The following is a 144,179-nucleotide window of genomic DNA, read 5'->3' as shown; positions in this document are numbered from 1 at the left end:
CCACGCTGAGCCTATGGTCGTGATAGCGTGTAAGCACGAGTCTGATGACATGATTGAACGTCGAAGCTGCGCCTGCCGGCGTAGACGAGGGCGCTACCGTGACAGGATCCCACAAGGAGTCTGTGGACGTGATTGGACATATGCCTGTAGTCGTGACCGGGCTAATATCTGTGGTCGTGGTAGACCAGCGTGTATGGACGTGACGTGACTAAACGAGTCTGTAGTAGTGACAGAACTTTATACGAGTCTGTAGACGTGACTGACAAGTGCCTGTAGTCGTGACAGGAGCCCATATTGAGTCTGTAGTCGTGACAGACTAATGCCTGTAGTCGTGACAGGACCCCATATCGAGTCTGTAGTCGTGACAGACTAATGCCTGTAGTCGTGACCGGACTATATATCGAGTCTGTAGTCGTGACAGACTAACGCCTGCAGTTGTGTCAGGGCTTTATAACGAGTCTGTAGTCGTGACAGACTAATGCCTGCAGTCGGGGCAGGGCTTTATAACGAGTCTGTAGTCGTGACAGACTAATGCCTGCAGTCGTGGCAGGGCTTTATAACGAGTCTGTAGTCGTGACAGACTAATGCCTGCAGTCCTGGCAGGGCTTTATAACGAGTCTGTAGTCGTGACAGACCTGGCAGTACCCGCCTGTAGCCGTGACAGGAGCCCATATTGAGTCTGTAGTCGTGACAGACTAATGCCTATAGTTGTGACAGGAGCCCATATCGAGTCTGTAGTCGTGACAGACTAATGCCTGTAGTCGTGACAGGACCCCATATCGAGTCTGTAGTTGTGACAGACTAATGCCTGTAGTCGTGACAGAACCCCATATCAAGTCTGTAGTCGTGACAGACTAATGCCTGTAGTCGTGACCGGACTTTATATCGAGTCTGTAGTCGTGACAGACTAACGCCTGCAGTCGTGGCAGGGCTTTATAACGAGTCTGTAGTCGTGACAGACCTGGCAGTACCCGCCTGTAGCCGTGACAGGCTCAACCGGGTTTTATCCTTTTTATTTTTTTAAATCTTTTTATTTTTTTAAAATCTTTTTTTAAAATCTTTTTTTTTTAAATAAAAATATATTATTCTTTTTTTAAATAACTTTTTTTTATACAATTATTTTATTTTTTTTAACAGTGGCCACAATCCGGAATTAATACAAGTGGGGCTGTGTGGCCGCGTGCATGGAAAGGCGGCGGCACCCGCCCCCCAAAACCGTAAACGAACTAAAGAGTGCCTAAGCATAGTAGGCACGCCTTAAACTCACCTTGTGGCCATCTCAGCAACCACTGCAGTGCAGCAGCGGAGTAGCTGACCGAACTGCGGACCTGAATAAACAACAACATACGGATAACTAAAACGTACACAGGCTATGGCGCCCCTACCCTGACCTAACAGCCCCACCCCGCAATGCATATACAGCGCCTGCGCTCTGAAAATAAAGAAACCGACTAAACAAAGCATGCAAGAGTATAATGTAGTAATAGAGTAATGAGCGAGCACTCATACACTTGGCAACCAAATTGACATGTGCAGAAAATATTTATTAAATCCCCATAAAATACAAGTAATAAAATTTATAAGAACAATGTAGCAATAATATACAACATTACAGTCACATATATTGTGGTAGATATGATCAACACTATATTCATATGACTCAATAGTGTCGATAAATTCAATAATATATATCACACCAAGAAACTTCAAGTATATGCTGTTATTTGGGAAAGAGGGGGTATTATCTTCTAGCGCTCTATCCCAATTTGGGAAACTGAATGTCACTGAAAATGTTGTAGGTGTATTCACTGGGAGCGCAACATGTTCATAAAGTGTCCACAGGAATCCTGATAATGTGAAAAGTCTCTTATAGCATATCCTTTTATGGTCGATATGAGCTTTGGATTGAAGAAAACTTTAAATCGATGTTTGGCTTACCGTCTAGCGTCTGCTGTCTCCCTATTGCTTCAATGGAGCTTTAAATATTTGCCGGCTTATTCAGTCGCTCCATACAGCAAGCTGGTTTAAATTTCGCGGGAGTTCCAAAGATCGCGGGAGTTGCCACTCTGTTCCGCAATTTCCTTTGGTGCAGCTTTCGACGATAAGAATAGTTAATCCTTTACTGTAGAGATTTTCTTCTGTATGGCCATACAGTATTATCGGAGGCTTTTCAATGCAGGTACATCACTTGTTTGGTGAAACAAGTGATGTACCTGCATTGAAAAGCCTCCGATAATACTGTATGGCCATACAGAAGAAAATCTCTACAGTAAAGGATTAACTATTCTTATCGTCGAAAGCTGCACCAAAGGAAATTGCGGAACAGAGTGGCAACTCCCGCGATCTTTGGAACTCCCGCGAAATTTAAACCAGCTTGCTGTATGGAGCGACTGAATTAGCCGGCAAATATTTAAAGCTCCATTGAAGCAATAGGGAGACAGCAGACGCTAGACGGTAAGCCAAACATCGATTTAAAGTTTTCTTCAATCCAAAGCTCATATCGACCTTAAAAGGATATGCTATAAGAGACTTTTCACATTATCAGGATTCCTGTGGACACTTTATGAACATGTTGCGCTCCCAGTGAATACACCTACAACATTTTCAGTGACATTCAGTTTCCCAAATTGGGATAGAGCGCTAGAAGATAATACCCCCTCTTTCCCAAATAACAGCATATACTTGAAGTTTCTTGGTGTGATATATATTATTGAATTTATCGACACTATTGAGTCATATGAATATAGTGTTGATCATATCTACCACAATATATGTGACTGTAATGTTGTATATTATTGCTACATTGTTCTTATAAATTTTATTACTTGTATTTTATGGGGATTTAATAAATATTTTCTGCACATGTCAATTTGGTTGCCAAGTGTATGAGTGCTCGCTCATTACTCTATTACTACATTTGCCTTTAAGAGAGGGTGGGGTGATTCCCTCTATATGAGCTTGCAGCACCATACCTTAACTACTTGCTAGTGAGCCACCACAACCTACCACTATTTTATGCAAGAGTATAAGCTGACAAAGTCGCCAAGAGGCTCTCCCCCTTACCGGTACAGTATACGGACGTAATTGCCTGTAGCTATTTATTAATCACTATAGAATAATCATTACATTGCTTTACCACACAGTAGCATTTGACATTTAATTACACTATGTTCAGAAGCATTGACAAGTTTTCAGTTTTGCCTTAAAGCACCTGCTGAAACTATAAAGACACTACTTATAGGCTGCAATGCCAGGAATGGCCGGCAGGTGGCGGCCACCCCTTGTGCGTGCTACTAGCGAGCGCTACTGCCCGCCGGCCGGACCCAGCTGCTCCGAGACTCCACGCCTGGGAAGCCGGTAAGCAGTGTTAAACCATTAGGGAACCGGCGAGGTGTTGGTGAGGCAGAACTGAGGGGGTGAACGCAGAACTGGTGAGGCAAAACTGGTGGGGGGGTGGACGCAGTGAACGAGAAGTGCGTCCCAGAGTCGAATGCACCGCTGAGCATGCACTACATGGTATGAGACGGGGGAGGAGGGCGAGGGATGAAACCAGCGAGCCGGCCGGACACGTGGGGATAGCGGGGGATGCCAAGTACCATGAGCACATACATGCCTGCCCAGAGCAGCCCCCTCCTCGGCCTACCTATGCAGTAGTGAAACAGCTCGGAGCACGCGACCACGCGAACCTGCTACAGCCTCCCTCAGTCCAGCGCCTGGAAGTGACGATTCACGTGTTAGCCGATCCGAAAGCATTCGAACCGACGAGTGGCAGCAGGTGAGGCAGGTATAAGAAGCCTATGCCTCCCCTCTCGCAAACACGGCAATCTCAATTGCCTACCACATAACGTTTGTGGATTGAACGCACACACACAGATGTGCCCCAAACTAGTTAAATTTGTCCCAAATACAAATAATTATCTGCTGGAATACTGTATATATGGTTGCACACACACAGATGTGCCCAAAAGTTGTAAAATTTGTTCCAAATACAAATAATTCTCTTCTGGAATACTGAATATAACATTTGTGGATTCAACACGCACACAGATGTGCCTAAAACTAGTTAAATTTGTACCAAATAAAATCTATTCTCTGCTGGAATACTGTATATAACGTTTGTGGATTGAACGCACACTAGATGTACCCAAAAGTAGTTAAATTTGTCCCAAATACAATTAATTCTCTGCTGGAATACTATATAGAACGTTTGTGGATTGAACACACACACAGATGTGCCCCAAACTAGTTAAATGTGTCCCAAATACAAATAATTATCTGCTGGAATACTGTATATATGGTTGCGGCCTAAACACACACACAGATGTGCCAAAAGTAGTTAAATGTGTCCCAAATGCAAATAATTCTCTGCTGGAATACTGTATAGAACGTTTGTGGATTGAACGCACACACAGATGTGCCCAAAAGTAGTTAAATTTGCCCCAAATACAAATAATTATCTGCTGGAATACTGTATATTTGGTTGCGGCCTAAACTCACACACAGATGTGCCCAAAAGTAGTAACAGTTCCGGATTGAAAACACACACAGATGTGGCACAAATTACATTAATTTCCACCGAATAGTTTTTATCTGATGCTGCGGTGTATATCTCACTTGCAGACACACTCTAGTGAATAAGCCCCTTTTTATAATGTCTGCTAAACACACTGCTTTCTGATGGCGTACTGTAGATCTCACTAATATCAAATCTTTTTGTTTTTAAAAGCTTTTGGGTACTTAAAAAATCGATTTTGCAGCCCTGCTCAAATCATTGAGCAGGCACCTTGGCTAAATGCGCGGGGGGGTTCCATCGTGTCCCCATGCGGCTGTAGGGGGGAGCCGATGGCATGGAAGGCAGCGCGATGCCTAAGGAAGGCATCGCGCTGCCTTCCGGTGACGAGCCTGTGAGATCCAGCCCCCTGGATCTCACAGGCCGGAAGCTGTATGAGTAATACACACAGTATTACTCATACAGCCAATGCATTCAAATAATGAAGTATTGGAATGCATTGTAAAGGATTAGACCCCCAAAAGTTCAAGTCCCAAAGTGGCACAAAAAATAAATTAAAGTTTCAAGTAAAAATAAACAAAAACGTAATTTTCCCTAAATAAAGACTGAAAAAATGATGGCTCTCAGACTATGGAAACACTAAACATGATTTTTTTGGGCTTCAAAAAAGAAATCATTGCGTAAAACTTACATAAATAAAAAAAGTATACATATTAGGTATCGCCGCATCCGTGACAACCTGGTCTATAAAAATATCACATGATCTAACCTGTCAGATGAATGTTGTAAATAACAAAAAATAAAAACGGTGCCAAAACCGCTATTTCTCGTTATCTTGCCTTACAAAAAGTGTAATATAGAGCAACCAAAAATCATATGTACCCTAAACTAGTACCAACAATACTGCCACCCTATCCCGTAGTTTCTAAAATGGGGCCACTTTTTGGGAGTTTCTACTCTAGGAGTGCATCAGGGGGGCTTCAAATGGGACATGGTGTCAAAAAAAACAGTCCAGCAAAACCTGCCTTCCAAAAACCGTATGGCATTCCTTTCCTTCTGCGCCCTGCCGTGTGCCCGTACAGCGTTTTACGAACACATATGGGATGTTTCTGTAAACTACAGAATCTAGGCCATAAATATTTTGTTTGGTTTGGCTGTTAACCCTTGCTTTGTAACTGGAAAAAAATTATTAAAATGGAAAATCTGCCAAAAAAGTGAAATTTTGAAATTGTATCTCTATTTTCCATGAATTCTTGTGGAACACCTAAAGGGTTAACAACGTTTGTAAAATCAGTTTTGAATACCTTGAGGGGTGTAGTTTCTTAGATGGGGTCACTTTTATGGAGTTTCTACTCTAGGGGTGCATCAGCGGGGCTTCAAATGGGACATGGTGTCAAAAAAAACAGTCCAGCAAAACCTGCCTTTCAAAAACCGTATGGCATTCCTTTCCTTCTGCGCCCTGCCGTGTGCCCGTACAGCGGTTTACGAACACATATGGGGTGTTTCTGTAAACTACAGAATCTAGGCCATAAATATTGAGTTTGGTTTGGCTGTTAACCCTTGCTTTGTAACTGGAAAAAAATATTAAAATGGAAAATCTGCCAAAAAAGTGAAATTTTGAAATTGTACGTCTATTTTCCATTAATTCTTGTGGAACACCTAAAGGGTTAACAATGTTTGTAAAAATCTGTTTTGAATACCTTGAGGGGTGTAGTTTCTTAGATGGGGTCACTTTTATGGAGTTTCTACTCTAGGGGTGCATCAGGGGGGCTTCAAATGATAAATGGTGTAAAAAAAAACAGTCCAGCAAAACCTGCCTTCCAAAAACCGTATGGTATTCTTTTCCTTCTGCGCCATGCCATGTGCCCGTACAGCGGTTTACGACCACATATGGGGTGTTTCTGTAAACTACAGATTCTGGGCCAAAAATATTGAGTTTGCTTTGGCTGTTAACCGTTGCTTTGTAACTGGAAAAAAATTATTAAAATGGAAAATCTGCCAAAAAAGTGAAATTTTGAAATTGTATCTCTATTTTCCATAAATTCTTGTGGAACACCTAAAGGGTTAACGACGTTTGTAAAATCAGTTTTGAATACCTTGAGGGGTGTAGTTTCTAGAATGGGGTCATTTTTGGGTGGTTTCTATTATGTAAGCCTCGCAAAGTGACTTCAGACCTGAACTGGTCCCTAAAAATTGGGTTTTTGAAAATTTCTGAAAAATTTCAAGATTTGCTTCTAAACTTCTAAGCCTTGTCACATCCCCAAAAAATAAAATATCATTCCCAAAAATGATCCAAACATGAAGTAGACATATGGGGAATGTAAAGTAATAAAAATTTTTGGAGGTATTACTATGTATTATAGAAGTAGAGAAATTGAAACTAGGAAATTTGCAATTTTTTACAAATTTTTGGTAAATTTGGTATTTTTTCATAAATAAAAATTCATTTTTTTTACTTCATTTTACCAGTGTCATGAAATACAATATGTGACGAAACAACAATCTCAGAATGGCCTGGATAAGTCAAAGAGTTTTAAAGTTATCACCACTTAAAGTGACACTGGTCAGATTTGCAAAAAATTAGTGACCACTAATACACCTTTTTACTGACGTAAACAAAGAGGGTTTTAGCTAAACAACTGGCTTTAATCAATCATTACATGTACCCAAAACGGTGCATTAAAAACCATAACTTGTCCTGCAAAAAATAGGACCTCATACAAGTACATTGATGAAAAAAACTAAAAGTTTTAGCTCTTGGAATGCCATTTTAAAAAAATGTGTGTAGTCACTAAGGGGTTAAGGTGAAATAGGGCTGAGTCCTTAACCCCTTAGGGACACAGCCTTATTTCACCTTAAGGACCAGGCCATTTTTTGCTAATCTGACTAGTGTCACTTTAAGTGCTGATAACTTTAAAACGCTTTGACTTATCCAGGCCATTCTGAGATTGTTTTTTCGTCACATATTGTACTTCATGACACTGGTAAAATGAAGTAAAAAAACTTTTTTTTTTTTTTTTTTAGCATAAAAAAAATACCTAATTTACCAAAAATTTTGAAAATTTTGCAAATTTCTAAGTTTCAGTTTCTCTACTTGTGTAATACATAGTAATACCCCCAAAAATTGTGATGACTTTACATTCCCCATATGTCTACTTCATGTTTGAATTATTTTGGGAATGATATTTTATTTTTTGGGGATGTGACAAGGCTTAGAAGATTTTACAAACTTCGTTAACCCTTTAGGTGTTGCACAAGAGTTATTGGCAAATGGGGATGAAATTTGAGAATTTCATTTTTTTGCCTAATTTTCCATTTTAACCAATTTTTTCCACTAACAAAGCAAGGGTTAACAGCCAAACAAGACTGTATCTTTATTGCCCTGACTCTGCCGTTTACAGAAACACCCCATATGTGACCGTAAACTACTTTACGGCCACACAGCGGGGCGTAGAGTGAAAGGTGCGCGGTTTGGTTTTTGGAAGGCAGATTTTGCTGGACTGGTTTATTTACACCATGTCCCATTTGAAGCCCCCCTGATGCACCCCTAGAGTAGAAACTCCCTAAAAGTGACCCCATCTAAGAAACTACACCCCTCAAGGTATTCAAAACTGATTTTACATACGTCGTTAACCCTTTAGGTGTTGCACAAGAGTTATTGGCAAATGGGAATAAAATTTGAGAATTTCATATTTTTTTGCCTAATTTTCCATTTTAACCCATTTTTTCCACTAACAAAGCAAGGGTTAACAGCCAAACAAGACTGTATCTTTATTGCCCTGACTCTGCCATTTACAGAAACACCCTATATGTGGTTGTACACTACTGTATGGCCACACAGCGGGGCGTAGAGGGAAAGGTGCGCTGTTTGGTTTTTGGAGGGCTGATTTTTATGGACCGGTTTATTTACACCGTGTCCTGTTTCAACCCCCCTGATGCACCCCTGGAGTAGAAACTCCCTAAAAGTGACCCCATTTTGGAAACTACGGGATAAGGTGGCATTTTTTTTGGGACTATTTTTAGGGTACATATGATTTTTGGTTGCTCTATATTACATTTTTGTGAGGCAAGGTTACCAAAAATTCAAATTCTGAAATTTCATCTCCATTTGCCATTAACTGTTGAGGAACACCTAAAGGGTTAATAAAGTTTATATAATCAATCAGTTTTGAATAACTTGAGGGGTGTAGTTTCTTAGATGGGGTCACTTTTAGGGAGTTTTTACTCTAGGGGTGGCATCAGGGGGGCTTCAAAAGGGACATGGTGTCAATAAAAAAAGTCCATCAAAATCAGCCTTCCAGAAACCATGTCGGTCCTTTCCTTTTGCGGCCTCCCTTTTACTGATACAGCAGTTTTTACGACCACAAATGTGGCATTTCTGTAAACTGCAGTATCAGGGTAATAAATATAAACTTTTGTTTGGTTGTTAACCCTTGTTTTGCTACCGGAAAAAACTGATTGAAATGTAAAAGTGCCAAAAATAGCGGTTTTGGCACCGTTTTTTTTTTTTTGACCGTGTTAATCTGGGGGGTTAGGTCATGGGATATTTTTATAGAGGAGATTCTTACGAAAGCGGCGATACCTAATAAGTCGGGATGAGCGGACGGTTTTATTGGCACTATTTTGGGGGCTATATGACTTTTTGATCGCTTTCTAATAAACTTTTTATTATGTAAGGTGACAAAAAAAAATCTTTTTTTGCACTTTATTTTTTTTTTCTGCACCGTGTTAATCTGGGGGGTTAGGTCATGAGGTATTTTTATAGAGGAGATTATTACCGACGCGGCGATACCTAATATGTCTACTTTTAATAAATTATTTAAGTTTTTTTGGGTGTCTCAAGTCTGAGAACCAGTTTTTTTTATCCGATGTCAGTGCTAAATTGGGATATAAATTTAGTACTCCATGGAAGTGTGATACTCCCTGAAGCAACCGTCAATGCAGAGGCCCAGATGATCAGGGCACGTGTCACATTGAGTAGTGGTGTCCTTCCGTATCCCCCTCTTGTGACACACTCTGCACCTTTTTTGGGTTCGTCCCTTCTTTCCAGCATGGGGGACTACACCTGGAAAGTCTTGGCCAGGGACGATCCGGGCGCCTACAGTTCCCGAGGTACTCCAGCCTGCTCTTTCCCGGTCCGAAAAGATCAGGTCCTTGAGGACTGCCTCATAGAACTGAAGGAATGTCCCTGTGTTGCCAGCGCTCTGGGACAGCACAAAAGAGTTGTACATGGCAACCTGTACCAAGTAGACCGCAACTTTTTTGTACCATGCCCAGGTTTTGCAAATGGCGTTATATGGCTTGAGGACTTGATCAGAGAGATCAACTCCTCCCATATACCGATTGTAGTCGACGATACAATCGGGCTTGAGGACCGTTGCCGCGGTACCTCGCTCAGGGACAGGGGTGATGCCGTTACCATGAATTGTGGACAGCATAAGGACATCCCTCTTGTCCTTATACCTGACCAGCAACAGGTTTCCGGTGGTAAGGGCACGGGTCTCACCCCTGGGGATAGGTACCTGGAAGGGGAGGGCAGGGAGGCCGCGTTGATTTTTCCGCACGGTCCCACATCGGACGTGGATCTGGCGGCAAGGGACTGGAACAAGGGAATACTGGTATAAAAGTTATCCACGTAAAGGTGGTAACCCTTATCTAGCAGTGGGTACATAAGGACCCACACAAGTTTCCCGGTAACACCCAGAGTGGGGGGACATTCTTGGGGTTGAATCCGGGAATCTCGCCCCTTGTATACACTAAATTTGTAAGTGTACCCTGAGGTACTCTCACAAGTTTTGTATAGCTTCACGCAATACCTCGCCCGCTTGGAGGGCACATACTGGCGGAAAATGAGTCTCCCCTTGAACGCAATGAGAGACTCATCAACCGCGACCTCCCTTTCAGGTACATAGGCCTCCATGAATTTGGCCCCAAAGTGATCGATGACCGGCCGTATCTTATACAGACGGTCATGGGCAGGATCACCTCGGGGGGGGGGGGGGGGAAATGCTGCATTATCTGAATAATGCAGACATTTCCGGATGGCCTCAAACTGGGAGCGTGTCATGGCCGTACTGTAAAGTGGGGTCTGGTATAGGACTTCCCCACTCCAGTACAGCCTGACACTGGGTTTCTTGACCAGGCCCATATGCAGCACGAGGCCCCAAAATGTCCTCATTTCGGCTGCACTGACCGGCATCCAGCCACCGGGCCTGGCCAAAAAGGAGCTCGGGTGTTGAGCAACGAACTGTTGGGCATACAGGTTCGTCTGCTCCACCATCAGATTTACCAGTGGGTCACTGAAAAAATGACAAAAAAAGTCATATTCAGTGTAGCCCACTGTGGAAATCTGATTGAAACCAGTACGAGCCCCAGAGCTGCTCGTACTAGGCTGGGCCACAGGGTCCCTAACATGGCGGTCCCCTTGCTCCGCCTGGCGGCGTCTCTGCCGCCTAGGGGGCTCATCATCATCGCTAGATGATGAGGAGGACGCAGATGACAACAGGAATGTGGGGTCATCCTCGTCCTCACTGGGACTCTCGGAGTCGGAGGCAAGCTGGGCGTATGCCTCCTCGGCCGAGAACGTCCGGCGGGCCATAGGGGAGTGTGTGTCTGCATGTGTATGTGCGTGTGTGTAAATCTTTATGTGGTGTGCGTGTGTGTGGGGGCACGGGTGTTCGCGAACTCACCCTAAAACTAACAGAAAAAAAAATAAAATAACTAACTTAAAAAAAGGGCAAAAAATTTGAAAAATAAAATTCAAAACCGCTGATCAACCGTCCGAAGTTGATCAGCGGTGGGGTGTACGATTCGCTAACAGTGGCCGGACGCTAAGAGTGCCGGCCACAGTCAGCGTACACAAAAAAAAATAAAAAATCCTGCACCCCAAAAAAGTTTGGGGGGGGGGGGGCAACCGGCAGCACCCCTGGGGGGTCTAGGGTCACAGGGACCCCAGACACCCTAACTTAGGGTGATGCAATCAAAGTTTTCAAACTAACTTTCCCTTTATTTTCCCTGCCTAACCCAAACTTTCCCTATGCTTTCCCTATGTACCTGCGGTATAGATGGGGGGTGCTGGGGCACAGATCGGGTCCTGGGGGGCACAGATGGGGTGATGCTGGCACCAATGAACACGACGTGCAGGCAGCTCCTCTCTCCTCCGGCTCCAGAACACAAAAGGAGGAGGAGAGGAGTGCTTGCATCTTTTGAATCTCCCGCCGACCCGCCCACAGACCAATCAGAGGCGATCCTGAGAGGTGATGTCACCATCACCTCTCAGGATCGCAGGATGGTGATTGATGGGGTAAAATCACACCACCATCACCATCCTGTTCCGGGTTATCGGGTCTTCAGAGACCCGAATAACCCGGATACGCAGAAAACCGCAGGTCTGAATTGATTTGAGCAGGCACCGGGTTCCGATCACCGCCCGCCTGGCTATGAGCTGAGCGCTGCGATTGGCCAGCGCTACAGCATAGGAGAAGGAGACCGTGGCAGGCTCAACTAGGTGGAGCCTAACTACAAACATACCGGAGGCTATAACCGGAGAACGGAGCGGCGCCCGGGGATAACATTAAGTGCCGGGGGATCCCTGGGCGCCGCTCTACACTTCTTTATGGTGAGTTTACATACTTTCTTCGGGTGAAAGGTTCTCTTTAAGTACCAGGACATCATGACGTACAGGTACGTCATGTGTCCTTAAGAGGTTAAGGGGTTAAAGGGGTTGTCTCTCTTCAGCCAGTGGCATTTATCATATAGAGAAAGTTAATACAAGACACTTACTAATTTATTTAGATTTTCCATATTGCTTCCTTTGCTGGCTAGATTCATTTTCCGCCACATTATACACTGCTCGTTTCCATGGTTACAACCACCCTGCAGTCCACCAGTGGTGGTTGTGTTTGCACAATATAGGAAAAAAGCACTGCCCTCTCTGGTGTCTGAGACTGTGGGTGCTCACACAGGCTAGTGCTTTTTCCTGTAGTGTACAAGCACGGCCACTATTAATGGATTGCAGTGTGGTCTGTAACTATGGAAATGAGCAGTGTATAATGTGATGGAAAAATGAATCAAGCCATCAAAGGAGGCAATCTAATATATAAAGCTGAGTGTATGTGTGTATGTGTGTGTGTGTGTGTATGTGTGTATGTGTGTGTGTGTGTGTGTGTGTGTGTATGTGTGTATGTCCGCTAAAGGAATCCGCACCGTCGCATTTACAATCACGAAATTTGGCACACAGGTACATCAGGTGTCCGGGAAGGTTTTAGACCAGGTCTCAGCTCTCTAGGACGTACCGTTCTTGGGATATTCCAAAAAAATGCATTAGCCAATAGAAGCCTGGTCACCTGACTCTTATCAGCCAATAGAAGCTCGCACGTCCTCCAGTCTCCACATACACAGTTTTACCCCAGGTTTCCATAACAACCCAGCCATTTTTCTTCACTTCTGTAGGAGAGCTTTAAGGCTACGTCTACACGACGACATTTGTCGCGCGACATTTTGTTGCACTAATGTCGCGCGACAATTTTTATAATGGCAGTCTATGGTGTCGCACTGCAATATGCTGCGACGCAACAGTCGCAGAAAATCCATTCAAGATGGATTTTTCTGTGACTGTTGCGTCGCAGTCGCAGCATGTTGCATGTTGCAGTGCTACACCATAGACTGCCATTATAAAAATTGTTGCGCGACATTAGTGCAACAAAATGTTACGCTACAAATGTTGCAGTGTAGTTGTGCCCTATTTGTCGTGTAGACGTAGCCTAAAGGAAATCTGTCACCAGGATAATCGCTATTGCAGTAAAGCCATGGCCTAATAGCACTTAGTACCTTATTTCAAGATGTGCCTTTGTTCCAGCAATAGATGTTTTTATCCTCTGAAAATCCAGTTTATTTGGTATGCAAATGAGCCAGTAAGGTGCCCACAGGCGCGTCACTCTTGCAGGAAGGAGCCCAGACATGCCCCCTGCCACAATGTGTCCACCCGCAAAAGACTTAAAACCCTGCCACCAGTTCCAGGCCATGCCCCTGATCTGATTAGGCCACGCCCCCTCCCACTCCTGAGCCAATGGGGGTTGAAAAAATGAAGGTAAAAATCAACTTTGGTCAGCTGCAGGGGTGGAAGGGAGGGTGACTTTCTCACTGCAGCTCACACTCAGACAGCACAGTGCTGCTGTCTTAAAGTGAGCTGTTCAAAAGGACACGCCCCTGATTCGGTTAGGCCACGCCCCCTCCCACTCCTCAGCTGACTGAGATTGAAAAAATGAAGGTAAAAATCAACTTCTGTCAGCTGCAGAGGTGACTTTTTCCCTGCAGCTCACACTCAGACAGTATAGAGCTGCTGTCTTAGAGTGAGCTGTTCAAAAGGACACGCCCCAGATCCAGTAAAGGCCACTGTTAATGGGGCGGGCCCCTGTGGAGGTCACTGTCAAGGGGGTGGTATGTGAAAGTCACTGTTAAAGGGGAAGGCTGCTGTAAAGGTCAAAGTTAAGGGGGTAGGCTGCTGTGGAGGTCCAATTTTAAGGGACGGGGCACTGTGGGGGTGGGGGGCTGTGGAGGTCACTGTTTTGGGGGCGGGGGACTGTAGATGTCACTGTTATAGTGGATAGTGTTGATATCTTTTAACGACACACACAAACATTCAGCTAGTATGGGTAATAAAAATACTTTAGTAAGTGCCTTGTATAAACTTCCTCTACATAGTAAAGGCCATTTGCTGAAGTTAGACAACCCCTTTAAGCAAATACTGGATACAAATTTGAGGGCCACTTGCAAGCAATGTGGGGGGTGATTATGTCACTAGAGAGCATGCTTATGCGTAGAAAAAATTGTTGTAGCATACATGTACTGTATGATCGTGCTAGGAGATCATTACCACACATTGTGTATTTCTACTTTTAATGGACACGGGTGGCATCCCTTTTAGTTAAATGCATGCATTTTTAGCTTAGAAAGCATTTTTACAAGCTTCCGAAAGTCGTTCACAGTGATTCCTTCACAGAGCTCATCTGACAACTTGTCCACACCCTCTCTCTTCTCTTGAGCAATCTTCTATGCTAATTTAAGATCAAAAGTGCTAGGCTGCAGTGGTCAGACTGCATGGGACATGTTGGCTCCTCCATAGCAAGAGGAAATCTCACTATCTGATCTTAATGCAGAGATGAACTGACCCATTGGGGTACCAGAGGATCCTCCAGTAAGCCCAGTCTCTGAAGCCACAGTGGGTCCCAAAGGTCCAGGAGTAAAAAAAAAACATATGGAGCTAATCACCACCTGATTTTATTGATCATATAGGACTTGGGCCCCGAGAATAATTTCCTCTGGTGGGCCCAAGGAACCCAGTCTGACACTGGATTAATAGATTATAGTCTTGATGTGGGGGGTTCATTATCTACATTTTCTAATCCAGACAATCCCTAAAATGATTTAGTTTGACTATTTGACTTTTCTTCATGAACTTGAAAGAAATGTATAATAATATATTATCAGCATACATATGTTACATCTTGTTTTACTGTACTTCATCCCATATGTTATTGGGGTTATGACTTAGGCCTCCTGCACACGACCGTTTCCCCCCCCCGTTTACTGGCCGTTTTTTGCGTTCCGTATACGGTCCGTATACGGAACCATTCATTTCAATGGTTCCGCAAAAAAAAACTGAATGTACTCCGTATGCATTCCGTTTCCGTATTTACGTTTTTCATTCCATTTAAAGATAGAACATGTCCTATTATTGCCCGCAAATCACGTTCCGTGGCTCCATTCAAGTCAATGGGTCCGCAAAAAAATGGAACACATACGGAAATGCATCCATATGTCTTCCGTTTCCGTTCCGTTTTTTGCGGAACCATCTATTGAAAATGTTATGCCCAGCCCAATTTTATCTATGTAGTTACTGTATACTGTATATGCCATACGGAAAAACAGAACGGAAACGGAAACACAACGGAAACAAAAAACGGAACAACGGATCCGTGAAAAACGGACCGCAAAACACTGAAAAAGCCATACGGTCGTGTGCAGGAGGCCTTAGGCTACTTTCACACTTGCGTTTTGTGACTTACATTGTGTGCCAGGACGGATCTATTTGGCTCAGTTTCGTCAGACGGACACCAAAACGCTGCAAGCAGCGTTTTGGTGTCCGCCTCCAGAGCGGAATGGAGACGGAACTGATGCAAACTGAAGCATTCTGAGCGGGTCCTTTTCCATTCAGAATGCATTAGGGCAAAACTGATCCGTTTTGGACGCTTGTGAGAGCCCTGAACGGATCTCACAAACGGAAAGCCAAAACGCCAGTGTGAAAGTAGTCTTACTAGTAATACACATAAAATAAATGACATGGCAGCGTCTTAGCCAGTGGTAGACACCAACCCAAGGAAGTAATTTGGGCTCCCCCTTTTAAGTCTCATTCCCCTTAGTCTGTTTGCGACATCTACCTAATATTCATGTCACTGATGGCTTAGTAATCCCTTATAATCATTCTTTCCTGGTGTAATGAAAGCAGCTCTACATACAATGACTTTCTGCTGAGTTTTGGACTTATAAAGAGCAACCACTCTGAAGAGACAGAGCAGCACAGGGAGGCAGAGAGCAACAGCCTCAGCCGATTATGAGAAAGGGGGTGTGGCTCAGACTACCGTAGACTTCCTGTAGTCACAAAGCAGGTAATTATCACCTCTAGGTACTGAATAGCATATCATTTTTAAGATCCTGACTAGAAAGTCGTCTTTTTTCCAGCAAAATAAACATTTGTGATATAAAGAAAAAAATATGCTCGTTTTAGTATACTTTTTGAATCAGTTATGTATAGTTTTGTAGTCTTTTAATGGTAAACTTAAAAGGGGTCTCCAAGACTTTACTACTGATGACCTATTCTCTGGATAGGTCATCAGTATATGATCAGTGGGGGTCCAACACCCAGGACCCCTGATGATCATCGGTTTGAGAAGTCATCAGCACTTCTGTGAGTGCCACGGCCTTCTCCCTGCTCAGCACAGCGCCATACATTGTATAGCGAATGTGCTTGTTATCGTAGCTCAGCCCCATTCATTTCAATAGGGCTGAGCTGCATCTAGGCCACGTGACTGATAAACATGATGTCACTGGTCTAGGAAAAGCTGAGAGAAGGTGGCGTTGCTACGGCGAATGTTGTTGCATTCTCGAACAGCTGATCATCAGAGGTACAGGATTGGTGATAAATATGAGATCGCAATTCTGTAATTTGTGTTTTTTTCATAAACTCAGAAAACTCCTTTATTTGTTGAAACTAGAATACTACAAGGCATGTAGATAGGAGACCGAAGTTCAGTGAAGACAGCCCAGGATGGCACAACAGGGAGCAGTCAAGTATGCTTCACTTCACCGGTCCGGTGGTGAGGACGGGGGGCTGGGGGGGGGGGGAGGGGTTTGATGGCGGATTTAAAAAAATGATTCAGTTGTGAATAACCCCTTTAAGGCCACACACGGTGAATTTGTCACAGATTTTGCTGCTGATTTCATCCTATTCATCTATGCATTGCAAAGGGTGAAATCCGCAGTAGAAATATGCACCATGACTTAATATAAGCATCACAGGTCGATTTTATGTTGCTGATTTCTTTTGCAGCACAAGGATTCACTTTCTTAAAATCTCCTCCACTTTGCTGTTACTGTAAAATGCTGCAGATTTGCCACGCTCCAATTGGTGGCGGCAAATCCTCAGCGTATCTGTCTTGTTTACAGCAGCCACATGGACCACAAGCATCCAGTGTCTGGAGATGACTTCCATGGAAGAAGTCACTGTAAAGGGAGGGAGAGGAGGTGAGTTGTCCCTATTACATGTGGTTTTAAAAGGGGTTTTCAGCACAAAAATACATTTCTCCCAGGATACAAATAATAGAGCTTATACATACCTCACCCATACCCTGATGGTGCAGGGGTCCCTGCTGTGCTCCCCTTCCTGCTCCTACCTTGGCATGGCAGGAAATGGCTGGGGTGTCACTTATCCATTCACTGGCTGAGGCGGATCTTTGCTGCAGAGGCGTTCTCAAACATTTCCTGCTGGGTCAAGGTAAGTGCAGAAAGTGCAGTAGGAACCCCGACACCATTGGAATGGCAGCAGCAGTGGATGGAGGTATTAGTTCTGATATTTTATAGCATATGCAGCCCGAGGAGAACTTGTTTTTGTGTGCTGGAATACCCCTTTAATAGTGGAACTCGTGTTATCTGCCTCCAGCTTTATAACAGAAGTGTAAAGCTGGACATACACTCCAGATAACTGGTGTCTGAACAGCTGGGCCGAGCATGTACGTGTTCTCAATAGGGAAAGGCAAATTAACTGCTACCAGACACGTATGGTGATAGCATATCTCCCTTAGAACAAAAGGATCGGGCATGTTGGATTCCAACACGCCGGACCCTTCTTTCTCTTGATGTCTGCCATTGCCAACATACACATAAGATGGCCATTCTGCTGTGCCGAAATTGCCAGGTTTAGGCAACGTTAATCCAACATGTATTGTCACCCTTACTTTTCATTGTTATTCAGCCTGTGATGATAATGAGATGAATGCTGAGACGTGATCTCTACAGAACGGGAATTGTCAGCTTATCTGGAGGCTCAGTGATCACTGTGAAAACTGCAAGATTTCAGGATTTTTTTTTTAATCCATATTGATAGCAAATAAAAACTAATTGTTTTTGTAACATAAAATCTTAATTTAAACAATAGGTCATTTTCAGACGATGCATGCTATTAAATACAGTGGCGTTCAGTCACTTACATAATGTGTGCACCCTAATGTACTGTCAAAGTGAAGACTGTTATTTGTCTGACTGAAAAAGTGGATAGAACAGACCACGGAAATTGAGAATCATGATGAAGGTCGTTTCCATTAATCCTGAGAACCATCAAATAAGAATATGTGCACTAGAAATGGCTTCTTCTTATCTGCATTAGACTAATTAGGTGAACATCCTAAAAAAAATCAAACAAAAGAACAACAGGGGGCGCCATAACAAGTATGTATCAGCATTATGTAGACCTAGGATAATATTTGTATTCCAAATAAAAACTTATCGTTAGAGCAGTCTAATACAAAATACTTTAAATATGAGACAACCACTTTTTTAGAATTATAATAATGTTATTGAATAATGAATTAACCCCACCAGAGCGTTTAGCTTGGGGGGAGACATGGGGGCAATGGCCTCTTAGGTAGGCTTAAAGTTGGGGTTGTTTAGGGGCCTTGTTTCTCTTCCCTGTACCTCTTTTCCCGCCCTTTTTCTATTTCAGGTAAAATCACCTCAGTAATCGTCTTACCTGCATTCTGGAAGATTCCAGCTGCTGCGAGTCAAGAGGGCAGCTGATTGGTTGCTGCCTGTTGCTGGGGGAGATTTCCAGCTCCCTGATTTGTTGTTGGTTTAGCGGCGGGAATCTGTTCCCCTTTATATTTCCAGGTTCGGCGGAGCTGGCTCAGAAGTGCCTGAAGAGCTGACCAGCGTACCACCCCCCCCCCTTCCCTTATTTTTTCACTGTGTCATCTGTCGCTGGGCTTTATTAGAGGGGTAGTGTCGCTCAGCTGATGCTGAGTGGATCTTGGTCTTTATATGGTTAATTTATTATTGGTCTTCTGGTATCGGTTATGATGGTATTTTAAATTTATTTATTTATTTAACTTATGGTTGTAAAATATTTTTAAGTGACCCTTAATAAAGCACAGCGGCCATTTTCTCCACTATGTTGTTGGTGTCAATTATTTATTTAGTGACCTAGTTAGTATTAAAGTGTGTCATTTGCCCCCATGTATTATATGTGGAAAAAAAAGTTATGCCTCGTCCAGCCTGTGCTCTTGCCACCCTTATTATTGCTTAATGAGGACCTTTCACCGATTCTTACCCTATGAACTAACTATACAGATATGTAGAGCGGCGCCCGGGGATCTCACTGCACTTACTATTATCCCCGGGCGCCGCTCCGTTCTCCCGTTATGCCCTCCGGTATCTCCGCTCACTAAGTTATAGTAGGCGGAGATACCAGTCCCTAAGTTATGGTAGGTGGAGTCTGCCCTAGCGCTGGCCAATCGCAGCGCAGAGCTCACAGCCTGGGAGGTTATTTTCTCCCAGGCTGTGAGCTCTGCAATGCGATTGGCCAGCGCTAGGGCAGACTCCGCCTACCATAACTTAGGGAACGGAGATACCGGAGGGCATAGCAGGAGAACGGAGCGGCGCCCGGGGATAATAGTAAGTGCAGAGAGATCCCCGGGCGCCGCTCCACATGTCTGTATACTTAGTTCATAGGGTAAGAATCGGTGAAAGGTCCTCTTTAAGAGCTACTTTCACACTCGCATTTTGGCTTTTCGTTTGTGAGATTTGTGAGATCCGTTCAGGGCTCTCACAACAAACGGTCCAAACGGATGAGTTTGCATTCTAATGCATTCTGAATGGAAAAGGATCGGCTCAGAATGTGCAACGTGTCAGTCCGCAGGGGTAGAACACGTGAGGTGCACGGTGGGCCGAAATGTACATACAGTTCATCGGTTACTCACGGTTTAGCAGTTGCCTTCCTGGGCCAGCAGTGCAGTGAAGGGGAGATTGAGGTGCCCTTGATGGTGAATGGTTGTTGTGTGCCTGGGCGGCTGGGCCCCTGGTTTAAGTGATGTTGTGACGCCAGCACCTTTATGGTGCAAGAGGTTGAGGTAATAGTGGTGTGGAGTTGGAAGAATGAGGCAGGTTTAAATTCAACGGTAAACTTTACTTTAACCAGGTTCTTGGTAACAGTTTACATCCAGCAATAAAACAGTCTCTGATACACATGCAGGTATGATGTGATAAATCCTAGTAACAGGCTGTGCTGATGGTACTGTGTCAGGCGTGGTAAGTTATGTACTCACTGAGAAAACAGCTCTTGACCTTGCTTCAGTCTTAGTTGAGGTAGTCCCAATCCTGAGCTTCCACACAAGTGATATGACAGAATCCTTATCTGTCTTTGAAATAACGGTGAGGCTGCCTGAAGCTATTAAGTCCTTCACCAAATTACAAAGGCGCCTAGAGTCTATAACAATGGCTTTGTCCTTCCTTTGTCTTGATCCACTAAATATCAGAAATCCACTTGTTGCTCTTGAAGAATAAAGGTAGACTTCGCTCCGCCTGTCTTTCTGGCTTAGATCCTAAGGTGTATGATGGCTTCTCTGGGACATGAAGCTCCAGAGAGCTGGGAAGAGAGGGAACCTCTCCTTCCCGCTGTAGCTCCTCACTCCATCAACTTAGAGAGAACCCACAATCTCCCCTAAGGCCCCTTTCACACGGGCGTTGCGGGAAAATGTGCGGGTGCGTTACGGGAACACCCGAGATTTTTCAGCGCGAGTGCAAAACATTGTAATGCGTTTTGCACTCGCGTAAGAAAAATCGTGCATGTTTGGTACCCAAACCCGAACTTCTTCACAGAAGTTCGGGCTTGGGATCGGGGTTGTGTAGATTGTATTATTTTCCCTTATAACATAGTTATAAGGGAAAATAATAGCATTCTGAATACAGAATGCATAGTAAAATAGCGCTGGAGGGGTTAAAAAAATAAAAATAAAAATTTTAACTCACCTTAATCCACTTGATCGCGTAGCCCGGCATCTACTTCTGTCTCCTTTGCTGAACAGGACCTGTGGTGAGCATTCATTACAGGTAAAGGACCTGTGGTGACGTCACTCCGGTCATCACATGATCCATCACCATGGTAAAAGATCATCTGATGGATCATATGATGACCGGAGTGACATCACCACAGGTCCTTTACCTGTAATTAATGCTCACCACAGGTCCTGTTCAGCAAAGGAGACAGAAGGAGATGCCGGCTGCGCGATCAAGTGGACTATGGTGAGTTAAATTATTATTATTTTTTTTTAACCCCTCCAGCGCTAGTTTACTATGCATTCTGTATTCAGAATGCTATTATTTTCCCTTATAACCATGTTATAAGAGAAAATAATAATGATCGGGTCTCCATCCCGATCGTCTCCTAGCAACCGTGCGTGAAAATCGCACCGCATCCGCACTTGCTTGCGGATGCTTGTGATTTTCACGCAACCCCATTCACTCCTATGGGGCCTGCGTTGCGTGAAAATAGAGCATGCTGCGATTTTCAAGCAAAGCACAAGTGATGCGTGAAAATCACCGCTCATCTGAACAGCCCCATAGAAATGAATGGGTCGGTATTCAGTGCGGGTGCAATGCGTTCACCTCACGCATCGCATCCACGCGGAATACTTGCCCGTGTGAAAGGGGCCTAACTAGGCCTGACCTACACTATTTATACTGTGGTTCTACCCCCATCTAGTGGATGTATGTAGTGCACCTGACAGCCTGGTAAATAGGAATATCACAGGCGCTCTGAGAGAAGGACGCTCCCTGAGTGCGCCTGCGCCGATGACGTCACCTCTAAACCCGAAAGAGAAGACTTCATCGGCGCAGGCGCACTGAGGGAGTGCTGAGGAAGCGAGTGTCCTTCTCTCAGAGTGCCTGCGCCGAATGAAGACACGTAAGGCGCAGGCGCGGGATTTGAATTGCAGACAGGGCCAGCCGGAGGAGGAGAGCGCTCGCTGGCCCTGTCAATCAACAGGAGGAGGGGGCGTTTTTTTTAAAGGAGGATGCGGCGGCTACCAGCAAGTAGACGCCCTACTTGCTGGTAGCAAGGTAATTAACATATTATAAAAGTGCGGTTTTTAAAGAAACTAAACAACAGAAAAAGGTAAGATCACTATATATTGAATAATTGCACTATAAGGATTTTAATTAGCCCAAAAATGAAAAATGACTTTTGGGGGGTGACAGAAGCCCTTTAACTGTGAGATAAAACAGTATTCTCCATTACCCTGCCGACTGTGTCTTTTCAGTCAGTGTTCAAGGTCACACACAGCTTAATGCTAGTCAGACGTATTCATTAGCCAGATTTAATGATGTGAAACTCTGAATGGGTTGTCCTTGAACAGGGATGTTTTCATTTCTACATCATTTTTGTTCTTGTTCTTACTTTGATCAAACAACATCTTCAATATTTCCTTAATATTGTAAGGTTCTACGTACACACACATTATTTTGCTGTGAATTGGTTTGCCCTGTAGGATACATTTCTGAAAGAAGGCCCCAGTGCAAACCTTAAAGTTGGATCCCAGCTGCCGCTTCATGGCTCTTCATTTTACCTACCCATTGTAAAGACACGTCATTGTTTATTTTCCCCAGAACCATCCCACATGAGTAAAATGTGTTATTTGCTCCTCCGGTTTTATGGGACTATTGCTATGTGGTGAATGCCCTTGAACAGTAGGATACAATGCTCCTGTGACTGCGGGCCCTGTGTATCCCACAGCCCTAGTGCAGCACTACTGAAGGGAGAATGTACCGTACATAAGGATACACTGTATTTCATCATTTCATATGTACATTACAGGTTTCTATATGTTAATGACACAAGCAGAGTTTTATGGCCGTAAGAGAATGGCACTTAAAGGGAATCAGGAAATTGTTTAAATCCCATTTTTATGTTAAACATCTATTTATTTATTTTAAATGTCCATGTTGTTATCTATATTGAAAAATATATACTTTCCTGCAATTTTCACACTGGCCTCTAGGTCTAAAATATGTTCAGACTTCCTGTCTTTTGAGAGCAGTTACATGGGCCGTAGATGCAATGCAAAGGAGTTGACCCCATTGCCTTCTAGGGGAGAGTGTCCTAGGCATGCTCTGTTAGGCTACTTTCACACTCGTGTTTGGTGCGGATCCGTCATGGACGGATCCGTTCAGATAATACAACCGTTGGCATCCGTTCTTAACGGATCCGTTTGTATTATCTTTAACATAGCCAAGACGGATCCGTCTTGAACACCATTGAAAGTCAATGGAGGACGGATCCGTTTTCTATTGTGCCAGATTGTGTCAGTGAAAACGGATCCGTCCCCATTGACTTACATTGTGTGCCAGGACGGATCCGTTTGGCTCAGTTTTGTCAGACGAACACAGAAACGCTGCAAGCAGCGTTTTGGTGTCCGCCTCCAAAGCGGAATGGAGACGGAACGGAGCCAAACTGATGCATTCTGAGCGGATCCTTTTCCATTCAGAATGCATTAGGGCAAAACTGATCAGTTTTGGACCGCTTATTGGAGCCCTGAACGGATCTCACAAACGGAAAGCCAAAACACCTGTGTGAAAGTAGTCTTACCTGTGTAGAGGTCTAGAGGGAGTAGATAAGCTGTGATATCTATATAGAGGTGTTATTTGTCACTGTAATTCTGCCTGTGGTGATAATGATAACAGCTACTGAAAAGTTACTGTACAGAACATGAAATCATTATTAGACCTAATGGCCAGTGTGAGCATTGTAGGATTATATACATTTTTATTAAATATAGATAGTGACATGGAAAAATTAAAAACCACCAACAACCAAAATATGTTTGACATAAAAACGTGATTTAAATAATAGGTCATTTTCTGATGACACATTCCCTGTAAGGCGGCCAAACACATTCAGCAGCTGTCAGCTGACAATCATTTGGCCAACAGCTGTCTCTCCCGACTCCCTCCCAGCTCTCCCATACACATCCACATTTGGCTCGGCTGAACGTGTATGTGTATTCTGGTGGGTGACAATTCTGGCAGCAGCTTATCTACCGGGAGAACAAAACTCAATCCATCGCTCCCCCTCATCTGTTGGGGGAGAGATGGGAGCGCCCCATACACTTTAGAGTGTCAGCTGAACCATCCCTTCTTGGTGGGATTGGTCAACACTGCACTACTGTGTAAGGGGGCCTTTATGGAGAGGCAAGGAGAAGTCTGCTGAGGGTTCTAGATGTTATGAGACCAATGTCCTGTTTTATTTGGTAAGAGCAGACAAACATTTTGAAGATATACATGAAATAAAGTGTGTCCCAACAGGGACTTGAAATGTCAATTTGATACAGTCAACAATACTATGCTGATGCAGGCAATTTCTTACATTTTTCCAAAACCAGAAATGGTCCCAGTATGGCTTCAGTGGAAAACTGCATTGTAGATACACATGTGGATTTGCATATCATTTTTATGGTGTGTAGTTATTGACACTAAATTAAATGGGTAAAAATATGAGCCTGTGACTGAAACACAACCTGGCGAGGTCTATTTTAGTGGTTCTTTTCCTTAAATTTTTTGTAATGTAGCTGGTTATTGGTACTAGGTGCCTGGCTGCATTTCCGAGGTGTGAAGTAACAGTACATGCGTACTGCACACTTAAGACCGTTAGAAGGGGCCAGGAAGCTAGAAAACATCTAGGCATGTAACAAAGAGGTTCCCAAATTAGGACGCATACACACGAATGTGTGACGGCCGTGCCCGTATTGCAGCTCAGAAACAGGGGGCGCTATAACAATTCACTTGAATCCAGAAGATACGGAGCAGAAGGCCACAGAAGCACTACAGAGCTCTTCCGCTGGGTTTCTCTCCATGCCTTCGTACCCCCAAAAAATAGAACATGCTCTATTTTGTTGTGGTTCAGATGGATTGTGGACCCAATCAAGTTGAATGGGTCTGCATCAGTCAGCGCAGGCCACAAGGACAGTGCCCATGCGTTGGGGACTGTAATTTGCTGAAATAGTTGATTTTAGGACTTTGTACTGCCAAAATAATTTGATGTGGTTCTGAAATTGCTAACTAATAAACTCTTACTTAGGGCCCTTGCACACGACCGTATGCCCTCTGATACATACGGTCCGTGAGCGGGCCATATGTCCGTGAGCGGCATTGATTGTACGCATGGGAGCAAACACCATCCGATGCTGTGCACGTCGGGCCGCCCGCTGGACTATTGTCTCGCACTCATATAATTTTATGAGTGCAGGACAATAGTCCCTCAGGCAGCCGGTCGTGTGCAAGAGGCCTTAATAAGAAACTAGAGAAAACTCCACTATTGGCCACAGACTTTGAAATCTGTATGTGGGTTTATCTGTGCAGAATCAATGGGATCAGATCTTTCAGTATGCACACACTGTCCATATTGCTAAACTGTACTCTGAGGGTATCACGATTGTTTAACATACACTGTCTATACTACTCCCCACGAAGCTCACTAAATTCTACCCTGGAAGAGATTTGTGTTGCTCTAGATGCAGGGCTGAGCAGGCTGATGATAATCATCTGTTATGGTCCTGCCCTTTCATACGCAGGTTTTGGGTACTGGTGGTGGATCAAACTGTATAGCTCAGATTTTTTGGTATTAAGTTAGAGATTCATTTTGAAATTTGTATTTTGGGATTTGTAAGTGCAGAAATGAAAAAATATAAGGATCTTTTGGTGATTAGAAAACTTTTGTTTTATGCTAGACTATGTATTGTTAAAGGGGATATCCTTATAGGTAAACCCTATAATGCCCCCTCTAATGCCCTGGCACCTCACACAGGTTGTACTTATCTCGCTCCCCAGCACCCGCATCGTTTCTGACGGCTGGTGCTGCATCTCCTTCCTAGCATTGCGGGTGACGCTAGGAAGGCTCGTCCCCATCACGGCCTGCTTTTGGCTGCCCCCCCCCCCCCCTCCCCACATTACTGGATGTTTTGATCCGCACAACAGGGAGATGCAGCGGTGGCTGTGCGGGGATCTGAAGTGATGGGGGTGCCGGGTAGCAAGGTAAGTGCAACCTGTGAGAGGGGCCTGGCCATAAGAGGGGGCATAATAGGGGTTGGATAACCCCTTTAAAGAGTGGATCAATAAACATTCCCTTCCAGTTGAGATGTGGATCAGATATTCTAACCGTAACATCTACTGTGAAAGATACACTTTTGCTAAAAGACAAAAATTGCATACGTTTATGTCAATGTGGAAGGTATGGGTCAATGAAAATATGCTACCTGAGGAATGTACTGAGTGGTCGAGATCTATGGAGTAGGAGGAGAGTTTTTTTTTTTTTTTAAAGACCATTCTGAAAAAAAAAAAATCTTAGATTTAAAAAGAAAAAAAAAACAACAACAAAGAGGTTAGCTCCGCTGATGACATTGATCTTGTGACACCCCTGTTTATATCATGTTGGAACTGGTCCTAGGGGCGCTTGCTCATTTGTTCACTGCATAGGCACTGTTACTCACTTTCTTACTTTACTATGTATGTCATCTTTTGTATATATATCTTTAATGTATTTTATCATAGTTTAGTAAACTTTTTATGCACCTAAGCTGTGTCAATGTAATTTATTCCCGGATTTCAGAATTCTCGGTAATACAGGCACATTTTATCTCTATGTAAAAATAGAGAATGCCTTAAAAATAAAGGGCTAATTATCTCAGGGAATTTCTTTAATTCACTTTAAAAGGGTTATCCGATTACCAATATTGATGAGCTATCCTCAGGTTAGGTCAGCAATATCAGATTGATGGGGGTCCGAATCCCAGCCCCCCTGCCAATCAGCTTTTGACGATAACACAGTGTTTCTGTGAGCGCTTGCCATTGACATTGCAGCAGTTAGCAGTGTAATTACATCTCCTCCGTCTCCTTCACTTGAATGGGATGGAGTGTAACTACAATTGCTCTGTACCAGTCAGGTGAAGGGGCGGAGGAGCTGCGATTACACTGCTCGCTGCTGCAATGACGACGTTGAGCAGGTAAACAGTGAGGGCAACTGTCTTCAAAGAGCAGATTGGCTGAGGTTCTGGGAATCTGCCCCCACCAGTCTGATATTGATGTCGTATCCCGAAGATAGGTCATCAATATCGATAACCAGATAACCCCTTTAAGGGTATTTCCACACAGGAAGTATTCTTTTGCAGAAAAGTGGCAAATCTGCATAAAAATCTTTGTTACATGTGGATTTGCTGCACATTTACCCATATATTGCAAAGGGTGAAATCAGCAGCAGAGATTGACATGTTGCAGATTAATAAAACGGACCACTTGTCAATTTCTTTGCATGGATAACAAACAGACTTTTGGAGCAGCATGCGAATGAGATTTGTTTAAAGAGTCACTGAGTTTAGTGAAACTTCTGATATACAGTATTATAGAGGCATAGCAAAAGTTTTGAGCAGTGGAGGTCTTACTTAGTGCTGAGAACCCCACAGATTACTAGGACGAGAAGAGAGAAGCCCTTGCATATTGTGCTCTCTCTCTTCGCTGCAGGTGACAGGCCCAATAGAAACTCTGTGGGCCCTTTTCAGTTCTGTTCTCTGCAGCGAGGAGAGAGCACGTAATATGTGTGCACTTCTCTCTCCTCGTTCTAGTCATCGAGGGATGGATATGGTCTTGGGACTCAAACCTGTATCACTGCAAATTGGTACTTATGGTTCTGTTTGGTCCAGTATTCCGCAGTAGAATATCTGGTATACGCCATATGATGGAACATGCCACAACTATGTCCATGGATTCACTGAGAACAAACCCTATATATGCCTGTGTACAGAAGTACAGTATGAGCTCATAGATTTCTGTCATGGATGTACACATGCAAGAGGCCTTATGATAGAGTGTCTCTCTGATTGGAAAGCAATACTTTATTAGCTGAAAGATGGACGAGCCTACTAAATTCCCTGAAAAAGCAAATCACAAATCACTTTATTATATAATTCACAATAAGATATATTCCTAATATAAACTCAACCAACCCATTTGGATTTTGGCAGACAGGTTGCATATTGCTGACATACAGTACTGAATATACTGTATGCCCTCATTAAGCTACTTTCACATCTGCATTTTCCTATCCGGTTTTGAGATGCGGCAGAGGATCTCAAAACCAGAGAAAAAGGTTTAGTTTTGTTCCCATTCATTTTCAATGGGGATAAAACTGAACAGACCGGAACGGAGTGCACCAGAATACATTCCATTTCAGTTTGTTGCGATCCCATGCCGGACACAAATCCTCTGCTAGCAGCGTTTTGTGTGCGGCATAGGAAACTGAACATGCTAAATCCAGCACCAAAAACCATGTAAGACAGGGATGCCCAACCTGAGGCTCTCCAGCTGTTGCCAAACTACAATTCCCAGCATGCCTGGACAGACTACAGCTATTAGTGCATGCTGGGAGTTGTAGTTTGGCAACAGCTGGAGGGCCGCAGGTTGGGCATCCCTGATGTATGTCAATGGTTTCAGTGCCAGACGCACTATGTATTTTTTTTTTATATATAATACAACTGGATCTGTTCTGAACGGATGTGTTTTGCTGTGATTTTGAGATCTCATGCCAAATCTCAAAACCAACAGCAATAACACATATGTGAAAATAGCCTAACAGAAATAGTATAGAAAGGAAAATGAGATTGTAAAGTTACCTGAAAAACATAGCATGCCATGGAAATGTACCAAAGACTTGGAAAATGGAAACTGTAAAACCTTTTTTTATCAAGGGGTCATAAGGACAAGTAGATCTTGAGATGAGTTCCTGCTGATCCTGTCGGACAGGATTTAGCTTGCTCGGTATCTACTGCAGGTGCCCTAAATCTCATTCCTTTCCCCAAAACTCCATTTTTACAAGTACTAGCACTGGAAGGAGAGGAAAAAGTGAAACCAAAGGGATGCTAATTAACGTATTTTTCAATCTTTGGATTATAATATAGGGACTGGACGGGGTCAAGAAAAGGCGCAGTATTTTTGTATAATTGTTAGAGCTATGGTTTTATTTCCTTTTAATCTGTTCAAATAGTCTTCCTAGTAAGAGTCCGGATATTTGTAATGCAATACCATCAGTATTGTAAACTGGAAGTAGTAGGGTAGCTGAGGACAAGATGAGTCTGGAGAAGTTCACAAATTGATCAGGTGATGAGAAAGATGTAAGAAGAGGCCAGAGAAAGAATACCTGGAAAGATGCCATCTTTTATTTCAGAGCTGACAGAGACCTAATGGTAGACAGAGCAGTGGCTGCAGACATGATGGTTTCTAGGTTAGAAATTGAGTGTATTGGTCCAGTCTTGGCAGCACATGAGACAAGCAGCATTTAATCTGCAACCGCACGGGCAGCTCATTACAAGCCATTTATTAATTGCATTTACCTCCCCCACCCACATGTATCAGATACACAAGCCAATCAAATGATTAGGATCATAGTGACTGCTCATTCACATACAAAAGCAAGATCTGATGATATCTACTAGATGGGATTATACGTCTACTCAGTTACAACAGTACATCATTGTAAAGTGGCATTAAATGACATGCTGAGTGGGATGAGGGTGACATAACCATAAATGAAATAAGTTGGCACTGCCATGGTCACACTTGGTCGTGAGAAGGCTCTTGCATAGCACATTATATTGGTGAACATAGAAAATCGTCATGTTGAAATTTGCCAATTAAAATTTTCAGGGCAATGTGTATAAAACTAACCAAATGGTCAATTATATTATAGACACTAGTCATCCTGTAGGATTCAGGTTCCATGGACAGTTTGGCAGTGACGTGAGGGGAGTGGCACTTTGGTAGTCTTGATATTCATTAAAGCAAAGTTGTAAGATTAAGGGACATTTTTTGCTACCCACTTTCTCCCTTATCCCGATTCCTTGTAGTTGGGAGGGTCTCTCTTCTACCACCTTTTCCTCCTGTCCTCTTCCTCCTCTTGATTCTCTGTACTTTTCCCTTTTCCCTCTTTTCATCTTTCTCCCCCTCTCCCATGCCTTTCTCACTCTGAGTATCTGAAGATTCATCAATAAAAGCCATATTTTCTCCCCACTCTATGATTTGTCTTGCAGGATCCTCTGCTCTGAAAGAAGTACGTGGTGGTGTCTGTGGTACAATGGTAGGAACTGAAGTTGGAAGTGTTTGGGGCTCTTCATTTTCATCTTCATCTTCTGTTCTGTCCCCTTGTCCATTATCCTCGTCTTCCATCTCCACTTCTACCTCATTGTCATCTTGTGGGTCTGCATTTGAATTTTGTAAACCACCTTTCTGTCGCAACATTCGTTCTTGAAAGTTAATGCTTAGACCTCTGTGAGGAAGCTTCATTTCAGCGGTCATACTTGCTGTCCAGTGTGCTGCTTGAGCAGTTAGACCACCCATCTGTAAAGAGGGCAATAAAAGCGGTTTCATTTTTTTTCTGGCCAACTTAAGGCCCCTTTTAACTGCTCAATTCACATGCAGCGATCTTCAGTATGGGGAGGAGCGATCGCTAATGCCATCACTTGTCCCCATACAGAGTGCTGTTTAGACATCTGGCAGTCTAAAGGGGCTTTTATCCAAACTTCATAAGCAGACAACATTTTTATAGTTACATTGAAAAGCCATAATCACCCCTAAACGTTATATATTATGTATATAGAGATATATATATATATATATATATATATTAAAAAAATGAAGGAATTCGGCGGCACCAGTGACCGGGCTCACATATTTCAGAATACTGATAAATAGTGATGAGCGAATTGATTGATACAAATCTAATTTGTTAGAAAATCAGCCTCCTTGAGCCCCTCTGATCAAGAGACTCCCTCCTCACCTTTGATTAACAGGACCAGACATATCGGCTGGCCCTGTCAATCTCGTGCCTGCACCGTTGCTCTTAGTAGCAGCATAACGGTTCTGCTATACAGCGACATTTGTACTCGATAGCAATTTGCGCAAAAAAAAGGGTACAGCTACTCTGCAACATTTGTCGTGCAACTTTTCTGTAATGACAGTCAATGGTGCAACTGTGAACAGCAGCTTCTGCTGCTTCCACTTCCGGGTGCACTATGACATGAGCGGAGCATGCACAGTTGGCACCACTGGGAGCCACACCTATCTCTAGAACAGGGGTCCTACAGTTGTCAGTGGTGAAGTGACCTCTGGTGGCTTTATACAGGTGAAGAATAGATGGAGAGTTTATTGTGCATGTTTGTGGCTCTCTGCATTCACTTCTATTTAAGTTTGTTGAGCAAGCATGCCCAATGTTTTGCTTGATTTGTGCAACCACCTCTTCATTTATTCTCACCTACTTCAGCAGGTAGGATGGGTGTTAGGGGACCCCTGTTCTGGAGATTGTGGGGGTCCAAGAGGTGAGACCACCATCTGCCAGATATCTATGATATATCCTGAGGATTTGCTGCAATTGTCTAAGATGGGAATACCACTTTAAAAATATTTAATAGAGTAAACCTAAACATTTCCTTATTTTATGCTACTTGCTTCCACCGCTGTGGTTCCTCTTTTAGGGCTCATTCACACACCCGTTAGGCCTCTGTGCCAGTATTGCAGACCGCAGATGGCAGGTCTTCAATATACAGGCACCAGCCGTATGCACTGCAGATGTGGACCCATTGACTTAAATAGCTCAGCGATCCACAAGATACAGCCGAAGATAGGATATGTCCTATCTTTTGTGGAGTGGAGGCATGCTATTTGCGGTCCGCAACACGAGCACGGAACCCTTATGATCGTGTGACTGAGCCCTAAAAGTGAGTGAACCATTAGTAACCCTAATTTTCACCCTTAGAAGTATTAGTATGTGTGTATGCCTTTACGAGAAATTATTATTGTATTGTGATGCCATGATGTGTTTAAACACTACGTTGTTGCACCTCATGAGTCCATGTATCTGTAACCAAAAGGGAATGGTGAAATGCTGTAAGCAGCGGCAGTGGCATGCAAAGATCTCATACAGCCCATATCAAAACTTAGTATAGAAGATGTCACCTGTGGGGCACTGGATGTAAGAGGTATGTAGTGCTCGATAGTCCTGAATGTTTGGTCTCGCTAAATGTAGTATTCATTTAGCAAGTAAAATATGTTCTTAGTGTTACGACGGATGGTGCTGGAGATGATTGGTTCAAGAATTTGGCATTGGGGTTTGGGCCCCAGATCTTTTGAGACCCTAGCAACACCTCTGGATACAGTTGAATAGTGCGTAGGAGCACAGGAACCGATGGTTCCCTGGCCCACATTTCACTCTCATAGGTCACAGGCAGCGAGACCTGAAGCCTATGTGGCAACGCAGGCGGTCATGAAGTGATGACATCATCGTGCCCATCTGCACCGGGTCTCAGGTGGTCAGGATTGGGCACCATTAATATTGTTGGGCACAATATAGAGGGCACTATTATTATTGAGGACACTACTAAAGGGGCACTCTCAGGGAGTATTATCACTGTAGGAGGCACAGTTAGTAATGAGGGCATTGTCGGAGAGAATTACTATTGGTGGGACTTTTGGGATAACTATTTGTATGTGGGGGTAAGCAGGCGAGGTCCAGGAGGGCCAGTCATAGTGGAACCTGGAGTATGACGGTGGCACCTGTACATCTAGAGAAATCTCAGAGATATCACTGGAAGCATCTGGGGAGCCTGAGAAAAAGAGTGTGAGACTTGGTAGATAGGAAGCTAAGTTACTGAAGACCAATAATCGCCTCTGTAAAGTATGCCTAGGTGGGGCAGTCTGTGGTAGTAAGTAGTCTCCTGGAAACCCACAACGGCACGGTTGATTAAGGCAAGAGCCATCTTGGGTGTGACCTGACCTCCTGGGAGACTGGTGGTGTGGTGTACTGTCTTCTGGGCCCAGTTGATATATTCAGGATTGAGTTGGAGTTAGAGTGCGGCAACTATTCAATTGGTGTATGTACAGTACACATGGCCAAATAGGCCATGTGTACATACACCCTTATACATCCAAATAGGCCATGTGTACATACACCCTTATACATCCAAATAGGCCATGTGTACATACACCCTTATACATCCAAATAGGCCATGTGTACACAAACCCTTATACATCCAAATAGGCCATGTGTACATACACCCTTATACATCCAAATAGGCCATGTGTACATACACCCTTATACATCCAAATAGGCCATGTGTACATACACCCTTATTTTTAGCTATGTTTAATGTAAATGGCTGCAAAAATGCAGAGACATTATGCCCTCTCATTAAGCAATGTGAAAAAGGAACATACCCTTAGGCCCCTTGCAGACGAGCATGTCCGGATTAGGTCCGGAGCATTGCGGCAAACCCGCGCGAGTAGGAACGCAATTGCAGTCAGTTTTGACTGCGATTGTGTTCTGATATTCAGTTTTTATCGCGCGGGTGCAATGTGTTTTGCACGCGCGTGATAAAAAACCGACTGTGGTACCCAGACCCGAACTTCTTCACAGAAGTTCAGGTTTGGGTTAGTTGTAGTGTAGATTGTATTATTTCCCCTTATAACATGGTTATAAGGGAAAATAATAGCATTCTGAATACAGAATGTATAGTAAAATAGGGCTGGAGGGGTTAAAAAAAATAAAGAAATAATTTAACTCACCTTAATCCACTTGTTCGCGCAGCCGGCATCTCTTCTGTCTTCATCTGTGAGCAATAGGACCTTTGATGACGTCACTGCGTTCATCACATGGTCCATCACATGGTCCATCACATGATCCATCACCATGGTGATGGATCATGTGATGAGCGTAGTGACGTCATCAAATGTCCTATTGCTCACAGATGAAGACAGAAGAGATGCCGGCTGCGCGAACAAGTGGATTAAGGTGAGTTAAATTATTATATTTTTTTAACCCCTCAAGCCCTATTGTACTATGCATTCTGTTTTCAGAATGCTATTATTTTCCCTTATAACCATGTTATAAGGGGAAATAATAATGATCGGGTCCCCATCCCGATCGTCACCTAGCAACCGTGCATGAAAATCGCACCGCATCCGCACTTGCTTGCGATTTTCACGCAACCCCATTCATTTCTATGGGGCCTGCGTTACGTGAAAAACGCACAAAGAGGAGCATGCTGCGATTTTTTTACGCAAGTGATGCATGAAAATCACCGCTTGTGTGCACAGCCCCATAGAAATTAATGGGTCAGGATTCAGTGCGGGTGCAATGCGTTCAACTCACGCATTGCACCCGCGCGGAATACTCGCCCGTGTGAAAGGGGCCTTAAAATGACAGTAGCCGCTAAATTATGTTTCTGCATTAGAAAAATAAATATTTTTTGTCTTACTAAGATAAACATCAGTACATTCCAGTGGAGGCCTTTTACTCTATTGTGTATGATTGTTTTTGCTGCGGTTTTATTCTCTTACTCTGGCTTTTGGCTATTTTGTGAATAGTTTTAGCTTTTAAAACTACCTATTATTATTGTCAATTTCTTATATCTTCACTCTAGTGTTTGATGTAATTTTTCTATGTTTTGATACACATTGTTTAGTGACTGTTAGGGACTTAGGGATGAACTGTAGAAAGGCAATGTGGTTGATGAACATCATATCACCAGCCCAAAGAAGAGGCTGCAGTGCACATTTGAGTGAGTCAAAACTTCAGGGAAATGGATTAAAAATTATCAATGTTAAAGGCGTTGTCCGGCCATATATATTGATGACATCATCAGGATAGGTCATCAATAGTGATGAGCGGCAAGGGCAATATTCAAATTCGTGATATTTCGCTAATATTTGAATGAATATTCGTCATATATTCACGAATTTGCGATTATTTTCTTGATTGCGAAAATCGGCAATATAATATGTGCGTATTGCGCGCGCAATACAGGCGTGGGTCACTGTTGCTACATTTTTCAAGCTGCTAGAAGCTTCCTGAGACTGGAGAAAATGGTTGACATGGCAGAACATTACAATAGCTTTATATGCAGATAGAGTGCTCCAATATATTCTCGATTGCGCAAATCGGCAATTAATGATGCGCATATTTTTGCGCAATACATGCAACTTCACATTTTAGCAGGTCTGACTACATATTACTGATTGGTGCACTAAGTATTGTTGTGAACTTGTGACATCACAACCCTATGTCTGTAGCATGTATGTATGGACAGCAGAACCTATCACACTGCCTAACACCCTGCACTGGAACCTATCAGCTACACTATAGATCAATCTAACCTACACTGACTATCTCCCACTAACTATCTGTAATATATATATATATATATATATATATATATATATATATATATATATATATTAACTATGTAATGTAATTAAACAGTAAAGCACAGAGTACAGCAAGGACACTGCTGTCTATCTCAGAACTCCATAAAATTGCAGAAAATGGCTGCTGGGGAGGTTTTTTATATAGTATGGGCAACTTTCCTGTTGGTTGTTAGGGATATTGCTAAGCTCAGACAAAGACATTGCAGCCTTCTCATTGGCCCACAAGCAAGAAGGGAGGTTACTGATGAAAAAAAAATCTAGAATATTCCTGAATACGAATATATAGCACTATATTCTAAATCTTCGCAAATTCTCGAAGTGACGATATTCACGATTAAAATTCATGATTCGAATATTCGCGCACAACACTAGTCATCAATATCAGATCTCCATGCAAGCGCCGCTTACTTGTCTTACACCGTCTCCTGTGGATCGGTGGCTTGAATGGAGCTATTACTTGTATTACACTGCACTTCTGAGATGAAGTCTAGTGTAATGAACAGGAAGCGGCGCTCGCAAGGGGGCCGCCTTCTCTTCAAACAGCTGTTCAGCGGGGTGAAGAGTCTTGGACCCCCTGCCGTTATGATATTTATGACCTGTCCTGCCGATAGGTCATCAATATATGTCTGGACAACCCGTATAACACCTTAAAGACCAGGACTTTTCTTTTCTTGGATTTAATGACAAAAATAAATGCTTTTGTTATTTAGTTCTTGGCATTCTAGGGATCAAAACTTTTCTAATTGTAGCTCAACATGCTTGTATAAGTCTTTGTTTTAACTTTTATAATACTATTTTGGGTATATATGTATTAATGTATTCACTGATTGTATAATTGATATAAAATAAACATTTCTTAATACTGAGATTGTTAGTTAATTTGAATTAGTTCACTCAGTAATGCACTTGCTAACATACATACAGTACAGACCAACAGTTTGGACACACCTTCTCATTCAAAGAGTTTTCTTTATTTTCTTGACTATGAAGGCATCAAAACTATGAATTAACACATGCGGAATTATATACATAACAAACAAGTGTGAAACAACTGAAAATATGTCATATTCTAGGTTCTTCAAAGTAGCCACCTTTTGCTTTGATTACTGCTTTGCACACTCTTGGCATTCTCTTGATGAGCTTCAAGAGGTAGTCCCCTGAAATGGTCTTCCAACAGTCTTGAAGGAGTTCCCAAAGATGCTTAGCACTTGTTGGCCCTTTTGCCTTCACTCTGCAGTCCAGCTCACCCCAAACCTCCTCGATTGGGTTCAGGTCCGGTGACTGTGGAGGCCAGGTCATCTGGCGCAGCACCCCATCACTCTCCTTCATGGTCAAATAGCCCTTACTTTCAAAGTTTTCCCAATTTTTCGGCTGACTGACTAACCTTAATTTCTTAAAGTAAAGATGGCCACTCGTTTTTCTTTACTTAGCTGCTTTTTTCTTGCCATAATACAAATTCTAACAGTCTATTCAGTAGGACTATCAGCTGTGTATCCACCTGACTTCTCCTCAACGCAACTGATGGTCCCAATCCCATTTATAAGGCAAGAAATCCCACTTTTTAAACCTGACAGGGCACACCTGTGAAGTGAAAACCATTTCAGGGGACTACCTCTTGAAGCTCATCAAGAGAATGCCAAGAGTGTGCAAAGCAGTAATCAAAGCAAAAGGTGGCTACTTTGAAGAACCTAGAATATGACATATTTACCTAGAATATGACATATTTTCAGTTGTTTCACACTTGTTTGTTATGTATATAATTCCACATGTGTTAATTCATAGTTTTGATGCCTTCATAGTCATGAACATAAAGAAAACTCTTTGAATGAGAAGGTGTGTCCAAACTTTTGGTCTGTACTGTACATTGATCAGCCATAAAAAGATGTGTTTATTTCTTAAAAACAAGTTGATTCTACCAAAATTAAAGAATGAGATGCACCCAAATGAGAAGTCTTACAGTCAAGGCAATCTTCCTTTGGGTATGCAAATAGGTTTCCTTCCAAAAGTAACAAAAAGCCTCTCATGCCACCAAAGGTTAGGTATTAATGTTGAGCGAGCATGCTCGGCCAAACTGCTGTTCGGCTCGAGCATCGCTATGCTCAGCAGATCCGAGTGCTCGCCCGAATACTTTGGGTGCTCGAGTACAATTTAATACAATGGAAGTCAATAGGAGAACCCCAGGCATCCCCTGTTCGGAAGAGAAGAGGGTGTCTGGTTCATAAAAATTTTTATGGAAACCCCATCAAAATGGTTTAGAAACAGCATTAAGAGGATAGCTGGATGCGTCTTAGACTCCTATTATGTAAAACATACAATAGACAACCACACAAAGGCTGTATGCCAAAAGCCAGGTATGTGCAAGCCATCAATCTATCCATGAGACAGATAACAGCCAGCATACCGTACAATGGCAGCCTTGTGCACTATGAAATATTCCAAACCAGCTCTCATCTGACTGAGAGCCAGTAAACCTCAAAGTTATTTTGCATCTGTTGGATGGCTTGGGTGGACCTGCACACTTAGATCAATATCATTAGGGCGACAAAAAGTTTTCTGATTCTCCTAACATAATATTCAATAACCTTTCTATACAGTTTTGTCATGTAAAAACTCATTTGCATAAACATGGGCATATGAGAAAGACATGCAAATGAGCATAATCTGCCTTGTTTTTCAGCTGTCATAAGACTATGAAAACAAATAGATGGCGCTATTGAGTTATGAACAGTGCCATCTATTGGTTTCACAGTCTGGTGACAAGAGTAGACTAATAGTTTTGTCAGAAGACTATGAAACCAATAGATGGCGCTGTTCATAACTCAATAGCGCCATCTATTGGTTTCATAGTCTTCTGACAAGAATATTAGACTATGAGTCTTATGACAAGCTTATTATTATAGCCTTTTGCATGGAAAATTCGAAATGAAAATTCGTGGTTAGAATATTCGCGATCTACACTAGGATGATATCTGACACTGGGAAAGCTGGGTAATAACTCAGTGATAAAATCTGACACTGGGAAAGCTGGGTAATAACTCAGTGATAAAATCTGACACTGGGAAAGTTAGGTAACACCCATATTGTAGATCAGACAATGCTCCTGTGGGCTTCTGCGAATTAGCCTTTCTTTTTAAAGGTAAAAAGCTAATTTGGAAGAAAAGTTAATTTGCATATATTTTACACACAAACTAAAAGAAGCATTTTATGGCCTTATGGCCTACAATACTCCTCATGCTCACACTAAATTGTCGCTCTTCATAAAGAGAAATAGTACCCCCTTCCCCCCGGGTCCTGACCAATACCTCCCACCTAGCTAAGGCTGAGTTCACACTAGTTATTTGGTCAGTTATTTTGATCAGTTATTGTTAGCCAAAACCACGTGTGGGTCAAAAACACAGAATAGGTACAATTCTTTAAATAACACCTTATCTCTGAGTAGGCTTTACTACTGGTTTTGGCTCACAATAACTGATGGCAATAACTGACCAATAACTGAACTGTGAACTTGGCCTAAGCCATTTTTCTCTGCTCTGCACTCATGAGAGACAATCATTCTAAAACAGCTATTTACAGATAAGATACAGGCTTAGCTATTATCCAAGTTATGCTTCAAAGCCTGTTTAAAAGATAGGCATTGATTTATAGCATGGCTACAAGAGGCTTAGTTTTTTTTCCTTTTTGTAAAGAAAGGAGATTTATATATTCATCTTGCATTAGGGTTTTTAGAATTTACTAAATAAAATTAGAACTTAGGGCTCTTTCACATCAAAGTTCTTTATTTCCATTGTTCTGCTCCATTACAGGAGCAGAAGAACAAAAATAACGGAAGTGCTGGATTCAGTACATAACTCACAGGAACAGGGCCAAACAGATCCCATTGACTATAATGGGATGCATTTGGGAGAACACTTTTTTGGCAGAGAAAAAAGTCCTTAATTTCTTTACGAAAGTTGTGATGGAGTCCTCAATGTGCAGTACCCCAGATGAGGTATCTGCAATTCTTTATTGCTGCACTGCTAAGGTCAAGTACTGCATTTAAAGGTCACTTGTCACCTCTACTATGCTACCCTCACTGAGCGTTTCTAAATGTTCATTACCCTAAACATATAAATTACACTAAACATATAAATTACACTTTTAATTTAATTTGCAGAAGAATTCTATAAGTATTATGCATTTTTGTACTTCTCGCCTTTTATGCAAATTAACATAAAAGAGTCATATCTTACTTGTGTGACCAGAGAAGAGTCATATTTTCAAGCTCTGACTCATCTCAGGTTAATTTGCATATGTATCAAATCGTTTTTTTTACACAATAAAAGCACACAGAGCTATGGTGACTGGGTATTGCAGATGTGCTAGCGGCCATCTAGCAACCAATGTCCTCAGCTCTATACCCAAAATCCAGATGACAGGTTCCCTTTAATGTCATGTAATATGCTTCTATGTAACACACGCTCAGCATGTTCCGGCATGAGTCAGGTAGGGCCAGAGTTAACTATTCTTGCCCAGCCCTCTCAGGAGTTCAGGTGGGTGCGGACATTCAGCTAGAAGCGTCCAGAGACTAACAGTTCCTGGTGTGCTACTTCTACAGAAAAGTAGAGAGAATATAAAGGAAAATGTCAGAGTTACAGTGTATGAGTCAGCAAGGTGATCAGCGTCAAGTATTACAGGCCTTGTTGCAATGGAGGGAAAATGGGGTAAAGACACCCTGCAGACGTCAGGTACACAGTGGAGGGAAAACGAGGTACGATTTTGGCCAGTCATATTATAGAAAGTACAAATTACGGATATCGTGATAAATTGCTGTGGTTAGCTGGAAATCCCAGGATTAGAGACTGTGGCAGTAGAGAAAGTAACCTGAGAGCCATAACTTCCATCTACTCATTTGACTCTTACTTGGACATCTGTGTATGGATGAAGACTGAATGCACTATGACTCCCATTTGGTGCACAGTAAAGAAAGACTTTGGTTAAGTTTAATCAGGCCTGATTACTGGCTACTGCCTCACCGGAGAGTAGCACCTTGCACCCACTTGGAAAATAATATCCAGGGCACCCTAAGCAGGCATGGAGTCCACAACTACAGAAAGTGTCCCGATGGAAAATAAGTGCCCCTCCTTGACTGCACCGACCCCAGGGAGCAACGACCTGAGATAGGACATCATAATACTACCACAACACCATCAGGGCAACTACCACTCCCATCCTCTACACCGTCTCCCACAGTGCCTTCATGCAGTAGGACCCGAATTGTTGTTTAAACCCCTGGAAAATGACTTTATTACTTCTAACACTCATGGCGGATGGGCACCTTTCACTGATTCTCTGTGCAGCATGGCAGCGGCTTCTTCATTGACGACGAGACACAGGAGGAGCTCTTCGTTGGTCGATGCTCCGTGAAAAGGAGCTACCTACCACCAGCACGCCAAAACCTCTACAAGGATGACCGTGTGTAGTATACACTCATGGAGAGTTCCCGTGGCATGTTTGCTGCACGGATTACGATGTTACAGAAGCCCCTAGTGCCTGAGACCGCACCAGAGGTCTGGCCTAAAGACCATCTAGGCCCCTCTTTGCCTTGCGGCCTGTGGGAGACCACTCTATGGACCTTCCGCTATAGGCCCCTATCACAACCTACAGTGAGTCCGATGATTCTTGGTGTTTCCAGAACCCCCTACAGCCACTGTTCATGCCATCAGCAGGATCTCTGGGGGTGTGCGAACATCAGCATCTCCATGAGATCCCAGTATGTCTTGCCCTGAAAACTCCCTGTGGAGCAACAGGCCCAATAGAGGGTCATTTTTAGCACCAGGCAGCCTCCCAAATTCCTGCTGTCTTTGCCACTGGAGCCAGATATCCTCCATTCCTCTGATCCAGCAGGATCCTCTGGTCAGAGGGACTCTTCGGCATCAGCAGCTCCAGCATCTGCAGTTCTAATTACAGCCACAAGAGGGTTCCCATGCTCCACCGCTGTAGGATTCCAAATTGCTGCCCCTGCCAAAGGTACATAGGTCCTCCTGATAGACCTAGATGATGAAGATGACTACTCCCTCATCTAAAGAGACATTGGAGCCATCTTCAGGGACATTCTTCAAATGGGTGAGGCTAATTAGCCCTTGATAAGTCACTACATTTTCTTTGGCCCTAGTCAGTCCACCGTATTATACCCTGCTACCAAGACTCCATTATTCAACAAAAATAACCTGCGTAAGGTTCATGCAATGTTCCAAGCCACACACCCAAGTAAGGCTAGTTTCACAGTAGCGGCAAGGAACTCCATCAGGCTGTCGTAGTTTTATTCCGGCCGCCTCTCGGCATGTTTGCCGTGCTGCCGCCGGAACTCCGGCCCGCCCCCATTATAGTCAATGGAGCCGGAGCGGTAGTCTGGGGGCAAGCGTGAAACTAGCCTTAAATGTCACCTCCTTGAGATGTTTTTGCAATGTTTTTAAGAACTGCAGCTAGTGAGCGCTAGTGTAACCTTACACAGCCCCATTGAAGTGAATGGGTCCGGATGTGGACTAAAAATACATTCATGTGCATGAGCCCTTATACTGTGTTTCACCCTACACGTGACCCTAATATTTTGCCTGGATGTACAACAGGGCTCAGGAGTAAAAGCATCCCATGTATATTTGAGGCCCCACATGGTGATTTAAGCATTTTGCGCAGACAACTGTAAAGACTGTGAGATGAAATAATAAATAGAACCCCCGATAAATTACCCATTTTGGAAATTCTGTCCATCAAGGTATTAAGGGATTGAGTGAGCATTTTGATGCACCAGATATTTTTCAGAAATTCATGCACAGCGGACCGTGCAAAGTGAATATTGTAAGTTTTCCACAGATATGGCAATTCAGTACACAATATGTTGTGTCCAGCTGGTGCAATCGGAGACTCACACCACACTAGTTGAATTGATAGGCAGGTTCTACTGGGTGCGGAATTTCCTTAAATGTGGGTGTAGGCTGCCATATGGGCATATGGCAGGGTTCAGAAGAGAAGGAGCACCATTTGGCTTTTGGAGCATGGATTTTGATGGAATAGTTTTCAATGCTAGATCACATTTGCAGAGACCCTGAGGTTCCCTTACTGTTTTGTGGTACATATGTTTTGATCACTTTTTATTTTACTTTGTGGGAAGCAGGATACATAAATGCAGCAATTCTACCATTTCTATTTGGGTTTTGTTAATGCGTTCATGAATAATGGCATGCTATCTTTTTTCTGTTGCTCAGTATGATTACAGAGATACCAATCATGTTTTTGCGTCACCATTTTCTGAAACCAATGTTTTTTTTGGTGATTGTCTTGTGTGAGGGCTAGTTTTTTGGGGGATAAGGTAATGTAATTGGTACAATTTTGGGATCTCTTTATATAATTTTTGCGAGGTGAGGTCTGGCATAGTTTTGAATTATTTTTTTTTTACAGCATTCACCTGACGAGGTAGATCATGTGACGTGGCAATACCAAATACGTCTTTTTTTTGTTTGGTTTAGAATTGTACACAATAAAAGCTTTTTTTGTAAAAATGTTTTTTGATCACTCAATATTATGCTTTTTGTGAGGTGAAGTGACCAAAAAATTACTGTTCTGGCACAGTTTTTATTTATTTATTTATTTATTTATGGCGTATAACAATAAAAGCAGTTTGGGGGAAAATTATGTTTTATTTGTCTCCATTTTCTGAGAGCCATATTTTCTATATTTTTCTGGCAGATCTTTTGTTGAGGCTCATTTTTTGCGGGATGAGGTGACATATTCATTGGTCCTACTTTAGGGTGCATAGTACTTTTTGATCACTCAATATTACACTTTTTGTAATGTCATGTTTTTTTACTGCGTTTACCTGATGGGGTAGGTCATGTGCTATTTTTATGTAGGCTATCGTTAAGGACACGGTGATACCTAATATATCTATATTAATTTTTTTTACTTTATTTTATTTTTACATTTGTAATTAGAGGAAAGGGGAGCTTTGTTATACACTTCAAACTTATTTTTTATTTTTATAAAACACTTTTTTTTTTACCTTTGTCCCACTATGGGCTTCAACATATGTATTGTAGTACATTGAAACTTTTTCACATTGACAGTTGCCTATGAGACCCAGCCTGGGGGCTGAGCCTCATAGGCAGTGGCGTAACTAAAAATGACTGTGCCCCATAGCAAATTTTGAATGGGCTCACCCCCCGCCCCTCAGCAACTTCTTTGCAACCCCACTCCTGTGGCTAGTCCAGATCACTCTCTGAAATCAGGCCCAGCAGCCGCTCCGTCCGTTTCCTTCACGTGTATACTGTATGTCATGTCACTGTATATGCTTTCACTGTGTAAAATGTCATTGTATTATACTGTTGAGGGGGTCCTAACAATAAAATCTTTTAGTCCTCCTCCTGGATCGGCCCCTTCTGAGTTTGGGCACTATAGCAGCTGCTTCCACTTCCTGCTCATAGGCTTCTGTACATGACAGGCCCGGAGCCCTGTAAGGATTCCAAGTGCCATGACAACCATTGGCACCAAGCTATTGCAATGTGCAGAGTTGATGAAGTTAGAGAGGGTGCTCCCTCCTTCTGTATGCCCTTAGATGCCGTCGTCAGCATTGTCATCTAAAGAGTTATTCCACTTACATTGTCATTTTCAGAGATGATGGCGGATACAAGAGGAGCTTGGCTGTCAGTAGCTCCTGTGCTCGCTCCATCATTGTACAGTACATATACAGCTAATTGCAGGGAGTCCCTTCCTGATGTGCTGTATATGTATGGTGCATGTTGGGAAGGGGTTAAAGTGGTATTCAGGTTATATTACGTTTCCCCCCTATCCACAGAATAGACCAGTGGGAGTTCTAGTGCTGTGACCCTCAGTGATCACGAGAATGGTGGCCCTATAACCCATGAAACCTCCCAAAACAAACAGAGTGGCCAGTCAAGTGTGCGCTCAGCTGCGCCATTCATTTCTATGGGAGATCCGGAAATAGCCGAGCACTGTACTCAGCTATCTCCAGGACTCCCATAGAAATGAATGGAATGACTGAGCGCATGTCTGACTGGCCACTCTATTCATTTTGAAGGGCTCCATGGCGTAGGGGCCCCTGTTTACATGTATGTGGTCTGTGGGGGTCCCAGTGGTAGTCCCCCCACACAATTTAATAGTTATCCCATATCCTGTATCCCAAGGGACAGAGCTGGTTTTAGCTTAGTTATAGGCCTCATGCACAGGACCGTATGTATTTTGCGGTCCGCAAAAAATGGATCCTCAAAAAATACGGATGACATCCATGCGCATCCTGTATTTTGCGAAACAGAACAGCTGGCCCCTGATAGAACAGTACTATCCTTGTCCGTAATGCGGACAATAATAGGACATATTCTATTTTTTGGCGGAACGGAAATACGGACATACGGAAACGGAATGCACACGGAGTAACTTCCAATTGAAATGAATGGTTCCGTATACGGTCCGCAAATAAAACGGAATGGACACTGAAAGAAAATACGTTCGTGTGCATGAGCCCTTAGAAAGATTGTCATGTACTATATGATGTCCGTTTTTTTTTGTTTTTTTTACATTAATCTTGGGATAACCCCTTTAAGAGCCGACAGGAGGAAACCCATCACAGGAGATTCTGCACTTTGAGTTAGAGACTGGCCCACCAGAGTACTAGAGGATCCTCCGGTGGGCCCAGGCTGCGATACCATACTGGGCCTCAGGAGCGGACTGGCCATAGGTCCTACAGGGAAATTTCCCAGTGGGCTAATGCCCAGGAGGTCATCCAAGTGCTCCTCTGCGTACAAGGCAATCTGATGCTCTCAGCATTCATTAATGCTATTAACATCGGGTACTTACACACCTGGCCAGCAGCGGAAAGTGTCCTCCGGCATTCAACTGTATTGCTGCCCTTCTCTGCCAAACCAGAGACATAATGGGAAATGTGAGGAATCACATCAGAGGCGAAGAGGGAATCAAGATGGCAGACTACCCAAACCTGAGGCACTGCTGCAAACAGTGAATGGCTACGGCAGTCACGTCTGTGTAAAAACATCGTACCTGGGGGCCATGATAGATTGACTGATGGGGGACCCAGGAAGCGGTGGCACAGGAGTGGCAGGGGATACTAAGCAATCTTATAGCACTGCAAGTGTAAAACCTTTAGGAGTAAGGCTACTTTCACTCCTGCGGCACCAATTCCGGCCAGATTTCTCCAGATGCTGGATGCAACCGGCATGCCCTCCGGCCACAGTAACTATAATGGGGTCCAGGAGAGATCTAGCCGCAATCCAGCAAAAATGCAGAGAATTGGCCCGACAGAAACCGCTTTGCACAGTGTTTTTTGTCCAGCCGATTTTCTGCATTCTATGCCGCTACAGCCTGCCAGAAGGCTATACCGGACATGTAAAACTAGCCTAAACATCTCTTTTAAAGCCTCCTTGTTGGGGTCTTAGTGGTTGGATACCCACCATTTTATATGGTATATGTAGATTCTAAGAGCAAAGGAGCTCAGTTCCCATTCTCTTCAATTAAATCTGTCTGTCTGTCTAGATGTACACACACACAAACATATTCACAGGAGTACACAAAAAACATCATTCAGTCCTACAAAGTGGTCTTTGTGGCTTACCTCTGCTCGGGTTTTTTGCGACAGAACTCTCAGCCAGTTTCCTATCATTGTCAGAATAGAAGCAAAGTAAGCAAGGCCAAGCAGTATCCAGAACCAGACCAGCGGCTTGTACCAGGTGTGCTCATTTCCAGCACTATCACCTACAAGACAGCACGAGTGATGAGTATGTACAACGTGTTCCAAAGGTGGAAAACATGTTACGTTCATAATATATCATTTTTTTTATAACCATTCTAGTGAAACATTGAAAGTCAAAAATAAAATACAAAATTATTTGACCAGAGAACAATGATACAATGATGAATGAGTTAAACCCAGTAATGTGTATAATGTTTGCCATTCCCACTCATCTGGGTCTGTGTTCTGTGCTGTTATGTCCAACTGCAAAGGAATAGGAAAAGGCAATGACAAAGAAGAGTTGTATCTAGGAAGAGGGTCATTGGTCTCTTGCCGTTCATGACATGTTACTGCTGAGGCCAGTGGTTGGCCAGCGGTGGTGACAAGCATGTAGACAGCACATCACACTTCTGGTGTTCAGAAGCAGCAGAGACAGGAGCCACAGCACTGGAGCCTGGACCCATGAAAAGCTTAAGTGGAGTTTTAGCAGTATTACCCTCGCGAGACGCCCTGCAAAAGTTTTTTGTTTTGGTCAAACCCCTTTTTATGCATTCTTATTACAATGGTTACAATGGTAAGAATTATAAAAGACTTCAAGTCTTCAACCTTCAACCTACCCCATAAGTAGTCATCAAAGTGAATACCTTTTTGGTACATTAAAGAAGTTGTGTGGCCTAGGAGCCAAATTAAAGGGCTGTCTCACTTTAGCAAATGGCATTTATCATGTAGAGAAAGTTAATACAAGGCACTTACTAATGTATTGTGATTGTCCATATAGCCTCACCCTGCAATCCAGCAACGTTTGGTCATTTGGTCATGCTTGCACTCTATAGGAAAAGACAACAGCCTTTAGGCCCCTTCCACACGGTCCAGTTTTCCGCACGGGTGCAATGCGTGAGTTGAACGCATTGCACCCGCACTGAATCAGGACCCATTCATTTCTATGGGGCTGTTCACATGAGCGGTGATTTTCACGCATCACTTGTGCGTTGCGTGAAATTCGCAACAAGCTCTATTTTGTGCGTTTTTCACGCAACGCAGGCCTCATAGAAGTGAATGGGGCTGCGTGAAAATCGCAAGCATCCGCAAGCAAGTGCGGATGCAGTGCGATTTTCACGCATGGTTGCTAGGAGACGATCGGGATGGGGACCTGATCTTTATTATTTTCCCTTATAACATGGTTATAAGGGAAAATAATAGCATTCTAAATACAGAATGCATAGTACAATAGGGCTGGAGGGGTTAAAAAAATAAAAATAATAATTTAACTCACCTTAATCCACTTGTTCACGCAGCCTCTTCTGTCTTCTTCTGTGAGGGATGTGACCTTTGATGACGTCACTACATTCATCACGTGGTCCGTCACATGATCCATCACCATGGTAAAAGATCATGTGATGGACCATGTGATGAGCGCAGTGACGTCATCAAAGGTCCTATTCCTCACAGAACAAGACAGAAGAGATGCCGGCTGCGCAAAGAAGTGGATTAAGGTGAGTTACATTTTTTTTAAAAAAAATTTTAACCCCTCCAGCGCTATTGTAGTATGCATTCTGTATTCAGAATGCTATTACTTTCCCTTATAACCATGTTATAAGGGAAAATAATACAATCTACACAACCCTGAACCCAAACCTGAACTTCTATGAAGAAGTTCGGGTCTGGGTACCACATTCAGTTTTTTATCACGCGCGTGCAAAACGCATTGCACCCGCGCGATAAAAACTGAACAACGGAACGCAATCGCAGTCAAAACTGACTGCAATTGCGTACTTACTCGCGCGGGTTTGCCCAACGCATCCGGACCTTATCCGGACACGCTCGTGTAAAAGAGGCCTTATTGTTGCCCCGAACTGCGGGAGTATGCATAGGATGGCGCCTTTTCCTATAGTGTGCAAGCACGACCACTGCTGCTGGATTGCAGGGAGTTTGTAACCCCTGGATTTGAACAATGTATAATGCAATGAAAAAATGAATCAAGCCAGCAAAACTAAGCAATATGGACAACCCCGATACATTAGTAAGTGCCTTGTATTAACTTTGTCTACATGATAAATGTCCAAACAGCAAGATAATTTGTCTACATAATAAATGCCATTTGCTAAAGTGAGACACCCCTTTAACCTTTTAAAGACCAGGCCTATTTTAGTTTTTGCATTTTTGTCTTGCCGAAACCTGGCGGTAATGCCGGAAATTGGTTGGATCTCCACCGGATCCCATTATAGTCAATGGTCTCCGACGGTGAACGTAGTTAATGTCCGTATTCAGCTAGGCTGCATCCAATAAAACTCTGGCAAGTTGTTACTCTGCCGGAACAGACTTCAGGTGCCTTTACCGCAGGTGGCTCCCCCATTTTCCACTTTCATCCCTGTACAGGGATCTGATCATCTCTGCAGAGCAAGCAGCAAGCTGATACTTGTTGGAGTAGTCTACGTATAGTGACAGCTAACCCAGGCAGGTCAAAAGACACTGATGCATGGCATCAAAGGGGACAGGCAGAATTGTAGTCAGTGGACAAGCCGAGGGGCCCAGGGATCAGCATATCTGCAGGTCAACAGGTGAAATGGAGAACAACAGGCAAGTGTATTTTCCATTCCTCAGTTATTGTGAAAAGAGGGTCACTTTAACTGAACTTAACCAAAACATTCCTGTGACAAAACCCCTGTTTTAGGAATGCCCAGACTCTTGTATTTCTTCTGCTGTTCATGTAGTGAACCCTATTTCGCCCTTTAAATGTACACAAACCACCTCATCTGCCTGTGACGCAGTTAGCGAACACAATAGACATTAGCGAACACAATGGACCTTAGCGAACAATATGGATATTGCCCATGACGCAATCCACAAACACAATGGATATTGCCTGTGATACATTTAGCAAACACAATGGTCTGGGTCATCGACCGCATGGAACTATGTCCGGCCCCTTTATCCAATTATCTCCAGGATAGATTTTACTGTTCATGTGGAAATGTGTTATATCTTACTGTATATTGATTGGTCACTGTATTTTGTGTGCCTGTTCCCCACAAGGGCCCCGTGGGAGTAACCCTTGCTGGAGGACTTGATAAAAGGCTGAGCTGTGGCCATCAATAAAGTTTTTACCCCCTTCCTGAAGTCCTGGATCCTGTTTGTGGGGGATTGGGAGCTATATATTCACAACACCTTCGGATTTACTTGGTTTTCAGGAGATGCTGTACGGATTTACTCAGCTGGAGTGTAAGATATCCATAACAATTTCCTTTAAATGGGGTATGTCAACCCTTTTCCATATGCCCTATTAGAGGTTTTGGACATTACAGGGGAGGCAGCTCGAGATCTCCCTCTATGAGCAAAACAAAACGCTCTATTTATTTTATGCACATTGTGACATAGCGAGGGGTTTTGTATGGGAAGGCAGGTATTTTCCTCCCAACATGTGCAGCTGGGCTGGTTTCCAGCCAGGTGAGCTCAAATACCGGACCGGAGTTTAAGTGCTGGGTTTTGGCAGCACCTGGTTGTTCTTTAATAGGCAGCTGGGCTCATAGCCAGGGCTGTCTGTGTATGAGGCTTGTGGCTGGATGTATGCCTGCGACCTGTCTGGGAGGACAAGGGAACGACACCCAGAACTGGGACTCTTTATGCGGTACCCGCAGCATGGTGGGAAGTGAACATCAGGACTTGACCTTGTTATGCGGTACCTGCAGCAAGGTGTGAATGGAACACCAGGATTTAAACTAAGGTTACTTTATTTATTTTTGTTAACCTGCCAAGTGTGAATAAACACTGAACTGTTTAAGTTAAAGACTTTGTGGTTGCCTCTATACTGCGTCCGCTAACCTGTCTACCAGAGCAAATTCCCACAATTGTTGGCTTGGAGCGGGCACACACAGTGAGGCTGGCCTGAAAGCCGAAAAGTTTTTGTTTTTCCGGGCACGGGTGTATGTCTTATATCAAGCCGGCAAGGCTATGACCCGTGTCCCCTGACAAAATGGAGGCGGTCGTGAAAGCCCTCGTGGATGCTAACTTGCAGCAGCAGGAGGCTAACAAGCAGCAGCAGGAAACCAACCAGCTGCTATTACAGCATGTGATGGCGTTACAAGTGGCAGGAGCGTCCCACAACGTCCACGATGCCCGGAAAGCTGTCCGCGCAGCGTTCCCTAAGGTGACCCCCTCGGATGACGTCAAGACCTATCTAGCGGTATTAGAAAAGGTGGCCGTAAGGGAGAAGTTACCCCGAGACCAATGGGCTGAGGTCGTCGCTCCGTTCCTGGCGTCTGCACCCCAGCAGGTGTTTTTTGACCTACCAGATGATGAAGCTGCAACTACCCGCCCGTAAAGGGTGAGATTCTGGCAATACTGGGGGTGAATGTATTGGTCCGGGCCCAGTGGGTGCATCAGTGGGCATTTAACCCGGCTGAACCCACCAGACCGCAGTATTATGATCTGCTACACCGGTTGCAAAAATGGCTGCAGCCTGACATACTGGGTCCTACTGCTATGATGGACCGTCTGTTAGCTGATGTGTTCTGGAGGGCTTTGCTGTACCCTCTCCAGCACTGGATCGCCCAGGTGTCCCCTGAAAATGCCCTAGAGATGGTCGACCTGGTAGAGCGCTATGAGGCCACCAGAAATCTACAGGGGGGTTCTTTAGGGAGGGGGTCAGTTAAACCCCGGAAATCTCCACCCTCGACCTGGTGGCTAGTGCCAGAAAAACCTGCTCGGGATATACTCGTTACAGACCCAGCTTTGATGTCTGTTGGTGATGTCAAGAGCCTGGTCACATAAGGGCCGACTGTCCCCATCGGGGGAAACCCATGGACACTAACTATGTCTACCGCCCCTCAATGCATGCCAGAAGGTTGTGTGCAACCGGTACCCCCGAGACAATAGACAATAGTCACCTGTGCCAGGTGCAAGTAGGAGATACCTTGGCGGTGGCGCTGCTGGGCTCAGGGAGCCTAGTGTCCCTGGTAAGAGCTGCCCTGGTGCGGCCCACCAAGGATACTGGCCGAAAAGTCGGCGTCGTGTGCATCCATGGAGATTTAAAGGACTATCCCACCACCCTGTTGTCACTATCCACAGTGGCCGGCAGGTGGACTCATGAGGTGGCCATTGCCACAAAGTTACATTATGAACTAATAATTGGGAGAGACTTCCCCGGTTTCCTGTCACTGTGGCCTGAGGCGAGAGTCACCAATACCCATGAGACAGGGATATCCCTAGCAGAGTAGCCCAGCACAGGGGGAAGACCAGAACCCTGGAAACCTGAGACCGAAGGGCCAGCGGTAGGGGTGACTGCCACATCGGTGGAAGAGGGGGAGACAACCCCGTTAAGTGTGATGGTGGGAGACGTGGAGGATTTGCCCCCGGGTACGGAGACAATTTCGATACAGCACAGCACCAGGACCCGACTCTAGCTTGAGCCTGGGAAAATGTGGTAGTAGTTGAGGGTGAGCTGCATCAACCGGGGGCCGAGTCTATGCTCCCCCGTTTTGTGGTTCAACAGGAGATGCTGTACCGGGTAAATGAACTATGGGGTGAGCATATTGAACAGTTGGTGGTGCCCAAGGCATATCGCAAGCTCGTGTTGGAGTTACCTACCAACATGGTCTTGGGGGACACCTGTGCCAGCAGAAAATGCAGGACCGGATTCTACAGCGGTTTTACTGGCCCAGTTTGTTCAGAGAGGTGTAAGAGTATTGCAAGTCTTGCCCAACCTGCCAGATAACAAACCCCCAGCCACATTTCCGTAGTCCCCTGGTCCCTCTCCCGATTATTGCGGTTCCATTAGAGCGGATTGCTATGGATCTCATAGGCCCAGTACTGAAGTCCGCTAGAGGGCACCAACACATCTTGGTAGTCCTGGACTATGCCATTTGGTACCTGCGACATACCTCGGCCAAACTCATAGCCAAAGAGTTAGTGGAGATGTTTTCCCAAGTAGGCCTACCGAGAGAGATTCCTTTTATGTCAAAAGTTATGAGGGAACTCAGTAAACTACTACAAATCAAACAGTTGCGGACGTCCGTCTATCACCCCCAAACGGACGGCCTGGTAGAAAGATTCTCGCCCTTCGAACTGCTGTATGGCTGACATCCGCGTGGTTTGTTGGACATAGCCAAAGAGGCGTGGAATCAACAACCCACACCGCATAAAAGTGTGATTGAGTATGTCACTCGGATGCAAGAACGGATGGAGACGGTCTTGCCGCTGGTTAAGGAACATATGGGGGCAGCCCAGCAAGCTCAGAGTAGGGTCTATAATCGCCAGGCTTGGGTTCGGAATTTTAACCCGGGAGATCGGGTTTTGGTTCTGGTGCCAACGTTGGACATTAAAGGGATTCTGTCATCAGAATTTAGGCCTATAACCTAAACATATGGCGAGGTCCCTACTAATACACAGAATCCTAAAGTGACCTTATCAAATGCGCCTGTGGCTCTATAATCATATAAAACAGGTTTATATAACCTGTCACTCACGTCAAAATGTGTCCAAGGGGACGTCTCACGATGCAGGGTGCCCGGCTGCAGCCATCTCCTTTCGGTGCCCAGCGCCACCTTCTGAATTGAAATCTCCACCCTCCCTTCCATTAGAGCCGCCTACCTCAGTTCATCGTTCACTCCTGGCAGCGGCCTCGTTTTGCGAAGTGCGCATGCGCCGGCCGGCGCACTTCGCTAGAACCTGCCTTGGCCGGCGCTGGAAGGCGGCGCTGGAAGGCGGCGCTGGAAGGCGGCGCTGGGCACCAAAAGGAGATGGCTGCAGCCGGGCACCCTGCATCATGAGACGTCCCCTTGGACACATTTTGACGTGAGTGACAGGTTATATAAACCTGTTTTATATGATTATAGAGCCACAGGCGCATTTGATAAGGTCACTTTAGGATTCTGTGTATTAGTAGGGACCTCGCCATATGTTTAGGTTATAGGCCTAAATTCTGATGACAGAATCCCTTTAAGTTCCTGGCTAGGTGGCAAGGTCCCTATGAAGTGCTCGAAAAATTTGGGAGGTAACCTACAGGGTACACCAGCCAGGGCGGAGAATGCCGGAGCAGGTGTACCATGTAAACGTACTGAAACCGTGGAAAGATAGGGAAACCTGTACTGAAGACAGCCCGCGGCCAGGTTTTCTAGGGGAAGCGGTTTCGTGCCCAGAGTCTGATACGAGGGAAGCAGTTGCCACAGTAAAGATTGCTGACAACCTTTTTACTAAACAGACTCAGGAGGCCAGGGAGTTCGTCAGCAGAAACACGGATGTGTTTTCGAACCTCCATGGACGCACTTCTATCATCCGACATGACATTGTCACTGAGCCTCAGGTCAGAATCTGGTTGAAACCATACTGGGTTCCTGAGTCGCGGCGACAAGCCATCTCGGAAGAAGTGCAGATAATGTTACAGCTAGGTGTCATCGAGGAGTCAAAAAGTGAATGGGCCAGTCTGATAGTCTTAATACCCAAGCCGGACGGGACGTTACGATTCTGTAACGACTTCCGCAAACATAATGAGGTTTCCAAGTTTGACGCATATCCCATGCCCCAAGTGGATGAGCTTGATGAGAAGTTAGGCCAAGCCCGGTATTTTTCTGTTTTGGACCTCACCAAAGGGTACTGGCAGGTACCCTTGTCGGAGTCTGCCAAGGAAAAACGGCTTTCATCACACCAGAGGGGCTGTATCGGTACAAGGTTTTACCCTTTGTTTTACATCGCGCTCCCGCCACGTTTCAAAGGCTATGGACATTGTACTCCGTCCACATCATCGGTATGCTTTGGCGTACCTGGACGATATCGTTATCCACAGCACCGACTGGGAAAGTCACCTACCTAAAGTATAGGCTGTAGTGGACTCCCTTAGGAAGGCTGGCTTAACCGCTAACCCAAAAAAGTGCGCAATAGGGTTAGAAGAGACCAAGTACCTGGGGCATGTGATTGGGCGCAGAATTATCAAACCTCAGGTAAACAAAATTGAGGCAAATCGGAATTGGCCCCGACCTGTCACTACTCGGCAAGTAAAGTCGTTCCTGGAAATGGTGGGATACTACATGAGATTTGTCCCCCACTTTGCTACAATGGCCGCACCATTGATAGGCCTTTTAAAGGGACGCAAGTCAGTGATTGTCCACTGGAATGAGCAGGCGGAAAAAGGCTTTCTCCGCTTTCTCCCTGTGTGGATCCCCGGTTTTGGTGACGCCCGACTTCAAAGGAGAGTTTATAGTGCAGACCGATGCTTCTGAGGTAGGTCTCGGTGCTGTACTGTCTCAGGAGGTCAACGGGGAGGAGAATCCCGTTGTCTTCCTCAGCTGGAAGGTTAAACCAGCCGAGACCAGGTATAGTATAGTGGAGAGAGAGTGCCTGCCCATCAAATGGGCACTCGAGTCTCTCCGCTATTATCTGTTGGGAAGAAAGTTCCGTCTAGTGACCGACCACTCCCCTCTCAAGTGGATGAGCCAAGCCGAAGAAAGGAATGCTCGGGTCACCAGATGGTTCTTGTCCTTACAAAACTTTAAGTTTTCAGTGGAACATAGAGCAGGCTGGTTACAGGGAAACGCGGATGCCCTGTCCCAAGTACACCAGGTGAGCTCAAATACCGGACCAGAGTTTAAGTGCCGGTCTGGGTTTTGGTAGCACCTGGTTGTTTTTTAATAGGCAGCTGGGCTCAGAGACAGGGCTGTGTCTGTCTATGAAGCTTGTGACTGGATGTATGCCTGCAACCTGTCTGGGAGGACAAGGGAACGAAGGTGTGAATGGAACACCAAGATTTAAACTAAGGTGACTTTGTTTATGTTTTGTTAACCTGCCAAGTGTGAATAATTAAGGTAAATACTTTGTTGTTGCCTCTATACTGCGTCCACTAACCTGCCTACCAGAGCGAATCCCCACAGCATATATAGTGCCAATATATTCTACACCATTGTACAGATATTGTCATCATTCCCTCTCCCTACTGGAACTCTCTAAATTCCAAATTAAAGGGGTTGTCCGCATTTCTAATATTGATGACCTATCCTTAGGATAGGTCATCAAAATCAGATAAGTGCAGTTCTGAATACTGGAACACCCGCCACTCAGCTGTTTGAAAAGAACACACCACTTGTGCGAGGGCTGCCTTCTCACCATTGAGATCACAGCAGCGAGCAGTGTAATAACAGCTCTGCTGTCCCCTTCCCTTCAACAGAAATAATATGCAGCCGTCCCATTGAACTGAATAGGATGGTGAAGTTGTAATTACACTGCTCGCCGCTGTGATGTCAACGGCGAGCAGGAAAATTTTGAAGAGAAGGTAGCGCTCACATGAGCGCCACGTTGTCTTCAAACAGCTGATCAGTGGGGGTGCCGCCAGTCAGTGTGATATCTTCATGAAATGGAAGCAGTCAGGGATGAAATTCAAAAGTAACTTCTTATATTATTACTTCTACAGTTAGAGCTCCATCCTTCCATTCCTTAACTCTCAGCAAGACACCTTAGGCTACTTTCACACTTGCGGCAGTGTGATCCGGCGGGCAGTTCCGCCGATTTTGATGTGACTGAAAGCATTTGTGAGACGGATCCGGATGCGGATCCGTTTCACAAATGCATTGCAAGAACGGATCCGTCTCTCCGCTTGTCATGCGGACAGACGGATCCGTCTTGTATCTTTTTTCACATTTTTACCAGTCTGCGCATGCGCAGGCCGGAAGGACGGATCCGGCATTCCGGTATTTTGAATGCCGGATCTGGCACTAATACATTCCTATGGGGAAAAATGCCGGATCCGGCATTCAGGCAAGTCTTCAGTTTTTTTTGCCGCAGATTATCTTTTGCCTGATCAGTCAAAACGACTGAACTGAAGACATCCTGATGCATCCTGAACGAATTACTCTCCATTCAGAATGCTGAGTTTTGAGGTACTGTAACTACAATACCGGTCATTTAACCCCTCAGATGCCCTGTCAATAGTGACTGTAGCATCTGTGGGGTTAGAGAGAGGAAAGGTCTTTCTCTGTCCTTCAATTGGAGCCCCTGCAGCAAAATTGCAGGGCTCCGATCGGTTGCTGTGATGGCCTGGGCCCTTATGAAGGCTATTAGGCATGTCATAACAAGCTGCATGAAAAGTCATGCATGAGCCCTGTGAAAATCTTATAGACTGCAATAGTATTCTATTGAAGTCTATGGTATAAGAGATCAGATCACATTTACAAGTCCCCTAAGGGTACTAAATAAAGATTGTGAATAAAGTAAAAAAAAGATGGAAAAAAAATATTTTAACCCCCCCCCCACAAAATATTAAAGATTCAAGTCAACCCCCTTTCCCAATTTCACATATAAACATAAATGAACAATAAAAAATAAACATCATGGGTATCATGACATCTGAAAATGTCTGAACTAATAGGATATAATAATATTTATCATATGGAGTGAACGATGTAACAGCAAAAAAAAAAAAAAAAAAAGCCAGTTTGCTGTTTTTGGTCATGTTGGCTCACTCAAAAATTTGAATAAAAAGTGATTTTAAAAAATGAGCAAAAAATAAGCCCAACACAGCTCTGTAGATGGAAAAATAAAAAATGTTTTAAAGGTTTAATTTTTTAAAGCAGTAAAATATTATAGAAACTATATAAATTTGGTATTTATATAATTACAATGACCCACAGAATAACATCATCATGTCATTTTCGCATAGTGAATGTAAAAACAAACCACCAAAAACCATTGTGGAATATCATTATTTTTTTTTTAAATTCACTCCACTCTTGAAAGGAGAAGGAAAAAACGAAAATGAAAATTGACTGTGGGTTTTTGAAGTATTTCTACTTACACTTGTTAGACATGATTATCATAGTAAGGAATTATATAATCATAAAATCATTGTATACCTGCCACATAGTCACCAAAGCCAATTGTGGTAAGGGTGATAACTACAAAGTAAATGGCCTCTAGCAGGGTCCAGTCCTCGATTTCTTGGAAGACTAAGGTGGGAATAAGGACGAAGAGTAGACAGCCAACAAGGATGAAGAGTACAGCTGAGATAACCCGTACAATGGTCGGTGAGACACGCCACTTCTATGTGGAAATAACAGAAAATACAAGGGTAACACATCTGACATAGCAGAATTTGTTTTCATTCACAAATTTCAATCATCAACTTATAAATTTATCAGTAATACCAGCAGATGGACGGTAAGTGCAGAATGCATAACTCTGCTGGTTCTGTTTATTTGTAAAAACGAGTGCGTGCATGTGTGAACAAGGGCACTGCCCAAAGCAGCTAATCAGATCAAAGGAGTTAAAACATAATTTAATTTCAATTTCAAGAATCTTAGGGGGAGATTTATCATCTTCTATAACATTATTATAATGAAGGAACCACAGACACAACAGCATGTCCAAAATGGTGGCAAAAGAAGTCCCCTCGTTTTTGTTAGTACAGTGATCAGAACCAGGGGTGTAGCTAAATGCTCGTCGGCCCTGATACAAGAGTTCAGCTTGGGCCCCCCTTCCCTCAGTGCTTTGTGAAGAAAGAGACTCTGAACTTTACGTAGAGCGTATGGACCACAGAGGGCGCACAAAACAACTGGTCATATGACCGGTTGTTTTGTGCGCCCTCTGTGGTCCATACGCTCTACGTAAAGTTCAGCGTCTCTTTCTTCATACCGTTACCCGAGTGGCAGGGTGGCCCCTGCCCAAGGCGATCGGACGAATCTAGGCTGCACCAACCGTTACTCATCCATACTTGACCTTCATTGCAGTTGCGTCCAATTGATGCAACCGCAATAGGTGATCAAACCATTTATTTTAGTAGAAATTTGATTTGCTGAACTTACTCACCCTATGAGCGCCTTTCTCACCCTATGGCCACCATTTGCTCAGTGCTTTGGGGGCAGGGAAGCACATAGCCTTTCTGCTGCCTGAGGCAAAAATTTAAACGGCACCCCTCTCCCATATTCTTGATCTAACCCCTTACCTTCAGCCAGAGGTGTAATTTGACCAGCATACACTTTCTATTATACTGGTTCCTCAGGCTCCTGGGCATGGTAGGGACTGCTACCTCTGCACTCCCTATAGCTATGTCCCTGATCGGAACTGATTGTGTGGGCACAGTGCCTGTGTCATCACTGTGATGTACGTTTACAACATTGTGCTCGAATCACACATCCATGATGATGTACAGGTAACTTAAAGGCATAATTTGACTGTAGATATTGATGAAATATTCTATGGATAGGTCACTAATATCAGATCACTGTCTCTCTGGATGGTAGCTGAGCTGCAGTAACCCAATATGGCCACTATACATTGGATGGAGCTGTCTGCTTCCCTCTCTATCCACCATTTTAATCCTGGTACTGGCGGCTGCTGAAAACAGCTGATCAATTAGGGTGCTGGGTGTCGCAGATGTGATACTGATGACCTATTCTAAGGACAGATCATCAATATCTACAGTTTGTATAACCCCTTTAGGAGGTTAAAATATTGAATTTCCCAATGATTCTGTAGAATGCTACTGAGTCATTGATTTAAAATAATATCTGCAAGCCTGCTCTTCTTCCATGTTCCATCCTGATACAAGAGCAAAGATTTATGTCTCATCAAGACAGAAACTATCCAGTCAGCTGTATGAATTTACATGATTAATAATTTGTTAAGATAAGTTCATGTGCGAAGAACATCAGAAAGATAAACTGTAGAACTACTGCATTGTATTAACTATATGTAAAGATGGAAATCTGGATGAAGGGGGAAACTTAAGTCCATATAAAAACATAGATCAATATGATCAATATGTTCAGAACTGATCAATATGGGGTAATATTTTCCTGCATGTAAAATGATGATTTTCTAATATGCCATTTAAGGATGACCGAATCAATTTGCAACAAACCAGAAAAATGTATTCGCAAAACAAATCCAAAGTTTTTGTGAGAGAGAGACTAGTATGCTATGCAGGGTACCCAGAGGTCCCCCCAATGCCTCTCAACTAGAAAAACTGATTCTATCTGCTTTACTATGCTAAAGGGGTTTTGTCCTGAAGGAGTTAGTTGCAGATGTGAGGCTGGCTTTGTTATTTTCCTAGTTTTGCTATGTAAGTATGTTTAAAAGGCTGAGCAATGACTTGAAGTACTGTATATACTGCAGTTGTAACACACTAAGCTCTTTTTAATTCTTTTGGAAAAAAAAAAAAAGCTGAATTGCCCATATTTTTTAATTTTGGATGTCTTTTTATTTGCCTGAAATTAAAGGAAAAATATTTGAGTTTGTTAAAATTGAAGGGAATCTGTCAGCTCCAGTAATAGTGTAAGTGGTGCTGAGCCCAATTATGTCATTTTTATATTCATACTCACTTGAATTCTGACACTGTGCTCCCATAAACAACATTAAAGTGTAACTGTCATTCTTTTTTTTATTTTTGTGATGTATAGGGGCAATAATAGCCATGACCACAAATATATATATATGTAGTTAAGGCTGACGTGTCAGCCTGTATTTGTGGGAGGGGCGGAGGTGCCTTTAAAAGTCAAGGTGCGCTATCCTCCAATGCCCGTGAGCTCTCTGTGAGGGGAGGCGTATACTTCCTGCAGTCACGCCAAGCTCACGTCGCCCGCACACTCGGCGATTCGAACATTCATTCGTAAGTATGCAGGGGCCGCTGCGCCCTACAACCTGCTACAGCTCCGGAGCGCTTCTGCCGAACGCTCCTCAGGTAACACTGCCAGCCCTGTCCCTGCTTCCTGCATTCCCTCCCCGTCTGCCACCCCCATCTTCCTTGGCCACGGTCCGCTCCCTCACACGCGCTGCACGCCCGGGCTCATAGATGAAGAGCCTGGCGCGTCGGGTCCCGATGCTTGCGGAAGTCTCCCCCATCACTGCGTCTCTCTCTCCATCGCAGTCGCCGCCAAAATCTCTCTGTCTCTTGGCATCACGTCCCCGCTTCTTCCCCATCCAGGTTCCGGCCTCCTTCGTTCCCCACACATCGCCTGCATGTACACACAGATTCAGTCCCAGTCTTCCAACAAGTTTAAAAAATAATAATAATATTGTTACTAAAAAGGGGCCAAATAAAGTATTAAAAAAAAAAAAAGCTTCAAATAAAGTAAAAAATAAATAAAAATTATACAGGTTCTATAAAGTAAAAAAACACAAAAAAAAGCACACCGCACAGCCAGTCACCAAACCGATATTTCACGCACTCAGTTCCCCCAGTCCATTCCAACTGCTCAATAAACCTTCAGTTGGAGATCCGGTCGCCACCTATGCCCATCTCAACCCAACTCGTCAGGCAGAATTTTCATTCTCCCAACCCTTCATTGTCCACGGCCGGTCAGTCATTCAGGGGCCCAACGTAGTTCAGGCATTGTCAGCGTCAGCTATGCCTGATGCCTCCTGCATCATTCAGCCCTAAGCATTTTCCTTCAAGGTCTGCGGCCGGCCACCATCTCCGTAGGTCAAAGCCGCACGTTCTGGCTTACGTTTTTTATTTTCCATATTGTTGCCGGCCATGTGTATCCAAGCTTACGTTCCATTTCATTTCATGTTGTGGCCTGGTACGCCATCATGGCTGACTTTATTAATTAATTCATGTCCGTTGCCCGGTACGTTATCCAGGCTTATGTTTTTAACTCTAAATGCATAAATTCTGTTGCCTGGTACGTCATTCGGGCTCCCGTTTTAATTTTAAGTGTATGTTGCCTGTCACGTTTATCCAGGTTTACGTTTTTAACTCTCTGATTTATTAATTATGTTGCCTGGTACGTCATGCAGGCTTACATTTTAATTCTTAAAATTTCTGTTGCCTGGTACGTCATGCAGGTTTACGTTTTAATTCTTAATTTCTGTTGCCTGGTACGTTTCAGGCTTACGTTTTAATTCGTAAATTTCTGTTGCCTGGTACGTTTTCAGGCTTACGTTTTTAATTCGTAATTTCTATTGCCTATCACGTTTACGCTGGCTCACGTTTAAATTCATTTACATCCGTGGCCTGGTGTGGTGCTCAGGCTTACATCCTTCCAATGCTTTGTCACTACACCCAGGCCATGGAAAAAGAGGAAAAAAACTAAACTATTTTCCCATATTAAAATTATATATATAACTTCCATGATCTCGGTACGCCACTGTCAGGCTCATGTGTACTAACTTCATCGTCCTGTACAATTCAGGTCCAGGGCCAGTTGTTTTTGCATCTTTGTTTGTTCCTGGGTCATTCTTCAGGTACCGTCTAGTCATTATCACTTTTGTGCGCACCTTTTTTCACAGTCCACCCCCTCTTCGGTTAAGCTACTTTCACACTAGCGTTGTTTTAATCCGGCGTTCAATTCCGACACCGGAACTGCCCGCCGGATCCGTAAAAACGTGTGAAAACGGATTACATTTGAATCCTGATCAGGATTTTGATCACAATGAAAAAATGCATTGGAAAAAACGGATCCGCCATTTATTTTTCGGGTTTAACATGCAAAAGCCGGATCCGTTTTGACTGAACACACAGTGCCAGATCCGGCGTTAATGCAAGTCAATGGGAAAAAGGCCTGATCCGGCGTTCAGTCAAAGTGTTCAGGCTTTTTGGCCGGAGGTAAAAATACTGCATGCTACGTTTTTCTGAAAAGCCTGATCAGTCAAAAGGACTGAACTGGAGACATCCTGATGCATCCTGAAGGACTGACTCTCTATTCAGAATGCATGGGGATAAAACTGATCAGTTCTTTTCCGGATTTGAGCCCCTTGGACGGAACTCAGCGCCGGAAAAGAAAAACGCTAGTGTGAAAGTACCCTTAAGTCAAGTCATCGCCAGCTGTCACTTTCTTTTCAGATCCGCACAGGTAAGCGCTCACACTCCGTTCTTCACCAGCACCACCACTTCTCAAGTTTTTCACTTCACGGTCACGGGTCTCTCTTTGCTCCAGGGCCATCCATTAATTCTGTCATTACATCTCACACTCGCAGTATGTCTCACCTGTCAGACGTTGAGGAATCCCTATCAATCCCAGAGTCTTCCGCTACCGGCCATGGCAGCACCATGTTGCTCAGAAGTTGGACAGTACCAAAACTGATTAAGGAACTCAACAGGCGAGGGATTCGTTACCCAGCGTCGGCCCGGAAGGCAGAGCTATACAGACTCTTGGTGTCCGACCCAACGGCTCCACCGGCGGAACAAGTCCCCATGTCAACCATCCAGTTGTCTTTGGCACAGTTACATGCTACGATTAACATCGCCACCTCTGTGTCAGACATGCAGGCTAGGTTGATTGCTGTAGAGTCCAGAGGACTGTCACCTAGTCCCTCTGCCCCTCCGTTTCCAGTGGCCTCTGCTTCTTGTTCTCATTCCCCAGGTAGGGCCTCATACACGCCTGAGGTAGCTCCGGCACATTTTGTCCCGGACAACATCAGGAAGGACATCCTAGAAGGAAAGGACATTAATTTAGCTTCCATCCTCATAGCCACCCATGACACCGTAGACAATAGGACCATCGCTTGCGGCGATGTTTCCATCATTCTAAAGGCCAGGGAGGTCCGCCTCAACAAAAAATTGTCCATCCCTGAATTTGTCCTGGCCTTCAGTTTATACAGGGACATCATCTGTTCTGCCCACCCTGGGAGACGAGAGGAACTGGACACCTACCTGTACAGGGTCACAGATCTAGGCCACAAGTATGGTGGCCACGCCTTTTACGACTACCACCGCTCGTTTTCTGCCAAGGCGGCCGCCACTCTTGCCCAATTTCAGCACACCACCAATTGAGCCTCTATGGATATGGAGCTCTTTTGTCGCCATTTTGCTGGTCTCAAGGCTCCAGCATGTGCTTCTTGTAACTCCATCCTCCACTTGTCAGATTGGTGCCCTAACGCAGTTCCTCCCGTCTCTCAGGGCAGATTCCTTCCCAGCACCTCTGGTTTCCAGCAGAGACCTGCCCCTTCCACTGATAATTTAGGCCGCCACATAGTTTTCCTAGGCAATAGTCAAATCTGTAATAATTACAACATGGCCATCTGTAATTACAATAAATGTAGAGCCCTGCACATTTTCTCTGGTTGTTTTAGAGCCCACCCCCTGACAACCTGCCCACAGCGTTCATCTAGGACCTCATGATTATCCGGGGTCAACTTGAATCTCCTGGCAGCTCTCCTTCAAGACCATCCCAATCCCAGGTTCGTCCAGTTCTTAACAGCTGGGTTTGCCGAGGGGTTCCATACGGGTCTAGTCGCTCTTCCCCAGTCCACTTGAGAGGGTCCTAATCTCCTTTCAGCTGCCAAGGATCCCGACTCGGTAGGAGTCTTAATACAGTCGGAGTTAGAGAAGGGATTCCTCATAGGGCCATTTTCCACTGTCCCCTTTGATTCTTGGAGGGTCAGCCCTATCGGCATTGTGGCTAAAAAGTTCTCCAATAAAAAACGTCTTATTTATGATCTTTCTGCGTCTCATGGTTCCGGCATTCCGAGCCTAAACTCTCTGATTCCCTCTGAGGAATTCTCCATGCGGTACTCCTCAGTCGATGAAGCTATCCATCTCATCCTCCAGGTAGGCAGAGGGGCTTGGCTATTCAAAGCAGATATCACAGATGCGTTCAAACTGCTCCCTATCCACCCGCAGCTCTGGAGGTTTTATGGTATCAAATGGCAAAATATTTACTATTTTGCTAGCCATCTGACCTTCGGGTCCAAGAGCAGTCCCTGGCTGTTCGATTAATTTGCACAGGCCCTGCATTGGATTTTAGTCAACTGCTGCGATTGCCCGCTGTTCATTCATTACCTGGATGATTTCCTGTTGGTTGAATCACCAGACTGCAGACCCAGCAAACTCAGGTCCCTTCTCCAGATCTTCTCCGAGCTCAACGTTCCCGTCGCTTCTTCAAAGGTAGAAGGCCCTTCGACGGCAGGGGCGTACATAGAAATCCTTGGGCCCCATAGCAAGAATCTTAATGGGGCCCCACTAACTCCGTCCACTGGCCCATCCCACCACCTGCCCTGGCTTCTCCCCTGCCATACCCCCAGCAGTTGCAGCCGTGTAGACATTAGGAGCTACTTTCACACTTGCGTTTCTATTTTCCGGTATTGAGATCCGTCATAGGGTCTCAATACCGGGAAAAAAACTGCTTTTGATTGTCCCCATTCATTGTCTGAGGGCACTGTCCACTATAAGCAGCACACAGGCACAGCTCATTGGGGGGGCTATGGTGGTGCTGGCATAATAGTATACCAGTGCCACCATAGCCCCCCTTGCCTTATGAACTGTCAGAACCTCCTAATGCATACCTCAGCTGCTGCAGAACATATAAAGCTTCGTTCACATCTGTGTTGGGGCCTCATTCGTGGATCAGGTCATAAATGCTGGACACAATTTTATAGCCTGGAAGATGGAAACCTGACAGATCTCATCATAGTCAGCGGGATCCGTCAGGTGTTGTCGTCCATGAAGTGCCAGATCCGGAACTGCAGTGATTTTCGTTGTTGTGCTCCTATGATGGCAGAACAGCGACCGTCACCTGCACAGAAGTGAACAAGTAATATACACCTCAGCTGCTGCAGAACATTATAATAGTGACAAGGGAACTACAAGTCTCATCATCACCAGATTATTATTGGAAATTAGGGAGCAACACAGGGAGAGGTGAAAGTGGAGAGAACTACAACTCCCAGCATGTCCAGGCTGTTATGATCAGATACAAGTAGATATTACACAGAGTATAAGGCCGGGTTCATATCACCGTTTAGTTTTCAGTTCTTCTGATCCGTCAGATAAACAGAAAAAGAAAGAAAAAAAAATGATCCTGTATTTCAAGCATCAGTTCTGCACATTTGGCATCCGTTTATGCCATTTCTGTCGGAGATCCGTTATTTTAGACAGAAAAAAGTCCTGCATGCAAAACGGAAAACTAAACTGTGATGAGAATCCAGCCTAAGAAAAGAGAACTACAACTCTCAGCATGTCCAGATTATAGGACATCATCTAGTTGTACCAGGTAAGAGCTTTAAAAAGAAATAACTATAACCCCCAGTATGGCCAGACTTATTATGGGTCATCAGTATACATTCCAAAGAGGGGGTATAAGAGGAGAGAACTACAACTCCCAGCATTACCAGCCTGTACTAGGGCATACGTTTAAATTACATTGAGAAACATATAATACGACAAAACTACAACTCCCAGCTTTTCTAGGATGTTATGTTATCCCAGAACACCACTAACCTCTCCTTCAGGCACCACACAGAAGCTCCGCCCCCTCACAGCGATATGCCACAGGTCTTTCACCAGTCCTCTGCACTGGTCACATGATGATGACATCACCAAAGGTCCTTTAGACTTCTGCTGCTCTGCTATTCATTGGCTTCCTGCACTGGTCACATGGTTGATGACATCACCAAAGGTCCTTTAGACTTCTGCTGCTCTGCTATTCATTGGCTTCCTGCACTGGTCGCATGGTTGATGACATCACCAAAGGTCCTTCGCCACCTCTTACTTTTCTCAGGTAGCCATACAAGTGTAATTAGTGGGCGGGGCCTATCCTCCACTGCGGGCCCCCTTCCCCCAGGGGCCCCATAGCAGCTGCGTGGTCTGCCTCTATTGGAGGTACGCCACTGTTCATTTTGTACCATCAAAATGCAAGCTAGGCTTCCGGAGGAGAAGCTCGCCAAGGTCAGGGAAGAGATATCCAAGGCAGTGGGTTCCAGAAGTTTCACTAAAGTAGAATTGCAATCGTTGCTGGGCATGTTCAACTTTGCCACCAGAATCATGCCACAAGGCAGGGCCTTCACCTCCCGGTTGTTACAGTTGCTTCCCTCAGCCCCCGAGCAGGAGAGCCCCATCTGCTTAGACAGCCAAGCGTTCGCTGATTTGGCAATGTGGAATACGTTCCTCTCCAGTTGGAACGGGGTCTCCATGTTTGTTCCTCAATGGGGTCCTGCATCGGCCATGATCTTCACGGACGCCACAGCCTCTGCAGGTTACGCAGCAATCAGCGGGAATCAGTGGTTTGCTTGTTCCTGGCCCAAAAAGGTATCTTCAGCGCAGCGGGCTTTGAAGTCTTCCCCTTTGCTAGAGGTGTACCCAATTGTAGCAGCGGCCCAAGTTTGGGGCAGTCAATGGGCCAACTCTTCAGTAGTTTTTGTCACCGACAATCAGGCGGTGGTAGACATCATCGCCAAAGGCAGATCTAAGTCACCTTTCATCATGTCATTCGTTGGTGTTGGTCTGGCTTTCCCTGTGCCACAATTTTCATGTAACATGCAGGCATATCCAGGGCACACAAAATATCGCCGCAGATGCCTTGTCACGATTTAATTTTCGCAATTTTTTCCAGGCAATGCCGGAGGCGGACCAAGTGGGTTTATCCCCTCCAGCACTCCAAACATTGGTCATGGAGTAAAATCTTACATTGATTCAGCAAAAAATCTGGTGCAAAAGTCTTTGTCAACACGTCCAGAAACTGTAGAACCGGCTGGAATGTGTTCCCCAAATTCACACTCCTTCCCCCAAGACATGATACCGGCAAGACCGCATACATCATGGCTTTCTAGGCGTACTGCCAATTGGAGCTCAAACTTTCCTACAACTCCATAAAGTCATACCTCGCCGGGGTACAGCATTTTCTCACATTGGAAGATCCAGACTGTAGGTCGGTTTTCTTGTCACATGCGATAAAAGCCACCCTCAGGGGCATACAAAAGAGCAGCGGGGGGACGGGCACTCGTAGACAGATGGTATCAGGAGAGCTCTTTAGAAAGTTATCCACCTCCCTAGATGGCAATCCTTTTGGGCTCCTTTCTAGTACCATTATCAAAGCGGCTATGTACCTCTGCTTCTACGGTTTCTTAAGGCCGGGGGAGTTCACCAGCTCCTCTGCCAGAGTCAAGGGTTTAACCAGGGGTCAACTGGTCCAGCGCAACAACCAGTTCATCCTGTACCTCGCTTCTTCCAAAACGTCCCAAAAATGGGTCGCTGGCACTCTTCATGCTACGGTCAGTACATTCCGGACGCTCACGTGGAGATATCTGAGGCTTTCTGTAGTTTGGTTTTATGACTTGCTGCGTGTCTAATAAACTCCTTTCTACGCTACCTGGCTTGCTCTTTGCCCCCTTATAGACCTACCCTTGTTCATGGCTAAGGGCACACCACCAGCCAATCAGTCCAGGTTTGAGGTAAGTAAACAGGTCAGGCCTGTTCCCCACTTCTCACACAAGGTTCTCTAATCCGCAGCCATGACCACAAGTAGTTAAGGCTGATGTGTCAGCCTGTATTTGTGGGAGGGGCGGAGGTGCCTTTAAAAGTCAAGGCGCACTATCCTCCAATGCCCGTGAGCTCTCTGTGCCCCTCCCACCCTCCCTTATTTCTACTTCTTACCAGGGTATGCCCCCTTATAGGCCTACCCTCGTTCATGGCTAAGGGCACACCACCAGCCATTCAGTCCAGGTTTGAGGTAAGTAAACAGGTCAGGCCTGTTCCCCACTTCTCACACAAGGTTTTCTCATCCGCAGCCATGACCACAAATATATATATATATATATATATATATATATACACTCACCTAAAGAATTATTAGGAACACCTGTTCTATTTCTCATTAATGCAATTATCTAGTCAACCAATCACATGGCAGTTGCTTCAATGCATTTAGGGGTGTGGTCCTGGTCAAGACAATCTCCTGAACTCCAAACTGAATGTCAGAATGGGAAAGAAAGGTGATTTAAGCAATTTTGAGCGTGGTATGGTTGTTGGTGCCAGACGGGCCGGTCTGAGTATTTCACAATCTGCTCAGTTACTGGGATTTTCACACACAACCATTTCTAGGGTTTACAAAGAATGGTGTGAAAAGGGAAAAACATCCTGTATGCGGCAGTCCTGTGGGCAAAAATGCCTTGTGGATGCTAGAGGTCAGAGGAGAATGGGCCGACTGATTCAAGCTGATAGAAGAGCATTGTTGACTGAAATAACCACTCGTTACAACCGAGGTATGCAGCAAAGCATTTGTGAAGCCACAACACGCACAACCTTGAGGCGGATGGGCTACAACAGCAGAAGACCCCACCGGGTACCACTCATCTCCACTACAAATAGGAAAAAGAGGCTACAATTTGCACGAGCTCACCAAAATTGGACTGTTGAAGACTGGAAAAATGTTGCCTGGTCTGATGAGTCTCGATTTCTGTTGAGACATTCAAATGGTAGAGTCCGAATTTGGCGTAAACAGAATGAGAACATGTATCCATCCTCTGATGGCTACTTCCAGCAGGATAATGCACCATGTCACAAAGCTCGAATCATTTCAAATTGGTTTCTTGAACATGACAATGAGTTCACTGTACTAAAATGGCCCCCACAGTCACCAGATCTCAACCCAATAGAGCATCTTTGGGATGTGGTGGAACGGGAGCTTCGTGCCCTGCATGTGCATCCCTCAAATCTCCATCAACTGCAAGATGCTATACTATCAATATGGGCCAACATTTCTAAAGAATGCTATCAGCACCTTGTTGAATCAATGCCACGTAGAATTAAGGCAGTTCTGAAGGCAAAAGGGGGTCCAACACCGTATTAGTATGGTGTTCCTAATAATTCTTTAGGTGAATGTATATATATTTGTGGTCGTGGCTAAAAGTTGGACCCGGGCAGGCGTGCCCGTCTCGACACCTAACCGGCTGAGTTGTGCCTGGAGCTGGGTACGAGGGCAGCCTATAAGGGGGCTGCCCTGGGGGAGAAGATTAGAAAAAGGGGGAATGGGAGGGTGGGTCGATGACCGAAGCGCCTGCCGGGTAGCGGTGAGTTGGGCTGATATAGGCTCAAGCCCCTCTCACAAATGCAGGCTGAGGCTTCAGCCTTCCTAATATATATATATATATATATATATACACGTATATACAGTCCTGATCAAAAGTCTAAGACCACTTGAAAAATTGCAAAAAATCATATTTAGCATGGCTGGATCTTAACAAGGTTCCAAGTAGAGCTTCAACATGCAACAAGAAGAAATGAGAGTGAGACAAAACATTTTTTGAGCATTCAATTTAATGAAAACAACGAATAAACTGAAACAGGCTTTTTTTCTTTTTTTCAGCTGATCAAAAGTTTAGGACCACATGCCTTTAAAAGGCCAAATCTGTGCAAAGATGTGGATTCATTATCATTTTCTGTCAGGTAGTCACACGTTGTGATGGCAAAGGCAAAAAAACTCTCCCTTTTTGAACGTGGTCGGGTTGTTGAACTGCATAAGCAGGGTCTCTCACAGCGCGCCATCGCTGCTGAGGTGGGACGCAGTAAGACAGTCATTTGGAATGTCTTAAATGATCCTGAGGGTTATGGAACAAAAAAGTCAAGTGGAAGACCCCAAAAAATGTCCTCAGCACTGAGCCGGAGGATCCGAATGGCTGTCCGTCAAGACACTGGACGATCCTCGACCCAAATTAAGGCCCTTACTGGTGCTGACTGAAGCCCCATAACCATCAGACGGCATCTGAGACTGAAGGACTTCAAAAACAAAAAACGTCTTCAAAGACCTCGTCTCCTTGAACGCCACAGAACTGCTCGTTTGGACTTTGCAAGAGAGCACCAAACATGAGACATTCAAAGCTGGAAGAAAGTTTTATTCTCCGATGAGAAAAAATGTAACCTTGATGGTTTCCAACGTTACTGGCATGACAAGCAGATCCCACCTGAGATGTTTTCTACGTGCCACAGTGGAGGGGGTGCCATAATGGTCTGGGGTGTTTTTTCCTTCAGTGGAACAATGGAGCTTCAGGAAGTGCAGGGGCGTCAAACGGCCACTGGCTATGTCCAGATGTTGCAGAGAGCATTCCTCATGACTGAGGGCCCTCGTCTGTGTGGTAACGACTGGGTTTTTCAACAGGACAACGCTACAGTACACAATGCCCGCAGGACAAGGGACTTCTTCCAGGAGAATAACATCACTCTTTTGGCCCATCCTGTGTGTTCCCCTGATCTAAATCCAATTGAGAACATTTGGGGATGGATGGCAAGGGAAGTTTACAAAAATGGACAACAGTTCCAGACAGTAGATGGCCTTCGTGCGGCCGTCTTCACCACTTGGAGAAATATTCCCACTCACCTCATGGAAACGCTTGCATCAAGCATGCCGAAAAGAATTTTTGAAGTGATAAACAATAACGGCGGAGCTACGCATTACTGAGTTCATGTTTGGGGGTTGGATTTCTGTTTTGGGGGGGTTTAGTTTTTTTTTGAAGGTGTGTTCCTAAACTTTTGATCAGCTGAAAAACAGCCTGTTTCAGTTTATTCGTTGGTTTCATTAAATTGAATGCTCAAAAAATGTTTTGTCTCACTCCCATTTCTTCTTGTTGCATGGTGAAGCTCTACTTGGAACCTTGTTAAGATCCAGCCATGCTAAATATAATTTTTTGCCATTTTTCAAGTGGTCTTAAACTTTTGATCAGGACTGTATATACAGTCAGGTCCATAAATATTGGGACATCAACACAATTCTAACATTTTTGGCTCTATACACCACCACAATGAAACGAACAAGATGTGCTTTAACTGCAGTCTGTCAGCTTTAATTTGAGGGTATTTACATCCAAATCAGGTGAACGGTGTAGGAATTACAACAGTTTGCATATGTGCCTCCCACTTGTTAAGGGGCCAAAAGTAATGGGACAATTTGCTTCTCAGCTGTTCCATGGCCAGGTTTGTGTTATTCCCTTATTATCCCAATTACAATGAGCAGATAAAAGGTCCAGAGTTCATTTCAAATGTGCTATTTGCATGTGGAATCTGTTGCTGTCAACTCTCAAGATAAGATGCAAAGATCTGTCACTATCAGTGAAGCAAGCCATCATTAGGCTGAAAAAACCAAACAAACCCATCAGAAAGATAGTAAAAACATTAGGCGTGGCCAAAACAACTGTTTGGAACATTCTTAAAAAGAAGGAACGCATCGGTGAGCTCAGCAACACCAAAAGACCTGGAAGACCACGGAAAACAACTGTGGTGGATGACCGAAGAATTCTTTCCCTGGTGAAGAAAACACCCTTCACAACAGTTGACCAGATCAAGAACACTCTCCAGGAGGTAGGTGTATGTGTGTCAAAGTCAACAATCAAGAGAAGACTTCACCAGAGTGAATACAGAGGGTTCACCACAAGATGTAAACCATTGGTGAGCCTCAAAAACAGGAAGGCCAGATTAGAGTTTGCCAAACGACATCTAAAAAAGCCTTCACAGTTCTGGAACAACATCCTATGGACAGATGAGACCAAGTCAACTTGTACCAGAGTGATGGGAAGAGAAGAGTATAGAGAAGGAAAGGAACTGCTCATGATCCTAAGCATACCACCTCATCAGTGAAGCATGGTGGTGGTAGTGTCATGGCATTGGCATGTATGGCTGCCAATGGAACTGGTTCTCTTGTATTTATTGATGATGTGACTGCTGACAAAAGCAGCAGGATGAATTCTGAAGTGTTTCGGGCAATATTATCTGCTCATATTCAGCCAAATGCTTCAGAACTCATTCGCTTCACAGTGCAGATGGACAATGACCCAAAGCATACTGCAAAAGCAACCAACGAGTTTTTTTAAGGGAAAGAAGTGGAATGTTATGCAATGGCAGGGTCAATCACCTGACCTGAATCCGATTGAGCATGCATTTCACTTGCTGAGGACAAAACTGAAGGGAAAATGCCCCAAGAACAAGCAGGAACTGAAGACAGTTGCAGTAGAGGCCTGGCAGAGCATCACCAGGGATGAAACTCAGCGTCTGGTGATGTCTATGCGTTCCATACTTCAGGCTGTAATTGACTGCAAAGGATTTGCAACCAAGTATTAAAAAGTGAAAGTTTGATTTATGATTATTTTTCTGTTCCATTACTTTTGGTCACTTAGCAAGTGGGAGGCACATATGCAAACTGTTGTAATTCCTACACCATTCACCTGATTTGGATGTAAATACCCTCAAATTAAAGCTGACAGTCTGCAGCTTGTTTGTTTCATTTCAAATCCATTGTGGTGGTGCATAGAGCCAAAAATTTTAGAATTGTGTCGATGTCCCAATATTTATGGACCTGACTGTATATATAGGCAGTGATACTGGCCATTTTTTGTAATATACTTTAATTACTGAAATTGTACATTTGAGACAGATGAGCGTTGTTAAGGCTCAAAATGGGCCACTTTAGAGCTATTTTTCTAACAGAAATGTACAATTTCAGTAATTAAAGTATATTACAAAAATGGCCAGTATCACTGCCTATATATATATATATATATATATATATATATATATATATTTGTGGTCATGGCTACGGACAAAGAGAACCTGGATCCCTAACAAATAACGACCTAACTGACCTATCCTAACTAACGGCTTGCTGACCTGACTGGAAGGCTGGTGGGGTGCCCTTACCCATGTCGTGGGTAGGCCTATAAGGGGGCATACTCTTGGGAAATATAAAAAGAAGGGAGGGTGGGTGGGGACACCTGGAGCACACAGGTGACAGGTGAGGCCGTGCCTCCATATTTATGAGGCCTTCGCCCCTCCCACAAATACAGGCTGACTTTTCAGCCTTACCTATTTGTGGTCATGGCTACGGACAAAGATAACCTGGATCCCTAAAAAATAACAACCTAACTGACCTATCCTAACTAACGGCTTGCTGACCTGACTGGAAGGCTGGTGGGGTGCCTTAAGCCATGTCGTGGGTAGGCCTATAAGGGGGCAAAAACTAAGCCATGTAGTATAGGGAATAACTTTATTGAGTATGTACAACCGAATTATAAAGCCAAGCTGCAAAAAGCCTCGGATATTTCAGTGTGAGGATTCGGGATATATCGAGCAAAACACAAAGAGTGCCAACGACCCATCTTGCGAATGATATGGCCTGGGACATTATGCCTTGAAGCCGCGGATGCGCCCCAATGTGGAACGAGTGCCCCGAAATGGCTTTGGGATCGAAACCCAAGCCAGTCACTAGGATACGGATATGGCAGATGAACTGAGATGAAGTGATGGCCCTGACCCTGAATGGAAGCAGTGGGCTGTCCGGGGCGGAGTCGCCTAAACCCAACAATAATTTCCTAAAAACCTGAACTGGGCACCATTCATTGAATGTCTGGAAGTACTTGACCTCCACCAGTGGCCCGACTTGAGACGTTTTGGAAGAAGTGAGATATAATGAGAAATGGTCGTTGCGCCATACTAACTGACTCCCAGTTAAGCTTTTGGCGGAAATATTGGTAAATTCCCCTGGCCTCAAGAACCGGTAAAAACTGAGGTACATGGCCGCTTTGATGACTATACTAGAATTGAGCCCAAAAGGATTACCATCTAGGGAGGTGGAACGTTTTCTGAATAGTTCCCCTGATACCGGCTGTCTGCTTGGGACCGTCCCTCCGCTACTCTGTACGCCTCTGAGAGTAGCTTTGATTGCCTGGGACGTAAAAACCAACCTACTATCCGAGTCTTCTAACATGGAAAAATGCTGAACCCCGGCCAAATACAATTTAATTGTGTTGTAAGAAAGTTTGAGGCCAGTGTGGCAGTAAGCTATGAAAGCCATAAAATATGTGGTCTTGTCGGTGTTCTCCCTTGGGTGACAGAGTGCGAATCTGTTAAAAACGTTCCAGGCGCTTTTGTAATTCCTGGCCGTGTTAACAGACAGAGACTTTTGCATGAGAGACCTGGCTAAAAAGATGTATGGTTTTAATCCATGATTAGAGTTTGGAAAGCTAGAGGGGATAGTCCCACTTGTTCCGCCTCCGGCATAACCTGAAAAAAGGCATGAAAATTAAAATGCGACAATGCATCTGCGGCAACATTTCGTATACCCTGAATGTACCTACATGACACATGAAAATTGTGCTGCAGGGAGAGCCAGACCAGCCTGCGGACAAAAGACATGATTCGGGGTGCTCTTGATCTGCCCTTGGTAATGATCTCTACCACCGCCTGAATATCGGTAATGTCCGCTTTAGCCAACCATGTTCCTTTGCCCACCTGGAGAATGAATTGGATGGCCTTGTCTACTGAAGAGTACTGCATGGAAAATTCCTCGAAGGGAACTAGGGAATTGAGACTGGGGATGCTTGAACCATGAGGCGCGGAAAGGTAATAAATCAATGATTTTTTATCTGAAAATTTCTTTGTCACTATGCCAATAGGATTGACCCTCCAATAGTCGAAGGGGACAGTGGAAAACGGCCCAATGAGGAACCCCTTTTCCAGTTCTAACTGAATTAGTGCCCCTACTGACTTCCTGGTAGCTGACAGAAGATTGGGACTTTCCCAAGTTGACGGGGAAGAGCAACTAGACCCGTATGGAACCCTTCAGTGAACCCAGAAACCAGGAATTGGATAAACTGGGGGTTGTCGTGACCTTGGAGGAGGGCTGCTAATAGGTCTGCATTGACCCCGGCTAGTCATGTGGGTCTGGAAGATCTTTGAGGGTGTGCCCTAAAACACACTGAACACACATGAAGGGCCCTACATTTATTGTAGTTGCAGACTGACCAGTTGTAATTGTTGCACACCTGGCTGTTGCCCAAGAAAACTATGGCTCGACCCAATTTGTCTGTGGTTGCACCCGGCCTTTGCTGGAACCCAGAGCTGGTGGAAAAAAAATCTACCCTGAGTGACGGAAGAACAATCTGAGGAGTAGGAGATGGACTGGCAAGAGGCACATGCTGGGGCCTTGAGTCCCGCAAAATGCCGGCAAAAGAGCTCCATGTCCGTGGAAGCCCAGTTGGTGACGTGCTGGAATTGGCGGCGGCAGCCTTAGCGGAAAACGAGCGGTGGTAGTCGTAAAAGGCATGCCCGCCATACTTTTACCCCAGATCCGTGATTCTGTACAGGTAGGTGTCCAACTCCTCCCGCCTCCCGGGGTGGGCTGAACAGATGATATCCCTGTATAAACTGAAGGCCAGGACGAACTCTGTGATGGACATGGGCATCCCTGGCTTTAAGAATGATAGATACGTCGCCGCAAGCGATCATTTTGTTTTCTACCCGTGTCGTGGGTGGCTATGAGGATGGAAGCCAAGTTAACATCCTTTCCTTCCAGGATGTCTCTTTTAATGTTGGCAGGGATAAAATGTGAGAGAGCTACCTCAGGTGTGTTCGGGACCCTACCTGGGGAAATGGTGCGTGAAGTGGAGGCTACTGGAATGGGCGATGCAGACTGGCTGGTTAGTGGTCCCCTGGATTCTACTGCCAGCAACCTAGCTTGCACATCCGAGACTGCGGTGAAAATGGTATTTATCATGGAATGTAGCTGTGTCAATGAAAGTTGGAGGGTGGACATGGAAACTTGCTCCAATGCTGGAGCAGTTGGCTCGGACATCAAGAGCCTGTATAATTCTGCCTTCCGGGCAGAAGCTGGGTAATGGATCCCTCTCTTGTTTAGTTCCGCAATTAGTTTAGGAATTGTCCAACTTCTTAGGGACGGGATGCTGGCATGCTCAGATGCAGGAGTTTCTGGGACCGACGGGGCCTCCTCGATGTATGATATGTGCCACATGATGCGACTGAAATTTGTACGGAGGGATGACAGTTGACACACGTAAACTCTTTTTGGACTGGAACTGCCGAAAAACTGACCCTGGTGGTAGGTGTTGGCAGTGGAGTTAGTGGCCGGTCCCCCTAATAAGGCTTTTGACTGCCTCCTGTCAAAGTACCTGACTGGGTCTACCGAAATGAAAATAATCGGACCGAACAAGACCCCCGAACCGGGGGGGGGGGGAGGATGAACATGAAGCCTGAAAAAGACAATTGGGTGTTAAGCAGCCCGGGCAGAGATAGAGCAGAGCAAAGGAACGTGGTGTTTTTTTTTTGTTTTGTTTTTGTGCCGCAGATTGAACCCCCCCACGCGACATGCGCGGTGCACCAGGCCCATGACACCCCTACACAAGTGCATGCGGCAGCCCCCTGCACAGCCGTCTCTAGTCCTCGGCACACTCTGCCCTTCGGGGCACACCACCGCCACGGATAGCACGCGCCTGCAATGATGGACCCCGCGGTGCAGCCGCGCCATGACACAAGACACCCTGCAGAGGGAGCCCTCACGCAACAGCTGCCGCCAGCGACACAGAAAGCATCCGGAGCCCGCAAGGAGCGAGATGGGCCGAAGCAGGAGAGCCGGAATCGGGCCCCGATCCCGTGGAGGCTGCGTTGGCTCGGCTCGCATAACTGTACGGATGCCGCAGCGGAAGGCGAGCCCCTGCCGTCCTGCGCAAGAAAAGCGCCGGCCTGCTTCAGTGAGCTGCGGCTCGTTTGTACTTACGGGACCCGGTGCCTCAGTCTCACTGCTGCCGAAGTGGAGGATGATGAGCCGCTTGCTCCTCTAGAGCGAAAAAGGGGAACGAAAACTCCCGCCAACGCTGTGGAGCTCCTGCACCTGCAACAAACACGCCCCCTAGACACCTGGAGCGCACAGGTGACAGGTGGGGCCGTGCCTCCGTATTTATGAGGCCTTCACCCCTCCCTGACTTATCAGCCTTTATATATACATTAGAAAAATTAAAAAAAGAATGACACTTTAAAATTCATGAATCCACTCCATTACAGTTGCAAGAAAAAGTATGTGAACCCTTTGGAATGATATGAATTTCTGCATAAATTGGTCATAAAATGTGATCTGATCTTCATCTAAGTCACAACAATAGACAATCACAGTCTGCTTAAACTAATAACACACAAAGAATTAAATGTTTCCATGTTTTTATTGAACACACCATGTAAACCTTCACAGTGCAGGTGGAAAAAGTATGTGAACCCTTGGATTTAATAACTGGTTGAACCTCCTTTGGCAGCAATAACTTCAACCAAACGTTTCCTGTAGTTGCAGATCAGACGTGCACAACGGTCAGGAGTAATTCTTGACCATTCCTCTTTACAGAACTGTTTCAGTTCAGCAATATTCTTGGGATATCTGGTGTGAATCGCTTTCTTGAGGTCATGCCACAGCATCTCAATCGGGTTGAGGTCAGGACTCTGACTGGGCCACTCCAGAAGGCGTATTTTCTTCTGTTTAAGCCATTCTGTTGTTGATTTACTTCTATGCTTTGGGTCGTTGTCCTGTTGCAACACCCATCTTCTGTTGAGCTTCAGCTGGTGGACAGATGGCCTTAAAGAGGACCTTTCACCGATTCTTACCCTATGAACTAAGTATACAGACATGTGGAGCGGCGCCCGGGGATCTCTCTGCACTTACTATTATCCCCGGGCGCCGCTCCGTTCTCCTGCTATGCCCTCCGGTATCTCCGTTCCCTAAGTTATGGTAGGCGGAGTCTGCCCTAGCGCTGGCCAATCGCATTGCAGAGCTCACAGCCTGGGAGAAAATAACCTCCCAGGCTGTGAGCTCTGCGCTGCGATTGGCCAGCGCTAGGGCAGACTCCGCCTACCATAACTTAGGGACTGGTATCTCCGCCTACTATAACTTAGTGAGCGGAGATACCGGAGGGCATAGCGGGAGAACGGAGGGCGCCCGGGGATAATAGTAAGTGCAGTGAGATCCCCGGGCGCCGCTGTACATATCTGTATAGTTAGTTCATAGGGTAAGAATCGGTGAAAGGTCCTCTTTAAGTTCTCCTGCAAAATGTCTGGATAAACTTGGGAATTCATTTTTCCTTCGATGATAGCAATCCGTCCAGGCCCTGATGCAGCAAAGCAGCCCCAAACCATGATGCCCCCACCATCATACTTCACAGTTGGGATGAGGTTTTGATGTTGGTGTGCTGCGCCTCTTTTTCTCCACACATAGTGTTGTGTGTTTCTTCCAAACTCAACTTTGGTTTCATCTGTCCACAGAATATTTTGCCAGTACTGCTGTTGAACATCCAGGTGCTCTTGTGCAAACTGTAAACGTGCAGCAATGTTTTTTTTGGACAGCAGTGACTTCCTCTGTGGTATCCTCCCATGAAATCCATTCTTGTTTAGTGTTTTACGTATCGTAGATTCGCTAACAGGGATGTTAGCATATGCCAGAGACTTTTGTAAGTCTTTAGCTGACACTCTAGGATTCTTCTTCACCTCATTGAGCAGTCTGTGCTGTGCTCTTGCAGTCATCTTTACAGGACGGCCACTCCTAGAGAGAGTAGCAGCAGTGCTGAACTTTCTCTATTTATAGACAATTTGTCTTACCGTGGACTAATAAACAACAAGGCATTTTGGAGATACTTTTATAACCCTTTCCAGCTTTATGCAGGTCAACAATTCTTAATCGTAAGTCTTCTGCAAGCTCTTTTGTGCGAGGCATCATTCACATCAGGCAATGCTTCTTGTGAAAAGCAAACCCAGAACTGGTGTGTGTTTTTTATAAGGCAGGACAGCTGTAACCAACACCTCCAATCTCCTCTCATTGATTGGACTCCAGTTGGCTGACACCTCACTCCAATTAGCTATTGGAGATGTCATTAGTCTAGGGGTTCACATACTTTTTCCACCTGCACTGTGAATGTTCACATGGTGTGTTCAATAAAAACATGGTAGAATTGTATTCTTTGTGTGTTATTAGTTTAAGCAGACTGTGATTGTCTATTGTTGTGACTTAGATGAAGATCAGATCACATTTTATGACCAATTTGTGCAGAAATCCATATCATTCCAAAGGGTTCACATACTTTTTCTTGCAACTGTATGTGTGTGAGCATGTGAGTCATCCTAATGCATTTTACTGCTGGTTTGAAGGAGCTCAGCGTCAGAATGCAAGTGAGTATGAAGATAAAAATAACATAACAAGACTCAGCTTCGCTTACACTATACACCGCTTATTCTAGTTAGGGGGATGTTTCGGAGCTGACAGATTCCCTTTAAGGATAAGCAAATTCATCCTACCATTTTGGAATTCATCCAAAGTCTCCCAAAAAAATGAATTCTAACAAACCCAAATTTTTTCGGATTTGTTTCAGACAAAACAGAGAGAGACCCAGACTAGAATATCCCAGGATTATGCTTCTCTCAATGAGACATTTTGTTTATCGAAAGCCCAGGGAATGTGACTTTCTTCACCCCGTGCAACAAAACATGCAGTGTGCCACACAAAAAGTGCACTAGGATGTGGTCTATCACAGACCCTCTCCATAATAGGAGGGACCCCATAAACCATTCCTCAACCCTCCGGGCCAGAAGGCACCTGCAAGGATCGGGGACTAGTACCTATCCTCAGTAGAAGCCAAGAAAGTGCCCATCTCGTTGTGGTTTCCACCTGAGTTGCCACTACAGATTTTGGCCAAGAGTCTTAGTTGATGTCTGGCTCCCCCCCGAAAGGGGAAGGCAAGGGTTTTGCAGGTGGGTGAGGGAACCTGATGGCCACAGTTCCCCTCCCTAGACTTTAGGGGGTAGCCCATTAGGCTGCCACAGCCCCAAAAAGTCCTAGTGACAAGCAAATGTGGAAAGTGAACACATAGTGAAACAAAAAAATTAAAAAAGTGAATGTGTGCCATTATGGTTTGAACATTTGGGCCGGAATTAAAAAAAATCCTCATCTTGCCTAATCAGAAGGCCCAGGCAAAAAGAGGAAAGTGAGCTTAAATGTAAGAAAATTATCTGCATGCAAACTTGCTGTCACTCAGTGGGCTCCCATCCCCAATGAGTTCAGGCACCCCAGGGTCACCACTCCTGGGGCACTTTGCACCTAAGGCTTTCAAACAACCCGACCCATAGCATTCAATCTGGTGGCCTGAGTTCACCTACCTGTGGCATCTATCAGCCACCGACAAACACCTGTGGGATAATCTCCTTGTGTAGATCTGCTCCATCTCAGTTACTTAGTCCAACCACTGATAAAAACAGATACCACACTTGGAATGGGAATGTCTTGATAAATGTCCACCAGTCTGTCACAGGCAGCATGGACAGCATGAACTTCTGAGGATAGGTCATTAATACAAAAATCTCAGAAAACCCTTTAAGGAACTTTAGTATACAGAGCACCTTGAAGCTTGCATTTGGGGGTCCTGAATAAAATAATAGCCTTTGTATGTTACATGATCCTAGGACATTCATTTTACTAATCATAAAACTTTGAGTTTCTCTTCATTTTTGCATGCTATTTTGATATAGTCATATTGCCTGAGAGAGGGGGAAAAATATTTAAGGTTATGCCACTGCCAGCCATTATAATTCTTTCCACTTGTATTATTAAAAAGAATCTAACAACTAACATAGCAGGCTATAGTTCCAGAACTTTGCTATGCTCTGAGATTTGGTTGCATCAAACCAGTGAGAGGTGGGAGAAGCTTCAGCACGCTGTCAATAATGAAAAATCACTAAATATCAATGCTGGCAGAGGATAGGCTGAATCATGTCAATACAGTATAAATGGGCATCCGATATCAGTGTCTCTGCTGCCATAGACTTGTTAAAAGCTCAGAATGCTCAGAATCACAAAAATGTAATATGATTAATCAGAATGATTCCAGAGAGGAATCATGTCTTTTGTGGGAAAAGTAAGGCACTGATTATGTTGGATCTTAAAATGCCCAAAGTGACCCTGTCTGTGGACAAAACCACATCATTATAGGATAGTTAAGAGGAGAATATCCAAGTGGGTACAAGCTAAGAAGAAGCGCAGGGGATATCACAGACTGGTCTAAAATGCCAATCTATGATAAATTCCCCCCTATGTGTAGAGCAGCTCTTCAGCTAATAATTGTAACACATCCAACATTGCTGAGAAAAAAGCCTCTAGGGGCAACGGGGGCTTTGCCACTACAGACTCTGTTCTCTCTGCAACTGCCACATCCTCTCCACTTTGATTGACAGGGCTAGATCTGATGGCGTTTACACTGCCTGGCCCTGTCAATCAAGGTGCAGAGGGTGCGGCAGTGGCAGAGAGAACAGAGCCTCTAGGTGTAATGGCAACACCCCCGTTGCTCCTAGAGGCTCATTGGCATATATCAAAACAGCATTTTTCTCAGCAATGCGGGCACATATGAACATGGGGCCAACACAGATGCCTTCAGCTGTGAAGTGTAGATGCAACAGGTCAGCCCGGGTCATAGATACAAATCTGCTGCTGACAGATGCCGTTTAAAGGGTTTTTCTGGGTGTTAAATACTGATGTTCTTTCCTCCAGATACATCATCAATAGATCGGTGGGGGGCTGACTCCGCCAATCAGCTGTTTGAAGAGGCGTGGTGCTCCCATGAGCATTGCAGCCTCTTCATAGGCCAGTGCTTTCATATTCATTGGTCACATTGCCTAAGTGCAGCCAAGTCCCATTCAGGTGAATGGGCCTGAGCTGCAATACCATACACAGCCGCTATACAGTGTAGACACTGTGCTTGGTAAGCTGTGAGGAGGCTGCTGTGCTCATCAGAGTGCTGTGGCCTCTTCAGTCAGCTGATCAGTGGAGGTGCCAGGAGTCGGACCCCCACCAATCAGGTATTGATGACCTAGCCTGAGGATAGGCCATGAATATAAAAGTCCCCATTTAGCGAATAAGAATAGGCATTTTTATGAATGGGACCCATGAAAAGTGCGGGATGCACAAGGACAGCATCCATATTTTGCAGAATGCCCCTTTAAGCTGTATACAACATTGTGCCCAGGTTATATATCCTCCTTTAGCCTATGCAGCTCTCGTCAGTTAATATACCAGCAGAGAATTTGCACTTTGTCTTGTGATTTTCTGTCTGCAGTTTCAAACTAAATTCAAAATCTAATTTCAAAAGCACAAAAAAATTGAATTCCAGAGCGAAAATCAATGGATGAGCTCTTTCTGAGACAAGGTTGAGTTAATTTATCTCCACAAAACTACCCCAAGAGACATTGAGGGGTGGGAGGGAGGTACAAACAATACCAATACCGTACCTACACCTTCAGTCAGGTGTACATTATCACTGAATTAAGGGATTTACTGGCAGGGTATGTGTAGAGCGATGCTCACAAACTGTCTCAGACAGAATTATCGATTACAGGAACAATAAGCACACATGCTACTTCTGTTTACGAAGATGTAGCAGAGCGGAATATGTGATTTTTAAAAATCACTTGCAACTTTTTCCCCTGAAGTGAAACACTGGGGTAGTGCGATGCTCACAGGATCTTGCTATTGTGTGAACGAAAGTTGCCTGACATGTCAGTTTTAGTAACTACTTGCATTCCCCATGTAGTAACATTTCTAGAACATCTATTCTTATGTTGTGATGTGTCATGTTATCTGTTCTATGTTGTGATATTCCTCTATTATTTCTGCTAGAAGTTTATTAATGAATTGTTAGCAGTTTGCAATAAAGGACCACCGGGGTGTTACCACTTGGCAATGTGTTCCTGCATAGTCTGACAATGGTAACATCCAGGTGAAAGTTTATTGTAGACTGTGCATCAACACATCCCCACTGGTAAAACCCCGTATGACTTTACAGCGGATTGTTAGCAATTCAGCCATAAACTTCTAGTAAGAATAACAGAGGAATGGTACAACATAGAGTCATAAGAACAGATGCTCCTGAAACGTTATAACAAGGGGATGCAAGTCATCACTAAAACAGCCGAGGTGACAGGTTCTCTTTAAATAATGTGATGGTAAGACCAGATGTACCTCTCGGGCCCAGAACTACAAAATCAATGGGGAACTCTGGAGCATTGATGACAGGTGCTATTCAGTGTTGAACCAGGATATTTTTTACCTATTTGTTCAGCAGGGGTATGGAGATGCCATCCTAAACATAGGTGCTGGTAAGACTTATTGCCATATATGGCCAATTATAGAGGTGGCATATACGATACGCCAGTAAAAAGTTAAAGAGGTTTTGTTAATGGACAACTACGTATGTTGCATTTTAATTAATTTTTAAAGGAATTCTGGTACTGTACAGCATTTTTAACCTTGCAATACTATGGGCTGGGTAGAGCAGGACAAACATACCTTTTGGCAGCTTTTATTATCAGGAGTAGTGTGCATATGCGCTTTGATTCTGCCAGGTTGTGATTCTGGAAGTGCCCAAGAGACAGAATTTTACTGAGAATTGTTCTCTGCATTGAGCTGCTTCAAAGCCTCTCCCCTGTGCTCATAATGACAGGGAACCACTATAGCTTTCATCCTGAACAGAGGAGAGGGGCTTCAAAGCAGCTCAATGCAGAGAGCACTTAACTGTGAAGCTCCATCCCTACTGCACTTGCAAAAGCAAAATCTGGCAGAATAAAAATTCATATTCACCCTACTCCTGATTAGAGATAAGCAAATTTCATCCAAACTAATCAGATGTGACCCGAATTTTGCATACATTTTAACAGCATTAGAATTTGAAGTTTTGGTGATTTGAATTTTGGGTTGAGGAGAGTGAGAGAAAGAAAGAAAAAAGAGCAATAACATTTTTTTGCAAATAGTCAGAGACAAGAGAAAAGAAATATGAGTTCTAGGAGACCTCAGATTCTTATATACAAAATTTCAGGCCAATTGGAGCACCTTTGATTTAGGTCGAATCAAAGCCAATTGAGCACTTCACTCATCTCAACTCCCGATAATAAAAGCTCCACAAAATATATAATTGTACTGCTGACCCCAGCCTCTACCTAATGATATCAACAGTTTTACGTTGTCAAAACTGCTAACAGATGATCAATAGATAGATAGATAGATAGATAGATATGAGATAGATATGAGATAGATAGATAGATTGGAGATACTGTAGATATGAGATAGATAGATAGATAGATAGATAGATAGATAGATAGATATGAGATAGATAGATAGGAGATAGATAGGAGATAGATAGATAGATAGATAGATAGATAGATATGAGATAGATAGATAGATAGATAATAGATAGATAGATAATAGATAGATATGACCTTACCAAGAATATAATTTCCACCTTCCCGATGCCTTTGCGAAGAGCTGATCCTAAATGGTCGCCCACTCCAGCCAACAGGATACCAAAAAGAGGAATGCCAAAAAGTGCATAGAAAATACAGAATATCCGGCCACCTTCTGTCTTAGGAGCATTGTTTCCAAAACCTATGACATATCAGGTAGTGAAAATATATAGAAGAACAGTTAATTTTATTTGGAAAATCCCATTAACTTTGCTGGTACTGTATTACTCTGCAGAATTTCCTCATGAAAATCTGCACAGAAAAATCTTATATATTATGCATCATGTGCATATACCCTTAGGCTCTAGATGTCTTTAGGTACAACTTGGAGATTGTGCAGAGCCAGAATATATACATTGGCACAAGGCCGTATGGTAACATGACTACTGCTTCACCATGATGGCACTTGATGGCTATGATGTTCCAAAAGGAATGCACTGATTTGTATAACTCAATGCATAAACAGCAGCACTCTGCAGATCTAATGTACTATACATTGGTGCAATAGAGATGCTATCAGATAGAAACTGACTGCACCATAAATAACTATGATGCAGTCAGTTTGCTTCAGAGGAGCCGCCGTCGGTCCATGAAATGCAGCCAACACCCGGACTCTGTTTCCCAGACAGAGCATGGTTGTGTGAATCAGCCCTAAATACACTGAACAAAAATTATAAACGCAACACTTTTGATTTTGCTCCCATTGTGCATGAGCTGAACTCAAAGATCTGAAACATTTTCTACATACACAAAAGACCCATTACTCTCAAATATTGTTCACAAATCTGTCTAAATCTGTGTTAGTGAGCACTTCTCCTTTGCCGAGATAATCCATCCCACCTCACTGGTGCGTCATATCAAGGTGCTGATTAGACAGCATGAATATTGCACAGGTGTGCCTTAGACTGCCCACAACAAAAGACCACTCTGAAATGGGCACAGTTTTGCCTTACTGGGGGGGTCATAAAACCAGTCAGTATCAATCAGTACGCTGATCCAGAGCATCCCAAACATGCTCAATGGATGACATGTCCGATGAGTATGCTGGCAATGCAAGAACTGGGATGTTTTCAGCTTCCAGGAATTGTGTACAGATCCTTACAATATGGGGCCGTGCATCATCATGCTGCAACATGAGGTGATAGTCGTGGATGAATGGCACAACAATGGGCCTCAGGAACTCGTCACGGTATCTCTGTGCATTCAAAATGCCATCAATAAAATGCACCTGTCACTATCAAATGTGAGCATTTGCCAACTCAAGTCAGTTACGATGACGAACTGCAGTCAGGTCAAGACCCCGATGAGGACGACGAGAATGCAGATGAGCTTCCCTGAGACGGTTTCTGACAGTTTGTGCAGAAATTATTTGGTTATGCAAACCGATTGTTGCTGCAGCTGTCCGGGTGGCTGGTCTCAGACGATCATGGAGGTGAACATGCTGGATGTGGAGGTGCTGGGCTGGTGTGGTTACACGTGGTCTGCGGTTGTGAGGATGGTTGGATGCTGGATGGTTGGATGTACTGCCAAATTCTCTGAAACGCCTTTGGAGATGGCTTATGGTAGAGAAATGAACATTCATTGCACGGCCAACAGCTCTGGTAGACATTCCTGCAGTCAGCATGCCAATTGCACACTCCCTCAAACATTGTGACATCTGTGGCATTGTGCTGTGTGATCAAACTGCACATTTCAGGGTCCATTCACACGTCCGTTGTTTCTTTCCTGATCTGTTCCGTTTTTTGCGGAACAGATCTGGACCAGATCTGGACCTATTCATTTTCAATGGGTCCTGAAAAAAATCGGACAGCTCAATGTCTGATTTTTTTTCAGGACCCATTGAAAATGAATAGGTCCAGATCTGGTCCAGATCTGTTCCGCAAAAAACGGAACAGATCAGGAAAGAAACAACGGACGTGTGAATGGACCCTCAGAGTGGCCTTTTATTGTGGGCAGTCTAAGGCACACCTGTGCAATATTCATGCTGTCTAATCAGCACCTTGATATGCCACACCTGTGAGGTGGGATGGATTATCTCGGCAAAGGAGAAGTGCTCACTAACAGATTTAGACAGATTTGTGAACAATATTTGAGAGTAATGGGTCTTTTGTGTATGTAGAAATTGTTTCAGATCTTTGAGTTCAGCTCATGCAAAATGGGAGCAAAACCGAAAGTGTTGCGTTTATATTTTTGTTCAGTGTATGTGAGGTATGTGAGAGACTTTGACAAGTGTCAAATTGTGATGCCTAGATGACTAGGTCAGAACATCTCTGAAATGTTCTTGTGGGGTTTTCCCAATATCCAATGGAAAGATCTACCAAAATTGGCCCAAGGAGGCACTTCTGGTGAAACAGTGACAGGGCTTATTGCTGCATGTGTTGAGTGAAGATTAGCCTGTCTTGTCCTATCCCATGGAACATCTTCTGAAGCGCAATTTGTTGGAAAAGTTACTGCTGACCATGATAGAAAGGTGTCAGAACATGCAAAGCATGTCTGAGGAAGAAGTATTAGGCCTGGCTGCACCTATGTATATTAGGCCTGGCTACCCTATGTAGAGCTACCGATTGAGTTTAACTGTTTAGTGACCGCTGCAGTCTTCAAAGTTGAATAAAACCTATCGTATTCAGTTAGATTGCAGATTCATAATAAAAAATCAATCAGTACATCAATCAAACATTGTCATGTAGCCCTAGCCTTAATTTTATGGCTGATCTAGAAAGATAGATAGATAGATAGATAGATAGATAGATAGATAGATAGATATGAGATAGATAGATAGATAGATAGATAGATAGATACAGTAGATAGATAATAGATATGAGATAGATCTGTAAATGTAACTTTTCTCTGTTTAAAATAAAGATTGAAAAGACCATTACCGATTGTAGTGATGACCGTTCCTGCAAAGAAGAAGCAGCTCCCGATGTCCCAGTTTGTGGTAACATTGGTGCCATTTATTGTAATATCAGCTCCAGAGCCCAAAGCTTCCTTCACCTGCTGTAATGCCAAAGAACCAGTGATTGATTAACATTGTTTCTTCTGACTCATTATCCATTACTAAGGTTATGTAAGTGGTGGCACTAGCACTGACAGAGCAATGTCAGAGGAATAGATCTAAGCCTGGGTCACACTTGTTTGCAGTATATTTGTGACCGATTATAAAAATGACCCTGTTCATTTCTATGGGAAACAAACAAGTCACCAGTCTTCATCATGGTGCATTTTTATGCTGTATTGTGATCAGGCCCGTCGCTAACAGACAGGCAAAACAAGCAATTGCTTGGGGCCCCGAGCTGGCCCGGGGCCAAGCAGAGCCGGTCCTTGTTTTGCTTCCTTTAAGGCTGCAGCCGCCTGAGCGCTCTATAGAGAGCCTCAGGCGGCTGCAGCACTCCTGGTTACCTCCCGAGTTCCTCCTCTACTGACTGCTGCTCTGTAGTGTGGCCGAGCTCTCCTCCTCTACCTCCTGGCTGTCACTCAGTCCGGCCGGGTACCGCGCGGTACAGGAACAGGGGATTCAGTTTCCTGTTCCCGGCCGGACTGACAGGAAGTGTACACTGAGTGCTCACTTCCTTTTAGTCCGGCCGCGGCCGGGAACAGGAAACTGAATCTCCTGACCTGTACCACGCGGTTCCCGGCTGCACTGAGTGACAGCCAGGACTGGAGGTAGAGAGCGAGGAGCTCAGCCACGCTACAGGGTCCAGGGAAGGAGCTGGAGGACTGAATTAACTTAGGAACTTATCTAAGGTAGGGTAGGGAGTAAAAAAAAAAAAAACAGGGAGGGGGAGAGTAAGTAGGACATTTGTTGAAAATGTTCAAATTTCATGCACATTAAATGCAACAGCAGTATTTGCACTGTAAACCTCCTTTTTTATTTATATAAAGTGTGGGTGAACTTAAACTGTATGGCTATACTGTGGTTCCTGTAGGCTTTGCGTGCGTAAGGTGGGGAGGGCGTGGAGGGGGGGGGGCCTCCATGTCTATTTTGCTTGGGGCCCCCAAATTCCTTCAAACGGCCCTGATTGTGATCCACAGTCATGAGTGAATTTAACAGGAATGTAAAATATAAAGGGAGAATTTATATTTCTCCTTCATGTTCGATCCATTTTTGGTCTAGCTCGCCAAGGGGGCATTCCTTACCAGAGAAGGGGCATGGCTTAGCCAGGTTCCCATCACCGTTATGGATTCCGTAATTTTTTTCCGTTATACCATTTATACCATGGTTATAACGGAAGTTTATGGAATCCATGAGACAAAAATGAAGCCTTTAAGAGGAATTCCGTTTTGATCCTTCATAATAGAAGTCAATGGGCAGCATAACGGATCCGTCCTGGTTTCCATTATGCAGGAGTCCAGTCCTGCGTAACGGAAACCAGGACGGATCCGTTATGCTACCCATAGATTTGTATTATGACGGAATGCAAAACGGAAGTCTTTAAAAGGCATTCCATTTTACTTTCCGTTATAATGGAAGTCTATGAGCAATCATAATTGATCCGTCTGGTTTCCGTTATGCAGAAAGGACAAAACAGTCCAGTCGTCTTGCATAACGGGAAGCAAACGGATCCGTTATGATTGCCCATAGACTTCTATTATGACGGATCAAAATGGAATGCCTTTTAAAGGCTTCCATTTTGCATTCCGTATTATGGATTCTGTTATTTTCCATTATAACCATGTTATAACGGAAAACAATAACAGAATCCATAACGGTGATGTGAACAAGCCCTTAGTGGGAAAGGGGACATGGCCTGAAATGCAACATCGCAACAAAATTGTGCCACAATTCTGGTGTAAAAGTCTGTTTCAAAGTAAGCCAACAAATAGTAGGTATACACTCAGAGTACAGTGTCTATCTATCCCTAAACCAAATGTATTATCCTGACTGAGCAACTAATAAACCTGGTGCAAGTGTGGGCAGTCTGTCTAAAGACCAGTTATCACCAAAGACTGCTAATGCCAATGCTCTTTCCTGATAATTGCCCCATGTAAATGTGGCTATTATTGTTGCTGAATTACGGGTAGCACTTGCTCGTTAGGTAAAAGCATCCTTGATGTGGCACCAAAATCATCATTTCTGGGCAGCAAATAATCTGTGTGAACAGGGATCTGCTGCCCAGAAACTATGAATCTGTATGGGGACAAGCAATCGCAGCAGCTGTCATTTTCCCTATACAGCAAAGATGATTGCTGCATGTAAATGAGCACAAGCCAAAATAAAAATCTTTGAAAGCCCCTTGAACTACAACATCTATCAGATTAGTAAATCTGCTCCAGCGTCTTTCTGAAGAGCACTGTGGTGGAGATTTATCAAGACTGGCGTTCCCATAAGCCAATCTTGATCCTCCCGTGCTGGATACCTGGCTGATGCATCTCTGCTCCTCCTTGCTGGTGTAGATTTGAGTCAGTTTCTCGCATAAGTGATAGTAAATCTGGTTGTCTGTAATAGACTCCACCCCTCCCAAAAGCCCTGCCCCTTTATCGCCACTTTAGAAGAGTGGCAAGAAATTTAAAAACTTGCAAACTATGGCAAAATATGCGATGCACCATAATTTGTACCTTTTTTTTACGCCATAACACACCTTAATAAATGCCCCTCTATGTTTTTTCCTGGTGTTTTTCACGCAATTTTTCATGCCCAAGAATACTGCGGACAGATGTTAAATAATGTGTATAGTGAAATATAAAATGGCTTAAAAAAATGGGGCAGATTTACCCATCCTGTCTAGTGGTTACACAGTCTAAAGGTGCACCTGGCTGATGCTGAATGATTAATATGGCGCACCTTTATATTGTCTAGTTTTAGTTTAGACCTTCTATTTGTTGGCTTATCTTACACAAGACTTTTGCATGGCATGTACACTAGTTTCTTGAAGCAAATTGCACCAGAATTACTCCCCAATATGCATTTTGGTAACTTTTGGTGTATATTTTGGGTACTTTTTTAATGCAGCATGCTCTGTAAGGATTTTTTTTCTGCTGTTTTGCCAACAGGCTTTTCTTTAAGAAGTGAAAAATGCCAGAAAGGAAAAAAACTAATATTATGGGGCATTTTTATCTATAAGATAAATCTTTGTAGAAGTGTTTCTATAAGAAAATTAGATTGTTTACAATTTCTCGAGACTGAAATATGTTGTGAAAATGTCTCAAAACTACAACTAACTGTAGCATGCCCTAAAATCACTTGAAATCCAGTCCTGTAGTTGAGTCCCAGCAGTCCTACCACAACCATGACATTAATTACTCTCATCCTCTTTCTTCTGGGGTCAGCACAAACATTGCTCCTACTGCTTGATGGACCCATTAGCAAGTACAGTACGGCACCTATTTTTGTACTCCAGATCTAATAGGTCAAAAGCTGACAGCCATGAAAGAAGTTGTACTGTTGGCAGGTGAGCGTTGAATAAAACATATATGCTCCCTGCATATAATGTAAAGGTGACATCATACACAATGCATTATATGACAATTGGTAAAGTAACAAGGTGTATGACACCCTTTGAAGAACTCATCTATAATCAATGGTTTCTTTCTCCACATAGTAGTGGTTGTGTTTTATACTGCTCGGAATAACTTTAACGTGTTCTGAGTTCTGACAATGATGGCAATGATGGCAATTTTGGAACCAGTCCTGGACAAAGGACATTTATTCAGTTTTCTATTAGTTATCCTGGCACCTTAGTTTTATTAGGATATGAAAAGTCCTTTTTTATCATTTTTATTATTTTTAGTTATATAATTTTTTTATCTAGTAATTGTGACTTCATATCAGAAAAACAGATTCCCAACCCACACAAAATATAATACGAAATGAAAACTACTCAAGGTTGGAGGTTCTCTTTAAAGGGGTTGTCCGAGTTCAGAGCTGAACTCGGACTTTACCACAGTTTCACCCAGGCAGCCTTCCTGATATGAGCATCAGAGCATTTAATGCTCCAATGCTCTCCCTTGTCCTGCGCTGCATCACACAGTGCAAGGGATTTTTATGTTTATAACACACTGCTGGTCGAAGGTGACGTACCGGGCTCTCCATAAGGACTGCTAGGCAGAGACTTCCACCCAACAGTGTTCCTGGTGACATCACCGACTCTGATGGGTGGGCTTTAGCGCTGCCCTAGCCATTTTACAGGCTAGGGCAGCACTAAAGCCCGCCCATTAGTGCCAATGACATCACCGGGCTTACTGCTGGGCGGAAGCCTCCCCCTAGCAGTCCTTATGGAGAGCCTGGTACCACCAGAACTCCATAAAATGCCTTTGCCCTGGGCGATTCAGCCCAGGGCAAAGGAGAACAGCGGAGCATTAAATGGGACTGCCTGGGTGATATTGTGGGTATGTCCCTTTAAAGGGATTTTCTGGTTCTATGTAAATAATGTTTATAGGGGTATGCACATTATAGATGTAATAATAAGCCTACCTGTCTGTGCCCCCTGGTGATGCGACCACATCCTTAGTAACAGGATGCAATGTTCTGTTTCTCCCGTGTGCTGGTGGAGAGTAGCAGTGGGCTGATTAGCTAAGCTGTTCTATTACTGTGTACTAGTGTTTCTGACTAATTTAGTGCCAAGTCAATAAGCCTATCAGGTTCTAGTTCAGGGACTCGGCCCTCTATTTAAATCCATTCCTTGCCATACATGATTGCCATTGACAGTTTTGTTTAGCTAGGTTCCTTGTTTCCTGTTCCTGCATTTACATACTGATTCCTCTGTGCTTCTGACCTCGGCTTGTCTTCTGACCACCTTCTGTCTCTCGTTTGGTACTGCGTAGCATGTCTGGTTCTGACCTATTTCTGTACGACTCTGCTTTGGTGTTTGCTTGTCAGTCTCTGCACTTATTTAGAGTAGGGATCGACGTCCAGTTGCGGTTTCGCCAAGTAGGGCTTATACCTTAAGTAGGTAGGGAAAGCGGGCTGGATTCTAGGTTAGGGCTTACTGTCCTTGTCTGTCTCTACCCACAGGTATTACAATAGACTTTTATGACATATTCACAGAATATACAGTCAGGTCCATAAATATTGGGCCATCGACACAATTCTAACATTTCTGGCTCTATACACCACCACAATGGATTTGAAATTAAACGAACAAGATGTGCTTTACCTGCAGACTGTCAGCTTTAATTTGAGGGTGTTTACATCCAAATCAGGTGAACAGTGTAGGAATTACAACAGTTGGCATATGTGCCTCCCACTTGTTAAGGGACCAAAAGTAATGGGACATAATAATAATCATAAATCAAACTTTCACTTTTTAATACTTGGTTGCAAATCCTTTGCAGTCAATTACAGCCTGAAGTCTGGAACGACTGGGTTTCATACGCTGGGTTTCATCCCTGGTGATGCTCTGCCAGGCCTCTACTGCAACTGTCTTCAGTTCCTGCTTGTTCTTGGGGCATTTTCGCTTCAGTTTTGTCTTCAGCAAGTGAAATGCATGCTCAATCGGATTCAGGTCAGGTGATTGACTTGGCCATTGCATAACATTCCACTTCTTTCCCTTAAAAAACTCTTTGGTTGCTTTTGCAGTATGCTTTGGGTCATTGTCCATCTGCACTGTGAAGCGCTGTCCAATGAGTTCTGAAGCATTTGGCTGAATATGAGCAGATAATATTGCCCCAAACACTACAGAATTCATCCTGCTGCTTTTGTCAGCAGTCACATCATCAATAAACACAAGAGAACCAGTTCCATTGGCAGCCATACATGCCCATGCCATGACACTACCACCACCATGCTTCACTGATGAGGTGGTATGCTTAGGATCATGAGCAGTTCCTTTCCTTCTCCATACTCTTCTCTTCCCATCACTCTGGTACAAGTTGATCTTGGTCTCATCTGTCCATAGGATGTTGTTCCAGAACTGTGAACGCTTTTTTAGATGTCGTTTGGCAAACTCTAATCTGGCCTTCCTGTTTTTGAGGCTCACCAATGGTTTACATCTTGTGGTGAACCCTCTGTATTCACGCTGGTGAAGTCTTCTCTTGATTGTTGACTTTGACACACATACACCTACCTCCTGGAGAGTGTTCTTGATCTGGCCAACTGTTGTGAAGGGTGTTTTCTTCACCAGGGAAAAAATTATTTGGTCATCCACCACAGTTGTTTTCCGTGTTCTTCCGGGTCTTTTGGTGTTGCTGAGCTCACCAGTGCGTTCCTTCTTTTTAAGAATGTTCCAAACAGTTGTTTTGGCCACGCCTAATGTTTTTGCTATCTCTCTGATGGGTTTGTTTAGTTTTTTTCAGCCTAATGATGGCTTGCTTCACTTCAGTGACAGCTCTTTGGATCTCATCTTGAGAGTTGACAGCAACAGATTCCAAATGCAAATATCACACTTGAAATGAACTCTGGACCTTTTATCTGCTCATTGTAATTGGGATAATGAGGGAATAACACACACCTGGCCACGGAACAGCTGAGAAGCCAATTGTCCCATTACTTTTGGCCCCTTCACAAGTGGGAGGCACATATGCAAACTGTTGTAATTCCTACACCGTTCACCTGATTTGGATGTAAATACCCTCAAATTAAAGCTGACAGTCTGCAGTTAAAGCACATCCTGTTCCTTTCATGTCAAATCCATTGTGGTGGTGTATAGAGCCAAAAATGTTACAATTTCTTCGATGTCCCAATATTTATGGACCTGACTGTAGGTACAGGTACACTGATAGGTAAGGGTCAAACCTCTGTGGTTTACACTAATATCCCTGCACCAGACATTTATGGCATATTCTTGGACATGACAAGACAAGTGTCTATGATTGAAATACCAGTTTAATCACTGCATAAGTGAAAGGTTCTGTATCTTTCTAATATACCGGTACTTTGTTTCAGTTTCTTATAACTTTCAAGATATTTTTGCTGTCAGTGAATGAAAATATTCTTGTTTACATTCAGAGGCAGCAAACCTGAGCATATACCCCTAGCATTATATCTGGTCTAGGCAATGCCCTGTGCCTTTCACAGCCTGGATCCCCAAATGATACATTATAACAAGCAACCAGTGAGTTTTGTGTAGCTGCCCATGATATATTCTGCTTCCAAAACTTGCTGAGACTATGTAAACTTTTGAGCTGTCTAGGTAAAGAGCCCTCAGTCACTGAGCGCAAACAAATATCTGAAAAGCAGCGATAAATTAAGAAGCAAAGAACATTAGACGGTTGTAGAACTTTTCATGTACAGAGTGACAAAACATTATTTGTATCCAACCAAAAACATGCCTAACTATAGCTGTGTAGAAGGAAGCCAGGCATTAATAGATAATTTATTTTACATATTTAGCACAGATTTATATGAAATGAGTGGTACATAGCAACATTGTAAGGTTCAAAAAAGGCATGGTCCTTCTGCTTCAGCCTATACTTTTGTGATATTGATCTAGAGGAAGCCAAACCCACCCCCAGGAAACCAGTTTTCCAATGTTCAAACAGACTGTTGCTATCCTCTACAAAATATTCATTGTAGCTTGTTCAATCCCATTAGAGTTGGCTGTACAGATAATTTTTTGTTTGCGAATGCTATTAATTTTATTTGGTTCCTCTAATAATCTCATGTCAACAGGGCTGGTCTGGTGGTCGGGAATAGTGTTGAGTGCGAATATTGGAATAGAAATTTTTTATCTCGAATATCGCAACTTTGCGAATATTTCAAATATAGTGCTATATATTCGTTATAGCGAATATTCATCATTTTTTCCCATCTGAACACATGATTCCTCCCTGCTTCTTGGTTTTGGGCCAATGAGTCATTGGTCCACAAACAACTTAAGCAGGGAGGAATCATGACTTTAGATGGGAAGAATGATGAATATTCAAAAAAATTAATATATAGCACTATATTGAATATATTTGTTTTTTAGAATATTCGTCTTCTGTACAGTTGTTCCATTTCGGCATACTCCTCCCCGACAAGCGTCTCCGTCACCATGGGAACGCCTGGGGCTTAGAATATACCATCGGATCTGAGTTATCACGATCTCACTAAAAGATCTCACTAAAAGATTATAGCACTATATTAGCTAAATTGCTCAAATATTTGCTATATTGCTATATATTCTTGTTTTAGAATATTCCGAATATTCTGAAAAACGAATATAGCACTATATTAGCTATATTGCTATATATATTTGTTTTTTAGAATATTCGTAATTTTTTTCCCGTCTGAAGTCATGATTCAGGACTGAATCAGGACTTCAGATGGAAAAAAATGACGAATATTCTAAAAAACAAATATATAGCACTATATTCTATAGTGCAATATATTAGTTTTTCACCCACGCCTGTATTGATCGCATAATATTTGCATATTTTTTGTAAAAAAATTAAGGATATAACGAATATTCAAATTCGCGAATATTCTACAAATATTCTACAAAATATTAGCAAATTCGAATATGACCCCTGCCGCTCATCACTAGTCAGAAATCGTTTGCCATCTCCTGCCATAAAGATAAAATACACATTTGGCGAAATGAACATATAAATAGGGGCTCAGAGAAGACCAACTTGACCAACATGGATAGTATTTGCATGGTAAGATTAATTTTGTAGGACATACATGTGTATAATTATCTATAGATTTTTATAATTTGTACCCCTAGCAGGTCAATGATGTATGGAGGTAGTTCAGGATGGCTAAATCCTCCTTGGGGGTGAGTGTTCTTGGCTTTCTGGTCCTAAGATAAAGGGTTATTGGCTAGCAAGGGAGTGGACGAGCAAGCCCCAAGGTGTTTTGTCTTGAGAGGAAGGGTGTGGGAGTGATTTTTGTTTCTATACGTGTTGCGCATATACCATTGTGTTTAGCTAATATATGAAAATCACATGGAGATAGGTGTGTATGAACTGTACCATCAAAATCAGTACATGTGAATACTGCCTAAAATGATACAAGTCATCTGCAAATATAATTATACTGTATGTGTTGCCCTGTTGTGTTTTATTTTACTATCCTGCTGCTTTCTTCTCAGGCTAGATTCTTTTCTTGGCATATTTGCCAGGTTGCAGCCAGACCTCCATCAGTCCCCATTATAATTTAATGGGCCTGGACAGGAACGCTGTGGCTTCCACACACTGTTTCCAGCCAGAACAGCAATGTTGGAAGTGCGGAATCCGGATGGTGTCGGTGTGAATTATTACACAGTAGACAGTCAACCACCGCCAGGTGAAAAAAGGGGGATGGGGTTTTCCTTGGTAAGCATCACTCCAAGATGGATATAACTAGCGCAGTAGAGGAAAACGTTTTTGTTTTGTGGAATATATCTTTAGGTAAGTATAATATGATCATGCAAAGCAGCCATCATATAATATATGTATATTACACATATTATTCATTAAAACTCTTAAAACCATATCTTTACCCAAGTATTTATGCTCTCACCAGTACAAAGCTGTCGAGAATATCCTCCTGCACACACATGTTTTCCTCAAGGAACTTTCTACGGTGTTCATTGAGAAGATTTTGTTGCTGAGCCTCATAGGGTTGTTCAAGCATCTGGAAGACCACTGCCCCTGTCACCAGGTACCCGAGGACAACCCCAAGCAAGGCCAACACAGTCTTCTTCTTCATGACGTTTTTATTTTGTGTTACCTCCTCTTCAGCTCCAACCTGGTCCCCAAGTAGTATGGAATCTTGGGATGAACAAGATAGATGATATAGAAAGTCTCTTGGAATACCGTTTGCTGGAGAGTGGCAAGACACTGTAGAGGAGGAGAAAAAAATGTTTCTAGTATTGAAAGTATTAATGTATGGAATACAGCCAATGACTACTTACAGATAGCATCATGTTGCAGGTCAGTATCCAAACAGTATACAACCTACAATAAATTGCCTAAGGTAATACGGGGCTTATGCCTATAAAATGTGTATAAAAAAAAATCAGATTTTATTGAAACATACAATAATCACTATTAAAAATACATGATATATGGGACATAAAGACATCAGATAATGGATTTATAGCTGTACTGAGTGCAAGACCCTCTTTGTCACACCATGGCCCCAAAAAGCTGGTATCATGTGTCGAATCAAATGTGAGTAACAATGCAATAATAATACTAACCCATGGGGCCTAGTACACCTTGGTACAGTATATCAAAATACCTAAGTGGGAAGAAAAATCCCCCCTCACTCCCACATCACTGTAGGTGTCACCATAATATAACAATGTAAAAATAATTAACCAGCTGTTGACGTGTTGAAGGAATGTGGATCAGAGGGTCAGAAGAAAACCTTGATGTGCGTTTCGCACTAGACTTTGTCAACGTGACCTTTTGACAAATCCTAGTGCAAAACGCACACGTAGTGAGTTTGTTTTAGGTTGTACAGTCAGGTACATAAATATTGGAACATCGACACAATTGTAACATTTTTGACTCAATACACAACCAAAATGGATTTGAAATGTATCGAACAGGATGTGCTTTAACTGCAGACTGTCAGCTTTAATTTGAGGGTATTTACATCCAAATCAGGCGAACAGTGTAGGAATTACAACAGTTTGTATATGTGCCTCCCACTTGTTAAGGAACCAAAAGTAATGGGACAATTGACTTCTCAGCTGTTCCATGGCCAGGTGTGTGTTATTCCCTCATTATCCCAATTACAATGAGCAGATAAAAGGTCCAGAGTTCATTTCAAGAGTGCTATTTGCATTTGGAATCTGTTGCTGTCAACTCTCAAGATGAAATCCAAAGAGCTGTCGCTATCAGTGAAGCAAGCCATCATTAGGCTGAAAAAACAAAACAAACCCATCAGAGAGATAGCAAAAACATTAGGCAAGGCCAAAACAACTGTTTAGAACATTCTTAAAAAGAAGGAAATTACAGGTGAGCTCAGCAACACCAAAAGACCCGGAAGACCACGGAAAACAACTGTGGTGGATGACCGAAGAATTCTTTCCCTGGTGAAGAAAAAACCCTTCACAACAGTTGGCCAGATCAAGAACACTCTCCAGGAGGTAGGTGTATGTGTGGCAAAGTCAACAATCAAGAGAAGACTTCACCAGAGTGAATACAGAGGGTTCACCACAAGATGTAAACCATTGGTGAGCCTCAAAAACAGGAAGGCCAGATTAGAGTTTGCCAAACAACATCTAAAAAAGCCTTCACAGTTCTGGAACAACATCCTATGGACAGATGAGACCAAGATCAACTTGTACCAGAGTGATGGGAAGAGAAGAGTATGGAGAAGGAAAGGAACTGCTCATGATCCTCATGATAGTGTTATGGCGTGGGCATGTATGGCTGACAATGGAACTGGTTCTCTTGTATTTATTGATGATGTGACAGGTGACAAAAGCAGCAGGATGAATTCTGAAGTGTTTCGGGCAATATTATCTGCTCATATTCAGCCAAATGCTTCAGAACTCATTGGACGGCGCTTCACAGTGCAGATGGACAATGACCCAAAGCATACTGCAAAAGCAACCAAAGGGAAAGAAGTGGAATATTATGCAATGGCCAAGTCAATCGCCTGACCTGAATCCGATTGAGCATGCATTTCAATTGCTGAAGACAAAACTGAAGGGAAAATGCCCCAAGAACAAGCAGGAACTGAAGACAGTTGCAGTAGAGGCCTGGCAGAGCATCACCAGGGATGAAACCCAGCGTCTGGTGATGTCTATGCGTTCCAGACTTCAGGCTGTAATTGACTGCAAATGAATTGCAACCAAGTATTAAGAAGTGAAAGTTTGATTTATGATTATTGTTATGTCCCATTACTTTTGGTTCCTTAACAAGTGGGAGGCACATATGCAAACTGTTGTAATTCCTACACCGTTCACCTGATTTGGATGTAAATACCCTCAAATTAAAGCTGACAGTCTGCAGTTAAAGCACATCTTGTTCATTTCATTTCAAATCCATTGTGGTGGTGTATAGAGCCAAAAATGTTACAATTGTGTCCATGTCCCAATATTTATGGACCTGACTGTATATTGTGTTTTGGGGCATGCCATTTTATTGTATTGAGGCTTATGTTGGTTTTCAGTATCCAAACAGTGCATGTCAAGTCATTCTGTAAAACAAACTATGCCTGCCACCGTGTGTCAGAAAGTGATATATACTAGTAGCATCAATATGGAAAAAAGTCAAATTCATTGGATGCAACTAAGGAAGCTAAAGGTGCCATACACCTTCAATTGCTGTCAGGCAAACCAGTGATACTTCCTAACTCAGCTCAGCTAAGGATGCAAGTACTCTCAATAGGGAGAAAGAAATAAGCTCTGGCAGTAGCTTATCTTCTGTAACAACAAAGTATTGTACATGTTGTAAGCCGCCATGCCCAATTCTCTGACACTGGGAGAAAGATGGCACACTCCAATACACATCCAGTCCCGCCAATACTGCCCAATTGTTCCAACTCTTCTCTTATGTGTATGGGTACCTAAGATCTGAAAAGGCATGTGGTGGTTGCTGGGGATCATGGTATTGTTTTTAACCCATCTAACAATATGGTGGCACTAAAGGGTCAAAGGGATTCTCAGGTCTTTAACAAAAAATCTATTCGCCCCTGTCCTGCTGTGGGAAGAGCCCCTGTCCTACTGTTTGGTGAGTATTTACCCCTCCGTCAGGCTGCTAATTCCACCATCAGCACTGCACTCACTCTGCCTGCACTGGATGTGTTCGCAAGTCTTCTGGGGAATCTGTATATACAGTATATGCAGCTGAACAGGAATACTTGGGACCACATCCGGTCGAGACCTGTGACGGAGATCCCTCAGCCATTGTGAACGCAACCAAGATGGAGGAACTGGTGGCCCTACGGGAATAAGTACTGATTAAACTCTTTCCGCAAGATTTTTTTTTTAAACCTGGAGAATCCCTTTAAATTACCATGAATAGATGTTATGACCCTTTAGTGCAACTATTTTTGTCAATCAAGGAAGGAAAATCACCAGAAAGTATCTTTTTTTCTCCAAGAACTTTCCAGTGTGAGGACCCCACTAAACTATAAACTTTCTCTGGACCCCTGTAGTATGACAGATATTTTACAATTTCTAAATTAGGTTTTAATCTGGTAAATAATGTGGTAAGTAACGCCCGTGCTTTCCAAACTTGGTGTGTCTTAAACAAAGCTGACTAAGCAACTATTTTCTGACTTGGAAGAAAGACATAACAGAAACTATTGGAATTAATTTGTACACCCAGGGAGCAATTATTTTAACAGATAGCATTGCCTTCTGTAAAGCTATAGCTAAATTTACCCTGACATATTTATAAGCTCACTTGTAAATCAAGCTTTTAATGAAGGCCCAGATATAAAGGATCCAACTTTCACCAGCAGTCTCACTGATATTGATTTTCAGTTCTTCACAGGGGCAATGAATTGAAGCAATATTGGTAACTGATATGAAGGAAAACTGCACATTACACCTGTATATGCTTATATCCTGAAGAACCGCTATAACAGCCCAGGGTTATTAACTATGTTCTGTTATCTATTAATATTGTGCAAAAATGTGTAAAATTCTCATGTATAATATCACCCCGCCACCTCTAGATATGTACATTGAGAAGCAATAGCTCAATTATCGTTATGTGGATATAAGACCCTATACAACTACATATACATTCATTAATACAAGAAAGCAAACCGCAGAGTCAGCAGAAATAAGGGGCGCATGGGTCGTATCCCTTACCAGGGCAGAAGGTGGTAAGTGGCACTCAGGCAGGTATGAGCCCTCACCGGCAGGGCCTGCAGCTCACCTCTTGTGTCTGATGCCCAGACGAGAGTGATACCCACACTGAATACTCCCTCCTATCCACACACTGCAAGGGCGTGGAAAGAGGGAGTGAAATAAGATGTAGACATTGTGATATGAGAAGAAGATGGAAACAGAGGAGGCTGAACTGAGGGAGAGGGGGAGAGATATACAGAGAACATACAGGACCTAAAGAGGAGAAAGAGGGAGGGAATGATAATGCTCTAAAATCATACACCGAGACACTTACAGAAGATAATGCTATGGCCACAGTTAACCAGTACCTTGCCAAAGCTCAGCAGATGTAACTTACCTGTCACCCTTTCTGACCATAATCTTGTTGATCTTCGCTTACCCTGTACTTGTAGTGAAGACAATTAATACTTCCAACCTTTAGTTGACCGCCTTAGTCATGAACAGGCACCATAACTCAAAGTCTGACAGAATATTGAATAGCAATTTTGCCATTGTAACTACAACTTGCCCAACTCAGCCCCCCTGGTGGTCTCTTAACCCTTTCCTTTCACGGCATGTTATGAAAAGCATCACCCACTTGCCTGCTAGGACCATGCAGCGTTGTATAATAACCCCACCCTCCTTGCCAAAATGCAGGGGAGCATCCCTAAGGCTCCTTGCCATTACAGACCTGCAGTGTCACTTAACCCCTCCCACACTGTTGGCAGTGAGAGAGTTAATGCTTCACTGTACCCTCTGTCAGCACATGGTACATAATGATGGCAATCAATAGAGACCATTCCCAGTTCTACCTGCCACTTAACCTCCATACTTAACCCCTTCATGGGATGGGCATCCGAAAACACTGTGATGTATCAGCTTCAGGGTTGCTGTAGAATAGGTTTTATCCTTTCATTGCAGCATGCCTTCAATGTGGGCACAGACCGGTTCAATGCTCATCCCCCTACCTCCCCCATTAATGTACGTTTTGGGGAGTATATACATAGGTGTAGGTGAGATGTTGCAATTAGTTTTTTTAAAGGGACATAACACCTATTTTGCAAAGCCTAACCGAGCAGCCCCTGGGTCGCTAGAGACAACCTCATATTCTTCATCTGTATGTAAATGTGTCAATGTGAAAATATATGAGATAACGTAGTGATAATTTAGCTATTATCAGTATGATGTAAATAATAATAGTAGTCTCTGTATGATGCGGTAGAATATGTTGGCGCCATGTAAGCAATTGGAAAGAAAAATAATCCCTGCGGTCGTCATCGCCCTAGGAAGGCTGATAACAGGAAGTAATAGAGTGTATTCAAATGCACCACAATCTACATAAGAAATTCTTTAGGTTTAATGTGCCTTTAAAGTGGTTCTCTAACTTCAGCAAATAGCATTTATCATATAGAGAAATTTAATACGAGACACATACTAATGTATTGGGATTGTCCATATTGCCTTTGGTGGCTTGATTCATTTTACCATCACGTTATACATTGCTCTTTTCCAAGCGTTACGACCACCCTGCAATCCATCACTGGTGGTCGTGCTTATAAACTGGCGGGAAAAAGCACCAGTCTGTGCACACACCCACGGTCCCGGCCACCACAGATGCCGGTGATTTTTCCTGTAGTGTGGAAGCACGTCCACCTTTGCTGGATAGTAGGGTGGTCATAGCCCCTGGATATGAGAAGTGTAAAATGTGATGGCAAAATGAATCAAACCAGCAAAGGAGGCAATATGGAGAATAATACATTAGTAAGTATTAACTTTCTCTACATGATAAATACAATTTGCTGAAGTGAGACAGCCCCTTTAATAAACTTAACTTTTACCACATTTGGCACTGAATGTAATGTTTTTGTTAAAGGGAAGAGCTGGGGTAGGTCGGCCACACCTTAGAGTCATTCGGGACCACCTATTGCTTGTGTAAGCAAATTATCCACTCAAAAATTTAGAAATGCGTCAACTAGAAACTTGAGAGGTATCAGCAAAAAACATATGTTATTATCACATATATATGGCGCTGAATGCCTCCGCCTCAACTAGTCCCATTTATGAGAGGAGTAAAAGTCATGTTAGATTCAGGAGCGAAAAGTGATCACCATGATACATCACATTTATCAATGGATAAGAGATCTATTATCAGCGGAGACACATGAAGATACCGAATAAATACAGAAGAAAGGAGGATGAAACCTTCTAGTGACATACAATGATGTAGCAGAGCTGAAGCTGCCAAAGAACTCTTTGTGGCTACATTGTTTAAGACAAGATCATAATGATAAAGTTGGCTCCACTACATCTGACAAATTCAGCTCTGCAATATTTGACAATAAAAAAATGTGAATAAAAAAATTGAAAGAAAGAAACCCTTTGGTAAGGAAAAAACACAATGGTGGAGAAAAAGTCAGCAAGAAAGTTAATTAATTAGAGTGGGAAGAGGTAGTAAAAGGGAGAGGAGGGTAGAGGATGAGGGGTTTTCTCACTTGCTCTGCGCTCCTCGGCACGCTCGGGGATGCTCTGTTCTCTCGGTCACAGGTTCTGCACAGACAGACTGACACAAAGCAAAATATATAATATCAGAGTGCTGAGAGCAGCCTTAACCCCTTTCCTTCCTCTGCAGAGCTTTACCGTATTTCTGAAAGATCTGCCTTGTATATAAACCTCCACTTCTCCCCGCTCCCGTCAGTACTCTGCACAGTGTATTAACCTCACTTTTGCTGGACTCCATGCTATTTATCGCCACCTCTCTTCTATCACAGTTCTAAAACATTACACAGATCTACTATTCTGCCATGAAAAGGAAAATCTATGGTACAAGTGTGCTGCCCAACTTCACCAATACCACTTCCCAAAATCTACTCCCAGTGACAGCTACACATGCTGTCCTCAACTGGTACTTGTAGCAAAAGGGTTAAACCACCTCCCTGCCCCATCAGCGTTTCCAGATAAATGATCATAGTCAATAGCGATCAATACACCTATTATCAGCAGAGTGTGTCTAGGGACAGGTAATGTACTTTAATATATATATATATCCTGGTATTTACACATGTACTAGATAGATAGATAGATACGAGATAGATAGATAGATAGATAGATAGATACGAGATAGATAGATAGATAGATACGAGATAGATAGATAGATACGAGATAGATAGATATGAGATAGATAGATACGAGATAGATAGATATGAGATAGATAGATACGAGATAGATAGATATGAGATAGATAGATAGATAGATAGATACAGTGCTGCCCATAATTAGTGATGGATGAACATCTGCCGGGACGGTTCACGAACTCGATCGCGCAAACACGGTCAAATGTTCGCGAACCGCAAGTTCGCGGCGGGTCCCATTCATTTTAATGGCAGGCGAACCAGAAAAACCTTCAGCTTATATTTGCAGCCAATAAATAATTACTAGAAGTGCACAAATAGTCCCACAGCATGGACAGTGACATACCAGATGTATTATTCGAATTTGCGATCTCCATTCATAATTTTTTTCAATGAAAAATATCGGCAATCTAATTTTCGCTTGAGACATTGCCACCAGCAGAGCCCAGATTCACCAGGATGGCCTTGGTGGTGATCCTTGGATTCTTTTTCACCTCTCTAACTATCCTCCTAGACAGCACAGGTGTCACTTTTGGCTTCCGACCACATCCTCTGAGATTTTCCACAGTGCGGAACATCTTGTATTTTTTGCTCAAATGTAAATAAAAGCTGAGAAATGTTTTTTTCCCACAATAATGCCTCTTGTACATCGTCTTATTATCTTTTGGGAGACACCTATGTCATTTCCCATCAAAAAATTACTTGTTGGTTAAATAAAAGTAACTTTAAGTCAAAATTTGCCAGGGATATGAATAATTCTGCACAGCACTGTAGATAGATAAATAGATAACCCTAAGCACAGCAGCACAAGTATAATATTGAAAAATACGGGTGCAATCCCTCCAGGCTGTGGGTTAGCAACCAGTGGATATAATAGTAGAGAAATGAGGCAGCAAAATTGGTGAAAGGGTGGTGGACTTTATTGACCCCAAACGCAATGTTTCAGCCTAGCACAATGAGGCCTTTCTCAATCTTCTCTACTACTAAATAGATAGATATGAAATAGATGATAGATAGATATGCGATAGAGAATAGATAGATATGAGATAGAAGATAGATTGATAGACAGATAGATAGATAATGAGATGGATATAGATATAAAATGGATTGATAGAGAGACATGAGATATCTGTCAGCTGAACACTCCTTTGGCCAATAGCCATCTCTCCTAACCCCCCATACACATGCACACTAAGCTTGGCCACGCTTGCATGTGTTGTGAATGATTAGAGAAGTGAAGGCAGAGAGGAGCCGGGCAGCAGTTCATCTCTCTGAAAACAAAAGAATTGGGCAGTTGAAATCCAACATGTCAAATCCTTATTTACATCTGCCACTTAGGAAGAGTTGGGGGCCCCCATGCACTTAGATGGCTGGTCAGTCTAGCCAAAATCAGGGGGTTTGGCCAACATTTACCTTATGTGCTTGGCTGGCTTTAGTGTAATAAATAATGGGTGTTCAATAATTTATCTACCTGAATATGAAAACAACATTTTCTGAGAAAATTGAACTTACTACCTTTCAGTGTAATCCCCCCGGACTTTCACTTCACCTCCAGTGTTCGCATGCCCTCAGAATAGGAGGAGACTTCTTGCTGCTGCAGGAACCCTGTGACCACCTCTTTGCATTATCACCAGGAAATCACTGCCCACACAGAAACTGCTTCAGAGAGAAAGTAATCACTGGGAGCCAGGTCTGGACTGTAGGGTGGATGGTTAAGCTCCATGAAGCCTCATTCCTTGTGATTTGTGAGACTTGTGAGCTGGCGCGTTGTTGTGAAGCAGCAACACACATGCCGACAACTTCTCAGGGCATTTCTCTTTGATTGCCTCACGTAATGCCTTCATTGTTGAAGCATAGTAAGCAACACCTTCTGTATCCCCAAAAAACTGTTGCCATGCTCTTTCCAGCTGACTGCTGCACACTAAATTCCTTTGTTGCGCATGGACTCTTGTTTGCTCTCAGGATCATGGTGGGGGACTCATGTTTCATCACCCTTAATAATTTGAGAATATAAGTCTCCTGGATTTTCTCTAAGCATGTCTAAATTCTCTTGGCTAAATTGCTAAGTTTTTTTGCTCAGGTGTCAACATCTATGGCACCCACAGGGAACTGACCTTTGACATCATCAGAACATTATGAATGATACTGAAAACTATGCCAGCTGAAATGCCTAATGAGCTATAACACTGATTTTGACCCGAAGATCTTCCAAAATCATCGCCTCCACTATACGGCACATTGACAGGTTGCCCTGAACGCGGTCATCTTCAATTGATTCCCTACCCAATTTAGGCTCCATTCACACGTCCGCAATTTCGTTCCGCATTTTGCGGAATGGAAATGCGGACCCATTAATTTCTTCAGCACTTCCAGGTCCGCACTTCCGTTCTGCAAAAAAATAGAACATGTCCTATTCTTGTCAATTGCGATCAAATGGATGAGGGTAAGTATGATTTTTTTTTTTACACTGTAATATTGCTATCAGATGCCATGATCAGCTATGAACATGGCATCTGAGGGGTACAATGATTGGGGCAGTGGTGGCGCTCCCTGTCATTGCACCCACTACTTAGGAAGAAATGTGCTTCGTGACTAAGTAATTAATCAGGATAGCGATTATTTTTGTAAAGTTCGGCGAAGCAGCTAAATCAAATTTTTCAATACTTCACACATCACTAACAGTAATCATGGAATTCTTTAGGCTTCTTTTCTTCCTTTGTAAAGAATTTAATGAAGCTCCAAATCCCTCACTTTCTTTGTACACCCGCACTGTACTGCACTTACCATCCTGTCATGTCCAGTGCTTTTATCAGACTAAACTGCTATTCAGATGCATAACGATCGCAGAGGGAGCGACCGGGCCCGGAGGGAGGGGGGTCCGCAGCCCCGCAAGTGCTTTAATGGGCAGTCGCCATCGGGGCCTACTTAATTTGCTGTCTGCGCTACTGCGCACATCCCCAACAAAACCCATACCATCCCGAACCCACCCATACCCTCTCCCCCCGACGCTCCGCCACCAGACTCACACACACTGTCAATTCATTCTGTAACAGCGCGAGACCTGGCGCTGAGGTCACAGGTCTCGCGGGATCACAGGATGACAGAATGACGCGGCGCCGCAGAGAGCATATGATGGGATTGCGCAGAGTCTGACACCTCACTAAAGGCCACTGCTGGCAGCACGCGAGTACAGACTGACCGACGGAGCGGAACAGAGTAGGTAAGTATTATTTTTTTTATGTATGTCCACACAAACCTCATACTGGAGGGAGAGGGGGCACCTGGCAGTGGCGGCATATAATTAACTACATAACCCTGGATTCAGAAAGGGGGGGTCATATGAGGGCAGGGCAGGGCAGGGCACTGGAAGTCTGGCAGCAAATCTTTCATTACTCAGGGGGCAGAATGAAATATATAGGGGTCAAAAAAATGAAATATATAAATTGAGAGAGGGGGCAAAAAAATGAAATATATACATTGAGAGGGGGCAAAAAATGAAATATGTACGGTGAGATAGGGGGGCAAAAAATGAAATATATACACTGCGAGAGGGGGAAAAAAGGTAAAAGGGGGGGAGGGCCCGATCCAAAGTTTGACTTGGGGCCCATAGAACTCTAGTTACGCCACTGCTGCTACTGTGTGTGCTGCATGACCAGACATGTCTCAACCTCAGCTCTCTAACACTGACAGAACAAGCTGGGGTAGATAACTTATTGAACAATCCTCATATATAGAGAGGGTTCATTTGGATGTTTTTGAGGGTCAACAGCAGCATTTACCCCATCCTGATAACTACACATGCACAGGTTAGGGGCTAATGGGCACCAGGATCTAGGGCCTCAAACCAATGAAAATCAATGGACTACAACATCAAAGCAATAGACATGGACTAAAAATTGCTGGGCACCAGAGTGTGGGACACCAAATCACTGGTCAGTTGCTAGACACAAGAGACATGACACAGAACGATTGGACAGTAGGACCAGATGGGTCAAGCTCAAAGTAAAAAGAGCAAGGGCATCATCCTATGGGATCCCAGGCACTACATCACTTGCAACTGGGATTTTTAAAAAATGGACAGCAAAGTATGGAACAGAAGCGGAATTTTTAAAGACGGGCTAAAATTATTATCATTTTAATAATAATAATAATAATAATTTACAACATTTTGTGTATATTTACAAAGAAACATTCCGACCCTGAAGTGGTCACCAAATATTGGTAACATTTTTGGGTCATTATTTAATTTCCCCTATATAAGTTGTTGAAGCAAAATGATGTGACTTCACAGTAATGGCCATATATTGGGTTAAATACCATATAGCGCTGTCTGGTATCCAAAAGTCCTAATATACTGTATATGAAGACATATACAGTCGTGGCCAAAAGTTTTGAGAATGACACAAATATTAGTTTTCACAAAGTTTGCTGCTAAACTGCTTTTTGATCTTTGTTTCAGTTGTTTCTGTGATGTAGTGAAATATAATTACACGCACTTCATACGTTTCAAAGGCTTTTATCGACAATTACATGACATTTATGCAAAGAGTCAGTATTGGCTCTTCTTTTTCAGGACCTCTGCAATTCGACTGGGCATGCTCTCAATCAAATTCTGGGCCAATTCCTGACTAATAGCAACCCATTCTTTCATAATCACTTCTTAGAGTTTGTCAGAATTAGTGGGTTTTTGTTGTCCACCCGCCTCTTGAGGATTGACCACAAGTTCTCAATGGGATTAAGATCTGGGGAGTTTCCAGGCCATGGACCCAAAATGTCAACGTTTTGGTCCCCGAGCCACTTAGTTATCACTTTTGCCTTATAGCACGGTGCTCCATCGTGCTGGAAAATGCATTGTTCTTCACCAAACTGTTGTTGGATTGTTGGAAGAAGTTGCTGTTGGAGGGTGTTTTGGTACCATTCTTTATTCATGGCTGTGTTTTTGTGCAAAATTGTGAGTGAGCCCACTCCCTTGGATGAGAAGCCACCCCACACATGAATGGTCTCAGGATGCTTTACTGTTGGCATGACACAGGACTGATGGTAGCGCTCACCTTTTCTTCTCCGGACAAGCCTTTTTCCAGATGCCCCAAACAATCGGAAAGAGGCTTCATCTGAGAATATGACTTTGCCCCAGTCCTCAGCAGTCCATTCACCATACTTTCTGCAGAAGATCAATATGTCCCTGATGTTTTTTTTGGAGAGAAGTGGCTTCTTTGCTGCCCTTCTTGACACCAGGCCATCTTCCAAAAATCTTCGCCTCACTGTGCGTGCAGATGCGCTCACACCTGCCTGCTGCCATTCCTGAGCAAGCTCTGCACTGGTGGCACTCCGATCCCACAGCTGAATCCTCTTTAGGAGACGATCCTGGCGCTTGCTGGACTTTCTTGGACGCCCTGAAGCCTTCTTAACAAGAATTGAACCTCTTTCCTTGAAGTTCTTGATGATCCTATAAATTGTTGATTGAGGTGCAATCTTAGTAGCCACAATATCCTTGCCTGTGAAGCCATTTTTATGCAACGCAATGATGGTTGCACGCGTTTCTTTGCAGGTCACCATGGTTAACAATGGAAGAACAATGATTTCAAGCATCACCCTCCTTTTAACATGTCAAGTCTGCCATTTTAACCCAATCAGCCTGACATAATGATATCCAGCCTTGTGCTCGTCAACATTCTCACCTGAGTTAACAAGACGATTACTGAAATGATCTCAGCAGGTCCTTTAATGACAGCAATGAAATGCAGTGGAAAGTTTTTTTGGGGATTAAGTTAATGTTCATGGCAAAGAAGGACTATGCAATTCATCTGATCACTCTTCATAACATTCTGGAGTATATGCAAATTGCTATTATAAAAACTTAAGCAGCAACGTTTCCAATTTCCAATATTTATGTAATTCTCAAAACTTTTGGCCACGACTGTACATTGTACCTTAGTTGTGGAGTATGGTCTGCTCTGCGTCCCTTCTCCCTATATTTTAGGAGTATAATGCTCTTCTCTGCTTTGCCTTATACTGTACCTTTGCCATATCTTGTGCAATTCTTTTTTTTCATGTGAAAAGAATTGATGTTGAGTACCCAGGGCCCAACAAAAGATATGAGATCCCATTCTATAGCCGTAGTAAAGACTATGAATAACCACTTTTAATTACTGTATTTTTTGCCCTATAAGATGCACTTCCCCCCCCCAAAAGTGGGGGGAAAATAGCACTGCATCTTATGGGGCGAATGCTGCACTTTTACACTGATACATCGCTGCCGCGCTGCTGCACAGTGCAGCCAGCGTATGTATCAGCAGGAGGGAGGAGGGACTGGGGGCCGGCATCTTGTTTTGTAATGGCAGCGGGGCCTGGTGCAGTCACTGTATTCTACTACACCGGGCCCCGCTCACTGTAGTAATCATATAGGCAATGTTAAACTGTAAATTCATTCATCCAGGCTGTAGTACGGTACTTACTACTTAGGGCTCTTTCACACCTGCGTTATTGTCTTCCGGCATAGAGTTCCGTCGTCGGGGCTCTATGCCGGAAGAATCCTGATCAGGATTATCCTAATGCATTCTGAATGGAGAGAAATCCGTTCAGGATGCATCAGGATGTCTTCAGTTCCGGAACGGAAAGTTTTTTGGCCGGAGAAAATACCGCAGCATGCTGCGCTTTTTGCTCCGGCCAAAAATCCGGAACACTTGCCGCAAGGCCGAATCCGGAATTAATGCCCATTGGAAGGCATTGATCCGGATCCGGCCTTAAGCTAAACGTCGTTTCGGCGCATTGCCGGAGCCGACATTTAGCTTTTTCTGAATGGTTACCATGGCTGCCGGGACGCTAAAGTCCTGGCAGCCATGGTAAGTGTAGTGGGGAGCGGGGGAGCAGTGTACTTACCGTCCGTGCGGCTCCCCGGGCGCTCCAGAGTGACGTCAGGGCGCCCCAAGCGCATGGATCACGTGATCGCATGGATCACGTCATCCATGCGCATGGGGCGCTCTGACATCATTCTGGAGCGCCCGGGGAGCTGCACGGACTGTAAGTATACCGCTCCCCCGCTCCCCGCTCCTACTATGGCAACCAGGACTTTAATAGTGTCCTGGGTGCCATAGTAACACTGAAAGCATTTGGAAGACGGTTCCGTCTTCAAATGCTTTCAGTACACTTGCGTTTTTCCGGATCCGGCGGGCACCTCCGGCAACGGAAGTGCATGCCGGATCCCAACAACGCAAGTGTGAAAGAGGCCTAACTTCCATAGCAGGCAGGAGGCTGGGCGAGCGGGCGGGAGACGGCAGCGTAACTCACTACGTCACGCGCCTGCACTGCCAACTTTATGAATGCCAGCCCCGACCCCCTGTATTTGGGGTCATTCACTACACAGATACACTGTTATGGGGGGATCTGTGGATGACACATAGCATAAGATGCTATGTGTCATCCACAGATCCCCCCATAGCAGTGTCATGCCATCCCCAGATGCCCCCATAATAGTGCCATCCCCAGATGCCCCATAATAGTGCCATCCCCAGATGCCCCCATAACAGTGTCATCCACAGAGGCCCCCATAACAGTGCCATCCACAGACCCCCATAACAGTGCATCATCCACAGATCCCCCATAATAGTGTCATCCACAGACCACCATTAGTTCAAAACCCACCAAAACCTTTTGGTTCAAAATATTTTTTTTTCTTATTTTCCTCCTCAAAAACCTAGGTGCGTCTTATGGGCGAAAAATACGGTACTTTGGAAGCTGTTCTACAATCATTTTATACACAGGTCAGATCCTCACTAACCACTTAGGCTACTTACTTTCACACTAGCTTTTTGCTTGATCTGGCAGGGTTCAGTAAAAACACTTCCGTTACTGATAATACAACCATCTGCAACCGTTATGAATGGATCCGGTTGTATCATCTTTAACACAGCCAAGACGAATCCATTGAAAGTTGAAGATCCGTTGTCTATTGTGTCAGATTGTGTCAGACAAAACGGATCCATCACCATTGACTTGCATTGCAATTTGAATTATTAAAGAAATAGCTGGAAGAGATCTCCACTGAAGTCATTTCTAAGGGCTCTTTCACACTTGCGTTGTCCGGATCCGGCGTGTACTCCATTTGCCGGAATTACACGCCGGATCCGGAAAAACGCAAGTGAACTGAAAGCATTTGAAGACGGATCCGTCTTCAAAATGCGTTCAGTGTTACTATGGCAGCCAGGACGCTATTAAAGTCCTAGTTGCCATAGTAGTAGTGGGGAGCGGGGGAGCAGTATACTTACAGTCCGTGCGGCTCCCGGGGCGCTCCAGAATGACGTCAGAGCGCCCCATGCGCATGGATGACGTGTCCATGCGATCACGTCATCCATGAGCGTGGGGCGCCCTGACGTCACTCTGGAACGCCCGGGGAGCCGCACGGACGGTAAGTATACTGCTCCCCCGCTCCCCACTACACTTTACCATGGCTGCCAGGACTTTAGCGTCTTGGCAGTCATGGTAACCATTCAGAAAAAGCTAAACGTCGGATCCGGCAATGCGCCGAAACGACGTTTAGCTTAAGGCCGGATCCGGATTAATGCCTTTCAATGGGCATTAATTCCAGATCTGGCCTTGCGGCAAGTGTTCCGGATTTTTGGCCGGAGCAAAAAGCGCAGCATGCTGCGGTATTTTCTCCGGCCAAAAAACGTTCCGTTCCGGAACTGAAGGCATCCTGATGCACCCTGAACGGATTTCTCTCCATTCAAAATGCATGGGGATAATCCTGATCAGGATTCTTCCGGCATAGAGCCGCGACGACGGAACTCTATGCCGGAAGAAAAGAACGCAAGTGTGAAAGGGCCCTAATATAGTTCGGGTTCTCGGGACATTGTCAGAACATAGACCTACTAGAAGACTCTTTGCTCATCTGGTGGGCCAGTCTAACTTCATATTTGTTACATGGGAATGCTGCGGACTTTCTGTGGGATTCGCTTGCGGCAGTCTCTAAAATCTATGCTGAATTTGTTCACATGTAAATGGGGTTTTAAATGGAGCCCGTCACCATGGATGTCGTATATCTGGACTTCTCCAAAGCATTTGACACTGTACCGCATGAAAGGTTAGTATATAAAATGAGAATGCTCGGACTGGGAGAAAAGATCTGTATGTGGGTAAGTAACTGGCTCAGTGATAGAAAACAGAGGGTGGTTATTAATGGTACATACTCAGATTGGGTCACTGTCACTAGTGGGGTACCTCAGGGGTCAGTTTTGGGCCCTATTCTCTTCAACATATTTATTAATGATCTTGTAGCAGGCTTGCACAGTAAAATATTAATTTTTGCAGATGACACTAAACTATGTAAAGTAATTAACACGGAAGAGGACAGTAGACTGCTACAGATGGATCTGGATAGACTGGAGACTTGGGCATCAGAAGTGGCAGATGAGGTTTAACACTGACAAATCTAAGCTTATGCACATGGGAAGGAATAATACAAGTCACCCGTACATACTAAATGGTAAAACACTGGGTAACACTGACATGGAAAAGAACCTAGTAATTTTAGTGATCATCAAACTAAGCTGTAGAAACCAGTGTCAGGTAGCTTGCTGCCAAGGCCAATAAGATAATGGGTTGGATCAAAAGGGGCATATATGACCGTTAAAAGAACTTAGTCCGGCCACTTTACAAATCACTAGTCAGTCCGCACATGGAGTACTGTGTACAGTTCTGGGCTCCTGTGAACAAGGCAGACATAGCAGAGCTGGAGAGGGTTCAGAGAAGGGCAACTAAAGTAATAAAAAAGAAAACCACAGAAATAAGATAATAGTGCACTTAGTAAAGTAGATGCAAGCATTATATATGGACAAAGTCCTCACTCTGATATGATAATATCTGAGACACTTAGTCAATATATTTTGATCAAAACACATCTAAGCCCGCCTACCAAGCGCCAAGGTGGTCTCAGGTCAGGCGGGTCCTACGCTAAACCTACCTAAGCCATTGGGCTTCTATGTTCAGGAGCGCAGACGCCGCACATATGGTGTGCTGCTCCTAGTCACCTCCATGTGCATCAAGCAACCAATGGGAGGAGGAGCCAGCACACCTATATGTACCACCTAATCAAGGCGCTCTATTGGATAGGAAGGGCAAAAGTGCAGAGGAATGCTACTCCCAAGATAAAATAGGTGCGCATTCACACTTGAAGATGCCACTCCCTCAAGCAAATACTACATAGACATGTGCGGCGTCTGCGCTCCTGAACATAGAAGCCCAATGGCTTAGGTAGGTTTAGCGTAGGACCCTGCTGACCTGAGACCACCTTGGCGCTTGGTAGGCAGGCTTAGATGTGTTTTGATCAAAATATATTGACTAAGTGTCTCAGATATTATCATATCAGAGTGAGGACTTTGTCCATATATAATGCTTGCATCTACTTTACTAAGTGCATTATTATCTTATTTCTGTGGTTTTCTTCAATAATATGGCCAGGGACATCCGCACATTTGTATATCATACAGTGCTCCAGCCTAAAAAAAATACCTAGTAGCCATTGGCTCCTGAACTGAAAAATTTAGGAGCCAAATCAAATTTTTAGTCGCCAAATCGAAACTGAATCAAAATTTTGGTATCGTGACAATGCTATGCCGATCAGATCGGCGTAGGGTTGTTTTGAAACCAAAATTTTGATTCGCTTTCGTCACCATAAAAAAGTATTGCGATACTCAATACCGCGCAAAAAAAACAACAAAAAAAAAAGCCGCGTGCATTTTGCATTTTATGAAACATTCGGCCCATAATAGAACCGTCCTATCCTATTTTTTGGGGTGACAAGTTGACTAAAAAATGGCGAATGCTCACCGCATAGGAGATATTTTTGAATAATTTAATAGTTTGGACAGCGCTATGTAATATTTTTATTTATTTATTGTTTATATATTTTATATGTAAAATTGGGAAAGGGGGGATTTAAACTTAATATTTTAGGGTACTTTCACACTAGCGTTATTCTTTTCCGGCATAGAGTTCCGTCACAGGGGCTCTATACCGGAAAAGAACTGATCAGTGTTATCCCCATGCATTCTGAATGGAGAGTAATCCGTTCAGGATGCATCAGGATGTCTTCAGTTCAGTCATTTTGACTGATCAGGCAAAAGATAAAACCGCAGCATGCTACGGTTTTATCTCCGGCGAAAAAAAAAATTAAGATTTGCCTGAATGCCGGATCCAGCATTTTTCCCCATAGGAATGTATTAGTGCCAGATCTGGCATTCAAAATACCGGAATGCACCCGCACTAAATCCGGACCCATTCATTTCTATGGGGCTGTGCACATGAGCGGTGATTTTCACACATCACTTGTGCGTTGCGTGAAAATTGCAGCATGCTCTGTTGTGCGTTTTTCACGTTAGAAGTTAATGGGGCTGTGTGAAAATCGCAAGCAAGTGCGGATGCGGCGCGATTTTCATGCATGGTTCCTAGGATGAAAGTCTATTCACTGTATTATTTTCCCTTTATAACATGGTTATAAGGGAAAGTAATAGCATTCTGAATACAGAATGCTTAGTAGAAGGTCAATATAATAAACATTGGTGGCGCAGTGCGCCCCCCATCACCCCAGTATAATAAACATTGGTGGCGCAGTGCGCCCCTCCAACACCCCAGTATAATAAACATTGGTGGCGCAGTGCGCCCCCCCCATCACCCCAATATAATAAACATTGGTGGCGCAGTGCGCCCCCCATCACCCCAGTATAATAAACATTGGTGGCGCAGTGTGCCCCCTCCAATATAATAAACATTGGTGGCGCAGTGGGCAGTGCCAATGAGGGTTAAAAAAATAATTTACTCAACCCTAACCCGCCTCCTGTATTTGTATAAGAAACGTTGGTGGCACAGTGCGCCCCCCCCCCCCCAAGTATAATAAACATTGGTGGCTCAGTGGGAAGTGCCAATGAGGGTTAAAAATAATAAAAGAAAATTAACTCACCTCCTCCAGTTGATCGCATAGCTGCCGTTCTCCTGTACTTACTTCTTTCTTCAGGACCTGTGGTGACGTCACTGAGCTCATCACATGATCCATTACCATGGTGATGAGCTCAGTGACGTCACCACAGGTCCTGAAGAAAGAAGTAAGTACAGGAGACCGGCAGCTATGCGATCAACTGGAGGAGGTGAGTTAATTTTCTTTTATTATTTTTAACCCTCATTGGCACTTCCCACTGAGCCACCAATGTTTATTATACTGGGGGGGGCGGGGGGGGCCGCACTGTGCCACCAATGTTTCTTATACTGGGGTGTTTGGGGGGGGCGCACTGTGCCACCAACGTTTCTTATACAAATACAGGAGGCGGGTGCCGGAATCAAATAGCCGGCACCCGACCTTTGTGACAGGGGGCTGCGATCAGCTACAATTAACCCCTCAGGTACCGCACCTGAAGGGTTAACTCAACTGCAGCTGATCGCAGCTCCCTGTCTCAAAGGTCGGGTGCCGGCTATTTGATTCCGGCACCCGCCTCCTGTATTTGTATGACAGGTCAGTTTTCTTCATTGGTGGCGCAGTGGCCACAGCCCCTCCTCCTCCTCCTCCTGCCTCTTCTTATTGGCAGAGGCGGCGGCAGCAGCAGCACAGGGGGGAGGGAGAGACTCCTCCTGCGCTGCTGAGAACGATCATCTCCTGTGCCGCCGCTGTATTGAGCAGAGCTGCGGCGGCGGGTCTAGTCGCAAATGGCGACAAGACTAAAAAGTCTTGTCGCCATTTGTAAATTCTAAGTCGCATTGGCGACCATTTTGGTCGCCATCTGGAGCCCTGTCATACCGTGCAGGATGTTTTTATCTTATTTTTTTCTGTGATTTTTTTTGTCTATGAACTAAAGTAATAACTGGAATGGGTGGACTACAGTACCCTGAAAGATTATCAAAATTAGGGTTATTCACTTTAGAAAAAAGACAACTCAGGAGAGATCTAATAACTATGTAAAAATATATCAGGGGTCAGTACAAAGATCTCTCCCATCATCTATTTATCCCCAGGACTGTGATTGTGACGAGTGGACATCCACTGCGTCTGTAGGAAAGAAGGTTTGTACTCAAACATAGTAGAGGATTCTTTACGGTAAGAGCAGTGAGACTATGGAACTCTCTGCCTGAGGAGGTGGTGATGGTGAGTTCACTAAAAGAGTTCAAGAGGGGCCTGGATGTATTTCTGGAGTGTAATAATATTACAAGCTATAGCTACTAGAGATGGGTCGTTGATCCAGGGAGTTATTGTCATGGTCACTCCCAGGCTAGGTGTTAGAAGGTCAGAGAGGCTGTCTGCACATTATGTCATCTGACAGCCTCTTTTAATTTCACTTTGTTGTTGATGGTAATGACCTGTCATGGTCGTATGGTTTGATCATGACGCGGTTGCTGTGCAGACTGGTTGCCGGGGGCAGCGAGTAGTTTTCGATTTGCACGTGCACATCCCCTTGAATTTGTGTCTCCCTGCTGTGTGGTGCGCGTGGGGTTAATATCCTGACTTGGTTAGATCAGGGTGTGGTCTCTTCTAGCTATTTTGCCTTTTCTTGTAGCTTGGAGGTTGGAGGTTAGTTGTTCTCTAGTCTTGCTTTTAGCTGGAAGCTATGCTCTATTCTGTGGCTATTCCATCTGCCCAGTCATTGAGGGCCACCTTGTTGGACATCAAGGTCTTTTAGCAATGTCATCCCTATGTCTCCACCCATCCTTATGTGTCTATGTTTGATGTATGTTTGATTTGGGATTTGGTTGTTATGTCTTGTGCGTTGTTACATGTCTGGTCTGTTGATGTTGTGTCCAGCATGTCTGCTAGACATTGAAAGGAATCCATGTTCTTTATTATGTCAAAATGAATTCTGCTTTTTGCTGAAGTTTTGTTTCTATGTTAGGTACTAACTCTGATTGCTGTGAAACTAATATACTGTAAGGTTTCTATTCTCTGTAACCCTGAATCTTATCTCTTTGGCACTACTCCCGGACAATATTCCTAATATGGAAGTTCCGTTTTTGTTTCTATTTCTCTGAGCGTAGAATGAAACGTGTTAATATGATAGGTTAAATACATAACATACGATGATATGCTAATAAAGAGGGTAAAGCCCCCTCTATATAACCTGTGTGCATTAAAAATAAACCTCAGAGTGTTCATTCAGTACATCACTGTTGTGTCTTTTGTTACCTACTGAGTGAAGCGCTCTCCTGACGTCAGAAAGGGACTCAAACCAAGCCGATACTAGAAGTTTGGTGCCAGGGGTACCAAGTGGGACTCAGAGATTCCTATCAGTTTGGGGGCTCGCGTCCGGGGATCGAGAAGGTTTTCCTCATGTTCGGTAAGGAAGGCACCTGTTATTGTCCTCTGGCCGATCCGAGGACCACGTCTCGATCTAGTAAGTAGAACCTACAACTTCTAGTATAATTACTGTATCAGGGATACAGGGTACAGACTCCGGGAGTCTGGGGGAGTGACCCGGGGACTCCGGGAGTCCGCCTGTGAGGATCACTCAGAGAAAATATAGTGCGCACTACATAATATTGTCTCAGGGAGACAAGGATGGAGCTTGGTTTGACTCTTTTAACGTTGTTTTAAAGTATAAGATTATTAGAGTTGAGATAAGGATACTGATGTCCGGGTGGTAAGTGTACGGACTGAAGTTCACTATTTGCATAGAGTTTTAAGGACATTGCATTGTTGTTTTACTGTGTTGCGGAGGTCTGCAATACGCCCCACCCCCGGCTGGGAGCAATCCATTAACCCGCAGATAGGTGAACACAAGCGGCAGACCAAAGCAACAAATTATATGTTTGATGAGACACTCTGATATTTTCTGATCAGACCTGAGTCCTTTGCCTAGTTGACAGCATTAATTTGTCGAATCCTTAACGCTTCAGTGCAGCCAGTCCTAGGAAAGTAGCATCATTAAAATATCAGACGGAATGGGGTCACAAGGGTCTAAAACAAATCATCCCAAACCTGAGACGGGAGAAACATGCAAAGTTTATGTTGCACGGTGTAGTCCCACAAATTACTTCCTATTTAACCCATGGGTGGATAACTTAGCTGGATGGACTGAGTTCATGCAAGCTGCTAGCCCCTTTTTCCCAGGGACGGCGATAATAGCCCGTACCACATGGACATGATAAAGGGTCTTTGTCTGGGAGACAAAGAAGCATGGCCACATTTTGACCATGACCCGTCCTAGGATATGGATTACATGATACAAAGGAGTAGGGAATCCTGCAGAGTAAGTGATGTTATATGTGTAATATTATTATAGAAGACAAAAATTGTTCAATAATTTTCTTTCCCCAGCAGTGTAATGTGAGAATCCAGTTTTTAACAAGAATTATTATATATGTACAACATTAACTAAGAACACCTGACATATAAAATGATTTGGGTTTAACAAAATGACTTTATGATTATAACATGTATATTGTCTTACAGCGACAGACCATCAGCAATTCTGGGTGTGGTATGGAAAGCTGTGTTTGTCTGTGCTGCAAGTTGTGGGATGAAACAAAGACAATTGTGTGATTAGGTTGGAAGACAAATGATTCAGTGGAATGTGAATGGGTGTGGCTCTGAGTTGTAGTGGAGTTGAAAGTGTGAAAGAGCCCTAATGCATGCTTTAGGAGAGCTGTGTGTGCAATTCAGTTTTTATGTGTAAGGGCGTGGTTATGAGCTGTTTTGTGAAGATGAGTACATGAAATGTATATGAATGTGTATGGAGTACGATATTTGTTTTCATATAATATGCGCATTGAGAATTTTATTTTATTTTTCTTGGAAGTTTTTGGTTTTTATTGGTGCCAACAGCATTGATCAAGCTGTAAATTTTTTTTATTATTGAAGTCAATGAAAAGTTTTTATGGGCCTTTTGTGCGTTTATGTCTGTATTGTCAGATCTGTTTGTTTCAATGTTTGAAGTTATGTGTTACATGTTAAGTGTTGTGCTTCACATCAGAGCTCTGTTCTCACGGACAGAAGGTGGACCACAGCGTCCGACTAAAAGGGGTGGACTTAGATGACTGAGAGTAGGATTCATGGTAGATAGCAGTGCAACCTCAAGTGTGTTAAGTAAAGATTTGTTCATTAAGCTTGACTTACAAGTGTCAGCCAAAAATCAGGGCATAAGAGTACACTCAGATCTCATTCCAGTCTCTACACCAGTGCCACTGATTCTTGCAAACATACAGAACCACCCAGAACTTAACAACATTAACCCTGCATTATGGTCTTCAAATGAATATGACACAGGATTCATAGATTGCACACCTTACAAAGCTACTGTAAAACCAGGTGTCATTTCAGTGTTCCAGAAACAATACCTACTGCCAAAAGAGAAACTTGATGGACTTAGGCCAATGATAAAAGAATTCCTACAAAAGGGAATCCTGGAAGGGGTGATTTCACCCTACAGCATGCCCGTGAATCCAGTGACAAAGGCAGATGGTACTGCCCGCTTTGTACAGGATTTAAGGGCCATCAACAACATCATTGTGCCTATAGCCCCTGTTGTACCTGACATCACTCAATTACTATCTGCCATTCCAGCAGACGCTGTTTGGTTCAGTGTGATAGATCTGAAAAATGCATTCTTTTCTATCCCAGTTGACAAGAAGACCAGACTAATTTTTGCTTTTTCCTTTGGCAGATGTCAACTGACCTGGGGCAGAAATGCCCTAGGGATGTGCTGATTCACCTGTAGTGTACAGCATAGTCCTCCAAGCCACGTTAAAACCATGGCACCCCCCCCAAGGTTCCGTGTTGTTGCAATACGTGGATGATTTACTGTTGTGCAGTATGTCAGTGGAGGCCAACATTGAGGATGGTATATCACTGTTACAATGGTTGTTTGAATGTGGACACAAAGTGTCATTAGGGAAAATGCAATGGTGTAAACAGCAAGTCGAATACTTGGGGTTTGTCCTGAAAAAGGGGGAAAGGAGGATCAGTCCAGGGAGAGTTCAGTCTGTAGCGGGATTGGTCACCCCGCACTCCAAGAAGGAAATGCTATCCTTCCTTGGAATGATAAACTACTGCAGACAATGGATCCCAGACTGTTCCTACTATGATAATATCTTGAGACAGGCAACACTGCAGGACAAACCTGATTTAATAAGATGGTCTTCAGAAATGTACAATGCATTTGATTATCTGAAATGTTTATTAATGTCAAGTCCAGGATTGGACCTCCCTGACTACAAACTTCCACATGTTTGCACGACAAAATTGTAAAACCATGGCGGGTGTACTGACACAAGAACACGGAGGCAAGTTGCGTCCTTGTGTATTTTTCTCAAAGGTAATGCCCACCCCTGTTCAAGGGATGCCGGCATGTCTGTGTTCTCTTGCAGCCTGTGCTATGATGGTAGAGTTGGCAACTCCTTTCACAATGTGACGTTACACCATTTTTGCACACTACACATGATGTTATAGGCCTACTCAAGGACATCCACACTCAACACAGCAGGCAGCTGAGCTCATTGCACTCACTAGAGCATGTATTCTACATACTGATAGATCTGTCACCATTTATACTGATAGTAGGTACGCACATGGGGTAGTGTGGGACCATGGTATGATTTGACAGAGGAGAGGATTCACGACAGCAGATGGTAAGGATCATGTCTCACAGGGCAATGCGCTGGCAGATAAGGTGGCGAAACGAGTGGCCAAATGCAACCCCACAGGTCCATGTAACCATTGGGAGATGCCATGTTTGGCACCTCCAACCCCTGAGATGTCACAAATGCTTACTGATCTTCAAAGATATTCCACTGAACAGGAACAGCAAGACTGGTGTTATCCAGTATTGCAGAAAAATCCTAAGACAGGATTAGTCTGCAAAGAGGGGGTAGGATATAACAGCATTGAGAATCCTTACAGATACTCATGGGAAGGCCTTTCCCCACCCCCTGGGCAAGACGCCCAATGATAGTGCAGGAAGGTGATCTTGATTTAATAAGGGAAGAATATGTCACCAAATTGATACAGGTTCTTAATACAACTGAGGAAAAAGTTGCTTGTAAGTCTCCCTCTCTTCCACAGGAACCCACCCACCCATACAGGGTGGGGGATGAGGTAGTGATCAAAACACTGAAGAAAGGAAAATCCCAAGGTGACTTCGCATATGGCCAACCCACTACCGTGGTCGCAGTAACTAGAACAGCCGTGCTGACTGAACAGTCTCCAACTTGGATCCACGCCACCCGAGTGAAGCTTGTGAGAACAAGAGAGGAGGCAGGAACGGAGGCAGACAGCCTTGGCCTTGAAGAAGGACAAGAGGTACTAACGGGGGCAGACAGCCCTGACCTCCAACAAGGCCCAGAGGTACTAACGGGGGCAGACAGCCCTGACCTCCAACATGATGAGCTCCTCACCCCTTTCTGGGAAATGGTTGAATGTACTGACTAAGATTGCTTCAATAATCTTGTTGATTTTACCAATTAGTAGTAAGGGAGAAGTAGCCGCAACTAGCAAGGGAGGCGTCATCACCTTTTGGTATAATTCATCTAACACTCACGTAGCTACCTACACCTTTTGCCTTTGTGATATATTGAAAACATGTTCATATTATAACTATTGTTCCAACGACTATGTAGAAGGACAGGCCTATATATGTGTAACAGACTCATACTGGGGAAAAGGTTGTGGATACTGGGGATCAGTGGGATGGAATACAGGGACAGAATGGGGATATAAACCAGAAAGTGCCCTCAAAAGGAGGGATAAAAATTCTAAGTCCCTTTTGACTAGAATGACACTCCTTGAGAGAGGGACGTGTTATGTGGACACCTCCTCATTGAATTATTGCAAAAAAAGGTCAGCGGAAATGAAAATTGTATTGACAATAGACAACCCTGGTAAATATGATGAAGGAAATTATGTATTGGGATGGTACTTCCATAAAATGTGGGGAGCTGAGACTTCTCAGGTAACACAAATGTTCAAACTTAGAGATATGTATAAGTCTAAGGAATACCAACCCATCACAGGTGTCTCCAAAAACCCACTAGCCCCGCATATAGTTTCTCTAAAAAACCTAAGGGCCATATCTAATCCCACATATGAGGATACTTTGGCCATGGGGACGGGTTTTTCTGATGTTAATTTGTGGCTGGAGTGGATGAAATATAGTGCAGCCTCTGTGAATAAAAGTAACTGTTACATATGCGGTGCTGCCAAGCCACACCTAGGTACCGTACCCCTAGTGTTACCAGAAAGTGTTGAAGAATGTTTTTTGACTCTTTTTGTTAATATGTCTTATAACCACAGTGCATGTACAGAATGGAAATCAAAATACCCTCTTTTGTTAAAAAATCCTCGCCCAGGGGCAGGTATCCAGGTATATCCAGGTAACTACACATGTTACAAGGGGAGTACACATGGGAGGAATGTACAGAATTTCACCAAAGGTTATTGTCACAAATACAGCAATCTGAATATATCCCTCACTCAGAACCAAGTGTACTCCATAGGAGATGTGTACTGGATCTGTGGAGATGGAGAGATAAGATCCAGATTGGAAGGTGCCTGGAAAGGTGAATGTGCGCTTGCCAAAGCTATAATGAACATGCACATTTTTACTGAATCAGATATTATAGACAAAGGGATGCTAAAGATAAACAAAAGAAGCAGCCCCCTTTCAAGTTTTGACCCCCATGTGTATATAGATGCAATAGGTGTTCCAAGAGGGGTCCCAGATGAGTTCAAAGCTAGAGATCAAGTAGCCGCCGGATTTGAATCAATATTTCCCATTATTACTGTGAATAAAAATGTTGATTGGATAAATTACATATACTACAATCAGCAAAGGTTTGTAAACTATACCAGAGATGCATTTCTAGGGGTAGCAGAAGAACTACAAGCAGACTCAATCATGACATTCCAGAATCGAATGGTGTTGGATATGATTCTTGCAGAGAAGGGCGGGGTGTGCCGAGTATTGATTGATCCAACCTCCTGCTGCACATACATACCAAATAATACTGGCCCCACTGGTAAGGTCACAATAGCTATAAAGAAGCTTGAAGATCTGTCAGTAGAACTGAAAAAGAACTCAGGTATAAATGATCCATGGGATCAATACTTTGGATGGTTCACAAGTTGGAAACAAGGTCTCATGCAACTAGGGATTGTCATACTAATAGTAAGTGGTAGGCAATTAAGAGTGCCGTATTTGTGTGAGGGGAGGCGGGGCGTTCACTATTTAAACCTGGCCCTCCTCCCCCCACTTGTCGGTTCGAACGATTTCGAATCGGCTTGTGGGTTGGTGCCAGAGAAGGGCATGCGTCACTGGAGGATCGGGGGATCGGCTGCGTCGGGCTCGTCGCTACGGTGATTAGGTAGGCAGGGTGGCTTGCACACCCGTCTCGCTATGTATAACATGTGGGGCTGCCGAGCGTGCCGCCGGTCCCCAGCTGCGCTGGAGACTGCCCGCACTCCCGATCGCTTCCGGCACCCCGAGACAGGCACCCCGATCCGCTCCAGGCCCTGCGCTAAGCACCCCCGCTCCCACATGCAGCGTCCCCCAGGCAGGCACCCCTCACCTGTGGCTCAGCAGCGACGGGTCACGACGTCCGCTCGCATACCCTGAGCATCGGTCACGCCGGCCGTCGGCTCCACGACGCAGCGTTATATATCACTCACTCCCGTATCAGAACGTTCCGCCGTAGAGGAAAACGCCGTCCGCTCACACAGGAATCTATTCATTAGCTGCAATCAGTAAGCGGAGGTCCAGCTGCAGGATCAGGGGACGGAAGCCGAAACCTATAGGCGATTAATACGCCGCGGCTTTCCCTGTACAAATAGTCGATAGCGGTGGGCACGGGATGCAATGTTCCACATGGCGGAGCGCAAATCCCTCGCAGCCGATCCTGATGCACGTTCTCCTGGTAATTACAATTAGCGAGGCTGTGAAGGTGGACATGCTTATGTGACTTTCAGTCATGTCTAGGAATCCGCTGCAGAATAAACTCGTCTTCTTTACAGCGCCAAACTCAGGCAAGACGAGATAAGCAGATACTCAGACATGTGCACTGTATAACAAGTTATGATTTCAATGGTTAATTCTAACCTAGAAGGGAATCACTGGCTTGCTGCGCTCCAGCAGGTCCTGGCTTGAGAGAGGGCGGGGGATGGTCGACACCTACAGGCCCATACTGGTACTGCAGTCCAGGTGCAGGGCTCCTCTGCTCAGGCACAGTGGCTAGGTACTAAGGCAGGAGTATAAAAAAAAAAAAAAAATATATATATTTAAATAAAATTTGGAATATGTTCAAGGATCAAATATAAAGAGGGCTTCAAGGAGGGGGGCTGGCCACGTCACTTTGCGCACGCAGCCGGGCCGCCCGTAAGCCCATACGGTCAGTCAGGGGGTTGGTTCGGGCGCAGTCACAATAATCCGGTGGTTAGCTAGGGAGCGGTGGCATGAGTGAAGTGTCGCCCAGCTGGCGTGCGCTCACTCACACGTCTGTTCTTGGTTGTTCAGGTCCACAGGTGGTGGGCTAACTTACGATACTGTGGGGTTCGTGGCTGTCATGGCCGCCAGGTGAGTCAGGGGTGGTGCATGCGGGGGCCAACCCCCTCTTTTCTCCTGCATAGGCTTGGGGGACGGGAATGGTGGTCCAGGCCTCTGGCGCATCTCTTACAGGGTGGCGCCTACAGTCGTGGCCTTTGGTGGGGGGGGGGAAAAAGGCCTCTGGCGCATCTCTTACAGGGTGGCGCCTACAGTCGTGGCCTTTGGTGGGGGGGGAAAAAAAAAAAAAAAAAAAGAAAAAATAATAATAATGGTATAGATAGGAATGTTGCTTTGCCAGGTCTGTCACGACTACAGACTCCTTATAAAGCCCTGCCACGACTGCAGGCATCAGTCTGTCACGACTACAGACTCGTTATAAAGTCCTGCCACGACTGCAGGCATCAGTCTGTCACGACTACAGACCCGTTATAAAGCCCTGCCACGACTGCAGGCATCAGTCTGTCACGACTACAGACTCGTTATAAAGTCCTGCCACGACTGCAGGCATCAGTCTGTCACGACTACAGACCCGTTATAAAGCCCTGCCACGACTGCAGGCATCAGTCTGTCACGACTACAGACTCGTTATAAAGCCCTGCCACGACTGCAGGCATCAGTCTGTCACGACTACAGACCCGTTATAAAGCCCTGCCACGACTGCAGGCATCAGTCTGTCACGACTACAGACTCGTTATAAAGTCCTGCCACGACTGCAGGCATCAGTCTGTCACGACTACAGACCCGCTCTAAAGCCCTGCCACGACTGCAGGCACAAATCCGTTATGACTACAGACTCATTATTAAGACCGGCCACGACTGCAGGCATTAGTCTCATGTCAACAGACTCACGAGGTAATACTACCACGTCTACAGGCGATAGTCCGTTACCGCTACTCTCGATGTAGGGTCCCCTCACGACTACAGGGGCTAGTTGGTCACATCCACAGACTCGGTCGCACTCCCGTTAACTACAGGCACTGGGTGGGCATCTACGGGTAGTTGCGTCACGACTACGCACGTGGGTCAGCCACGGCCTGGGAGGTCAGCCTTCATGGTCACAGGTAGGTCCAGTTAGGCTTCAGTCTCCCAGCGGGTTCCAGTCACAATAACCAGCCCCTAGGTGAGGGGGGGCACTCCCGCACCGGCGCACAATGCCAGGGAGCTGTGCGGCTCCTCACGCGGCACACGGTTCAAACCAGCGGGGGCCGGGGCCCACGGTAAAGGAAGGGCTCCCTCTGATCCGGTGCACATTGCCAGGGAGTGGCGCTGCTCCCCACGCGGTACGAGTGTCCAGCCGGCGGTGGGTCGGCCCTAGCTGAGGAGGGGGGCTCCCCCGCACTGGTGCATTTTGCCAGGGAGCAGCGTGAGCTCCCCACGCCGCTGGGGGGTAAGGCTCCTCATCTTCAATAAAGTCTGGCACGGGCCGCCGTGCCATTAGGTAGGCAGGGATCAGGGGAAGGAGTACTAGGCTCGGTCAGGGGGAGCAGATCATAGGCGGTGGCTGGCTTCCTGCTGCCGGCCGTACATTAGGTTCCAAGGGGGTTATTTAGGCACAGGATGTTAGTTAGTCCGTGCAGGTGATCTGCGTTATACCATGCTCTTCATGCTCGTACTCAGAGCTGTGCCCATATGGGAGCTGCTTAAGTGGTTGATAGTAAAAAAAAAAATTAAAAAAAAAAATACATTTTTGAGTCTCTCACGCATGGCTTCTCCGTTTTAGGTTTACACATATGACTCCGCCATCTGAGTCTCTCACGCATGGCTTCTCTGTGTTAGTTTTACACATACGGATCTGCCATTAGAGTCTCTCACGCATGGCTTCTCCGTTTTAGGTTTACACTTATGACTCCGCCATTAGAGTCTCTCACGCATGGCTTCTCCGTTTTAGGTTACACATATGACTCCGCCATTAGAGTCTCTCACGCATGGCTTCCCCGTTTTAGGTTACACATATGACTCCGCCATTAGAGTCTCTCACGCATGGCTTCTCCATGTGAGTTTTACACATACGACTCCACCATTAGTCTCTCACGCCTGGCTTCTCCGTTTTAGGTTGGCACATATGACTCCGCCATTAGAATCTCTCACGCATGGCTGCTCCGTTTTAGGTTGGCACATATGACTCCGCCATTAGAGTCTCTCACGCATGGCTTCTCCGTTTAGGTTCACACATATGTCTCCGCCATTAGAGTCTCACGCATGGCTTCTCCGTTTAGGTTCACACATATGACTCCGCCATCTGAGTCTCATGAATGGCTTCTCCGTTTTAGGTTTACACATATGACTCCGCCATTAGAGTCTCTCACGCATGGCTTCTCCGTTTTAGGTTACACATATGACTCCGCCATTAGAGTCTCTCACGCATGGCTTCTCAATGTGAGTTTTACACATACGAGTCCGCCATTAGAGTCTCTCACGCCTGGCTTCTCCGTTTTAGGTTGGCACATGTGACTCCGTCATTAGAATCTCTCACGCATGGCTGCTCCGTTTTAGGTTTACACATATGACTCCGCCATCTGAGTCTCTCACGCATGGCTTCTCCGTTTTAGTTTTACACATATGACTCCGCCATTAGAGTCCCTCACGCAGAGCTTCTCCGTTTTAGTTTTACACATATGACTCCGCCATTAGAGTCCCTCACGCAGAGCTTCTCCGTTTTAGTTTTACACATATGACTCCGCCATTAGTCTCTCACGCATGGCTTCTCCGCTTTAGGTTTACACACAGGACTCCGCCATTAGAGTCTCTCACGCATGGAGATTAAAAAAAAAAAAAAAAAAAAAAAAAAAAAAGGGGCCTATCACTCACCTATTGGGCTTTGTCAGGGTTTTTGCCACTCTCAATTAAACCTGTCCTATAGCATTGTTAAATATGCATGGCAGGTATTCAGCACCATTGGTACAAGCTACATCCTGACCTACCGTCACTCTTCTCCGCCCACCCGATCAAAGCGGCGTTGAAGGGTTTGCGCAAGATGTCTGTTGTGAAACGACATGTGCGTCAGCCATTTACCGGTAGCTTGTTCAGGCCGTGACAGGCAAACTGCAGGGGCAAACCGTTCGGGCCACAGGTTAGCGCTCTGGTAGAAACAGCCTTGTACCTGGCCTTCCATGGATTCCTCAGGTCAGGCGAGCTCATGGGCACCAATACGCTGGCTGGGTGCCTGCGGAAAGGTCAGCTCATCCGGCGCGGGTCAATCTATGTCCTCACCTTGGCCTCGTCCAAGACGTCACGGCCGGGGCAACCAGTGGCGGTCAGATACTTTCCCACGGACAGCAGATGGTGTCCGGTGCAGGCCTTGGAGGCTTGGCTGCGTAGTATTTAGTCCAAGCGGCATGTTCTCCCGTACTCGAACTAGGCAATGTCCGGCTAACCACCGCGGCCTTTCTTACGTACATTCAGGTTAGTTGACAGGTTCAGGGGTCGGTCCTCGCTGGATCACAGGACATTCCTTCCGCATGGGCGCGGCAGCAACGGCGTCCATGCATTAGGTGCCAGTACATGTCATCAAACGGTTGGGTCGTCGCAGTTCCGCGTGTTCCATGCGTAATATCCCGGATCCTTATACGAAATATCATTGGCTTTCGAGTTTTGGTCTGTAGTTTCTGTTATCAAGTTTTCTAACTCCTATGCATGGTTCTTTTGGCCCCTTTAGGCTACCCTTCAATAAGCAGTTCCGGCATAACTCTGCTGCTTCTAGGTTGGGGGGGTGGAGTATAGGCTTAGGTAGGGTACCCTCTCAGCATGAGCCGATCCGAGCACAAGTGGTAGGCAATTAAGAGTGCCGCATTTGTGTGAGGGGAGGCGGGGCGTTCACTATTTAAACCTGGCCCTCCTCCCCCCACTTGTCGGTTCGAACGATTTCAACCCACCCAGTAGCCCTCCCTTCTTTCAGGTCTCATCATTGGGGTAGCCCCCTTTAGGCTACCCTTCAATAAGCAGTTCCGGCATAACTCTGCTGCTTCTAGGTTGGGGGGGTGCAGTATAGGCTTAGGTAGGGTACCCTCTCAGCATGAGCCGATCCGAGCACAATTGTAGTAATAGGTGTAGTAGCATTTTGTGTTATTCCCTGTGTGAGACGAATGCTAGAAAAAGGGCTCTCTAATATGTCATTATATCAGACTACTGTACCCCAGGAGGATCGAAGCCCAGATGGGTATAAGAATTACCTAATATCATATAGAGAGAAAAAGGACAAGAAAGGAAAGAACCATGTAGTGTGATCCACTAAAGGTTCTTAAGAGGGGATTTGAAAGGAATCCATGTTCTTCTCCAGGTGAAACGTACGTCGAGGTGCAGCTTTTGGTCACACGCTCTGGGTCCAGCATATCATGGGTAATATATGTTTTGTTGTTTTGCTCAGTTAGTTGTTATATTACCTTTTTATATTTCTATTACCATCTACACTTGGCACACTGGCCTTTGTCTGTATTCTACAGTTCAATGACTATGTGCATACTTTATGCGGCCATCCCAGGTCTTTGGGTGGGCTAGTTTGCCTTGTGCTATTTGTACATTTAAAAAAAAATATATATATTTTTTTCTATTTTTATCATTTTTCTTTCTGTGCATGGAACATACATACCAGTACATGTTATTTTGAGTGAACCTACAGTTCTCACAATGTTCATGCTGATGTATACCTAAGGCTGTGACCTCTTTTTCCCTGCCAGCTGGGTGTTTGGGAGAGAGGTTGTATCTGACCTCCTTACATGAGGTCTCCCCCCCTCCTGTACACTTGTGCCTTATGTCTCATATAGTGTTTGTTATTTGATCATGTCTTAATAAATTACATATATTTTATATGTGTGTCTCCCACTTTTCTTTGGGGTTATTGGTTTTGTTTTTGGGTTGGCTCAGTATATTATACTAGACTCCAGTGTTATCTACACATTACATGTGAGTTTTTTCTTATAGGTTGGTCTAAAAGCTTTAGGAGGTGACCAGCTCCCCTTTCCCTGCCTACTGCCTAGTACCCGGTGACATTGTACGATGGGGAGTTTCCCCCACTCCCCACCGTGACATGACCACACCTCTAGTCAGCTGCAGCATAGTGGTCATTACTATTTAAGTCTGGCTACTCCCTTCACTCCTTGCGATGTATAGATTAATTTGCAAGTGGAAGAGCTGGTGTGTGTTGTCTCCTCTGGTGTTCCTGCTCTTTCTCCTACTTCAGGAGTTAATCATTCCTTTGTATTTGTTTTGTGTTGTTTCCCCTGCCTTCTGGTATCTGGTCTGAGTCAAGACCCCTGTTCCTTCTGCGGGACCAAACAGGGGAATTATACGTGAGGTCACGGCGTGAGCAATAGGTAGGCCGAGGTAAATACAGTTTTGGTTACTCACGCTTACGTCGTCCCTGGGCAGGCTCGCATAAGTGAAGAGGACGTCACAAGAATTCTCTGGGGCACACTCTGGTGTAAGGGACACAGGCCAGATGGTGATTTGAGGTGCCCTTGATGGTCTGTATTAATGTGCCTATGGCAAGGTCCCTTGTAGTCGTGATGCTAGTACCTTTTGTGGTGGTACAATCATTTACAGTAGTGTTAACTGAGGAACTGGAGACTGAGACGAGGATGGTGTAATTCAACTTATAACTTTTACTGAACGTTGCTCCTGGTAACAGTAACATCCAAGTATTAAACAGTCTCTTTTAAGATGGTCAGAGGTAAAGCTGCAACCAGTCCACTGCTGACAGGTGTAATGTCTATCTCTCTAGCTATTAAATGATAGAGGTTTGTAGCCTTACTGGTAGAGGACTTCTAGGCTGGTCCTGGTTATCCCAGTGCAGGTTAGTGAGGATGCCGGAGGCTGGTGAATTCCTCACTTTTGAATCCAAAGGTCCTAAGGCGCTTGTGGAGATGGCTGTAACCCTTTGGGTGTCTCCTTCTTTAGAATTCTTTGAATTTAATATCCTACTGAGTGAATGGAGCACTTCAACTCAGGGATCAAACTCTAGACTGAACTGGAACTAACTGGCTAGGCTGACACACCCAGACTGCACTCTCTTCACTCCTAGACCAGGCCTGAGCTGGACTATATATATGGGAGGATTTATCTCCCCCTAGTGGCAGGCTTAGTGTAATGCAATCTAAATACACCTGTAAGCAGGGATTATACATAAAGATGCATTGCAGCATGAAAACAGGCTATATATGCAATACACAATAACTTTGCAGTACCCAAGAGGGTAGTGGGACACTGCATACTCCCCTTGTTTAACCCGTGTCGCCCTCGACACGAAGATGAAGGTCTCCTGAAAAATACAAAAAGAGAACAATCCTGCAGGCATGAAGATCAGTACCATAACCCATAACAATACTTTTTCTTGAGATCTGAAAAGCAATTGGTTAGGCACAATTGTAAATATCAGGCAAACATCAACAATGGTGGTAAACAAGTGAAAAGGGGCGTCGTTTCTTCCCTCTGGAGACTGGTGAACAGGGGTGCTGACCTGGCACAGCGGAATAATTATACACCAGGATAGTCTATAATGGGGAAATAATGAACAGGGATGTAGGTCAGGAGGCTCACAGGGCATGAGTCCGTTCCCTGAACATAGGGGATATAAAGACGATGAACAACACAGAGGCTCAGGTACGTTTGTATCTATCTCCGGGCACAGGCTTGAACGTTGTGACAACAAAACAAAGAAGACTGTAGAGAGTCCTTGGAGTAAGGCAAATAATCAGAGTCAATAAGTCTCTTACCCAGGCTCTGTAGTCTCACCAAGAAGCAAACTTGTAATCCACATTAAACTGGAATAGCTGGAAGCATTTTCCTCTGGGTTTGCAGTAGATACTCCCTATAATGAGCAGGTAGATGTCCCTTGGTAATCCGACTGGATCTGCAAAGTGGTGGTCCTTCTTCTGGCTTTGGCGCAAGGGGACTTGGTACTTCTGGAGTTTCTTGCACTACTGAAACTTCTCCTTGAGGTGGTTCCTCTGGCTGACGTGACACTGGACTGACTGGAGCAGGCACAGCAATGTTTAACCATGGTGTAGGGAACCATTTTAGAGGATCTGTTTCTGTCATTAGTTTTTCAACAGTCTGCATAGGCTCTACAGACCTAACTGGTAGCTCAGGCACTTGAATTGGAGGCTGATGTTCCTCTGTAACAGTCTCATCTGGAAGGATTCCTCCTGGAGTATCTTTCTCCTTGTTACACAGTTTCAAGTGATTGCGATGAACTATTTGAGGTGATTTGTTTTCTCTGGTGATCTCATAGGTGTTAGTTGCTGGATTAGGGATAGCTGAAACGATGTAGGGATCTCTTTCTCACTTACTGTCCAACTTGCTGGTGCGATGATTGTTCTTTAGCCACACATAATCACCAATTTCAAGAGGCTCTGCTTTGGCAGATTGGTCATAATCTTTTTGTTGCTTTTTGTGAGCATGTTCCACATTTCTTGTGCATCAGCTAGATGTCTTTGGTGCTCGCTCACCCAATCAGTTTTTGGCAATGGATTGATGGCATCAGGCACTTGTACGTCCAAAGTATGGTCAGCAGGTAGTTTACCTTGTTGGCCAAACATGAGATAGTAAGGTGTATACCCAGTGGAACAGTGAATGGTATTATTATAGGTATACATCAATTGAGGTAGAAGAGTAGGCCAATCATTCCTGGTAGCAGGTGGCACAGCTCCAAGCATTTCTATTAGGGTCTGGTTCATTTTTTCACAAAGTTCATTACCTTGGGGATGGTAAGCTGTCTTTCTGATTTTCTGGCAATTGTGAAGTGAACACAGTTCTTTGACTGCATCTGCAGTTGTTTTAGCGGTCAAGTCCTTAACAGGTACGGCTACAACGAATTTGGTGTAGTGGTCAATGATGGTCATATCGTATGTGTAGCCTGAGCGACTTGGTGTCACGAGGGTATCGAGAACCACGCCTGACTCCGTTATACCCGGGGTCAGGAAGTCGCAGCGGTTGGCTGCACGCTCTATTTAAGATAGGGCTGTTTTCCTTATGGTAGCTTTCTGGGTTTGCTTTGCAAACCCTTTTGGCTCACTCAGGGATCCGTAGCTCCTTCTCCTCAGCTGTTCCTTGTCCAGCACTCCCAAACCTCCTTATATTCCTCTCTCACACTTCTCTGGTTGCCAGAGATAGAACTTCCTGCCTGGACATCTATTCTGACCTTCTGGAGCTGTGTTGCTGCGTTCTCTGGTAGTTGGTCCAGAATGCTACCCTCCGGATCCCTGTTGGACCTTTGTGATCTATTGTGATCGCCCACCTGGGTGTATGTGTTTGTCTGTTTTGTCTGTCCTCTCCCTGGTGTTTCCCTCTTAGTGATAGTGGTGCGGACTAGCGATCCCACCGGCCCGTTCACTATCTAGGGCTAATTTTAGGGAAAGCCAGGGTTTAGGCACGTGATCGCCGCACGGGTGAGGAACCCGTCTAGGGACGTCAGGGCAGTCAGGTGCCAGCCGCAAGGTGAGTTAGGGGTCACCACCTTTCCCTCTCCCTTGGGCAGGGCTTTCCCTTTTATCCTCCCTGTGCGTGACGTCGGTCATTACACTTGGTTCCAGCTTCACGTGTTTCAATTGCAACGATCTCCAATGGTGTCTGGCTTACAATAGGATGTAAGGGTGCTTTTTCGTCATGCTTTTAACCTTGTCCAATAGCACAAGCGGCACACTCTCGACACCACTTCTCAATGTCTCCTCGCACTCCAATCCAATAGAATCGTCTACGGATGGTAGCTTCTGTCTTCTGCACGCCAAAGTGTCCTGATTTGTCATGGTATATCTCAAGAATGATGCCTGCATCCCGGCGGGGTATTAGGATTTGGTATACTCTGTCATAGGTTACTGGATCCAGGCTTCTCTCAATAGTAGGCCTTTCTGCAGAAAGAGTTGTTTCCGGTGTCTCCACAGCTTCAACAGTTCTGGGTCTGCATTTCTTCTGCGGATTCTCTCAGGTGTTCTTCCACTGGTGAGGAAGTCATGTAGTTCTCCGATTACTCTACTTTCTGACTGAAGTTTGATCCATCTCTCTTTTTCAATTTGAGACTCAGGATTGTTCTGTAGATGGGGATTTAGAACTCTTTTGTTTTTGATGGAGAGGATGTCTTGTTGGGCGAAGTTTTTGTAGAAATTAGGCATCTCCACTTCTTCCCAGACATCTACATGTGCAGTAGGATCTTCCTTGGTAGGCAGGCGAGATAAGGCATCTGCATTCTCGTTGGATTTGCCTGTTCTGTATTTTACAGTGAAGTTGTAGTTAGCAAGGCGTGAGGCCCATCTTTGTTCTGAGGCACCTAGCTTGGCTGTATTAAGATGTGCCGGTGGGTTGTTATCGGTGAAAGCTATGAAGGGAGTTGCTGCAAGGTAGTCCTTAAATTTTTCGGTGACAGCCCACACAAGTGCGAGGAACTCTAACTTGAAAGAGCTGTAGTTCCCGTCATTCTTTTCATCTCCTTTCGGGGATCTGCCAGTATAAGCAATTACTCTCTCTCTTTACCTTCTTGCACTTGAGACAGGACAGCTCCCAGGCCTTTCTGGCTGGCATCAGTGTAGAGATGGAAGGGCTGTTGGTAATCTGGATATCCCAAAACAGGTGGTTCAGTCAGATTCTTTTTTAAGAGCTGGAAAGCAACTTCCCTGTCTTTCCACTCCACAGGTATCTGCGTCTTCTGATACTTTTTTGGGTGTCCTCTTAGGAGTTCCTGAATTGGCTCAGCAATCTGGGCAAAGTGAGGGATGAAGCGTCTGTAGTACCCTGCAAAACTAAGGAAACTTCTCACCTCCTTTACTGTGGTAGGAGTAGGCCAATTCTGGACTGCAGCTAACTTTTCTGGATCTGGTTTAACACCTTCTGCACTGACAACATGTCCCAGGTACTTGACTTCTGGCTTCAACAGGTAGCACTTAGATGGTTTGATCTTAAGTCCATGTTTAATGAGGACTTGGAAGACTTCTGCAAGGTGTTTCAAGTGGTCTTCGTAGGATTTGGAATAAATAATGACATCGTCCAGATAGAGTAGGACAGTCTAAAAGTTTCTATGGCCTAAACAACATTCCATCAGTCGTTGAAACGTCCCTGGTGCATTACAAAGTCCAAAGGGCGTGTCATTAATCTCGAATAGGCCCATGGGGGTGGTAAAAGCTGTTTTCTCTTGGTCTTCAGGAGCCATGGATACTTGCCAGTATCCTCTGGTCAGATCAAGAGTAGAGAAATAGGCTGATGACCCCAGTGCTGTCAGGGATTCTTCAATCCTGGGTAAGGGATAGGCATCCTTGTGGGTGATTTGATTACGTTTTCTGTAGTCCACACAGAACCTGATATTGCCATCCTTTTTCCGGACAAGAACTAGGGGTGCAACCCATGGACTATGGCTGTCTTGGATAATATTTGAATCCTTCATCTCTTGGATCATTTGTTTCACAGATTGGTACATCGTTGGTGGTATAGGCCAGTACCTTTCTTTTATTGGAGGATGAGAGCCGGTAGGGATAGTGTGTTTGATCCCACGGACTTCCCCATAATCCGTAGAGTGCTTACTGAAGGCTTGATAATGTTCCTTCACGATGTTCAAAACTCCTTCAATTTGGTTTTTGGGCGTAGAGCTGTCTCCCACGTTAAGTTCTTCTCACCATGAGGCAGGCGGATAACATCCTGGAAAGAGATTTGCAATAACTAAGCAACAGGATAGTGTTTAGTGAGGGTAATGTGGTGATCATTCAGGTTTATGAGACGGACAGGCACCTCTGACTAGGGGATGATCGTCTAGCGCAAAGGGCTCTACCATGGCTTGGTAGTCTTGACCTTGAATTCCCGGGGTGGCTTGGTATTTGGTTTAAGGATCACAGGCTGGTTACCTCGGATGAGGACACAGCATATTTCTCATTGGCGAATCTCTGTTGTGCGCTTAGCACACGGATGGTCTGTTGTATGACCCTTTTGGAGGCAGGTGAAGCAGTAGGCATAGATTGGCGTAATGCCTCAAGCATCTCAGTGTAACAATTCCTAAGGACATTCATTCCTAGGATCACTGCAGAGCCACCTTTGTCTCCATCTTGTACAACAATAATAACTTGTCGAGTTGGGATCTTGTGGACCTACTGGTTTACCTCTCGAGGGGCGGTCATCAGCCTCGAGGGTCTCTCTTTTAACCGCTAGCACATTGTTTCTGTATGTCCCGACTTATGACAGTAGGTGCAAACAGGTCGCCTGCGGGCGTTGGAGTGGTCATTTGGGCACCCGCCAGGACTTCTGGGACATATATCTTTGTAGTCAGGAGGGAAAAGTTATTTTCGTACAGGTGTCTTATCCTCCATTAATAAAGGCTTCTCCCACTATTCTAATTTCTGACACACCTTCTTCAGGCTTTTTGTCAAAAAGTTAACCTGTTCTGTCAAGGCAGCTACGGCATCAGGGACTGGAGTTTGAGCTGCCTGACTGGCTACTGGGCAACACTTGGAAGGGGTAGCAGGCATATGGACAAGAGTTTCAGCAATTTTAGCAGGTCCTGGCTGCAGACTCTTTCCCAGAATACTAATGGCTACCTCTTTAAAGGCTAGGAAGGTGACACTTGGGTGTTGTGCAGCTAACATTCTCAACTGGCTTTTTAGGTTGTCAGTGTTAACACCTTCAATGAATTGTTCCTTTAAAGTTTAGTATTTGTCCTCTGCCTCATGGGGGTCTACCTCAACCACAGCTCTAAGGGCTTCTTGTAAAGACAATGCAAAGTCTCCGAGTGACTCACCAGCTTGTTGTTTTGTGCTGAAGAACCTCATTTTGACTTCTGACACGGTCTTGGGTTAAAAGGTGGTGTAGAGTCTCTCAAAGATCTGTCCCAGTGTTCTTCTTTCAGAGCTAGGCCAGGACTTCACCTCCCGGAGTGCGGCTCCCTCTAATTGGGCTAGGAGTATTTCCATTTGCTGCTCTGTGGAGACAGGTAAACCCAAAACTAGACTCAGAACAGCATAGATTATAGAAATACAAAATCTTTTATTGGACATACATTTGTATAAAACATACACATCCATATATATAAGCAGCATTTAAGTCACGCAGGATGATCTCTACAGGTCTGTTGCATTATAATATAAATAATTTAGCAATGAAAAATCCCAAGCTGTGCAGAGTTGTACTCAATCGCAGCCCACAGTCAGTATATATAAAGTGCATAGTGCTTAAACTAGAACATGGCATAGGGAAAATACATGCAATACAGGTAAATACAGACCAAGCAGTCCTGGATCCCTGTGGAGACCTGAACAAGGCACACATTTTCTCTTTAAAGTCTCTTATGGTGTGAGCTTCCCCAGAGTATCGGGGGAACCAAGGGGTCCCAAAGTAGGACATGGTTAGTGGCATCATGTAGGGCATGTAGGGCATGGTTAGTGACATCATGCTGGCTGGTGCAGCAGCTGGTGGTGTACTGGAGCCAGCTGCGGCTGCTGCAGGGGATCCGCTGAGGTCAGGCTGCAACCAGTCCACTGCTGACAGGTGTAATGTCTGTCTCTCTAGCTATTAAATGATAGAGGTTTGTAGCCTTACTGGTAGAGGACTTCTAGGCTGGTCCTGGTTATCCCAGTGAAGGTTAGTGAGGCTGCCGGAGGCTGGTGAATCCTTCACTTTTGAATCCAAAGGTCCTAAGGCACTTGTGGAGATGGCTGTAACCCTTTGGGTGTCTCCTTCTTTAGAATTCTTTGAATTTAATATCCTACTGAGTGAACGGAGCACTTCAACTCAGGGATCACACTCCAGACTCAGACTGAACTGGAACTAAATGGCTAGCCTGACACAGCCAGACTGCACTCTCTGCACTCCTAGGTGAGGCCTGAGCTGGACTATATATATAGGTTCCAGTAAATGAACGGTCCTACTACTGAGGTCCGTTCATTCGGTTAGCAGCCAGGGCTAGGGTTAGGATTCATTAGGTGGTGACCTTTTCCTCTCCCTAGCTTCTAGGCCAGATACATCCCTCCCCCCCTGTGTTTGGTGTGGTGTTCCCTCCCACTCCTCGTCTTGACATTATACACTGCCCAAACCGCCATTTTGTTTGTATCAGTGCGGCAATGGATCCAATCCCTGCACTGGTCTGACAACTACAGGGGTTGTCTTTGGAGGTAGCTGACCTTCGCACAGATCCAGAGACCTCTGGCAGCTGGTTCCGACTGTGGGAATCAGGCCTGCCCTGAACCTAAGGTTGCTCTCCCAGACAGGTTTTCCAGGGGCAGTGATAATTTCACCCAGTTTAGGGAGTCATGTAAATAATATTTTAGGCTGCGTTCTCGCTCTTCTGGTGATGAGAGTCAAAGAGTGGGTATCATCATGTCGCTGCTTAAAGAAGACGCCCAGGGGCCTTTTCTTTGCCGACTGAATCACAGTCCATCCAGTTGGTGGACGAGTTTTTCAGAGCTCTGGGTTTGATTTACGATGACCCTGATCGGATTTCCCTGGTCGAGACTAAGTTGCGTGGCTTGCGGCAGGGAAAGCGGTCTGCGGAGATCTACTACTCTGAATTTAGGAGATGGGCTATGGATACGGAGTGGAATGATCCAGCTCTGCATAGTCAATTCTGTCAGGGATTATCTGAGAGGCTGAAAGACGCGTTGGCCTTTCACGAGAATCCTGAGTCTTTGGAGGCAGCCATGTCACTTGCTGTACGTATTGATAGACGTCTGAGAGAGAGATCTAAGGTCCCTCATTCTCAGGAGGTACTATCATATGAGATGGTGGCTCCCTCTGATACTTTTGGGTGGCGAGACTTTCGAGTTTATGCCTTGTGATGAGCCTATACAGCTAGGGGGAGCTACTCCTGGTACTGCTGGTAAGAGCTTTGGTCATATCAAGGGGGTCTGTTTTTGTTGTGGAAAGAAGGGACATTTTGTGAATAGTTGTCCGTTCTTGCAGCGTCAAGATAAAACAAGAAAAAGACGTTTAATCCCCAAGTTACTATTGGTGGAGTGGGTGGGGAGCAAGAAAACGTACTTTTGTCTATTACTCGTAGTACCAGATTTCTTCTGTCTGCCGAGGTGGCGCTAGAGACCAAAATTGTGGATATCAAAGTAGTTATCAACAGTGGGGCAGGGGTTAACCTGATTGATGGACAGTTCGTTTGTATGCATGGTTTGACTACTAGTGCACTAGAGAAAAGTATTTCTGTCTTTGCAATTGATTCAGCACCTCTTATTTAAAAATGCCTGTTGCAGGTGGTGAATGACATTCATTTAAAAGTGGGTGCTTTTCATTAGGAATCTATCTCATGTTATATGTTGGAGGGTCTGCCTGCTCCGTTGGTGTTAGGTCTACCGTTGTTAAGCACACATAACCCTACCATCAATTGGCAAGCGAGACAGATTCTTGATTGGAGTGAATTTTGCATATACAACTGTCTTAATACATCGTTCTCTGTGGTCACCACTAAAGCTGTACCCTCATTCATTTTCCGAATTTTCTGATGTTACCTCCGTATCGGGAATGTGATTGTCCCGTCTATCTTATTCCTGGAGCTAAACTGCCCAAATCTCGCTTGTATAAACTTTCGGAACCCAAAAGAAAGATTATGCAATAATATACACTCACCTAAAGAATTATTAGGAACACCTGTTCTATTTCTCATTAATGCAATTACCTAGTCAACCAATCACATGGCAGTTGCTTCAATGCGTTTAGGGGGGTGGTCCTGGTCAAGACAATCTCCTGAACTCCAAACTGAATGTCAGAATGGGAAAGAAAGGTGATTTAAGCAATTTTGAGCGTGGCATGGTTGTTGGTGCCAGACGGGCCGGTCTGAGTATTTCACAATCTGCTCAGTTACTGGGATTTTCACGCACAACCATTTCTAGGGTTCACAAAGAATGGTGTGAAAAGGGAAAAACATCCAGTATGCGGCAGTCCTGTGGGCAAAAATGCCTTGTGGATGCTAGAGGTCAGAGGAGAATGGGCCGACTGATTCAAGCTGATAGAAGAGCAACGTTGACTGAAATAACCACTCGTTACAACCGAGGTATGCAGCAAAGCATTTGTGAAGCCACAACATGCACATCCTTGAGGTGGATGGGCTACAACAGCAGAAGACCCCACCGGGTACCACTCATCTCCACTACAAATAGGAAAAAGAGGCTACAATTTGCACAAGCTCACCAAAATTGGACTGTTGAAGGCTGGAAAAATGTTGCCTGGTCTGATGAGTCTCGATTTCTGTTGAGACATTCAAATGGTAGAGTCCGAATTTGGCGTAAACAGAATGAGAACATGTATCCATCATGCCTTGTTACCACTGTGCAGGCTGGTGGTGGTGGTGTAATGGTGTGGGGGATGTTTTCTGGGCACACGTTAGGCCCCTTAGTGCCAATTGGGCATCGTTTAAATGCCACGGGCTACCTGAGCATTGTTTCTGACCATGTCCATCCCTTTATGACCACCATGTACCCATCCTCTGATGGCAACTTCCAGCAGGATAATGCACCATGTCACAAAGCTCGAATAATTTCAAATTGATTTCTTGAACATGACAATGAGTTCACTGTACTAAAATGGCCCCCACAGTCACCAGATCTCAACCCAATAGAGCATCTTTGGGATGTGGTGGAACGGGAGCTTTGTGCCCTGGATGTGCATCCCTCAAATCTCCATCAATATGGGCCAACATTTCTAAAGAATGCTATCAGCACCTTGTTGAATCAATGCCACGTAGAATTAAGGCAGTTCTGAAGGCAAAAGGGGGTCCAACACCGTATTAGTATGGTGTTCCTAATAATTCTTTAGGTGAGTGTATATCCGAGAGTTTGGCAAAGGGACATATCAGACCATCCAAATCCCCGGTAGCTGCTGGCTTTTTCTTTGTAAAAAAGAAGGATGGTACCCTAAGGCCATGTCTGGACTTCCGTGAGCTCAACCATATTACCGTCCGTGATCATTACCCTAATCCTGGATTTGTTTAATCAGATTGTCGGTGCCAAGGTGTTCTCTAAGTTGGGTCTGAGGGGGCTTATAATCTGGTAAGGATCAAGGAGGGGGATGAGTGGAAGACTGCATTTAATACCCCTGAGGTCCATTTTGAGAATCTGGTGCAACTGGATGTGTCACAGCCGTTCATTGTTGAAGTTGACGCATCCGAGGTTGGGGTAGGAGCGGTCTTGTCGCAGGGTCCTTCACCCAGTAAATGGCGCCCATGTGCATTTTTCTCTAAGAAACTCTCGACTGCTGTGTGAATGGACCCTCATAGTAAAATTATTAATGGTTACGTTTTAGCTTCATGTATATTCTAATGGATTGCCTTCCTTGTACAATGTTATAATATACTTTCTATGTTAGAAAGTATATTATAGTGCATTTGTATTGTGCGGCAGTTGTGTACAGTTCTGCTGCGATACTGCAGCCTGCAGGTATATAGAGGGACAAGCGTTATTGGAACAAATAATTTCTACTGGTGTCATATACCAGTCCCCCCAAAAAAAAAACTGATTGAAGTGGGGTGTTATATACCAATATACTTTCTTTATAGTGCATTTCGGTACTGTATAGTGCCTTTGCGCATGCGGGTACACGAAAATTTAATTGCTGATATTCCGCATTGAAAAAAAAAAATGAATGGAGATCGCAAATTCGAATAATATATCTGGTATGTCACTGTCCATGTTGTGGGACTATTTGTGCACTTCTAGTAATTATTTCTTGGCTGCAAATATGAGCTGAAGGTTTTTCAGGTTCGCCTGCCATTAAAATTAATGGGACCCACCGCGAACTTGCGGCTCACGAACATTTGATCGTGTTCGCGCGATCGCGTTCGTGAACCGTCCCAGCAGATGTTCGTCCATCACTACTTGGAGTTGGCTAAACGACTGAACCCAAGACAGGCCAGATGGTCGTTGTTTTTTACCAGATTTAATTTCATTGTAACTAATCGCCCTGGGGTTAAGAATGTCAAGGCTGATGCTTTGTCGCGTAGCTTTCCTGGGGGAGGTGATTCGGAAGATCCTGGTCTGATATTGTCCGAAGGGGTAGTTATATCCGCCCTATATGCCGACCTGAAGGCAGAGGTGTTGGAGGCTCAGGGAGATTCACCGGATTCTTGTTCTCCGGGAAAGTTTTTTATTCCATCAGAATTACGTCACAAGGTGTTCGAGGAACATCACTGTACGGTTTTCGCAGGACACCCTGGGAGCAGATCCACTGTTGATCTCATATCTCATAGATTCTGGTGGCTGGGGTTGCGTAAGTGTGTTGAGGACTATGTGTCAGCCTGTAGTACTTGTGCACGTGCTAAGGTGACACATACTCGGCCTTCCGGGTCTTTGCTTCCGCTGCCCATCCTGTCCAGACCATGGACTAATTTATCCATGGATTTTATCACAGATTTACCTAATTCTTAAGGGAAAACTGTGATTCCGGTTGTTATTGATCGATTTAGTAAGATGGTGCACTTTATAGCATTACCAGGTCTTCCCAATGCTAAAACTCTTGCACAGATGTTTGTCGACAACATCGTGAAACTACATGTTATTCCCTCTGATGTGGTGTCTGATAGTGGGACTCAGTTTGTTTCCAGATTCTGGAAGGCGTTCTGTACTCATCTGGGGGTACAATCGTCCTTCTCTTTGGCCTTTTATCCTCAGTTGAACAGACAGACCGAACGCATGAATCAGAATCTGGAGACTTATTTGAGATGTTTTGTCTCTGAGAACCAGGATGAGTGGTCTTCATTCTCGGTTTGCTATAAATAACCATAGACAGGAGTCCACTGATAAGTCGCTGTTCTTTGGGGCAAATGGGTTCCACCCACAATTTGGCACTTTTTCTGGTACTGAGACTTCTGGTGTACCTGAAAAGGAAAGATTTCCCTCTTCTTTGTCATCTATCTGGCGGCAAATTCAAAATAATCTGAAAAAGATGAGTAAGAAGTATAAACGCATGGCTGACTAGACTTATCAGTGGTCCGAACCTGAGAGTGGGTGATTCTGTTTGGCTGTCCACAAGAAATATTAAGTTGAAAATACCTTCTAGGAAGTTGGGTCCAAGGTTTATGGGTCCATATAAGATCACTGCCGTTATTAACCCTGTAGACTTTCGTCTTGAGGTTCCTCAAGCTTTGAAGATTCATAATGTGTTCCATAGGTCGATGTTGAAGAGATATTTTGAACCTGTTGTGCTGTCCTCCTTGACCCCCGCTCCTGTCATGGTGGTCGGTAATTTAGAATTTTAAATAGCTAAGATTATTTACTTCCGAGTTCTCCGTAGATCCCTCCAGTATCTCATGCCCTGGAGAGTTTACGGACCTGAGGAGAGGATGTGGGTCCCAGCGACCGACCTTAATGCTAATCGTCTGGTAAGGGCCTATCACAGAGCTCATCTGGAGAAAGTGGGTCCTCGGTGTCCGGAGGCCACTCATAGAAGGGGGGAGGGGGTACTGTCACGGTCACTGACAGCCTCTTTTAATTTCACTTTGTTGTTGATGGTAATGACCACACCTCTAGTCAGGTGCAGCATAGTGGTCATTACTAATTTAAGTCTGGCTACTCCCTTCACTCCTTGCAGTGTATAGATTCATTTGCAAGTGGAAGAGCTGGTGTGTGTTGTCTCCTCTGGTGTTCCCGCTCTTTCTTCTACTTCAGGAGTTAAGTGTCTCATTCCTTTGTATTTGTTTTGTGTTGTTTCCCCAGCCTTCTGGTATCTGGTCTGAGTCAAGACCCCTGTTCCTTCTGCTTAAGGAACAGGTCATCTTTGGGCCCTATCACTACTTCAGGGCATTACAGGGTAAGTCAGGCTTTAGGTTTCAGTGAATGAACGGTCCTACCACTGAGGTCTGTTCATTTGGTTAGCAGCCAGGGCTAGGGTTAGGATTCATTAGGTGGTGACCTTTTCCTCTCCCTAGCTTCTAGGCCAGATACCTCCCCCCCCTTTGTGTTTGGTGTGGTGTTCACTCCCACACCTCTTCATGACAGTTATTCTGATTACCTGATTGGAGTCGGGAAATAATTTTCTTCCCCTAAAGTAAGGAAAATTGGCTTCTACCTCACAGTTTTTTTTTTTGCCTTCCTCTGGATCAACTTGCAGAATAACAGGCTGAACTGGATGGACAGATGTCTTTTTTCAGCCTTATAAACTATGTTACTATGAGTCAAGCCCTTTAAGCATAGAAAAAGCAGAGT

General features: G+C 44.3%; 1 protein-coding gene across 1 annotated transcript; it reads right to left on the bottom strand.

Moving 5' to 3' along the window:
- Positions 1-29,965: 29,965 nt before the first annotated feature.
- On the bottom strand, positions 29,966-96,358 carry KCNK4 (potassium two pore domain channel subfamily K member 4). The gene is made up of 6 exons (XM_040408915.1): positions 96,170-96,358; positions 86,688-86,805; positions 83,790-83,950; positions 56,918-57,104; positions 45,969-46,108; positions 29,966-30,490 (listed from the first exon to the last, which is right to left on the bottom strand). Exons 1-6 carry the CDS (start codon positions 96,356-96,358, stop codon positions 29,966-29,968), a joined length of 1,320 nt encoding a protein of 439 aa, XP_040264849.1.
- Between the last annotated feature and the right edge of the window lie 47,821 nt (positions 96,359-144,179).

This window comes from Bufo bufo, chromosome 10 (assembly GCF_905171765.1).
Source record: "Bufo bufo chromosome 10, aBufBuf1.1, whole genome shotgun sequence".
Classification (NCBI taxonomy): Eukaryota; Metazoa; Chordata; class Amphibia; order Anura; family Bufonidae; genus Bufo; species Bufo bufo.
Note: the sequence above shows the minus strand (reverse complement) of the source record. Positions and strands in the feature narration are given on the sequence as shown.

Coding starts and splice junctions, on each gene's coding strand:
- KCNK4 (XM_040408915.1), bottom strand. CDS start 96,358: ATGAAGAAGAAGACTGTGTTGGCCTTGCTTGGGGTTGTCCTCGGGTAC. Junction 57,105..83,789: donor AGGTGGAAATTATATTCTTG/GTAAGGTCATAT, acceptor ATTTCCACATAG/AAGTGGCGTGTCTCACCGAC. Junction 30,491..45,968: donor CGCAAAAAACCCGAGCAGAG/GTAAGCCACAAA, acceptor CCCTCTTTACAG/ATGGGTGGTCTAACTGCTCA.